The 115392-nt window shown below is 36.1% G+C and overlaps 2 protein-coding genes and 1 long non-coding RNA gene across 7 annotated transcripts; 1 reads left to right on the top strand and 2 right to left on the bottom strand.

Moving 5' to 3' along the window:
- Positions 1-25325: 25325 nt before the first annotated feature.
- Positions 25326-33410, bottom strand: LOC148781560 (uncharacterized). 2 transcript variants are annotated; one of them, XR_016057735.1, is made up of 2 exons: positions 33238-33410; positions 25326-29743 (listed from the first exon to the last, which is right to left on the bottom strand). It is a non-coding gene; the product is annotated as an uncharacterized LOC148781560 (long non-coding RNA). The 2 variants fall into 2 exon arrangements; XR_016057734.1 differs by having other exon boundaries at positions 25326-29286.
- An 18555-nt stretch (positions 33411-51965) lies between these two features.
- Positions 51966-58460, top strand: LOC18438071 (putative WRKY transcription factor 75). The gene is made up of 2 exons (XM_011626577.3): positions 51966-52621; positions 58122-58460. The coding sequence occupies exons 1-2, from the start codon at positions 52215-52217 to the stop codon at positions 58297-58299; spliced, it is 585 nt and encodes a 194-aa protein (XP_011624879.2). The 5' UTR covers positions 51966-52214; the 3' UTR covers positions 58300-58460.
- Positions 58461-73682: 15222 nt separating this feature from the next.
- Positions 73683-114247, bottom strand: LOC18438067 (uncharacterized). 4 transcript variants are annotated; one of them, XM_088869714.1, is made up of 15 exons: positions 114161-114247; positions 113924-114048; positions 111960-112033; positions 108928-109002; positions 107067-107145; positions 106529-106596; positions 86473-86574; positions 76145-76234; positions 75960-76034; positions 75801-75860; positions 75620-75700; positions 75343-75396; positions 75013-75075; positions 74351-74395; positions 73683-74280 (listed from the first exon to the last, which is right to left on the bottom strand). In XM_088869714.1, exons 2-15 carry the CDS (start codon positions 113964-113966, stop codon positions 74101-74103), a joined length of 1089 nt encoding a protein of 362 aa, XP_088725840.1. In that variant the 5' UTR covers positions 113967-114048; positions 114161-114247; the 3' UTR covers positions 73683-74100. The 4 variants fall into 4 exon arrangements, with proteins under 4 accessions (XP_088725840.1, XP_088725841.1, XP_088725838.1 ...); XM_088869715.1 differs by having other exon boundaries at positions 75801-75833; XM_088869712.1 differs by having other exon boundaries at positions 113924-114247.
- Positions 114248-115392: the final 1145 nt, after the last annotated feature.

Raw genomic sequence — 115392 nt, 5'->3', positions numbered from 1 at the left:
TTTCTAGACATGCCAACCCCTAATACTTTAAAGGGTGCGGATTGCATAGAGTTTAGGCTCTAAACAATCAAATTAGAGCCTACCTTCAAATAGTAATAGTGTCAAGAAATGTGGTTTAAATATTGTAAATTTATGTGATGACCTTAAAATATATTTTTATATTTATTTATAAAGTTTAAAGCTTAAAAAATAATGTAGATCGACATATTTATGAAAACTTGAAAATATTTAAATTTACGATCCAAAAATACGTTACAGAAATACACTATTTTCAAAATTTACAATCCATTTTTTTCTCATGTCTATGCATCTTGATGTTGAGATGATCAATTTGAAGATATTTAGACATCCAAACAACCACTTTTAGTTAATTTTGAGGTAGGTTCAAATTTGATTGTTCATAACCTCGGCTTTATATAAACTTTTTCCTATTTTTAATGCTATAGTACTAATATTATTTATTTTTTTGTATCCACTACCTAAAAAAAAGGTAAAATACCCCCATGTAAGTTATTAAGATTGTTCATCTAAAGATTTGAAATTTGAAATTTTAAATTTTAGAAGAAGAAATTATCTCAAAATTTTAAGAGAGGCTATCTCAAATTTTAAATTTTCAAAGTGAAAGAGAGACTATATCAAAATATTTAGAGAGAAACTATTTTAATTTTTTTAAAAAAAAACTATTTCAAATTTCAAGTTATTTCAAATTTCGAGTTTCTAGAGAGAAACTCTGAAAATTCGAAAGCCTTGAGAGAGAGAGTGATGGAAATGAATTCAGGTTCATGCATTGGGAGGGTATTCCATTATAAAAAAGACTACTTTCTTCCGAGGGGCTGTATGAAAAAATTAATAGTACTGACTCTAGTCTAAAGTTAAAAAAAGTAGGGGAGGCTTTTTATGCTTTCTCTACAATATAAAACTGATGTACTTCACTTTATCCAACCGTCCATTCTGAATGGAGGGTTAAAATTGCCCCGATCACAATGTTACATATCTACACTATTTTATTTTTTATTTTTTTTCTATAAACTATTTTGATACCAAATTTTGTACGTCCAATTCTCTATTAAACTCACACTAGCGAAAAGTATAAAAACAATATTTCTAATAAAATAAAATAACCAAAATACCCTTGAAAGTTTCAAGGGGTATTTTGGTCATTATATTTTATTGAAAAATTATTTTGAATATTTTTTATAGGTACGCCCTAATGAGAATATAGCATGTACCAAATTTTATATTCATACAATTTGTATAAAAAAGCTAAATATAAAAAACTTTGAAACGTCGAATCTAAGATCAAATGGTGAGTGACTCTCTTGATAAAAATTGGACGGCTGGATGGTAGGGGAAGCATAGATCTTTTATGCTATAAGGGAAGTATAGAAACCTTTCCCAAAAAGGTATTAGGGGTGGGCACAAGCATATAAAATGGGGTGCAGTTGGCATACAAATGCATCCGTAGCGGAAGAGGTAAGGTGCGCCTTCAAATTTTATCATGGTATATAATTTTGATGTAAAATGTTTTTAAGATTATCTCAAAATCTATTTTTATATCTAATTGTAAAATTTTAAATTTAAAAAATGGTTAAAATCAAGTAGATTTACAAACATATGAAAATCTTGAAAATAGACGGTGTAGATAATATGATATAAAATGCACAATTTCTGAGACTTAAAATGTTTTTATTTTTCATGGTCATACATCTCGATGTCGAGATGATCAATCAAAGGGTTTTTCAACATTAAAACTACTTTTTTCGATGGATTTTTTATGTGCGTCCGTAGTTGTTCTACATTATAAGGTTCCATCCTTATATAAACTTTTTCCAATAAAATATGATTGAGAGGGTATCTGTAATTTTTTCATATTTTAAATCTTTTCGAGTTAGGAAACACAATACTTTAAAAATCTGTCTGTCTCTCTCTCTCTCTATCCAACTTCTATCAAATCTATATATATCGTGATAGAAAGAGAGAAAATATTTGCCATCACTCATTGTGGTACCACTCTATGATGCACTGATTTGAGACACTTTTCAACACGATTAAAAATGATGAACCTATCTAGCAGCCTATCAAAGCTTTAGGAAAAGTTCAAAGTTCAAAATTCAAATCATGTGTCCTTTTCTTTAAAAAGACAAGGGCTTTTGAAGGAGCCTAATTATCCTTTTTAAAGGGACATCGTAACGGTTACCATTTTCTCTTTGGCGTTAAAGAGACAGCTCAACGGTTTACTTAGGTAATAACAACTGCCATTTAATATGGGTTGCGGTTTGTATAGAGCCGAGGCTCTAAATAATTAAAGTAAAGATCACCTTAAAATAATGTCAAAAGATGTTGTCTCAATACTTGAAACCTTTTTATAGCTTTAAAATATATTTTCATTTCTAATGATAAAATTTAAAACTTTAAAAATAATGTAAATCGAGCATATCTATGAAAACTTGAAAATCTTAAAAACTGACGGTCCAAAAATGCGTTACAAGAAACATTATTTCCAAAATTTGAAATCTATTTGTTTCTCATGTCCATGGATCTTGAGATCGAGATAATCAATTTGAAGATTTTTGAGCATCAAAAGAACCTCTTCTAATTAAATTTTTGAGATGCGCCTTAATTTGATTGTTTATAGCCTCGCATTTATATAAACTTCTTCCTTTAATAAGAGAACCTTATATAAACTTTTTCATATAAATCACTCCAAAAATGGGTAAATGCACCCGCCCTACAAATTCATCGCACACTCAAGAACTTAGATTTTTTAAAGGATGGAGTTTCTATAGGGCCTAGGCTTTATGAAAAAAAAATAAAGCCTCGCCTCAAATGCTCATCCGAAAAGCACTTTCAGCATCAGAAATCTTTATGATGGTTTTAAAATTAATTTCCAATTCCAACAATAAATTTTGAAATAAAAAAAATGGTACAAATCTTATGGACCTGAAAACACTTATTTTTTGGGCAAAATGGATGGTGTTGATGATTTTTGTAATATACATGATTTTTAGAATTTGAAATTCTAATTTTTTTGCACAACCATAATGTTCAAGCTGAGATGATCAGTTTTTCAATACTTGAATTACAATTTTTAATAAGTTATAAGGTGAGACTTTACTTATTTTGACAGGGTTGAGCACCCAAGATAAAGGGACGCAAATAAGAAGAAAAATGGAGATATAAGGTATTTAGCGAATTTGTGGCTTTATACAACTGCAACTCAAATCTCATAGTGAAACACAGTCTTGGTGCGGCCAAACATGCAAATTGTTATGATTGAGACATAATTATGATAGTTGGACTTATATTTCTGCCTCGACAATTGTGGATCCAAAAAAATAATAATTTTTTCAAAAAAATCACTCATCCTGTGATGCTTTTTGGGACCATCTATTTGAAGTCATTACTGGATTACCAAATCTACCCCAGTGTTGCAGTTTCAAGTTCCACAGTAAGGAACGGAAATGGATTTATAGACCATCACAAGGATTTTTAAGGACCTGATCTGGTTTGGGCTAAGAAATGCGTTAGCATCAAAGGGCATGAAGTGGGATCCCACAGGAAGAAAAGTTCGCGTCCATCTTCTAACTTTTTCATAGTTAAGTTTGGATAGGAATCTAAAGAGAACCTATGTCTGTTGAGAAGCCATTGAACTTTTCTAAAATTTTTGAGTCCCAAATGCATATTTATTAAATAAAAAGTTAATTAATAATATAAAAAATCTATATGCAGGACAAACTGTAAGTACCTCCGCAAAAGATTATAGGGTCCTATAGGAGGAAACTGATATCGTTTATCCACCCGCTCAGGACAAATCCTGCGTAGGTGTATTATTAGGATCTAGAACTTTGGGGATGTGTAACCTTCTCAAGTAAGCAATCATTTTTCCAAAATCAAACTAAATCTTCACAAAATTAATGATTTTAAAAAATATAATTATCATCATGATTATATATTTTTTTCAATTAATTGGGATCGGCTAAATGAATCCTGGTCTGCTAATCTGCTATATTAAATGTTATACCCTTAGTGAAACCATGAGTCCTAATATCTTTTCGGACTACTTCTAACCATATCCTTTTGGAGCTACCCTTTATCCTTTTCAGTCATTCCATTTGAACTAACTCGCACCTCCCAACAAGTGTTGTACTTGATTGGCGCCACACATAGCCAGCCTACTTAAGTCTACTCTCTCTCATCTTATCGCCTATTGATGCCACATCTAAATTCTCTCGAATGAACGCATTTCGAATTCTATCCCTTCTTGTCTTGCCACTCATACATCTCAATATCCACATCTCCGCTGCATTCATTTTATGTGTATATTGTTTTTGTCCGCTCAACATTCTGCCCCATAGAGCAAAGCTGACTCATAAGTGTCCAATAGAACTTGTCCTTCGGCTTCATTAGTATGCGGCGATCACATAAAATTCTAATTGCACATCTCCACTTCACCCACCCAACTCTATTTTTGTGTGCGACATCTTCCCTCTCTATTTTCTTGGATTATTGACCGAAAGTGTGGTCTTGTTTGTACTTCATGCCGTAAATCTTAACTACTTCCTCGTCTTTACTCCTACTATTACTAAATTTGCATTTCATATGTTCTGCCTTAGTCTGGCTAATTTTAAAACCTTTGGATTCTAGGGCATCCTTCCAAAGTTCTAACTTTGTGTTGATGCCGTTTTGGGTCTCATCGATCAAAACTAAGTCATTTGCAAACAATATGCATCACGGTACCTCATCCTGTAGGTATCTAGTTAAGTCATTTGTAATTAAGATAAAAAGGTATGTGTGCAATGCTGACCCTTGTTGTAGACCTATTGTCACTGAAAACTTGTTTATCTCTTCACTAGTTGTTCGTACACTAGTTAGCGCTCCATCGTACATATCTATCATGAGTTTGAAAAAGCATATTCTAGCTAATTTAGATGATCAAATACTGCAATTTTTTTATTAACATATCTGAATCTACTTTATTAGACTTGAATTGGGCACCCCTTCCACCAAATCCAAAATGAGGGTTTAGTAAGCCCATATTTCAAAACTGTTTCATGACTGGCCTTTGTCGAGTCACTCTCTAGTCTCATCCCACCCCAAGATCAAATAACGTTGTTTCAGTAAAATTGTTTTCCAAGTTTATATCGCAACTATACTCTTTTGTCTCAATCAGTGTTCGCAAAATCGAACTGGAACAGTTAATCGGACATGGATCGGGAAGCGGTTTGGCTAGACTAACCGGTAAACTGGCTGATTCAATCGCTCTAACTGGGCAAATCCTGGGTGCTAAAAAAAGTGTTGAAAAAAATAAAAAATGCAAAAAAAAAACTGCTAAAATAAGAAAAGCATATAAAGGAAGGAAAAGTTTATATAGAGCCGAGGCTCTAAACAATCAAATAAGAGCTACCTCAAAACTTTTACTAGAAAAGATTGTTTTGATGCACAAATATCCTCAAATTGATCATCTGGACATCAAGATGAATGGACATGAGAAAAAAATGGAGTTCAAGTTTTGGAAATAGTGTATTTTGTAACGCATTTTTGAATCGTCAATTTTCAAGATTTTCAAGTTTTCATAGATATGTCGATCTACACTATTTTAGAAGCTTTAAACTTTACAAATAAAGATGACAATATATTTTAAGGCTATCATAGAGATTTCCACTATTGAAACCACATTTCTCAATATTATTTGAAGGTAGGCTCTAATTTGATTGTTTAGAGCCTAGGCTCTGTACAAATTGCACCCTATAAAGAATGATTAAAACAAAAACACATTCAAATAAAATTGAAAATTAATGAAAAATTGATTTTAACCGATGTTATATTTTTCAAGAGCTATTTTTAAAATTTCTAAAACAGATGGGAAAATATAAAAGTGAGTATTAATGACCCAAACAATTTTTAATCTTTACCATAATATAAAGAATATTTAAAATACATTACAAATCAAATTCCCTATTTTTAAGAATTTATATACATTTTTTTGAATTTTTTTTTTAAAATACCAGTTGATCACCCTAACCACCTAAAACCGGAACCGGCCACTGGTATGTTCTGATCTAACCGAGCCGTTAGTGGTTAGATTGGGTGATTTTGTGAACAATGGTCTCAACATCAAACAACAAAATTGAGTTTGAAGCAATGTTGTCATATTCTCTTCGGAGTCTTCTTCGGTTTGGTGAGAAAAATAAATTAATTCGGTGCTTTGGCCGATTCGGGGGAAGACTTCAGACTTTTTTTTGAAAGTTTAGTATAAATAAATTAGATATTTATATACAAATTATATACAAATAATGGAACAAATAAAAAATAAAAAAATAAAAAATACTTTTATATTGCTATTTCTTTGATGGCCGAAGCAGACCCGAAACAGCCCGAATATGGCGGAAGCAGCTCGAAGCGGCCCAAATCTGACCGAAGCGACAACACCCAGCTTTGCTTCTCTTCAGTTTATGTACAAAATATGAAGGCTTTGGCCTCTTCGGCTGAAGCGAAGTGAATTTGATAACTTTGATTTGAAGTATGTATCCCATAATCACATTAAAAAAAGGAAAAAGTTTATATAGAGCCAAGGCTCTAAACAATTAAATTAGAGCTCACCTCAAACATTTCACTAGAAGATGTTGTTTTGATACCCAAATATTCTCAAATTGATCATTTTGACATCAAGATGCATGGACATGAAACAGAAAAAAAAGGTTTTAAGTTTTGGAAATAGTGCATCTTGTAACTTATTTTCGGACGGTCAATGTTTAAGATTTTCAGGTTTTTGTAGATATGCATCATCTACACTATTTTTGAAACTTTAAATTTTATAATTAAAAATAAAAATCTATTTTAAGGCTATCACAAAGATTTATAGTATTGAAACTATATTTTTTGACACTATTTGAAGGTGGGCTCTAATTTGATTATTTAGAGCCTCGGTTCTACATAAACCGCACCCTTAAAATGAAACCAAAAAAATAAACAAAGCTATGGATCCTAGAATCTAGAGTTGATACGACCGTATACTTTGGTTGGTACATAAATGGATATATGGACCACTTAGCCGGGTCAATAGCTGTCCCTAACTTTTTGGTGTCGGTTTGGGCCTAGTACATTTTGGTGTCGGTTTGGGCGTAGTACATACAATTTGAATGCTTTACATGAAGGTGGTGTGGTTTGTATAAAGCCAAGGCTCCAAACAATTAAAGTAGGGCACTTTAAATAGTCTCGAAATATGTTGTTTCAGTATTAGAAATTTTTATGATGGTTTGAAAATCAATTTTCATATCTAATTATAAATTTCAAAGTTAAAAAAATAGTGTAGATCGAGCAGATCTATGAACACTTGAAAATTGATGGTCTAGATAATACATTACAAGATGCACTATGTTCAAGACTTGAAATCTATTTTTTTTTTCCATGTCCATACATCTTGGGGTCGATATGATCAAATTTGAGGGCTTTTGTTAGCATCAAAACAACATTTTCTAATGAATTTTTGAGATACGCATTAGTTTGATTATTTAGGGCCTCACCGCTATATAAACTTTTTCTTGATCCTATATTTCCTTTTTGTTCGGTAGGCTTGGTTTGAAAGAGAGAAGTTAGAAATCAAAGAGTGCTCTCCCCACAAACTACTGTTATCAAGGATGTACGACGTTAAACTGGAGAAAGGTTTGGTTCGGTCAAAACCGATCCAACTATTGATCGAATCAGTTAGATAGGATTTTTCAAAAAAAGAAACAAATATTAGTTTGGACCACTTTGCAATCAAATCAAACTTTTTCTTAGAGCCAAACCGGCCAAGATATCGATAAGTGGTCAGACCACTGGTTCGGTCCATCCTGATAAATATGCCACAAACTAGGAGTCTCACCATTATGCCAGTTAGGATATGGATATCTGAGGTTCATATTAATATATGTATGGGTATATGTCTTGGTCATGAAGTTAGTTTGGGGATTAAACTCTTACTATTTACCTCCATCTCCAAGAATCATATCATATTTATCTCATGTAATTGTGAGATTATCTTTATATATAGATGTACTGATTGATATAAACATTCATCCAAAATAGTGAAGATGTAGCCAGTTGGATTGTGATTATTTATATATAGAGAGGTACTTATTGATGTAAGTATTTATCCAAAATAGTGAAAATGTAGCAAGTTGGGCTTTGGATCCGTGGACGTAAACATTCATCCAAAATAGTGAAAATGTAGCCAGTTGGGCTTTGGATCCGTGGACGTAAGACTTCATCCTGAACCACGTAAATGTGTATGTATGCTCCACGAATTCTAACATGATATCAGAACAATAGATATGAGATCGGGAATTTGAATACTGTCTGCACATTTCATTCTCTCTCTAGCATGCTTTGTTTTTCATTATCTCTGTAGCATTCTTTGTTTTTCAGAGGCCTAATTTCAATCCATCCTCCTCGCCCATCTCATTATCTCTCTGCTCGTAGGGTTTCACAAGAGAAAAAGGGGGCTGGTTGGGCCCGTGCATCTGGGGATTTCGTGCTTAGTGTCTGCGTGCTACAGCTTGGGGCATTTCGTGCTAAGTGTCTGTGTGCTACAGCTTGGGCCTTTCCCTCTGTCAAGACAGAAGAGAGACAACAATGGCGAACCCAATGCTTGTGTACGAACAACTAGTGGAGAGATAAACACCTTAGAGATCGTCGTATAGAGAGAGTTCCAAGTGCATCCTGTTCGATGATCGAATCTTTCGATCCTGATTGATGATCAAATTTTTCATTACTTGATCCTGTTTGATGATTGAGTTTCTCGTTACTCAATCTTATTGGAGTACTCCATCCTATGTGATGATAAAGTTTAGTCAATCCTATATGTTCTGGATGCTTATGTTTAATGATTGAGTTTTCCGTTACTCAATGCTGTTGGATGATGGAGTTTTCTATTGCTCAATGATGGAGTTTTCTATTGCTCCATCCAGTGAGATGATCAAATTTCTTTATGTTATTCGATCATGTCTATTGATTGAGTTTTTTGTTACTCGATCCTGGAAATTCTAAATGTCTGTTTGTCTGTTATTTATCGAGTTTTTCGTTACTCGATCCCAGATGTTCCGAAAGCCCGATTTGTCTGCTGTTGATGAAGTTTTTCGTTACTCCATCCCGGATGTTCGTGAGGCCGTCTGTTCTTGAGATTTGCCGTTTCTTGTGCTTTTTGTTCAAACAATTTGAAGACCATTACTTGTTTTTGGCAACTTAGTATTGTTCATACTCCAACTGCTTTGTGTATTTATTGTTCAAGCAATTTGAAAACCATTACTCGTTTTTGGCAACTTAGTATTGTTTAAACTCTAACTGCTTTGTGTCAAAACATCTTGAATTTGAGGGGGAGTGTTAGGATATGGATATCTCGGGTTCATATTGATATACATATAATATATTGGTCATGAAGTTAATATATATATTGGTCATGAAGTTAGTTTGGTGATAAGGCTCATACTATTTACCTCTATCTCCAAGAATAATACCATATTTATCTTATGTAATTGTGTGATTGTCCTTTATGTATAGATTTACTTATTGATGTAAACATTCCTCTAAAATAGTGAAGATGTAGCCAGTTGGCATCATTCATCTAAAATAGTAAAGATGTAGTCAGTTGGGCTTTGGATCCGTGGATGTAAGGTTTCGACGTAAACGTTGTGTTCTGTCTTCTTTTCCATTCTTCATTTTCCATTGAATGTCTATACATGCATGCTACCATGAATTCTAACAAAGCCAAAGTCTTAGCATTAGTTTAAGTAAAAATGTCTTTGGTAATCAAATTGATCCACAATAATAAATTTCTAAATTATGACAAATGCAAGCCCAGGTCCATCCGTGTGTTTGAGAGAGAGAGAGTGAGAGAGGGGAGAGAGAGCTGTGAAGAGAGAGAGAGATCGAGATCTAACCATGATGAACCATGTCAAAAGACGTTGGGTACATGGTGGTCACGGGGAACATGTGTGCATAAATTTGGTTGAAACACCAGTGTAGGGCGTTTTATTACTTGATTCTTTTCGTTGGCCAAAATTATGATTTAGTGCCCGTTAATTTAGAGCGAGAGCGGGAGCGGTTGATCTTGACTAGGAGTGGTTCAGGACCGGTCCAGCTCTGTGGAAGTATCTGAAGTGGCCCGATCCCCACCTCAAATGCCCTTCTTATTTATTTATTATTGTTATTCATTATTTCTTAGAGATTTTAAACCCTACTCTATGTTCTGTAACACTGGACTAGAATAATCATCATTCGTAAACATTCTTTCACTCTCACCCTGCTCTTTCAAAATTGAATTACACATTGAAATTCTTAAAATTATTTTTTATTCACCTTGTTATTAAAATAACAATAATTCCATTTTGAGCTCAAATATTCCTCATATATGGCTATTCAAGAAAACGGAGGTCTAGATTAAGCAACCAGTGGTTTTAAAAACGGATCGGTGATTTGGATCGGGCATCCTAAAAATCGATCCGGATCGGCAAATCGGTGATCTGGATCGATAATCGGGCCGAATCATTAGGATTAAGCCTTAAAAAAATTCAAAAAATTTAGTAAAATTCATTATAAATGTTGTTTTTTAGGAATCCAATAAGAAATGAGGGTACTACATTATTAACTTTCATTGTTTTCATCAATTTCTGAATATTGAGATGTTCTTTCCTTGTATGAACTTATGTTGACCATTAAATTTACATCACACAAAAGAAATCATAGAATTATCATGGATTAAGTATATAATCATATATGGACGACAATAAAGACTTGACTAAATCGATGAAAAATTGGCCACTAAAATCTCGAATTGGCGGAAAACCCTAATCCGCTAAAAAAACCCAAATTATTACAACCAAACTAACTATAATATTATATACAAACAATATTTTATAAATATTTTATTATATAAAGAATAACAAATCCAAAATATTTTATAATATCATCTAATTTAAAATGTATTATTGACAATTGTAAGAAAAATAATACACTACATGATTTATAATACAAAAATTAATAAATAATGTAGAAATTATTAGAATACGTACAAATTTTCTTTAATTTTTTAGGTTTCTAGAATAAATTAGTGGAAGAGATTGTTAGTAGAAAGAGAGAGATTTCAAATGACCTCATTATATGAATCCTATCTTTAAATTAATATTACTACATTTATGTTAAAGACCATCACGTTATAAAAATAAAAAATATAATTAGGCCATTTATTCCTAGGTTGTATTAAGAAATACATTTTATTTTTTTGACAAGAAATACTTTTTGTGTTATCTTTTATTTTTTTTTACAAGAAAAATATGATACTTGTTGATTATCTTTTCTTTTTTTTTTGACCAAAGAAGAATATGTTGTACTACATTTTTTTTTGCTTGTTGTATTACTTTTTATTTTTTATTTACAAGAAAAATAAAAAAATGATGTTGCCAAAGTACATTTTATTTTTTTATGCCTTTTGTTTTATTTTTTGCAAGAAATACTTGTTATATTACTTTGTATTTTTTTTACAAGAAAAATAAAAAAATTTTGTATCATCTTTTTTATCTTTATCTTGAAAAATCTTTTATTTTTTATTTTTTCTATTTTTTTACAACAATATTTTTTGCTTTTGTTTATTTTTTTGACAACAAAAATACAAACAAGGACGTGCGCTAAGGGGTTCGAACTCTAGACGTTCACCGAAAAATCAGAGATGTCAACCAACACCGCTACGTCGCCTAATGTGATTTTATTAGCTTCTATAATTATATATATTCAATCGTCTTGTTTTAATGATTTTTTATGAGAATTATCCCACATCGAAGGATGAGCGTTGCTTTGTTATCTATAAATTCCTCTATAATAGATATTGTATTGCGTGTGTGGAAAAGTGAGGGGGCAGACATGTGAGGTGAGTTACCACGTGTTGCTGTGGAGGATTTTTAGGTGCCACGTGTTGCTGTGGAGGATTTTTAGGTGCTACGTGTGGCTCCCGTGAGGCGGCCACGTGTAAACCCAAAAATTACTAGAATGCCCAGGTTTTTTCGGTGAGACTCGCAATTCACTATTGGGAATCGCTCGGTTCTCTCTGGACATGGGCGATTCCCGGTTTTTTTGTGGAACCGGCTCGGTTGCAGACGATTCCCGAGTCGAACTGGGCGAGTCCGGCTCGACTCGACGAGTTTTCAAACCCTGGAGGCAACTAAACATATCCAAATCAATTCTTTTATTTATATCTTTAAATGACGTTAAACGCACATAAATATGATTTTAGAGTTTTGGAGTCTATAAAATCCCCTTAATAGGAGTTTGGGCTATGGGATTATTGCATACACTTGGTACAAAACCTTGGACCCGAGCTGGGTCCGGGTTGGGTCTAGGTCCAGGTCGACCTATACCCAATCCAACCCATTTCCACCCCTAGATGTGAAATCATGTTTGAGAAATGATTTGATAGGGTTGCAACCCTATCAACATAAGTAAAACCGCACCTCATAACTCATCAAAAATTACAATTCAAGCATTTAAAAACCTTTAAATGGATCATCTCAGTTTGAACATTATAGCTATAAAAAAAAGAGTAGGATTTCAACTTCTAAAAATAGTGTATATTATAACAAATTATTTAGACCATCTATTGTGCTTTAAAAATAAGTGTTCATAGATTCGCAAGATCAATACCATGGTTTGAGTTTCAATATTTTCAGTGCTAAAAATTGATTTTAGAGCATCGTGGAAATTTCAATTGCCGAAAGTGCTTTCGGATTGGGAATTTGACGTAGGCCTCATAAAACGTAGGCCTTTAGAAACTTCGCCCATCATGTTTACATTTGGTCCAACACAACGTACCGCTGTATACATTCCCAAGATGTTAGGCCTCTCCTTATATTTTGGTTCAAAACCTCATGGCCGTAGGACAAGAGCCCGGGCTCAATTGGTTAGCACCATTGTTCGCAAAATCGCCTTATCTAATCGTTAATCACCCGGTTAGATCGGAACCGGCTTGTGGCCAGTCTCAGTTTTGGGCGGTTAAGGTGATCAACCGGTAATTTTTTTAAAAATTTTAAAAAATGTATATAAATTCTTAAAAATAAGGAATTTGATTTATAATGCATTTTAAAATAGTCTTTACATTATGGTAAATATTAAAAATTGTTTTGTTAATTAATACTCACTTATATTTTCTCATTTTTTTTAGAAAATTTTAACAATAGCTCTTGGAAAATATAAAATGGGTTAAAATCCATTTTTTTCATTAATTTTCAACTTCATTTGAATTTTAATCATTATTTATATGTTTTTCATGTTTTAGTAGATTTTATTTTTGTATTTTTATTTTTTTTCAACACTTTTTTGACAGCCTAAGACTTGCTCGGTTAGAGCGGTTGAATCGGCCGGTTTACCGGTTAGGCCGATTAAACCACTTCCAAGCCCTTATCCGGTTAACCGTTCTGGTTCGATTTTACAAACATTGGCTAGCACTTGACAAATTGTAAGGCTATGCCTTGGGCTCAAGTCTTACCAAGAGTAAGGGCCTCTACTCACCAAAAAAATAAATAAAAACAAACGAAAAAAAAAAGAACTCATGGCCGTGCCATAAATTACCTTAATCACTTTGACCAAATGGTACCACAGAGTTAAATGTGTTTCTTTTTACTGTGGCAGTTCGCCTCTAATACCATTATATCCATTGCAGTTCGCAGTTCTCTCAATTTTTCTCAGAGAAATTAATAGGTTCTTAAAATAAAATGAAATACTGTCTAAAATTAAAATCACTGCATCATACTCCCTTGCTTCATAAAATCAATGGAATGCAGGATTCGTACTTGCACATTTTAAAAGCACATGGCAGATGGAAAAGGGACTATTTATGCATGGTGAATAAGACTTCTTAAACTCGGAAAAGTACTCCGTCCTGTGCCACCTCGAGCTCTTCGAAGCTAGCCGGTGAAACCACATTCGGGACTGAAACTATGTAAATCTATGTCACTACGTCAATAATTGAGGATTTTAAAGAAATGAATTTCAAAACTTAAAAATGATCTATTTTGTATTACTGTTTTTGGATATTCCATTTCAAGTCGTCGTAGATATACTAAACTCTTACCATTTTTGGACTTCAAATTCTAGGTGAAAATAGATTTTAAAGCCATCACAAAGTTTTACGAAACTAAATCTAGTTTTTTGAAGAGGCTTGGAGATACGGCCCTAGCCTTGTGAAAACATCACCAATATATATAGAGAAAAATATATAGAACTCAATCAGTCGATACGAAGGTGTACATTCATTCATGGCTACACCAAGGGTGTTTATTGAAAGAAAGACCTATGTAATCTTTTATCGGGAAAATACAAATTTTTTTTTTAAATAATAATTACCCTTTATAATTTTGGCAACAAGATCACTCACAGAAGGTTTTTTTACAAAAAATTCCAAAAAATTCCAAAAATTAAATAACACACCAATAAAATAAATCTCAACTACTTGATGCCATTCATACAACCTAATATTGTACTTGAGAATATAAAATAAAAGAACAAATAATTAAAAGAAAAGATGTCGAATATCACCTCAACCGGGCTTTTTACACCCTACACTGAGTCACCACATCCAATGACGCGAGATCAACGGTCTAACTTCAATCTCGAACCGGGAAAGCTAATTTCGGCCAAACTAGGTAACCACCATTAAATATCTACAAAACCCTTACTCCAAAATAATTAAACTCAAACCCTAATTTTTTCAACCCTTAGATTAGATCATGAGAGAGAGAGAGAGAGAAAATAAGAGAGTAGAGAGAGAGGGGCATGGCCCCTAGGGAAGATAGAGAGGGGCGTGGCCCCTAAGGAAGAGAGAGAGAGTTTATGGGAGAGAGATGTGTGTTGAGATGGGGGGAGAGCACCCCTATTTATAGTAAAATTTAGGTCTAGGGTTTCTTTAAGGTTTTCCATAGTTTGCCTCTTTCTTGAGATTGAATATGGACCGCTGATCAAGGTGACTTGTAGGGTGAGAGATCTGAGCCATCCATTCCATAGATGGGTCATCAACATTATGGAAGGTGCACGAACCATTTTCCCATCAATATATTTAAATAAATTAAATCCATTAAAGATATAGTGCATACCACAAATTGCATATTCCATCTCATATTTTTCATAAGAATATTTTAATAATATCAAGTCAAGATATTCCTTCAATAATCAAGATAAGATATGGTCAATATTTCCTAATCAATATTTGACCACATGTTACAAGATGTAGTTACCATTTTTAATAAACTTGAAGACAAAACAAGATAAGGTATCCAAGGGGGGGGGGGCACCCATGCATGGTATGTGGGGCCCCACCTAATACCCACATGGTGGGCCCATTTGCACTATGGGCCCTCATGTATTTTTTTTTAATAAATATTTTAAAAAAATTAATTTTAAAATATTATAACTTTATAAATTAATAACTTCATTTTATAAGTCCAAAAATAAGAACTAAAATATCAAATGACTTACAAAAATTAAAATAATAAATCTAAAATAATTTAATAATAAAATCAACATAATTAAATTAATATGATGGGAAGTGGATCCATATGGTTCAAGAATTCAATCAACGATCACGAGGTACTCCACCTTCAACTGTAGACAACAGACCATAATTGTTTTATCGAACTGATCAAGTGTTTCCCATGACCCACAGTCCAAGCAGGGGCTCATTAGCGGGTCACCAAAGTCTGGTCGATGAGCCATTACAGGTCCTCCCTTAGAGACAAGTTAAGGTCATCATGATCTGATGCGACCACAGCTCTATGACGCATTGGGGTATCTCTCGCACATGCATATGCTTCACCCAAAGGTGGATATCAAGCTTCTCCGAATGATCTATCTATATGCATGCCGTGTGATGGAACATAGATGAAGTTTTGGCCCCCGTCTCTGTAGGCCTACCATCACACACAAGGGTTACACAGTCTCTCGGCTCACTCATCTAGGCATCAGCTCCGACCTCATCAAGGGCTAACCCAAAAACCCTTTTCGATTTATTTTTTTATGCCCAGGTACCTCGGGTTTTCCAACCTACTGGCTTAGATCGTCAAGCACAGTTCGTTATCCGTAAATATCATTTGCTTAGTATGGTCTTCGAGGAACTACACTCCCATTGAGTTTATAGTAAACGTTTTTCATTATACGCTCATAAGGCCTTTAAAGGCCATATAAACCCAACATCTCCCACTTTGCTGTTGAAGGCCTTACATTCTCTCTTCCTCACTTTCTCTCATCCCCATCTCTCTCACATGTCTTACAAAAATATTAGCGACAACTCCCTTAGTCAGAGGGTCTGCAATCATCAAATCTGTAGATCTGTAGCTGATCTCGATCTTTTTCAATCTCAACTCATTTATCAAGTGATAGAAGTATGGCTTGATATGCTTGGAATTCTTATGAAACCGAGGTTCCTTAGAGACACAAATAGCCGCCGTGTTGTCGTAGAAAATTCACACCGGCTCACAATGTACAGGATGGAGATTAAGTTGATTAAGAAACTTCTTAATCCACACAGTCTCTTTGGCTGCTAGACAGCATACCACATACTCGGATTCCATGGTGGATAAAGCCACAATATCTTGTTTATTTGACTTCCAAGAAATCGCACCCCCTCCAAGCATAAACACATACCCAGATGTAGACTTCATATCATCTGGATCCGCGAGATAGCTTGCATTTGAATATCCCTCTATTGCTATTTCAGTTCCCCCTTTATATGTGAGCGCATAGTTCATGGTCCCCTTTAAATATCTGAGAATTCTTTTTACTGCTTTCAAATGCTCATCTCTTAGGTTGCTTTGAAAACGGCTCACCAGCCTCATGACGAAGGACAAGTTAGGCCTTATTCCCGTCATGACGTACATAAGGGACCCAACTGCGCTCCTGTATGACACTCTCTCCATGGCTCTTATATCCATGTCTTCGATATGATAAATTTTATTGCTAAGCTTCGTCATAGGCTTACACATACTCATATCAAACTTTTCTAATATATTCTTATAGTAGGTTGCCTGGGAAAGTTGGATAGTCTTCTTTCTCCTGGTTCTTATTATTTTGATGCCCAACACATATGAAGCTTCTCCAAGATCTTTCATATCTAAGTGTTGTGCAAGGAAATTTTTCGTCTCTACTACTAGGGCAATTGAGCTACTAACAATTAGCATATCATCCACATATAACTATATAAAGACCACATCACTCCCACTGACCTTTTGATATATGCAATAATCCTCATTATTTATAGAGAATCTTGCGAGAGCAAAAGTCTCTTGGAATTTTATGTACCACTGTCGCGATGCTTGTTTCAGGCCATAAAGGGTTTTATTAAGTTTGCATACAAGGTTTTCTTTCCCTTTCTCCTCAAATCCCCCAGGTTGGGTCATGTAAATTTCTTTTTTTAAATCTCCATTTAGAAAAGCTATTTTGACATCTATTTGATGAATCTCAAAGTTAAAATGGGCTGCTAAAGCTATAAGGATTTAGATGGATGGAAATTTGGCAACAGGGGAAAAGTTTCCTCATAATCTATCCCTTCTTTCTAGGTGAAACCCTTTGCAACCAATCTAGATTTGTATTTTTCTATTTTCCCTTCAGAGTTCAACTTTTTCTTGAAAATTCACTTACAACCAATGACCTTACATTTTTCAAGTAGGGGTACTAATTCCCATACATGGTTTTGGTTAATGGAAGCATACTTATCTTTCATGGCTTCTACCCAGTATTCCTTTTCAAGACAGGTCAAGGCTTCACGGTGAGTTCTAGGTTCTGAATTTAAATCTTCCCCAACCTTATCAAAATGTTTTCCAAGGTAGAAAAAATGTTCTAGGTAAAGAGGTGGTTTACTGACTCGGTTACTTCGTCTTGATTTAGGTAAATGTTCACTTTCTTTAGGGAGTTCAGAAACAGGTTGAGTTGGTTTAGAAGTTTCAGGTTCAGGGTCTCGAACTACATCTTTGTTTTTGGCCTTCTCATAAAAGTTGACTTGTTTTCTACTCACCCTTGCTTCGAGGAACTCTTCCTCAAAGAAGTGAGCATTGTGGCTTTCAATAACCATACCAGTTTCAAGATTGTACGATCGATACCCTTACCATGATCTGGATAACCAATGAAAATAGATTTGACAATTTTGGGTTGCAATTTTGTTCTAATTTGATGTGGGATAAGGACATCGGCTGAGCAACCCCAAACTTTCAGGTGTTCAAGGGAGAGAGTACGACCTGTGGAAATTTCGTAATGAGTAAGTGGCACAGCTTTTGTGGGAGTCCGGTTATAGATGTAACATGTTGTTAATACGGCTTCTCCCCAAAACTCCAATGAGAGATTTGCATACCCCATCATACTCCTTACCATTTTCACTAAGGTCCTATTCCTTCTCTCAGCTACACAATTTTTTGTTCATGAGTATAAGGTATAGTGTGCTGATGGATGATACCATTTTCAATGCACAATTCTTTGAAAAGGTCAGATGAATATTCCCCCCTCTATCGGTTCTAAGGACTTTAATTTTCAGGTTGATTTGATTCTCTACTTGAACTTTTATATTCTTTGAATTTTTCTAGGCCTTCTGATTTTGCATAAATAAGGTACACATGGGCATATCGCGAATGGTCATCTATAAAAGAGATAAAATATCTTTTTTCACTTTTGGTGGTCACATTCATAGGTCCACATATGTCACTATGAATGATTTTCAATGCACTAGTAACTCTTTTTGCCCTGGTGATATTTTCCTTTATTAGTTTTCTTTGCACACAAGACTCGCACACTTTCGATAAATCTCACTTATAATTATGAAGAATCCCATCCCTTTTTAATCTTTCTATTCGTTTCATATTAATGTGCCATAACATCACATGTTATAGGGTACCAACATCTAATTCATTAGGGGACGAGACATAGGTAACGTTTTCTTTTATTTCGATGATAAATAACCTGTCTACAAGTCATCCAGTCATGATCACATATTTCCCCTTCTTGACAACCACTTTCTCCCCAATGAAAGTGGTTATGAATCCAGCCATAGACATCTTAGGAACTGAAACCAGGCACTTCCTCATATCAAAAGCATAAAGTGCTTGTTTTAGGATCAAGGTGCTCCCACTCTTTAGTTTCAACTCAAAATCTCCAACTCCAAGTACATCAGTCTTCTGATTTTCTCATATATAAATATGCTGCTGTCTTGGCCCCATGGGAGTGAAAGAACGGTAACCTTCTTTGGTGTTTGTGACGTGAGCCGTAGCCCCTTAGTCAAGACATCAACAAGCTTCCTTGGGGTCAGCTAGCATGGACTCGAAAACCACACATGCCAATTCCTTGTTAGTTCCACCAGATTTGTTGAACCGACAATTATTGGCTATGTGGCCCACCTTCTTGCAAATAAAACAAGTTCAAGTCTTTCTCTTTACTCCCTTATTCCCAAAATCTCTTCTTTTGAAATATCTTTTCTTTTCAAAGTATTTCTTCCCTTTCTTTTCTTAAATTTAAAAGATGGTTGAGATTTTACCATATGCACAGCATCCCTTGGGGTTTGCCTTAAACTCCTCATTTGTTCTTCAGATTTGATGGTCGTGATGAGTTCTTCTAATTTTGGTGTCTTTCTTCTAGTAGAGATGGAAGATATGAAAGTCTCCCAAGAATTAGGAAGAGAATTCATTAAATGAATCACTTATATAGATTCATTGGGCTTCATGCCTGTATCTTCCAATTCTCTAACTAGCACATGAAATACGTGCATATGATCTGTAAACTTTGTACATTCTACCATTTTTAAATCATTGTATCTTCTCATAGCCATAGTTTGCTTCATGAGAGAGGGTTCATCATACTCTCTTTCAGGTTTATCAAAAATCTCACTTGCAGTATAGATTGACTCGTACTCAGAAGCATATGAGTCAGTCATGGCACAAAAAAGAGTGTGCTTGCATCTCAAGTTCCTCCTCTCCCAGTTGGTGTACTCATCTTTGATTATTTGAGATGAGTCGTCAGTTGGACGATGAGGTCGGTCCTTAAAGAGTACCTCATGCAAGTTTTCTTCATATAGCACAAATTTGATTTTTCTTTTCCATGAAGCAAAGTTGGTCCCATCAAACCTTTCGATTTTCAAGATTTCAGAGATGAAGGTACGAGCAGCCATTATTTTATATTCTCAAGCAAAAATAAGAAAAAACTCATAATGGCAATTAAGTAAAACTAGCTTTGATACTAATGAAAGAAAGACCTATGTAATCTTTTGCCGAGGAAATACAATTTTATTTTATTTTTCAAATAATAATCACCCCTTATAATTTTGGCAACAAGATCACTCACAGATGGTCTTTTTACAAACAAAAGAAATTTCAAAAATTAAATAACACATCAATAAAATAAATCTCAACTACTTGATGCCATTCATACAACCTAATACTGTGCTTGAGAATATAACATAAAAGAACAAACAATTAAAAGAAAAGATGTCGGAGATTACCTCAACCGGGCTTTTTACACCATACATCGAGTCATCACATCCAATGGCAAGAGATCAACGGTCTAGCTTCAATCTTGAACCGAAAAAGCTAATTTCGGCCAAACTAGGTAACCACCTTTAAATCTCTACAAAACCCTAACTCCAAAATAATTAGGCTCAAACCTTAATTTTCCCAACCCTTAGATTAGATCATGAGAGAGAGAGAGAGAAAAAAAGAGAGTAGGGAGAGAGGGGCATGGCCCCTGGGGAAGAGAGAGAGGGACGTGGCCCCCAGGTAAGAGAGAGCGAGTTTATGGGAGAGAGGTGTGTTGAGATAGGGGGAGAGCACCCCTATTTATAGTGAAATTTAGGTCTAGGGTTTCTTTAGGGTTTTCATAGTTTGCGTCTTTCTTGAGATTGTATATAGACCACTGATCAAGGTGACTTATGGGGTGAGAGATCTGAGCTATCCATTCCATAAATGAGCCATCAACATTATAGAAGGTGCATGAACCATTATCCCCCTTTCTTTAAACCATTTTCCCATTAATATATTTAAATAAGTTAAATCCATTAAGAGATATAGTGTATACCATAAATTGCATATTTCATCTCATATTTTCCATAAGAATATTTCAATAATATCAAGTCAAGATATTCCTTCAATAATCAAGATAAGATATGGTCAGTATTTCCTAATCAATATTTGACCACATGCTACAAGATGTAGTTACCATTTTTAACAAACTTGAAGACAAAACAAGATAAGGTATCCAAGGGCGAGGCGTGCCACCCATGTATGGTATGTGCGGCCCCACCTAATACCCACATGGTGGGCCCATGTGCACTATGGGCCTCCATGTATTTTTTTTTAATAAATATTTTAAAAAAATGAAGTTTAAAACATTATAACTTTGTAAATTAATGACTTCATTTTTATAAGTCCAAAAATAAGAAATAAAATATCAAATGAATTACAAAAATTCAAATAATAAATCTAAAATAAGTTAATAATAAAGTCAACACAATTAAATTAATATGATAGGAAGTGGATCCATATTGTTCAGGAATTCAATCAACGATCACGGGGTACTCCACCTTCAACTGTGGACTACAGATCACAGTTGCTTTATCGAACTAACCCAGTGTTTCCCATGACCCACAGTCCAAGCAGGGGCTCATTAGCGGGTCATCAAAGTCTGGTTGATGAGCCAAGGAGTCGCAATCTCAGTATGTGGATTACAGGTCCTCCCCTAGAGACAAGTCAAGATCATCAAGACCTGATACGACCACAGCTCTATGGCGTATAAGGGTATCTCTCGCACATGCATATGCTTCACCCAAAGGTGGATATCAGGCTTTCCCGAACGATCTATCTACATGCATGCGGTGTGATGGAACATGGATGAGATTTTGGCCCCCGTCTTTGTAGGCCTATCATCACATACAAGGGTCACACAGTCCCTCGGCTCACTTATCTAGGCATAAGCTCCGACCTCATCAAGGGCTAACCCAAAAACCATTCTCGATTTATTTTTTTATGCCTAGGTACCTTGGGTTTTCCAACCGACTGACCTAGATCGTCAAGCACAGTCTGTTATCCGTAAATATCATTTGCTTAGTATGGTTTTCGAGGGACCACACTCCCATTGAGTTTATGTTCCACTTTAGTAAATGTTTTTCATTATACACTCATAAAGCCTTTAAAGGCCACATAAACCCAATAGTTATTAATATGGAAAATTGTTTCATGCGTGACTACATAAGCAGTCCAAAAAGTGTAAAGCATCCATCTTAAAGATGGATGCAAGTAGGTGTTCCATCTAAAAACAATGGAAACTAATGGTCCAAATGTTTTCTTTCTAGAATTATTATTTCTAGCTTTTAAACTTCACTTCTTTTTCATATTCATGATCACCACGTTAGATTACATGTCCTTAAAAATTAAGTCCAAAACTCCATCTCAAAAATAGATTTATTAATAGGCTCGTATTTCAACATATGCGGGCTTGGCTGCATAGAAATTGCATCCTATCTTAGTCATTAGTGTTCTACTACACTAGTTTTTTGACTTGTCATTGTAGCTCGACATAGAACCACAAGACTTAGTTTTCCAAATGGAAAATTGTTTCATGCGGGCCGGACCACATTTCTACAATATGCGGTCTAGAGGTATACAACACCCATCTTAAAGATGGATGCAAATAGGTAGTCCATCTAAAAACATTTGTAACTAACTGTCTAAATGTTTATATATATATATATATATATATATATATATATATATATATATATATATGACGACACTACAAAACGACTATAGGCGAAAATGAATAGTGATTTCACCTATCATCATCACTATCCAAACTTCATCGCACGGTTATTAGTGGTCTACTACACTAGTTTTATGACTTGTCATTGTAGCTCGACATAGGACCACAAGACTGAGTTTTTTGATTGGACAATTGTTTCATGCAGGCCGGACCGCATTTCTACAATATGCGGTCAAGAGGTATACAACATCCATCTTAAAGATGGATGCAAATAGGTTGCCCATCCAAAAACAATTGTAACTAATCGTCCAAATGTTTTTTTAATATATATATAGGACGATACTACAAAACGCCTATAAGCGAAAATGAATAGCGATTTTACCTATCCTCATCACCATCTAAACTTCATCGCATGGTCACAGTTGTCTGTATTGTTTCAATTTTTAATTTTTTTACTAATCAGAATAATGTGAAATTTGGAGCGTGAGTACATCTTAGTGAAGTGCACCTAATAAAAATATGAAAAAAATAATTCAAAAAAATATAAATTGATCAAAATACCCCCATAAGTTTTTGAGGGGTATTTTAATCCATTTATATTTTACGAATTATTTTTTTCATATTTTATTATGTGCGCCTCATTAGGATGTAACACGTTCTAAATTTCAAGTAATTTGAATTTTTATAAAAAAAATGAAAATTAAAACATTATCGGGTTACTGTGACCGTGCGATGAAGTTTGGAACAGTGATTTCGCTTACCCTCATCACCATCAAAACTTTATCGCACGGTCACAGTTGCCCGGTAGTATTTCATTTTTCATTTTTTTTTTCTATAAATTGAAATGGTCTGAAATTTAGAGTATATGCATCTTAGTGATGCACACCTAATAAAAATATAAAAAAAATAATTCATGAAAAAAATTGACCAAAATACCCCTAGAAATTTTTGGGGGTATTTTTATCATTTTATTTCATGTAAAATAATTTTTTGATATTTTTTTGTAGATTCACCTATTTTTTATGAACACACGTTCAAAATTTCAGATCACTCTGATTTGTAGAAAAAAAATGAAAAATAAAACACTATCGGATAATCGTGACCGTACGATGAACTTTAGACGGTGATGAGGGTAAGTGAAATCACTGTTCATTTTCGTCTATAGGTGTTTTGTAGTATCTTCGTGTATATATATATATATATATATATATATATATATATATATATATATATATATATATATATATGTATATATACATATATATATATACATACATATATATATATACATATATATATATATATACATATATATATATATACATATATATATACATATATATATATATATATATATATATATATATATGAGTAATAATCCTATGAGACCTTCCCAAACCCATGCGTGTAGAAACCCTAACGGATCACCATTAAATATGGCACAGATCTCTAAAAAAATCAAGTCCGGCACCCATTTTGATAACTTTTCTAGAGATATGTGTGCATATCATTACTTTGATATCTATATATATATTCATATTCATAACCTCTATGTTAAATATTATATGTCCTCTAAAAATTAGAATCAAATTATATCTAAAAAATATATTATTGCCAAGCCCGCATTTTTGGTAGCCATATTTGGTATAAGTCTTAGTCATTAGTGTCCTACACTAGTTTTTGACATGTCCTAGGTACTCCACATGACGCTAGAAGACTATATTTTCGAACTAGAAAAATTCCCTTGTTTCTTTTCTTTTTTTTTAACCTTTTAGGGCATTTAATGACTGACCATGGAAAGTTTCCGTTGAGTCTTGAAACTTATGTATCCTTGGGTTTTTAGGGGTTTTAGGGCTCAGAATATTTTTAAATTCATTTAAATCTCGAATCTCGAGAAATGGTGTAGATCTTATGATCTTTCAGAAATAGAATAGAACTATCCCAAAAGGTACAAGGTGGCCCAATTTAAAGGCTCAATGTTTTCTTTTCGTTTCGTAATCTTGGCCCAATTAATCATACTTTTGAGTGAATGTATATCATAAGAAAATATGGTCAATCTCTACCATTCGCACTTGGACTTTTATTGTGAGTTTGGGTTACCTTTTACTCCACAGTATTAGTGTGTACTATGATTTCATTCTAAATAGTGTCAATACATGATTGAGTAAAGAAAATCAGATAACGGCACCTACATCATCATGATGGTGGTCTCGCCATGCAAAGGGATTGTATACAATGAGACCATTTACTTTTGATACAAGGAGGTAACAAGTACTTATAACCATCCGATATGAAATCTAATAGCTTGAGTGTGTAATAAAGATTGAAAGAATTTCTTTTGAAGTTTGAGCTCAATCAATGTAATAAATGCATCAATCCAGTTTCACATCCAATGGTTAAGATCAATTATGACAGTCTTGAACAAAAGATAAATGGTCTCATTGTATATTTTTTCTAATTTATATCATATATGGCAAGAAAAGAACCGGTGAGCAAATGGAAAAGCATCACCATAACATTCAAGTGGCTCTAAATGAAATGGCATAGAAGATTCGTAACAGTACGCCATGAAAACAGAATTAAGGGAAAGGATGAATATAAAAGTTGAGAAACACAAATTCCAAATTGACCTTGAGCGAGATTGACGACGTGTTTACCTTGAGAATATGGGACGAAACGTTTTAGATCCTCGTGATTACTCCAAAACTTAATTAAGTTAACAAGAGTTAAGAATAAGGGGTTCTTTCCAATTATAATCAACAAATGATTCGATCTCAAGGGCGAGATCAACCTCCCTATAGATTACTGGCTATGCCGGCTGATGGTGTGCACCAAAAGATGAACTAAGCAGAAACAAATGAGAAAATAAGAGTGAATGAATCTATCCTAAGAACTAGGCCGAAAGAAGAAGAAGAAGAGAAGAAGAAGAATAGATTACTGGCTGTGCCGGCTGATGGTGTGCACCAAAAAGATGAACTAAGCAGAAATCAAATGAGAAAATAAGAGTGAATGAATCTATCCTAAGAACTAGGCCGAAAGAAGAAGAAGAAGAGAAGAAGAAACCTCTTACTCAAAGCCGGGCCTGCTGGAGTGGGTTATCTACCTATTCTTTCTGAGTAGTCGATTCCTATATCGATTCAGAATATGAAGTTGTTTGGCTTCCTATATCAATTCAGAATATGAAGTTGTTTCTCTCTACAAATAAATTATCTCGCGTTAAGGAATCACTGTTTGATTGGCTACTCGATTCTGCCATGACAGCCCAGGCCTTTGATGACGAGAATGTTAAATTCCTTCGGTCAAGATTCTTTCCTCTGATTGTTGCCGTGATTCGCACCATGAAGATATTTAGTCAGATGTTGCATTCATTTCCTTCTATCTACAGCGGTTTAGTTCTTTGATATTCATCTGGGCTAATGTGCCTTTAAGAAAAAAAAAAAGAAAAGAAAAGAATGGATATTTGTAGACACCAAGATTCAACTTAGTATTCTAGACCTCGTTTAGACATGTTCGTCATCCCAGGTTATAAGAAGAATTCCCAATCACGTATAGGTTCCCACTAGTAAACTACAGTATGGTTGGAATGAATATCATAACCCATAATAATGCATGGAAGATCTATGCTTCTTCTACCATCCAGCTGTCCAATTTTGATCGAAGGAGTCACTCATCTTAGATCCTAAGGCTCAAAGTATTTTATTTTAATTTTTTTTATACAAATTGTATAGATATAAAATTTCGTATGTGCCATCTTCTCATTGAGGCACACCTATTAAAAATATTAAAAATAATTTTTCGATAAAATATAATGACCAAAATACCCCTTGATTCTTTCAGGGGTATTTTGGTAATATTTTTTTTATATTTTTCAAATGGTTTATATAAAAAAAGTAAAAATAAAATAATGTAGAGACGTGACATTGTGATTGGGACAATCTTAGCCCTCCATTCAAAAAAGACGGTTGGATAAGGAGAAGTATATAAGATTTATCTTCTAGAGGAAGTATAGAAAGCTTGCCCTGGTTGGAATATCTTAACCCATAATAACTTCTTAAAATTTCCCATAGGTTTCACCCCGAGAATACTCAGTTTCCATATCGAACCTATCTCAATTATACGAAATCGAAAGAGCTTTCCAAAAGTTTAAGAATCACTAAATTTGGATATACATCAAAGTTATAAGAAAATATAAACAATATCTAAAATGACAATTTAATCCTCCATGAAAACAACTTACCTAATTCCTGAACCGTCCTTCACATGTTTTTCTATCATAATTCTACAAGGATTTGAAATCCCAATCCCATATCTTGCGATTCTTAAGATGCCTAGCCTTCAAACTCTAAATAGAGGTCTCCTTGCGTATTAGAGCATCTAGAAACTCTTAGAAACTTTAAACCATAGCAACCCTAGATGTGACCTCAAGAACCTAGATCACTCGATTTCATATCAAATATCAAAAATCACTCTTGAGTTCATTCCAATGAATTCGACTTGAGGGATATTCTCACTACACATTTTACAACAACTATTTATTCAGATTTGATTCATCAATATTTACTTTAAGTATTTCTTTTCTCTTTCACTTTTCTTTTTTATTATTTTATTCATCCTTTTTTATTCTTAGTTCCTATTGTTAACTAATTTGCTTACTTATTTGAATTTATCCCTTCCTTTTTATTTAAGTCCTATTATTTTCTTCCTTTGCTTAGTTAGTGTAGTTCATTCCCTCCATTTTATTTAATTCCTATTATTTTTCATTATTTTTTATTTTTATTTTTATTTTTAGTTAGTTCTTTTTATTTTAGTTCCTATTATTTTTTTCATTTTATTGGGTCATTTGAGTTTATTCATTCCATTTTATTTATTCCTATTATTTTTCTTTTGTTTTCTTATTTGAGTTTCCTTTTGGTTAAGTGTTTTAGAGAACGTAAGATCACCGCCTAGCTAGTGTACTTTGGACCGCAATATTCTATCATAGTTTTGGTGGGACTATTTTCTTTACCTTCCGAGTGCTTTATATTTTCTTTCCCTTCATTCCCATTTTTTTTTCCTCTTTTATGTTCATTCTTTCCTCTTTTATTTTCATTCATTATCTTTTCTTTGTTTTGTTTTCCCCCCTTTTTTTCACACTTTCTTGCCTTTCTTCCCCTTCTTTTCTATTTTATTTTCCTTCTTTCCCTTTTTGGCACTCTCTCTTTTTATTTATTTATTTATTTTATTTTTTTCTTTCCTTCCCTTCTTTTTGGTATGAACGATTTGAGGCCAGCACGTAGATTTTAGGCATGCAGATAAAACATGACAGGAGAACAAAGTTGTCATTGTCACAAGAAAAATATATTGAATGAGTACTTGAAAAATTCAATAGGGAGTAAGAAAAACCAGTTAGCATGCTACTTGTTGGATACTTTAGGTTGAGTGCGCGATGGAGTGATCAAAATGAGAAGGAAAATAAAGACATGACCTATGCTCCAGTCATAAGGCGTTTGATATATGTCATGTTGTGTGAAGGCTTGGCATTGCAAATGGAGTGGGTATGATAAGTCTCTGACCCTGGCAAATAAACTGGGTAGCAGTATGATAGAATATTATATTTATGTTTTAGAAGTGAAAACTTGTGCTAGATGAATATTCATATGCAGACACAGTAGGAGACATCGACACCAAGAAGTCCACATTAGGATAGTTGTCCACTTTTGCAGGGGGAGCCGTGGCATGGCAGTCAAATTATGGAAGTGCACTACTCTTTTTACTACAGAGGTAGAATATATAGCAGCTACAGAAGCAGTCGAATAAATGTTGAAGGAAGACAACTATGTGGTTTATTGTGATAGGTACAGTGCTATTGATCTAAGCAAGAATGCAACATGTCATGTCAAGACAAAGCATATCATTGGATACGAGATGTCTTGGAGAATCAGTTAATAAAAAAAATTCCATACAGATTGCAATCTATCAGATATGATAACTAAGGCCCTATCAAAGAATAAACGATATCTTTGTAGGGACTTGGCAGATATAGGTGCTACTTGAGCACATGGATGTTGAGCCTGATATCATCCGAGCACGGGAGCCTCTTCCATGGGTCTAGAGGGAGAGAATGTTACAAGCATTTATTTATTTATTTATTTTTTATTTTATTTTTCTAAAAGGGTGTTTCTAGGCCCCTGAGGACTGATGCCTATTTTAAAAAACAAATTAAGAAGGGTAACTTTTTGGAGAGAAAAATATTAAGATTTAACAAAAAGAAGTTTACTTATCTTTTTGGGAAGGGTAAGCCAAAAAATTATAGACACAGGTTGAAGGCTCTTCTTTCTCTCTATAGGTTTTCGGAAGTACAGAAAAATTACATGAGGTCTTTCTTCCAAAACACAAAAAAAATTAGGGCTTCTTAGAAGGTTGAAGCTGGTGTTCTCCCATAATGCTGGAAAGAAGTGTTTCTTTTGAGTATTGGAGAAGAAAGAAATTGATCCCACATACATAACCCTGCATTTTTTTTTTGTCTTGTCCTGAATGTCGGGAACTGAGGCTTGCTTGATTACCCTTTGTTACGATGAACCCCACCACAACAAATCCAATACTTCGAAAGTCAACTCATTAATTAACACCAGATTGCTTTTAATAAATCCAAACACATAAGAACTGCATATGATGTAATAAATTTGAAAAAAAAGAAGATGAAATCAAGAAAAACAAAAAATAGAAAAATAAAAAACATAATTGTAAACTACAAACGTTAATGCAATCATTATCAACACATAAATATATGTGGTTCGGCCAAAATCGGCCTACAATCGTGGACAACTAGCAATGATGAATTCACTACCAATAAAAAAAATTTACACGGTTATAAATTTTATAGAGATTACCTGGCAAAGAAAACTAAAATTGATTTTCCCTGTGACAATTTCACCACCAATCAACTCAATTCCTTTTTTTTACGAATATCATAAACTTTGTTGAATTCAATCAATCATTTCTTTATCACCGTCGAACAACTCTGTTGTCGTAAAGAAATATCATTAAATTCGGCCTAATGCAACGACACAACAATGCTAGGGTTTGTAAGAAACCCCCTAGTTCTATCTCCCTAAACTGCTGTTCACTCTCTTATGTTTTTTTCTCTCTCCAATGCACTTTTATGGGCTTCCATAAAAGCCTAATTTTATATAACAAAAATACGCCTAATTAAAAAACACGAATATCAAATTGGGGTGTTAAGATTAATGGAAAAATTACATACATATCTGTCATAGTTTTTGTTATTACTGCTCTACGGAATAGTTTTGGTCATTACTACTGTGTCCATTTTTTTCATGTCAAAACATAAATTAAAAAAAAAAAAAGACGAAACAACAGAATTCGAAGTATTTTTGGTTGGTGAAAAACTGAAAAATGTTTTCTCTTTCTTGTGGCGTATTTTCTCTTCCTCTCTAAAGCCATAGTTATCCGATAAAATCAAAGTGGTACAACTAGCTTGAGCCCCTAAATTTAGAAGAAATCTTAGGGATTATTGAGATTAGAAGATTAAGAGAAATCTTGTGCATATTCTCTCTCTACCACTTTAAAGTCATGGTTATCCGATAAAATCAGGGGAAACAACTAGTTTGAGCCCCTAAATTTAGGAGAAATCTCAGGGATTATGAACTTACCCAAAAAAGACTCAGTGTAGGGGAGAGAGAGAGTTTTTTTAAAAAAACCATTTTTACCCATATAATGTAGAGAGAGAGAGTTAAAAAAAAAAACCATTTTTACCTATGGAATGTAGAGAGAGTTTAAAAAAAAAAAAGGAAGACCCGATTTTTGGTTGTTGAGCAACGAAAAATGCTTTAAATTCGGTTGTTCAACGATTGAAAAATGGTAAAGTCATTTTTTTTTTAATAACATAAACTATTTGGTAGAATTGTAATAACGGAAACTATAACAGTTCAGAAGAAGTATTATAGTTACTTTTTTTGCATATTGGATTTTATTTGGGATGACCCATGGCAAGTTTAAAAGATGAATTCGAACTTCGAATATTTATGTATGAAAAGTGTTGGGATAATAAGAGATCCTTTTAATATGAGAGAGAGACTCTTGATAAAACTTTGCCTATGATTTAAGTTGGAAAATCGTCTTAACCTAAGGGTTCCGTCTTAATCTCTCTTACTAGAAAAAGTCATTGATGGCAATCATTTCCAAAGAAAATTAAGTTTTAGCTTGGAGAATCTCTGGGCCTAATTTTTCTTCTATTTCATGGCATCTTATGACTTATTCAAACTAAGTTTTGACTGTCGATTTGGTTTCAACATACTGTTTTGTCAAGGGTGTCGTTTGTATAAGGTCGTAATCTTAATCAATTAAATTAAGATGCACTTTTAAATTTTATCATTAATATAATTCTAGTATAAAAAATTATTAGGATGGCTTGAAAATCTATTTTCATCTCTAATTGTAAAATCTTAAACTAAAAAAAAAAGTTCAAATCAAGTAGATCCATAAACACTTGAAAATCTTGAACATGGACGGTCTAGATAATATGTTGCAAGATACATTATTTTTAAGACTCAAAATCTTCTTTTATTTTTATATTCATACATCTCGATGTCGCGATGATCAATTAGAGGGATTTTCAACATAAAAAAAAACATTTTATGATGGATTTTTGAGGTGCAACCTAATCTACATTTTAAGGTTGCAACGTTGTATAAATTTTTTCCTTATATTAAAGCATTTTGTTTACACGTGCTTTGCACTTGTGCTTAAGAGCACTAAGTGCCAAACAAGGAGTTTTTTTCATTTAAAAAACTTCAAAATATGATGAAAAATAAAAATCGTGCACAACAATTTATGGACTTAATGAGATTTCACATTAATTAATTCAAATGAAAATGTCGACAATAAATTTATGAAAAAACTGAAAGAGAAATATTAAGCCATGAAGGACTATGACATGAATCATGTGCTTTAGAAGTTATCAGAAATTAAGCATGTCCTTGGCAAGGTAAAATGAATATCGATCCAATTTCGATAAAACATAAAAGAAGCACCTAGCATTTATTTTTCTCCAATTCAACCACTCTAGAAGCAATCCGCTAATAGGCATGTTCTTTGAAATCCATAGCATTGTTCGCAAAATCGTCCGATCTAGCCACTAACCACCCGGTTAGATCGGATCCGGTCAGTGGCCTGATCAATTGGTATTTAAAAAAAAAAAATCAAAAAAATGTATATAAATTCTAAAAAATAGGGAATTTATAATACATTTTTAAATATGCTTTACATTATTGTAAACAATGAAAATTGTTTTGGTCATTAATACTCACATTTTTCCTTCTTTTTTAGAAAATTTAAAAAATAGCCATTGAAAAATATAAAATAGGTTAAAATCCATTTTTTTTCATTAATTTTCAACTTCATTTGAATGTGTTTTGTTTTAATCATTCTTTATATGTTTTTCATATTTTAGTATATATTTTTTTACATTTTTTTAAAAAAATTTCAGCACTTTTTTTTTACCTCCCCAAACTTGTCCGGCTAGAGCGGTTGAATTGGCCAATTAGGCCGGTTAAACCGCTTCTAGACCCATGTTCGGATAACCGTTTTGGTTCAATTTTACGAACACTAATCCATAGTAACAAAAATTAATTGAAATTATTAGAGAATTCAAACTTTTTGTATACACTAGTAGGATTACGTGTGTTGCACGTAAATATATAAAAGAGATAGGAGAAAAAGAAATATCAAAAAAATAATAATAATATTGAAAAAGCAAAATATGACTTTTTCAACGCACTAATAACTTGTAATAAATACTCAGCTCGCCTTCCCAAGCCTACAAAAAGTGGGTGTAATTGGTATTACCTGGAAAATTGTTAAAAGTGCAGTTTTAGGAGAGGTTTGGAAAGAAAAAAACATGACATTTAAGGGGGATGCTCTTCCTTTTGAGAGAGTCTTGAACAATGTCAAACTCACTTTTTAAAATATAAACCAAAAGGACATATATTTTAAAATATTATACTTCAAATGTAAAGAATGAACCTTGCCTATATTTGTCGTCAAAATAACAGTTTTTTTTTTAAATATTAAAAAATGATGACAATTAAAAGTCCTTATGAATATTTGGTAAAAATTTAATAATGTTATGCGCAGATTTTTGTTTATAATTTTATTAAGTTACATAAGGAAATAAAACAAAAAAAAACCTCTTCAAATAAAAATCAAAATTTTAAGCAATCGATCTCTCTAAAACAAAAAATTGTTTTTTCTTTTTTAAAAAAAAAAAACCCTCCAATGTGAACCATGAAATAATAAGAATTGATTCATAAAATATTACAAAATTAGCAATATGTAGTACAAATTACAACGGCAAATTCAAAAATATAGAAAACCAATAAAGAAACCTTCAATAAAACACAAATTGAATAAACACAACTATCAAATTACGAACACTAAAGATGCATAAATCCACACAATTTCAGACGTAGAAAGGAAGGCAATATCATTACTTACCAATTTCCCTTAGAAAGCCCCAATTGCTACCTAAAACCAGCAATGACTTCAATAAAGACTTGGCCATTAAAAGGCCCACCGGACTTGAGGTCTCTTGCTATGGCCTTTAGAGCCTTGAAAACCCTATGCAGCCATTAGAGAGATACAGAGTACCTCACGTGATTATAAAGAAAGTGCATGAAAGTTGTGTGAGCCATGGGGTGAGCCTCACGTGATAAAAAATACTAATTCTAATAGGCAAGTGCTTTCCTTGCAGTATAAAAGTTCCATCCTCTCGTTTATCCAACGGTTCATTTTGAATGGAGGGTTAAGATTGCTCTAATCATAATATCACGTCTTTACACTATTTTATTTTCAATTTTTTTATATATTATTTTGACACTAAATTTTGGACGTTCATCCCTCTATTAAACTCGCACTAGAAAAAAATATAAAAAAAAATATTTTCAATAAAATAAAATAACAAAAATACCTTTGATTTCAAGGGGTACTTTAGTCATTATATTTTATCAAAAAATTATTTTTAATATTTTTTATTGGTGCGTCCCAATGAGAAGATGACACGTATCAAATTTTATATTCATACAATTTGTATAAAAAAAACTAAAAATAAAATACTTTGAGATGTTGGATCTAAGATCAAACGGTGAGTGGTTCTCTTGATCAAAATTGGGCTGATGGATGGTAGAAAGAGGATAGAACTTCTATGCTGTAGGGGAAGTATAGAAACCTTTCCCAATTCCAATATTGTAATTTTATTTCCTATTTGAATTAGAGAAGAGAAATATTCTAGTTTTCATAAATCTTTCAAATTCTTTGAATTTTATTGTATGTTATCTAGAATCTCTAGGGGTCTGTTTGAGTACATGGATTTTAAGCGAGGATTCCTAATATCTTGGATATTGTCAATATGCATGGTTTGGATTGTTTAATGACTAGGATACTTAAAATCACGAAAATCAAAATCATGGAAATAAGGCCTATTTTTTCAGGATTTCATTTCTACACCAAAACCTGTTTTTTTGTATTCTAAGACCCATGGATTTCACTCATTGGTTCCCACAACCCAAAACATAAGGAGCATTTGGTAGGTATGAAAATTTTAGATAGAGAAAGTACTTAAATTTTTAGAGGAAAAAACCATTTCAAATTTTAACTTTTAGAGAGAGAAAGTACCAAATTTTTTTAGAGAGATGAACTATCTCAAAATTTTTGAGAGAGAAACTATCTCAAATTTTAACTTTTGAAGTGAGAAAATATGTTAAAATTTTAGAGAGAGAAAGTACTAAATTTTTTTAGAGAGATAAACTATCTCAAAATTTTAGAGAGAGAAACTATCTCAAATTTTAAGTTTTAGAGAGAAACTATCATATTTTAGAGAGAAAAAGTATACGCAAATTTTCAGAGAGAGAAACTATCTCAATTTTTTAGAGAGATAAATTACTTCAAAATTTTTAGAGAAGGAAACATTCTCATATTTCAATTTTTAGAGAGAAAAACTATATCGAATTTTAGAGAGAGTGCCTAAAAAGTTTTAGAAATAGAAACTATCTCAAAAAATTTTAAAAAGAGAAACTATATCAAATCTTAAGTTTTAGAGTGAAGCATTCTTAAAATTTTACGGAGAGGAAGTATTCTTAAACTTTTAGAGAGAAACTATTATAAATTTTAGAAAGAGAAACGGTAAAAAAAAATTAGAGAGAGAAATATCTCATTTTTTAGAGAGAGAAACTATCTCGAATTTTGAGTCTTAGAGAAAAAGTATCTCGAATTTTGAATTTTTGAAAAAGAAAATAAATGAAAATTTTAGAAATAGAAATTATATCAAATTTTAGAGAGATAAACTACCTAAAAATTTTTAAAGAGATAAACTATTTCTAATTTTTTGGAAAGAGAAACTATCGCAAAATTTATGTTTTAGAGAGAAAAAGTATATTAAAATTTTCGAGAGAGAAACTATATCAAATTTTAAATAGAAAAAGTACATGAAATTTTTGAAGAGAGAAACTATCTCAAAAAACTTTAGAGAGCGAAACTATCTCTAAATTTAAGTTTTAGAGAAAGAACATATCTCAAGTTTTAAACTTTAGAGAGAGAAAGTATATCAAAGTTTAGAGAGACACTATATCAAATTTTAAAGAGAGAAACTATTTCAAAATTTTAGAGAGACAAACCATATCAAATATTAGAAAGAGAAACTATCTCAAAATTTTTATAAATATACTATCCTAAATTTTAAGTTTTAGAGAGAGAAAGTTTATACAAAATGTAGGGAGAGAAATTGTATCAAGTTTTGTTACCAAACAATGGACATAGAAGTGATTGCAAGGAATCCATGAATTTTGTATAGTTTATCCACATAGATTTAAGAAATCCATGACAAAAATAGTTGATATTGAAATTCCATAGATTTTTTTGGATTTCAAATATCTAAAATTCCTAATTTCCTCCAATCCAAACGGGCCCTTAGAAAATTTAGGGAAAGAAAAATCTTAGATTTACTTTCTTTGTACGTAGGTGTACCAGGTGACCTAAGAAATTTTATGAAGGACTAATGAATAGTTTACAAAAGATTATACATGTTTCGATTTTTGAAATGTTTCTCTCTAGATAAGGTCATATTTCTCACTCCACATCTCTCTATTTCACTTTCTATGCATTTCTCTCTACAAGCATTTTATTTTATAAATGATTATCTCAAAAATTAAAAATTATTTTAATAATGTAGTATAGATATTTCTAAAATTAAGTACATACTCTATCTCTCTCTTCCCCTAAACATGGGAATACATCCTACAATCCCTATAGAATTAGAGCCCTTTCTAAATTTTGCAACACATGTCCACCCCAACTGTGGCTTAATAATATAGTATAGACAAGTAGATAGATTACAACACTATATATAGGATGCAATTGGCATACGGATGCATCTGTAGCTGTAGAGGTCAGGTGCACCTTCAAATTTTATCATGGTGTATAATTTTGATGTAAAATGCTATTAGGATTATCTCAAAATCTATTTTTATATCTAATTATAAAATTTTAAATTTCAAAAATAGTTATATTGTAAAATGCGCTATTTTTTAGACTTAAAATATTTTTATTTTTCATGGTCATACATCTCGATGTGGAGATGATCAATCAAAAGGTTTTTCAACATTAAAACTACTTTTTACAATGGATTTTTGAAATGCAATCGTAGCTCTACATAATAAGATTGCAACCTTGTATAAACTTTTTTCCCATATATATATATATATATATATATATGGTTTTTCTATTGTTAACACTCTAAGAAATCTTATAGATTGCATATAGAAAGGGGTATGAATTGTTAAAGTCACTTTAACCTTCCTTATTACATTACTATAATTACTCATTTTATGAATATTGAATAATCAAAGGACAATTATAGTAATTTTAATGGTTCACACCCTATTCTAAGTGTAATCTATAAGATTTTTTTTAATAAATATTGAATAATTAAAGGGCAACTATAATAATTTTAATGGTTCACACCCTATTCTAAGCGTAACCTATGAGATTTTAAAGGGTGTTAAACAGTAGAAAATATATGGGTGGGGGGTTGGGGGCGGGGGAGAGAGAACAAATACCTGTAAAAGCAATAAAAATTGCGTCCCCTTCACCTTCCACTTTCAGGAAAAACTTAAGTTTTAAGCAACCCTAAAAGCAATCGAAGGTACATTTTTTTTTTTCAATTGCAGGAAGATGTAGAGAAACATCGAAAAGAGAGAGCTGGAAAATACATAGAAGCTAAGGTCTTTAATTTGGACCACTTTATAGTGACCCCTTCAATCCGTACCATATCCTAAAATCTCTATTTTTTCTCCAAAACTCGTACTCTAATTAAGTGTTGAGTCTCCCGATCCTTAATTTTGGCTTAATTTATGATAAATAAAATAATGAAGTATGTGCTAGTTTTTCCAATCAATTTGAGGAAAGTAAGAGAACCCCATTATGTGAAATATAATAAGGGAAAACTTTGTATGTTTCCCATACAATATAGAAGTTCTATCTTCTTCCTTATTCAACCGTCCATTTTTTAATGGAGGGTTACGATTGCCCCAATAACAATACGTCTTTACATTATTTTTTTTAATTTTTTTTTCTGTAAACTTTTTTGACACCAAATTTTGTATGTCGATTCTTCTATTAAATTCGCACTAACGAAAAAATATAAAAAATATTTTCGATACCTGAAAGTTTTAAGGGGTATTTTGATAATTATTTTTTATCGAAAAATTATTGTTAATATTTTTTATAGGTGCACCCTTGGCACGTACCAAATTTCATATTTAGAAAATTTGTATTAAAAAACTAAAAATAAAATACTTTGAGACGTCGAATCTAAGATCAAACAGTAAATGACTCTCTTGATAAACAATAGACGGTTGGATGGTAGGGGAAGGATAGAACTTTTATGTTGTAGGGGTAATATAGAAAACTTTCCCAATAAAAGGCTTGCAGCGATAAAATAACATTAGAAGTGGTTTATATAAGGTTGCAACCTTAAACAATCAAATTAAAACGTACCTCCAAAATTTATCATAAGATGTAACTTTGGGTCAAAAGTTGGCACGAAAATCTATCATCATCTATAATTGTAAAATTTTAAACTCCAAAAATAGTTAAAAATAGAGAGGGTCCATAAGCATATGAAAATCTTGAAGATGGACGGTCCAGATAATGTGTGGTAAAATGGACTATTTTTAAGACTTGAAATCTATTTTTTGTTCATATTCATATATCTCATTATTCAGTAGTATAATGGATGTTTTATCTTGTCCTAAACTTACACAAAAACAAACATCTTGTTCGGACCCATATAAAATATGAGTTGGCACTCTAGCCAATTATGAACATAATCAGATTGTATATCATAAGATTATTTATTTTTATTACAAAGAGGTTGCAATCATTTCCAGCCATTAGATGTGAAATCCTATGTATTAAGGTGTGTCACAATATTCAGTAAACTTTATTTAAAACTTCGTGCCTAATGAACCACATTGCCTTATCCACTCATATCTAACACTTGATAATAATTGTGATCTCCATATACCAAAATTAAATAGTTTCGTTCTATACTCTTTCAAATCAATAGGCACATACCTCCTCCTCCCATTTCCAAATCCCTTCCGCGATACTTCTCACTTAACACAAATAAACATCTTTCGTATAAGGGAACTAGAAATTGCTCTCACTTTCAAATTGATAGGGACAAACAAGCATCTTTCGAATCACTCATTGCTGCATGCCACATTACTTCAAAACTCATCAAAGGTCAAAACCATTGTTTAAAAAATCGCCTATTCGAATCGAATCACCTCATTTTATCCAAATCATTGTTTAAAAAATCGCCGATTCGAACCAAATCACCTCATTTTAACGAGAATGTGTGGAGGGAGATCCAGTTCAGGGAGCCAGAAATTGCTCGATTCTCCTTGGTTGTTTTTTTTTTTTTAATATTTATTTTTGTCCATACTCTGACCCAACTAAAGAATTATTTGAGCCCGGGTGAATCGAACTTGAACACGTGGCAATCTAGGCGTCAATTTCGATTTTCTAAACCCTAGCAGGAACCATATCCCCAAAATGACGTTGTTCTCAATTTTGCAATTAGTCATGCTTTCCTTGAAAGATACAATAGAAGAAGGTTAGTTGCTTCCTCTTAATAATTTTACTAATATTTGATCATGGCCCCAAAATTCAAATTTCTACTTATTTGACCGTTCGTTCTAAAATCAAAGCTGCCATTTCTCTTTCCACCCAAAGGCACGTGTGCAGACACGTTTGAAGTGTCAACCCTTATGTGGCTGCTAATGTATGAATGTGCGCATTTGCCAAACACCCAAAAATGCCAAGCCACAAATGGTGGGTCCGGCGACTTGACTTTTCTACTGAGTCCAAGTTCGGACCCCTTGGCCCCAAGGGCCTGGGCGGCTTCTTATGTCATGACACAAAGTTTATAAATATATATATATATATATATATATATATATATATAATAATTATTATTATTAAGTGTAGGATTTTTTTATCAAGTAGGAAAATTAAAAGGGCATTTTTTAAAAGAAAAAATTTAAATAAGGTTGAAATCTTAAGATGTACAATTACGGTGTACTCATAAAATCTTACAGAAAATATGGTTTTGATGTTGGAAAAACATCTAGTTGATCATCTCCATATCTAAAAACATAGATATGGAGAAAAAAAGAGATTTCAAGTCTTAACAATAGTAGATCTTACAACACATTATTTAGACAATCCATTTTCAAGATTTACATGTGTTTAAATATCTTCTTGATTTGAATTATTTTTGGAGTATAAACTTTTATACGTAGAGATAAAAATAGGTTCTCGCACTATCCTAAGAATTGTTTACACCAAAATTGCATCTCGTGACGAAGTTTGGAAGTACACCTTAATTTGATTGTTTAAGGTATATCAAAATATACTTATTTTTCCAACAATTCAATAGATTGCTCACTTTCAACTATTCGAGCATATGGTCACATGTATTTTTTATGATTATTTTAGAAATAAATCTAAAGATATGGGTAAAATGTTAAATAGGTAATCCTTTATGTGTGCATTGATCAATTTTCAAAATTACTTTTTAATTACCAAGTAAAAAAGATTGACAGACTATTTCTTGCAAATGAGCCATAATTATTCCATTAACAGAAATTATCAATTTTTTCACTTAAGACATTATCTAAGAATAAGTAGCAAAATCTATTTGGGTGTGGTTTGCATAAGGTTGCTACCTTAAACAATCAAAATGAGGTGAATCACCAAACTTTGTCATGAGATACAATATTGGTGTCGGAAATTCTTAGAATGGTACGAGAATCTATTTTTGTCTCTAGTTATAAAATTTTAAATTTAAAAAATGGTTCAAATTAATATGTTGCAAGGTGTACTATTTTTAGGACTTTAATCTCTTTTTTTCTCCCTATCTATTCATCTCGATTTCAAGGTAATCAATTGCATGTTTTTCCAACATCAAAACGACCATTTCCGAAGGGTTTTAGAGGTGCACCTTAATCTACATTTTAAAGTGTCAACCTTATGTAAACTTTTTTCAATGTATTTTGGAAAAAGTAGACAAGGAAATGGGACATTTGGAACTTTGCCATACTTTTGTAGAAAATGAATCCCAGTGCCAACAATAGTGGCCCATAAACAAGTTTTAGTGACCACCATACAAATGCTGGTTCTCCATATGATTGGGTTTCTGCAACATAGTACATGTATCCCGTTTATCTTTGACATAGTGGTAGAAATATATAAGGTTTTTAACCCTATATATTTCTACAAAATAGTAAATGTATCGATTCTATTATTGACGTAACTGTAAAAATATATAGCATTTTGAAAGGAAAAAAAAACACATTATGAATAAACTAAAAACAAAAAAAAACAAAAATGGGGGAAATATATCTGTAAGCAAAGAGAACAAAATATATGAGAACTAAGTTTGTAGAAATGGAAAATTGAAACTAATGTTTTTTTTCTTTTATCTAGTGTTTTCACTTTTCCCCATTCTGACAATTTTCCATTTTAGTAATCTAGTCGTTCTTGGAAAAGGAAGAAAATCCTGAAATTCTCCATCATCAAAAATAAAATAAAATTATATATATATATATATATATATATATATATATATATATATATATATATATATATATATATATATATATATATATATATATATATATATATATATATGGAAAGGAGCCCGAGGTTAACGCTTGATGATTTGTAATGTTAGGTCCTAGGCTCAATTCCTACCAAATGTAGGTCCCTATCTCCACTGACGCACCAACAAAATCCCGAAATTCTCTCCAGAAATTAAATTGTGAAGAAATTATTGCGAACGAAAATTGTCACTATGCCTGGGTCAACATCCATTTTTCTTCCAGCCATTGAAAACTTCATCCTCAAGTATTTTAACTATTCAAATGATATTAGTACGGACTCAATGCCTAATATTGGGATTGTATTGTATCATTCACCAGTTGGTATTAAAAAGTTGGTCATGTTAACCCCATTTCGGATGGAATTTGAAATTCGAATTAGCTATTTTATTTTGAAAAATAAATGGTGGCTCTTCCCTTTTTTGAAGTCAAGATGTTATATTCCTGCAGGAGCACTCGCAGAGAACTAAGATCCCAAATTTTGGGGATGTAACATCCTCAACCTATTAAAAAGAACAATATTTGTTCGCACCTAGAGTGTCTTAAAAAAAAAAAAAAAAAAAAAAAAAAAAAAAAAAAAAAAAAAAAAAAAAAGTCCTTGTACTATTCAAAATCCATTTTTTTTGTTGGGGCATAGTCTCTAATGTTTTTGTGGAAAAGGGGTGTGGTTTGCAGAAAGCTGAGGCCCTAAATATCAAAGTATGGCGCGCCTTTGAATAGTACCAAAATTTTGTTGTTTCAATATCAGAAATCTTTATGATGGCCTAAAAATTTATTTTCATCAATAATTATAAAATTTAAAGATTAAAAAATAGTGTAAATCAAGCAGATATATGAATACTTGAAAATCTTAAAACTTGACAATTTAGATAATCCATTACAAGATGGACTATTTCTAATACTTGAAATCTATTTCTTCTCATCTTCATACATCTTGATGTTGAGAATATTGAATTACAAGCTTTTCAGCATCGAAAGAACCTCTTTCAAAGATTTTGGAGGTGCATCTTGATTTGATTATATAGGGCCTCACCCTTATATAAACTTTTCCCTTGAAAAATAGTCCCAAGTAAGTATTTTACCCGACGGAGTAAATGTATATGATAGTCCCATGGGAGCATAGTACACGAGTTTTTTTAAAAAAAAGTAATATGAACAATGATGAAAATGGAATGCTTTTGAAGTTCATCCATTTAAATGGGGATTGTAATTGGATGATGTTTCCACAAACTTATGAGCGTTACATCATTTCAGACTTTTAGGTTGTAATTCATCTAATCTTTTGACATTCTTTTCGTAATTTAAAATTTATGCCAAGAATGAGGGACCATATCCATGCAATGAAGCAACTAGAGGAAAATAAACATCTTAAAATTATTTTGAGATAAATTTCTTTGCCTCTTAAATCCACAAAAATCTCAAATCTATTGTTGAAATGCTAAGATTCTTCGCATTTTTATCTAGGGCATTATTATCTATCATAAAAACCAATGACTTCAATAAATATATTCAGTTTTTCATGGGTAAATTTACTTATAAAATTAAAAAACATAATAAATAAAGAGTGCAGTTGGCATACGGATGTATCTGTAGCTGTAGAGGTAAGGTGCACCTTCTAATTTTATCATGGTATATGATTTTCATGAAACTGTTTTTAAGATTATCTCAAAATCTATTTTTATATCTAATTATAAAATTTTAAATTTTAAAAATGGTTAAAACCAAGTAGATCTATAAACATATGAAAATCTTGAAAATTGACAGTATAGATAATATGTTGTAAAATGCATTACTTTTGAGACTTAAAATCTTTTTATTTTTCATGGTCATACATCTCGATGTCGAGATGACCAATCAAAGGACATTAAAACTACCTTTTTCCGATGGATTTTTTTTGGTGCATGCGTAGTTCTCCATTATAAGGTTGCATCCTTATATAAACTTTTTCCCCATAAACAAAAGCGATTGTCAAGAAATAGAAGGCAAAAGTTCCTCACCATATTATTCCTACAAGTCTACTCTCTCCTTTCCTCTAAAGCGAGCAAGCCATAAAGCAAGTACAATCTCTCTAAATTTAATATAAAAAAGCATGTTCACTAGTAAACTTCAAAAGACATGACGAATCTTTTTCTCACGAATGATAATATTTGGAATAATTTTAAAAAGAAAAGTCGCATCACATCATATATCCAATATCTCAAAAAACAGTGGTCCGTGACTCGCCAGAGTCCACTCAAACTTGGGCGAGTTACTCGAAATGGGCTCGTCAGTGAAGCCCCGAGTTGTGTCTATAACTGGGGGCACATAAAAAATTAAAAAAAAATATAAAGTTTTTTTAAAAAATATAAAATTGTTATACAAATATTTTATATGATTTGGATGTTTTTGGCAAGATTAATAGGTGTTTTGTGCCATTGTAACCTGTTTTGTTTTATGCAATGGCCGTATTGTATACTTTTCCACGAAAAAGATATAATGTCATGTGTAAGGAATGACCGAAGGGTATGGTCAAGGCCGCCCTAATGGTCATCACCATTAAATTATTACTTGCAGTATAAGTTCAAAAGTATGAATTCTAAAGAAGAATATTGAATGTAGTTTGTCGTTATAACAGGGTCTCGACCCTGGAGAAGGCAACTGGACCACAAAAGACACACTTGAGAGGTCGGGCAACTGGACCACAAAAGACACTTGAGAGGTCGCAGCAATCCCTAAATTCTAAAATATTTGCGTTGTTTTTGGTAGGGGGACACACATTTAATGGTGTGAAGTGAAAGAAAATTTGTTCTTTTTTTATCTTTCGACAAATTTAAATAGAAGATGTTTTAAATATAAGGGTGTGGTTTCTATAAGGTTGCAGCCTTAAACAATCCAATTAAAGCACACTCCAAATTTTATCATAACATCTAATTTTGATGTAAAAAATTATTAGGATCATCTCAAAATCTATTTTCATATCTAATTATAAAATTTTAAATTCCAAAAATGCTTAAAATCAAGAAGATCTATAAACATATGAAAATTTTGAAAATAGACAGTCTAGATGATATGTTGCAAGATGTACTATTGTTTAGACTCAAAATCTTTTTTTATCCATATTCATACATATCGTTGTCGAGATGATCGATTCGAGAGTTTTTCAACATTAAAACAACCTTTTCCAATGGATTTTTGAGGTGCATCTCTAATTCTACATGTAAGGTTGCTACCTTATGTAAACTTTTTCTTAAATATAATGAAGTTACAATGACGCTGAGAATGACTCTGGAAAAGGAAAAGAACAATTTACACATGGACCCTAAAATTTTTCCTAGAGTACAGGATGCACCATTTATAGGTGAAAATTACAAAAAAGGTCTGTCAACTTGTTTTTTTAATTTTTTTCAAAATTGCCTCTTGGTTCGAGGACATCCTCATACTGAATTTTATGTTATTTTTTTAGTTTTTTCGTTAATAGGACACTGCCCTAAAGATTGGGCCATGTGCCTATTAATTAACATTTTTTAAAAAAAATTAAAATTCAGATCGAGGATATCATTTTTAGACTGAGGAGCAAATTTGAAAAAAAAAAAAAAAAGGTTGACCTACATTATTTGTAATTTCTGCCTATAAATGGAGCATTTCGTATTAAAAAAAAAAAAAAGTCATACATAAATCACTCAAAAAAAAAGAACAAACATTTAGAGCAAGGTAAATTCGAAAAAAAGGTGGAAAAGAGAAATAAAGGGGAGGGGGAAAGGGGCGGCGAAACACATAAAGGCCTAACACACCGGTAAAAGCAGCTCAAGCAGGGGGGGAGAGGGAGCATATTAGCATTCTTTGCCAGGGAATCAGCTAGCGAGTTGCGTTCACTATTGATGTGTACAAAAATCATTGACCTCCGTCTGAGCTTGAAAATAATTTCAGCCATGGTTTCCACAAATTTCCAATGAACCGTGGTCAGGGTATTACACCATTTTATCACATTCAATAATTACATGGGAGTCAACTTCCTTTATAGGAATTTATCAAATTTACAACCCTATAGAGAATGAATTTTACTTGTTTCATGGAATTTATCAAATTTACAACCCTCTAGAGAATGAATTTTACTTGTTTCATGGTGATAAGTTGGTTAATTAAAAACTCCATAGTCCAAAGGTTTATGCTTCTTGGATTTTATTTCTATATATGACACAACACTAAAGAAGTACTTTATCTTCCATTTTCTTCGTGTGTGTTTGTTTGACGGGACATTTGGGTTAGAATTTTTGCTCCATGGGGCCATAGAAGGGCTGGCTTCGATTTTTGGCCCCAGCATCATAGAAAAAATGGGGAAAAAATGGAAGTTACCCCTTTCATATCCCTCATGGAGTCAAGAAGTTTGGAAAGTTGGGCTCTTAAAAGCCCCACCTTAGAGACAATGCGCTGATTATGGGCATTAGGGATACACAGGTGACAACCAGAGAGAGGGCCTTGCAAGTTGAAAAGTCCAGACTTTCAAGATGGGTTTCTTCATTTTAGGTAGGCGTAGTAATCAAGTCGGATTCAACCCATCCATATCTGGGTCGAGGTGTTGGAACCGGCAAGGTCGGGCCCGATCCAACTCAACCCAACATAATATATATAAATATAAAATATAGAAAAAAAAACTAAGGTTAGCCCACCTGTTGATGGAACTGTGTAAGTCCCAACTGCCAAGATTGAAGATCGATCTTATTTCGTAATATAATTTTAACAATTTCTTACAAATTCAAATCACATGAAATTTTAGACATATATTCTTCTCATTAAGACACACCTAAAAAATATATTTAAAACCTAATTCGTAGGTTGATGTTAGCTTTTTCCTAAAACAATATATATGATATATATTGTAAAGGAAAAAGTTTATATAGAGCCGAAGCACTAAACAATCAAATTAGAGTGCACCTCAAAAATTTCACTAGAAGAGGTTGTTGTCATGCCCAAATATCCTCAAATTGATCATCTCGACATCAAGATGCATAAACATAAGAAAAAAAATGGATTTCAAAATTTGAAAACTAGTGTTTCCCGATAGCTCCAAATGACTTGGACCTGACCTAGGCCATGATCGGGTCCTAGACCATGTTATACCTAGTTAGGCTAAACACGACTTGACCCGACCTAGGCCATGGTCTTGTCCTAGACCATGTTATACCTAGATAGGTTAAACAGGACCTGACCCGACCCGACCAATTGCCACCCGTACTTTTAAGTGCATAAACCAAGTTCTAAATTTATTTTGGGCATCAATGAGGGGAGGAGTATATCGTGTTACAATACACAATACACAACCAAGATATTCAGCGTGTACACTCTACATGTACAGTGCAGCTGCAGTATAATTTCCATGAGGCTTAGACTTTCCATTAAAAGGTACAACCGGACTTCTATCCCCCACTAGAAAAATGTATTTTTTTCTTTTCGCTTTTGAAATTTCAAGCTTCAATGACAATACAAATATAGCGACATTTCCAGACGCGTGAAATTGGACGGCCGAGATAATGTGGTTACGTGTTACATTGAGTCACATTTTTTGTTTTTATTAACATCCATAATTGCTAGCCAAAAGGGTTTTTCAACACCAGAATTACATTTTCCACATGGCTTTGAAAAGTAGGTTGACGTTTCATTAAAAAATAAAAAATAAAAAGAGTTTATATAAAAAAAAAAATTTAAAAAAAATACCACCCCATTTTTTTATTAAACTACATTGACTTTCCCAAAAATTACTTCCATGCCACATGGGAAAACTTGAGCGAGTCCAATTGAACTTACTACAATAACTCGGACTCGCCACGGGAGCAAGGCCGAGCAACCCTCAGTCGGGTGGTCAGCTCAAGATCTTAAGAAATATTCAAAAACTTTTATTAAAATCCAAAAAATAACTAATTTAGTTTCATAGGTTTTTTATGTTTTCTATAATTTTGACAAATATTAGAATGTGTTTTGACAATGAATACTTTTTTCTTTTTTTTAAACTAATTTTGGCTATAAATACTTATTTTCACATTTTACCTTCTTCTTGGATTATTTCCAAAAAGAAAATTGTTTCATACGGGCTGGACCACATTTCTACAATATGTGATCCAGAGGTATAAAGCATCCATCTTAAAGATGGATGCAAATAGGTGGTCCATCTAAAAACAAGTGTAATTAACCGTCCAAATGTTTTTTAATATAATAAATATTTCTAATTTTCAATTATTATTTTTTATGCTCATGATCTCCATGTTACAAATTATATATTATCTAGAAATTAAGATTAGATTATATTTAAAAAATATATGTATTGCCAAACCTGTATTTCCACAATATGCGGGCTGGACACATCAAAATCGTGTCCCTTCCAAAATACCCCCATCATAAATTAATTTTCTTCAAAATCCATTTTTTCACTATGTTTTTAACCTTATTTATATTTATCTTGTTTAATATTGGTTTAAAAATATTTCTCCTATATTTTTAAAAATTATTTTACTTTTTTGCTTGACCAGGACCTGACCGGGCCGGGTCGGGTGGAGTTCAATCCCCGGGTCCTGGTTTTCAATTGTGTACCGCACTGATATCCTTGAAAATATATCTTAATGGTATGCCGAAACCTACCATTTTCCATGCTTGAAGACTAGTTATAGGGCATAAAAGAAAGTATTTAAAGCATTTGTCTTGTATGCTTCTCTCAATACTAAGAGAGGAAATGCGTCAACTCGGTGAGGTCAAAAGCCAAGAAGACAATGATACGTTTGGGTTAGTGGCGCGGTGGTGGAGTTTTTTTTCTTAGGGTTTCCATCACATCGAATAACGCCACAATCCCCCCTTCCATTCACGCACATCACGCCACCTCATTTCAATAACCTTATCAACTACACAACAATTACGTGAGCCACCAGGCTTACAGAATGCTTACGATCTAGACTCACCACAATAAAGTCATAGAGACGGAACCGCACCTGAGATTGTTTTGAAAGATGTTATTCCCGTATCATACCTCTGTGATGGCTTGAATTTTTATTTTTATTTTTAGTTCTTAAATTTGAAACTTAAAAAATAATGCACATCAAGTATATATATATATATATATATGAACACTTGATAATCTTGAAAATTAACAATCCAAAGAATATACTATTTAAACAATCTTAAAAATTAACAATCCAAAACATATACTATTTACAAAACTAAAAATCTATTTTTCCTCACGTTCACGCATCTTGATGTTGAAATGATTGATTTGAGCATTTTTTGAGCATCCTGACTACCTCTTCTTGTGAATTTTTTATGTGCGTCCTAATTTGATTGTTTAAAGCCTCACCTTTATATAGATTTTTTCCGTATTTTTTTTCTAACTGTCAAGCCTTCCAAAATTTCAAATTAAAGATATTTATAAAATAAAAATAAAAATTGTAAATAATACACATACACAGCATCAAAACTACTAAAATTCTAAAAATAAAAAATAAAAATTATAGCAATCTAATCTAATATCAAAAATTGAATTTAAGCCATCGAAGATAATGGATTTGGGTCATAAGTGGTTAGGGGCATATGCTCCAACATATAAAAGAAATCACCTTACTTGTACATAACGTCTCAACCTCAATATCACAAAATAAATAAAATAAAAATAAATAAATAATGATAATAATAATAATCACCTTACGTGTACAATTCTGTGAGCCCGGAGGCTCACAAACCTCTTTCGATCCTAACTATTTATTTCCCCTAACTCGATCGGTCTTGATCTTAATCATGGAGCCGCCCCCATTACCAACTCTGAATAGTCGTAGAATTGTACATGTAATGGTAACTTTTCCGAGGTATCGTGGAGGTTCGAAACTACCCTTACTATTAACTCAAAATCTAAAAATACCCATGTAATAAAATTCTCTCTCATGGACCCATTAATATTTTTCCAACACACGTTTGTTTTGATTGAAGTGTTAATGGATATGGACATTGAGGTGGGGTCATTTTGTGGTGAGCAATACAGTCCCATCTCTCTCTAACATAATCCCTCTCTTTCTTTTATTTTCTTTTTGACAAAACACAATCCCTTTTTGTTTTCTCGCTTTCTTTCCACTTTGAGAGACCCAGACAAACAAATGGACTAGAGCTCGTCTGAGTTGTATTGGACCTTTCTCCATCAAATGAAATGGAATACAACAGCGGTGAAAACAAGTTGGGTTTGGCTGGACTCGGATCCGACCTGATAAAGTGTAAAGATCGGACTCGAACTAGTCCCTAGAATGTTAGGGCCATGCTGGCCAGGCCAAACCTCCTAGCCCCTTGCTACTAGCCCTACTGCCAAATCGGGTTTTGTCAAGGTCAAAATACAAAAAAAAAGTTATCATATTATACTGAAATTAAAAAAAATGTGTTTATTCATCTTCTAATGTAAAAAATATATTGCATATATTACATTTGAAAAATATATCTTATATATAGGAAGAAAAAGTTGATATATGGCGTCAACTTTATACTCTAGAAGTCCTTTGTGGCTCAAAAACCTATCGGAAAACGTTGTTCCACCTTTGGAAAATTCACTAATTGATCATATGGACTTGATATATATATATATATATATATATATATATATAAAAGTAATGATCATATGAGACCCTCCCCCTACCCATATGTGTAGGACGTTCAAAAGATCATCATTAAATTTGACACAGATCTCTAGAAAAGTTATCACATAGGTGTGAGACTTGATTTTTCTAGATATCTATGTCAAATTTAATAGTGATTTTTTGAGCGTCCTACACATATAGGTAGGGAGAGGGTCTCATAGGATCATTACTATATATATCAAATACAAAAAATTGTGTACTTTGTAGCACATTATTTGGACCATCCATTTTTAGTTTTCTTAAATATTTATAGATTTGCTTGATGTATACTATTTTTAGAGTTTTAAATTTTATAGGCAAAAGTGACACAGATTTTAAGATTATAAGAACTTTCCGTACCAAAATTACATCTTCCAAAGGTGCACCTTAGTTTGCTTATTTAAGGTCAACACCTTATGCAAACTGCACTCTTATATAATACATTCTATGTACATAAATATATGTAGTGGGGGATTCCCATGACCACAACTCAACTCAAGCCCACCTGGTTAGGTTGGACTAGACTTGAACCCGACTCAATTATGCTTCTGTCCCCGAAGCTTTTCTCGCTAGTGAAATAGCTTTTAATTTAGGGATCGCAATTATGGCTATGTTGTACATCATTTCGAAGGATATAAAAAAAATTAATATTTAAATATAAAAAAGGGTTGTATATTATAATACTATTCACTTTTGGTACAAGAAAGTTATAATCAATTTTAGGCATTCGATATCAAATTTGACACATTGAAGTGCATCACAACATCCTTAAAAAATTATTTTGGACTATGTACTTAGTCATTGACACATTCCTAATCATCCAATTTTGCATCTAATTGTCAATAATGATTGTGATCTTCTTATACCAAAAAATAAAAGAAAGTTTATATAAAGTTACAACCTTACAATATAGAATTATGGTGCACCTCAAAAATCCATTAGAAAATGTCATTTTGATGTTGGAAAGCCCTCTAATTGATCATCTTGACATTGAAATATATGTAAATGAAAAATAAATAAATAAATAATTTAAGTCTAAAAAATAGCGTGTATTGCAATAATTATTTGGACCATCCATTTTCAATATTTTCATGTATTATTAGATCTATTTGATTTGAACTATTTTTGGAGTTTAAAAATTTTATAATTAGAGATAAAACCAGATTTTCAAGTCATATTAAGAAATTTTTATACAAAATTACATCTTATGATAAGATTTAGAGGCTCTAATTTGATCATTTAAGCTTACAACTTTATGCAAAGCACACCAAAAAAATAAAGGCAAAATCTCTTCATATTTCTTTTTTTTAGGTTTCAATTCTCAACAAACCCAAAGTTTCAAAACATATCTTGCGGCATAGAGATCACATGTATCATATCTTTTAATCTCCTAGACCAACTTTACCCCATCTTTTTAATCCATCTCTCTCTTTTTTTTAATATTAAAAAAATATTTTTAAAAAATATTTTTTCAATTTTAAAAAAAAGAAGAAGAGATCTAACGAGAAACATAGGAAGAGAGAGAGAAGGGATTTTAGAAAGGAATAAAAAAAGGGTGCAGTTTATATAGAACTGAGGCTCTAAACAAATCAAAGTAAAGCGCATCTTCAAATAGTGTCGATAAATGTGGTTTCAATAATGAAAATTTTTGTGATAGCGTTAAAATATATTGTCATCTTTAAATTGAAATTTTAAAGCTTTAAAAATAGTGTTGATCGAGCTGATCTGTGAAAAATTGAAAATCCTGAAACAAAAATACGTTATAAGACGCATTATTTTCAAAACTTGAAATCCATATTTTCTCATATCCATACATCTTGATGTCGAGATGATCAATTTGAAGATATTTGAGCATCAAAACAACATCTTCTAGTAAAGCTTTTGCTGTGGGCTCTAGCATGATTGTTTAGAGCATCGGCTCCATATAAACTTTATTTTAGAAAAAATGATGTCTTTGGAACTTTATTTGGACTATAATTGTAAATTAAAGTTAATTTAGGGGTTAGAAGATAGAATACATGATATCTCTATACCTAAAAAATGAAACTTAAAAAAGAAGTGTAAAAAGATATTGGGTCTGGTGACTTAAAAATAATATATATCTTGTAAGGAGATATTTTTCAAAAATTAAATGATCGATATTGGGTATGTTGAAAAGTGAAATTTTTTTTAAAAAAAGTGGACAGACATATTTTCTCAAAAATAAATGATCCAGTATACACGTGCCAGCAAATGAAAGGTCAGTATGGATATTCTTGGAAGAAAGCGGTTCATTTTCCTGGATCTATCATTGGCATTGAACAATGGACTTCACCCAATTTACGTGCAGTATACGCCAACCTCATATTCTATTCCTTTTGCACAGTAAATTGGACCATTTGCATTCGAGCGGGACAGGCAGCCGCCGCCTCTCTCTCTCTCTCTCTCTCTCTCTCTAAATCAATTCATACAAACCCTTTTTCTCTCTCTCTAAATCCATTCATATAACCATATTTACTCTCTCTCTAAATCTATTCAGACTCACCCATTCATCCCCCCTCACTCTCTCTCTAATTCCACTGATATTTCATCTTTTCCTTCACCCTGCTCTCATCTTCCAAAACTATTCCATCTCTCTCTCTCTCTCTCTCTAGAGTTTCACATGGAAGAGTACCTGCACCACCATCCCAATCTATTCCCTTCTTCTTCTTCTTCATCTTCTTCTCCAAACCCACAATTCTCTTTCTCTCACCTCCTCAACTCTCAGCTCTTCTCGGGCATTGGAAACATGCACCCCAACAGCACCAACCCATCTGAATTCTCTCGTTTTTATCCCGAACCCAAGGTTCCAAACCCTGAAGAAATCAGCCATAAGAAGACTGAGCCGGAACCATTAACGGGCTCGACCGCCTCGGGAGCTCAGACCCAGTCTGCTAAAAAGAAAGGGGAAAAGAAGGTGAAAAGACCAAGGTATGCTTTTCAAACAAGGAGCCAGGTTGATATATTGGATGATGGTTATCGTTGGAGAAAATATGGGCAAAAAGCAGTGAAGAATAACAAATTCCCAAGGTTAGTTGACTACTTCTCTCCTTGATCGATGCTCTCTCTCTCTCTAGTTTTTCTCTCCATCTCTAGATTATCTCTTTCTCTCTCTATCTCTAGATTATCTCTCTCTATCTATATATTTCGCTCTTTCTCTAGATTATCTCTTTCTTTCCCTCTTTATGTCTAGATTATCTCTTTCTTTCTCTATCTATGTCTAGATTATCTCTCTTTGTCTAGATTATCTCTCTTTCTCTCTCTATATGTGATGGGTGGCAAGTTTTTGCAATCTTACTTGCAAAACTAACGATTTGATGTTGGAATTATCCTTCTTGTATTGATAATTATAGCTAATTATCGTGGCTACTACATATATAGTTGGGAGACAGAGACAGATGAATACGAATTTTCATTATTACATGCTACGTATGCTGTATTATCGTGCTTCTCATGAACAAATGTCTGGAGAGAGAGAGAGAGAGAGAAAGATGCTTCACATGTGAATTGTGGTAATGGTGCAGTTGCCTCAGATTGTGACATGGGTAGTTGGCCATGATCCAGAAGTCTAGGGTTTCTTAACTGTTGAGTACATTCTAGATAGAGAGAGAGAGAGAGAGAGAGAGAGAGAGAGAGAGAGCTGGGTGGCCATGCTTTACATGTGGAATTGCAGTGGAGTCAGTAAAGCTATGGTGGGAATAACCTAATTTTATGCTGCCTGCTTTGACAGTGATCCCCAAGTATATAGAGCTCACGAGCCGTGCATATACACTTTTAGGGCAACCTATGGATGCTTTAAACTTAGTACGCAGTCTACTATATTTCATAGCTTCATGATATATCATGATCCCTACTTATCAATAGAGTGCATCATATACTGTGATCCAAAAATCTAGGGTTTTTTTCCTTTAGCATTGGACCCATGGCATTGATCATTATTTCCTGTCTTTACTCTATATTTTCGTCTAGGGCTTGAGCATCGATTCAAAGAAGGTGCAGCCTAGAAAATTCTAGGGTTCTTTGAGGCATAATTTCCTGATTTGGTCATTTGTGTAATTACATTTAAGTTGGTCCCGGCTCTAGGAGAGTTGCCATATTGGGGTCGTGGCATTTATTTCAGTGCAGTATTTGGGTACATAGCTATACTCCTGAAACCCTAGAGCTTTTGAATCATGAGCTTCTGTTTTTTACACCATTTTGGTTTGTGCCTTTGAAGGCTTGCTCTCTATGTATTCTTTAAGATTGGTGGGTCATCTTCCTTTCAACTGGTTAATTGTGCAAAAATGAGGCCAAATGAAAGCTTTTATCATGCAGTTGTGGTGGCTCTATAAATTAAGATACAGAAGATGGCCATTTTGATAATTTTGCTTCCACTAACAAAGGGTGGAAATCTTTTCTCTTTTTCTCTATTGGTAAATAGAGTGGAGGTCCTTTTCACTAGTACTATAAAGGGCTCTTTTAGGGGCTCCTATCTTGATTAAAAATTATTGTAATAATAATGAACTCATATGGAAGGAGTTGTAAGTTTCCCAAATCATTTTTAGCTAGATATTTCCTTTTGCATTTTGTGGGATGTCTAAAAATCACAATGTGTGTAAGGATGTGTATTTACATGTCACTTTTTAAACAGTATGGACCGGAAGGCAGTTGGCTGTGATAGCGCGATACATATAGTTTACCTATTTTGAGTAGAGATCATCGCATACCCTGTTATAGATGGCATTAATCATTCGTGATATTAGGGTGCCCATGGAGTATCCCAAGACTAACCTGGGTCGATTCGAAATGGAACCAAATTGGGTCGGTCCCAATAATATGGTGTCGGGCCAAAATTATGTCGAACTTTGGTCTGCTGAAAATCACGCTAGGCCTATGATGGGTTTTTCGGTTCATGACCCTATTGAGTAAACCAGCTTTGGTCATGGGCGACCACATCCTGAGGATTATCGAGCCCGGTTGAGTTATCAAATTGGCAGCCAACCACTTGAGATATCAATGCTAAGCAGTTGAGTTCTCCGATTAGTAGAACTTCTTGAAACCTTTGGACTTCAATGCTCTCCCTGGTAAATATCTGGTTCTCATAAGAAGTATATGAGGCAAGGAACAAGTTTATTATTATCTGATATCCAGGATCATTTGCACAAAGATTTGGGAACTACCTATTTAATTATCAAATGAACAACACAATGTACATTGTTTTGGAAAAAATGGATTTACCTTCATGAGACCCCGTTCATGTTTCTATTGACGAATATTTGAGTTGTAGTAGTCTAACCAACAATCTCTTCCCTTTTTCTTCGAAAATAAGTGGAAGAGCTATTGGTAGTTTCTAGCAACCATTAGTTCACTCTCTTCCACACATAATGCATTAAAACTTTAATGCATTTAACCCATATGCCCAAGTTGTTCAAAATCACAATAGGGGGAAGGGATTGTCTACAAAGAGACTATTTATCTTTTATACATGGAGGTGGCAGTCATTCTTGTCCCTTGAATTCTAAAATGGGTGGTTGTGAGAGTATCACTAAATAGAGGCAAAATTTCAAAAAAAATGTCTCGGATTTCGTGACTCACTTCAAACTATCCAATTTGACATCTGATGAGTGGGAATGATTGTGATCTCCATGTACAAAAGATAAATGGTTTTTTTTGCATTCTCTATGGGAAAAGCCATGAATGAATTAATGTTGGTTTACTAATATATCGTGAGGGAGGAGCCAAACATAGAAATTTACACAGCTCACTTGAGAAGATACCACTCATTCTTCTTCATTTTGGTACTTTCATGGTGGTATCATTGAACTGTAGGGCAGAAGGCCACAAATTCCTAAATTGTGGTTTGGCTGAGGATATATAGTAGTAGTTCTTTCCTTGGTCCTTGTGGACTGTTTAGAGCATGTAAAAGAATATTGTAAGGCACGAAGACGCATGAGGTAACTCCGACACTAATAACTGCTAGACACAAAGATTTACGAGCTCTTAATGTTCAAAAATTCCATTTGGTGCAGCGCTTGGGATATGGCCTTTACAGAGCAGAATGGCAGAACATGTTTCATGTGGTTGACCACAAATAGTTGGGATAAGTCTCTTAATGATGATGATACTACAGTCCTTGGGAAATAGAACACAAACCTTCTGCGCCTAAATCTCACTTGGGTAATTGGGAATATGGAGCAAAGTAATCAAGGTATAAGTTTGAGGAATTGGTATGCATGCCAAAATTAATCCAGTTTGAAAATTCATCAGTTAAATTTCAAAAATTCTGTCTATGCTACGAAAATTCTTGCAAAATGTAAGAGTATTTAGTCCCTTAATTATAGATTAATCATGGTCTAATACTCAGTGAGATGTCAATAACATGGAATCGTATAATATCAAGGACGAGTGTTGGACTGCCCCATTCTAAAGAGCATCACACTTACTTAGGAATACAGTAAACTCTAAATGGGTGTTTTGCTTAAACAAAAGTGGATTTTTGCTTTAGTAACTGAGGTTATGGAGCTCAGCACGAATGCATGTCCCAAGTTATATATCCTAAGGTGTGTGATGTGATCCCACATGATAATATTGTGTATCTAGTCCCAGAGGCAAAACTCTTAGTTATGGGGGATTTGGTGACTAGAGACTTCACATACCATCCTTGATTAATCGTATGATCAATTTAAAAAAAAAGGAAAAAAAAAAAGAATATGACTCTGAGGTTTTAGAACCCAAGATCTCGTTGTCGATTTTTCTAGAACAAATTGATCGATAACATAATGTGAGAGTTTTGGGCTGAAGCACATCTCCCTAGCATGATGTTGAGGTTGTGGGATCATATGTACAGCAAGATTCAGAAGTACAGCTAATCTTTTCCCTAAATTCCTCACATCATGATACTAAATACTTTCACTTTACCATCTATAGTTTTCCTTGTAGCCTAATGTTAATGAGTGCGCATGGACCCTGGCGCGAATACCTCTTATAGTTTTCATGTTCCCATCTACAGTTTTCATAATGCACAAGTCTCAAAAAGGTTAGAAATGTCTGTTTTCCGTAAGTTTAGGATTGGTGATGTGATATCAAAACATTTAAGAAATTATGGGGTTTAAAATTTTAATTCATCATTATCAACGTCCAAGTTTTATCCTAATTATTTGAGTCACTTACACGATTCTTGTTTCTCAATTCTGCTTTCTCAATTCATACTTTTAGTCAAACTATAAGTCATCATATCTCTTCTCACTAATTTTATCTATGTCCTCTTGGACCTTCAACTTGCCCTTTTAGAGCCTTCCACTTGAACCAAATTGCCCCTCCTAACTAGTAATATATTAGTTTAAGCTGCACATGGCCAACCCACCTAAGTGTACTTTGCCTCATCTAATTGCCCATTGGAGCCACACCTAAGTTACCTCATATGTATTCATTTAGAATTCTATGATTTCTTGTCTTGTCACTCATCCATCTCACCATCTTCATCCCAGCTACACCCGTCTCACTGCTATGTTGTTTCTTGACAACCCAACATTTCGCCCCATAAAACATGGCTGGTCTTACAGGTGTCTAATAAAACTTTCCGCTTAGTTTCATTTATATGCGGTGATCACATGAAACTCTGGATACACATCTACACTTTTCCAACCTAGCTCTAATTATAGGTATGTTATCTTCCACAATCTCTCTATTCTCCTTTATTATCAATCCAATGTATCGAAATGAATCTCCTTTAGGTATTTCTTGGTTATTACTATTAACTACTTCCTCGTTCCTATTATTACTAAATTTGCTTGCTATATGTTTTATCTTAGTTCGACTAATTTTAAAACCTTTCGATTCTAGAGCATCCCTTCACAATTCTAACTTTGCATTGACGCTCCCTTTAGTCACATCAATCAAAACTATGCTATCAGCAAGTAACATGCACAACGGTACCTCTTCCTGTAAATGCTTAGTTAACTCCCCCATAATTGAAATAATGATATATGGGCTCGACGTTGACCCCTGATGTAGGGCTGCTGTCACTAAAAACTTAGTTGTTTCTTCACTAGTTATCCTCACACTAGTTAGCACTCCCTTATACATTTCTCTCACCACGTCAGTATATCATCTATAGACTCTTTTCATACATTTTAGATATTGATAATAATCTATTGTAATGAATAAAATGGTATAGGTGACTTAAAAAGGAGATGTTTGATGTTTAAATATTCATGGAATATTGATATACATATATTAATTCTCACTTCATGATTTAATTGCTCATATTTTATTTTTTTTGCATGTGTTTCGTTGTACATTTTTAGAAATTCATTTTTTTTCTTTGGAACTACATAAATAGAAGAATTATTGTTTATAATCTTCTATGAGATCTGCTTTTAGAGTTGTTCAAAGGAATTTATTGTTTTCTTTCTTGGATGAGAAACTAGATTGCAATTATTTAATGTTTGCAAGACCCAATCAAGTTCCCTATTCACATTGTATGTTTATTTGCTTAATGAAATCATTCCCCTAAAAATCTTGTTGATGCTCATGATTTCTCATGTGACAGGAGCTACTACCGATGCACCCATGTTTCATGCAATGTGAAGAAACAAGTTCAACGCCTGTCAAAGGATGAAGGGATCGTAGTGACAACATATGAAGGGATTCACACCCACCCCATTGAAAAACCAACAGACAACTTCGATCATATTTTGAGTCAAATGCAAATTTACACAAACTTTTAGGTTGCCATGTTGAATGGTTAAAAACCAATGTAAAGACTCACCTCTTCGATCAGTATTCTAGCAGATATTAGTTAAAATCTAGAATTCAAACCTTCGGTTCTTCAAATAAAAAGATGTATGCTTATCATATGGTTGAATATTAAAAGTTTTATTCATTCACATAGATCATTCTATTCTATGCATATATAAGCATCCCCTCCACCCCTCCTCTCTCTCTACTCTCTCCCTCTCTCTGTGGTGGTAAAAACCCTAATTTTTATCTTTTGAATTGATTGACCAATTATATATTTCTCGAGTTCATAAAGCATAGAGCTGAAAAATGAGGACTCCATAAACATTGCCAATGAGGATAGAGACTAGATACTATAGCAATGGAATCGGGCTCAAGTCTGGTCAATGATGGAACTTCTTGGGCCCAAAAGGCCCCTAATTTAACTTGTTAGAAGAATGTCTAGGCACCATAAATATCGTGTCGAATTCCCTGCAGGCACATATGCACTGATCGGGAATGCTGAATCCTATGACTGCATGTTTCACACGTTGTGTAAGAATTTGAAACTGGGCTGGACTCAAACGAGTAACTCAGACTTAGTTTCTCTCTTTAAAAAATTTTGGTATAGTTTCTCCCTATGTTTCGGGTCGAATGAGCCAATGAGTGAAATCCATTGGCCTTGGAAATGCAAAAAAAACAAGTTTTGGTGTGGAAATGAAATCATAGAAAAGTAAATATTATTTCCATGATTTTGATTTTCTTGATTTTAAGTATCCTGGTCATTAAACAATCCAAACGGTAGATTTTGACAATATCCAATATATGAGGAACCATGCCTTAAAATCTATGTACCCAAATAAGCCCTAAGGGAGACCCGATGTAGAGACCTTATTGTTTAGATGTAATGCCATGTGGGCGGACCTCTAAACTAATAATGGATTAATACCCCAAACCGAATAGAGATGAAACCACGCCTCAGTGCACGAGGCAGGCAGCACCCAGGTTCAGTAATGGAACATATATTTAAGCGAAAATATATCCTTATTCTCTATTTTTTATTTTTGCATCTCTTGAGACCCAATGATTGAAAATATTACTTGTAAGCAAAAGGTCTCCATCTTTTCTATCTTACAACCCCTGGACTCCTTTGACCAAGAATTTTTTACCGAAATAAAAACTAAAATGACACTTTCAACACTTTAATTTTTCTTTCACGTTTCTCTCAAAGCACCTATCTCTCTCTCAAAATTCCATTTCTCTCTCTCTCCCCTCATTCTCTAAAAAAACCCACAGATCTGATGCCCTATTACCCTGTTCAGCCTCAGCCAACCGATCTAAAAAACCCACAGATCTCTATATCTCTCTCTACTTCACAAAAATTGAAAACCAACCCAAAGAATACACCCATAAAAGAAGAACCAAAGCGATAAAACTCAACAAGATGAACGTGGCCTTAAAAAACCACCCACCAGGCAGAGGGCTCCCATCTGAAACAGGTTGTAACTCCACAGTCTCAGATCCAAAGTTCTTCATCACCAAAACCCTATTCTTCCTCGACCTAATCCTCTGCAAGTTACAAGTAACTCTAATTTTTGCATACCCAACTCCATTAGAGAAGCTCAAACGACAATTCGACCTCTTCAAACTAGATAATGAAGGTGGAACTGTACCAGTCGCCATTTTCGACCAAACCTCGAAGAATGTCTCCTTAAAGCTCAAAGAAAAGCCATAAATTGGCTAATTTGAGAAAGATCAAAGGATGTGGAGCTCGAAATTGTGGATGTAAGAGCTTCACTGTGATAAAATTATGTTTTGGAGATGAAAATTGTGAATATAAGAGCCTCACTATAATAAAAATTAGGGTTTGGGGAAAGGGATTTATGAATAAAATGAGAGGGGGTACCTGCAAATAGAGACAAGGAGATGGACCTTTGGCAAAATAATATTTTTTAAAGTATGTTTTATTATTATTATTACTATTATTATTATTATTATTATTATTATTATTATTATTATTATTATTATTATTATTATTATTATTATTATTATTATTATTATTATTATTATTATTATTATTATTATTATTATTATATTGTTATTATTATTATTCCTTCTCTCTTTATTGGTCTTTGGCAGTTTTGTAAAGGAATCTTATGGGGAATTAGGGTTTATGCTTAAAACAACTTTAAGAAAACACTGTGAAAACTGTTAGAAGAGAGAGGGAGGAGAGAGTGATCTATAGGGCTTCAAATCTGTAAGATTTTTAGAGAGAAAGACAATGTAGAGAGTGGAACATGTACAACTTTGAGGATTAGTTAAAGAAATAGAATTTTGAGAGAGAGAGAGAGAGTGAGTGAGAGCAATTTGAGAAAGAGAGAGAGAGAGAGTGAAGTGCTTTGAGAGAAACGTGAAAGGAAAATAAAAGTATTGAAAGTGTCATTTTAGTTTTTGTTTGGGTCAAAAATTCATGATCAAAGAGGTCCAAGGGTTGTAAGATAGAAAAGATGGAAACCTTTTGCTTACAAGTAATATTTTCAATATTTGAATCTCATGAGATATAGAAGTAAAAAATAGGAGATAAGGAGATATTTTCCCTATATTTAATCTAAGCCAACCTAGCCTAGTCTAATCTAAGCAACCACCACACATAAAGGTTTGACATAATTTTCTCCAGAGTTATGTACCTCCAAGTTGGTAGGTAGGTTCCTTGTCAGAGAAAAAGCTAAAATATGGCCCAAGTCTAGATACACTCAAACAGGTACGAGCTTACCACTTGAGGAAAAGTTTTGGTCTTACTATTGTGCGGTGCTCTTAAGGCGAATAATTGTGGAGGGTTACTCACCTTAAGGTTCCACAACTCCCAATTGTCCCGACTTCTAGCCGAATATTGCCCCTCATTACTCTTTACACTGGTTTTAGGGGTTTTGAAAAATATGAAATAGCTTTTTGGGTATCCCATTAAGAATGTGCAATTGTGTGTGAAAAATAACACTCTTGTGAGTGGATGTAAAATTATGGCAAGCACAAAGAAATCAAACTAAGTATTGTAAGCAAAATACTTCAAGCTACTCAAATATGGGAAGTAGGATAAAGCGAAGTAAATATTATTATGTTTTTCAATAATTGAAGTGAATGAAAACAAAAAAGGAAACTGAGACCTGGGTAGGACAGAGCCCACTGGGGTTTAGTTAATGCCAGCATTTAAGGAACATATGAGCCCTGGGTCCTCCCAGTGGATTATGGTGGTCTCTGGATCAAGTCTGAGGTTTGTACCAAGAAAATGGCGGATATCAAAAGCTGTGTGATTGAAAATTTTAATTTAATTTTATATTTCAAATTTCGTGGATGTGGTGTACATTTTATTTTTTTATTGGGCTTAATTTTTTAGGAATTATATTGTGGGGTTAATCTCCAATATACTTAGTTTCTTATTTTTACTATCCATGATTACTATTCATGGGTACTGTTCATGTTATTTTTCACAGGTGTTGTTCGCGTATTACTGTTCACATGGATATTTTTAAAACTTAAGTATTGTTTAGGGGTACTTTAGAGTTTTAAATTTTACTTGGGTCTCAAGTTAATTTTAAAGTTTCATAGGCTTATAAAAGGTTGGATGTCAAATTTTGGGGCTTATGTTACTTAGAATTAGTTTAATTTTATGAAATAAGAATGTTCTTCTCTTGGATTGATTTACAACTATGGTTTTTCTCCATTCTTGATGATTTTAACTTATTTGACAATCGGAAAACATATAGATTTAATTTCTGACTTTCTTAGTGGTATCAGAGCACAGCTTGAAGGTAGCTAGAGATTGTGATGGCTGGTTTTGTAGCTCTTAGCCATAAGGATGCCGATCTAATCGAATATACAAGGAAATCAACAACTTGACGTCGAGAGTTATACAACTGTTGCGCAAACGAGAATAGCAATAGTGTACCCTTAACAAAGAGAAATCTACATGAATAGTCCAATTGTGAGGGTTTTTATGGAGGATGACGGTTGAAAATTCCCGTTTTATGCATGCACTCTGCATGCAGAGTTTCACGTTCGGGGGAGTTGATTGTGGGATTTCAACATTAAAATTAATCTGCTTAGGTTTGATGAAGAACTAGTTGAAGGTAAAGAACAAGTAGGTTTGAATCTTCAATTAGAATCATCCTTCATTTATGTCACGACTGACCCTATCTTTGACGAAGGTCCTATTTTTTTGTAAAGAATAAGATGAAATGAAAAAAGTTGGCCTTGAGGAGGCAAAGATATCTAATTTCCTCATGAATGAAAAGATAGACAAGCAATATGTTGACTTGAACCTAGAGGAGCTCGAGCCTATTGAGATTTTAGAGTAAGACAGTAAGAAGTTGAGAAATGAGGTAATAGGGACAAGCACCATAAAGAACTATTTCTGTCACCAATGGTGGGGCTAACCTTTCGTGTTTCCAATTAGAGTGTTCTATCCCTACAATGCCAGGCTACTAAATCTGGGTGCATCAAAATTCTCAACAACTTGTTTGAAGATATTATCAAAGATATTTTGATCAAGACTATGACTCATATTTTCCAATTGCAAGCCTGAATGTCAATCCGCAATATTCGGGTTGAGAGAGAACTTGTCGCTAGATGAGGATTCCTATCAACTCATTTCAAAACTCAAGGGCAAATTTTCTCCAACTAGGGGAGAATGATGATCAAGAGCTGAGTGATTGAAATTTTTAATTTAATTTAATTTTTTTAACTTCATGGATGTGGGTATATATTTTATTTTATTTTAAGGTTAATTTCTAAGGAATTATATTGTAGGGTTAATCTTTAATACTTGGTTTATATATTATTATTATTATTATTACTATTCACCAGTACTGTTCATGGGTATTGTTCACGATATTGTCCATGCGTTACTGTTCATAGGGGTATTTTTAAAATTTAAGTATTGTTTAGGAGTATTTAAAAGTCTTGAATGTTTACTTGGGTCTCAAGTTAATTTTAAGATTTCATAGGCATATAAAAAGCTAGATGTCAAATTTTAATATGCTTATGTTATTTATGTAAGAAGAAAGTTCTTAGCTTAATTTAATGCCATATTTTTTCTCCATTCTTGTTGATTTTTATTTGTTTGATATTCAAGAAAAATGTGGATTTAATTTTCCACCTTTCTTTCCTGCATCATAAACAAGGAGCTTCTGGAGTCATAAACGCCCAGAGACGCATTGTGCGTCGCTAGGATCTTATGTCCCAATAATACACAGTGAATCACTAGACCAGAATGCACTCTTGACTCTTTCGTCTTGTCTATATTCTAATTTACTACTTCTGAAATGTCAGAAATAGCTCTTAGACTGAAGGCAAGCATTTTTTTTAATCAAATTTAACATAATCCCAAGCTCGTTGAACCCCACTGTGGGCACCAAAATGTTTCCATGCGGTTGTAAAAGTGACTAGACTAAACAAAGTCAGATTAGTCTGAGATTGTGGCCAAAGTTAAATTTTAAAAGTTGGAAGTGGTGAGTTCCGTCAAATTTGGAACTACAAAGAAATCAGCCTAAGAATACCTATTCTTCATAAACCTATTGCCAAGCAAGCTTAGATTTGTTTAAAATCTGAAAAGATGCATAAATTGGTTATTTTTTCCTATTTTTATGTTGGTTATTTTTCCCTAATTTTTAAAACTCTAATTACCCCAAAATCTATTAAAAGTCCTTTGGATATTCCTCATAAACCCCTAGGGACCACACAAGCTAACACATCCTAGTCTACAATCCCTATAGTTCGCTATCCCTATATCATGGTCCCTATCTTCTAGAAACTCTAGGAAATATTATGTTTAATCCAAAAATCCTAGTAAGCTATCTAGAATATTAAAAGGCTTGAAGACTTGAGAATTAGGATAGAATTCCAAGTTTGAAAGTGGTCCAAAATCTCGCAGCAAGAAGAAAATATTAACAAGATCAAAATCTCGAGATTTGAGCAGCAATCCCAAACAACATGAGGTCTGTCGTCTTGCCTAGCAAGTCTCAAACAATAGGAGGTCCATCGTTATACCCCTTTTAATCCTTGTGAACCATAGAACACATAGGCAACAGGAGGTATGTTGTCTGGCCAGAAACAATATAGACGGTAGGAGGTCCACCGACTTTGATCATATTAGATAAAATTATTTTGAGATATACACGATGGATAAGCTCCTAAAACGTGTTTAATCATGTAGGAAAGCCTATAAAAGGAACTCAATCTGGGTCATTCATTCAACCCATGAAATCCTTACGGAATCCATTCAATCCTTAAAGATCTCATGCCTTGAAGAGTTCTAGAGAGCTTTAGCCTTACATATCCCAAAACCTTAATTTTGTATAGGATATCCTTAATTTTCCATATCGAAATCTCGAAAAAAAAACCTAGTGGATGCTCTAAAATGTGAATCTTATAAAAGGGATGAGGATGTTTTAAAAATATAATTAAAACATGCACGAACTCCAATTAATTTCTTTACCAGAAAACATCACACTCGGGGCCATATTCGCCCATGTATTCCATATAATAGAAACACAGGTTTTTCATATATCATATACTGGGAACGGAATAGTTCCAGGAGTTTAATCTCTTATTACAATTTACATTGACTAAATAGTATAGGGAAAGTAAAAAAGGCCAGTTACCCTTGAATCTAGCATCAAGACCTATACATTCGTTTTTAATAAGAAAGATATACATAGATACAAACTGAATAAAAAAAGGAGATAACATCAAATGGGATATCAACCCCGTATACCTGATCTATGGCAGGGATGTTAATCCTATGTCTGCTTCCTTTTTTTAGAACGGGCCTCAAGCGGATATTTCAGAACCTGGATTCAATTTCTTTCTCTTTCTCTTTTATCTCATTCAATCTTAGCACTGTCATCAATATTTGATCAACCTATGGCAATGAGATATGTCCTCACAGGGAGTGTCGATCTCAAAGACAAATATGTGAACCTCGCCTCTTTAGGGTTAACAGAGCTTTTATTATCTTTTCCAAGTGCTAAAGTTCAATATCCTTTTGATAACCACAAAATATTCCCTTTTAATCTGTATCGGTGATCTCTTGATGGTGCTTAACCTTTCCCTAACCGTCACGCCGAATCCTCATCCCCGTCCTTATCTCTTATATGAATTTGAATACATGGGCAGAATTTTGGATTAGGTGAGCTAACTTCACGTAGGCTTGAATTCAAACGTGGCGCTTCACACAAATTTGAATTCACGAGTAAATCTTTTGGTCCTAGTCTCAACCATACACTAATTTGAATATGTTCTTATCACGTTCGGTCAACCATCCTCTTTTGAATTTGAATGTGCGGTCTTGCGATTCAACTGATCTGTCTTGTGAGAAAAATTAGGATCATGTCCTCCTTCATTACTCGTTAGTTTGCTTCTCTGCTCAACCAGCTGGATATATACTTTCTTCATTTGTATAGAATATTTCCATACCTTTTAAAGGTGATAAAATATTTGAACCAAGGATCTAATGGTCTCGATTTCATGAGAAAATTCCTTGCATTAAGGGAGAATTTCCAATATCAATGGCCGAATATTATTCCATTTGGAATGTACGAGGCATGAGGCTTTTAAAGTTCTAACCTCGAGATATACGGACAATTGGTTATCCCACCTCCAACAAATACAAAACTTTAGGGAGAGGGTCACAACGTCTCGAACATGGTTTCCTGAGTGTCTCAGCTTAATCTCGAAGGCATCAAGCTTCAAGGTGTCAGTTAAGGGATATCTGAACTTACAGTGGATGCGGACATGGGTTAAGCCAAGTCCAAATATTTCCCAAGTCATATTACCCTTGGACTTTAAGGCATATGAGGCCTTAACATGTACATCTTAGGTATTCACCTCAATATATCAACATATGACGAGGCTCCCCTTAAGCTCCGTCTGTTAAAACCTCATTATTTCAACATACGACAGATCTTTTTAAAAGTCATATTGCATCTCACTCAGAACTCATCCAGTATCCATTGGAGAGTCATTTATGTGCCCAGGAATATATGTATTCCAGAGTTTCGTCTCAAATAGAAATGTCTTCATGATCTCTTATTATGAACCATAAGTTATAACATACATTCATAATTAACGGTCGATGCCAATATCAAAACGTATATGTTCCCCCATATATCACATGGATAGGCGTGTATAGAACCTTAGGAGTATATGTATCTTAAAACTTGTCTCAAACTGGCTTCACCATTTTAAATCAAAGTTGAATATGTTTACGGGTCTTGGTATTATATCAATCCTGAGTTAGGACATCTAGGGACTAACCGATGAGTCAAGATTATTTTAGGCATATCAGGACTCTTATATGATGGATCTTGATCATGTCATATATTTTATATCACATGGGGAATTTCATTTTTCACTGAGCCTCGTATGATGCTTGGCTGGCCTATCGCTATTGCGCTTGCATCAAACTGCATCCGGTCTTTGTACGTGACTAAAAACACACCCAATACCTAGTTTAAGAAACCCTATCCTTGAGCCTCGATAGCATTTAACCTAGAAATCTAAGTGCCTTAGAATCCTAACCTAGATCTAGGAAGCCAAACCCTAGAGTTCAAATTGCTTTTTAAACCAATTTTAGATAATTTTAGCCTATTCAATTAATCAATTTCGGTTAAGTTTTAAAGAAAGGAGAAGAAAAAAGGTATAAACAACATATGGTCTAATATGGGTGGCAACCCTGGGTTTCGCGTGTCCTGAGCCATTGGCCCGGGTTGGTAAGTTTTCTCCTCTTTTTCTTTCAACTTTAGTTTATTTTCCTAATAGATTTTTTTTTGCAGTAGCTTTTGCTTTTGGCAAGGAAAATTAAGTTGTCACTGCCAACAATATGAAGGAGAATTGGTCCATCATGGTTAATTTGCCTCCAAGTGGTAATTCAACTGGTCCCATGCATCTCTAATGATCTATTTATTTGACTGATTTTATAGCATTAAATTAGGGAGATTTTTATCTAATTCCAAATCTGCACTGTGAACACGGCTAAAGAGTAATAATAAAAATAAAGAACACAATAAAAAAAATGAATTAAAAGAAAGAAAGGACTTGGAAGCCTAGCTCTTGGAGTTGGGCCCGGATTTGATAGTGAAGATTGAGTATATGCTCCATCCTTTACATTGATGATCCGAAGGGAGGAACGTACGCCGGGGAAGAGAAAGACACCTAAGAATTTGCTTTACGGCTTGGGATTTGACTGAAAAAGTTTGTTTATCTTTGACTTATTATTGATTTAGGCTTCATAAATCTAGGGTTCTAGTGGCCTAAGTCTAGGATTTAGGTTTGATGAACTAGGATTAGGGTGTATATATGGGAAATACGGTTGTGTTCATTGATGAAAAGGATGGATGAAAATACCCTAAAAAAATCTCGGTTTGACCGATTTTCGAATATTTTTTCTCTAATTTGCATTGGGACTAACCTATTTTGGGTGATTTGGTTTCCTAACTTCGATATTTAGAAAACCTAGGAATATTTGGCTTCCTACAATGGGATATTAAAGATATTTGGAATATCGAAGGAATATTTGGGGTATATTTTGGGCGGAATATGGTCCAGGTTGACTATGGTTTAATGTAACTATGGCGTATTAGGATAGTGTGCTTCAAGGCTTTCAGAATTCTGAAATAAAACTAAATTCGGAGGAAGTGTCTACACATGCCAACGGCTTCAAAGGAGGTTAAGCCAAAAGTTCAATATCCCAAAGGCACATCCACCATTCAAAGACAAAAGAAGACGGATAGAAAGGGTTTAGAAAAAGAATAAACTATGATAAAGATGCAACAAAATAAAAATAAAGAAAAAAAGAGGGAATTGTAGGCCCACTTGGTGCGAAATCGTGCCTACAAGCCCAAACCCGGAGTTGGGACTTGAATTAAAGTAGTATTCCATTTTTCTTTTTGAGTCATGAACAAGGGACTCTCAATTTTGATCGAGTGTTTTGAAGTCAAAGGGGCCTTAGAGATGAGGGGTCCCTAAGGTTGTCTAGGTCTTGGCTCACTATTGGTTGCTGAATCATGCCCTGGAGGTCAAGGGATTTATGCTATGTTAACAAAACAAAAAAAACATGATTCTAATTATTTGGGTGGTAGTTGAGCCCTTTCATGGCAGAGACCGAAGGTCAAGGAAATTGAATCAATATTATAAATGGTTGAGTCGCATCATAGAAGAGGCATGCGGTGATGGAACTGTGACCATTTGATATTGATAGATGGCTCTATGCTGTGATCCACAATTTAGTCATATCATCAAAGAGACCAGCGGTCAAGGAACATAGACCAATTTTTATAGATGGATGGTGTTTACACACAAAATAAGTTCGTGTCCAAAGTTGTTATTTAGAAGATCAATAAAGAATGGGTTATGTCAAATTATAGTTTATGAGGAATCAATCCCAAAAGATTTTTTTTTCATAATTCGGTAATTGAGTTGACTTAGATTCGTGTAAAACTAAGAAAATGAATCTTTAAAAAATTAAAAAAACAAGGTGAAGAATTTTGAAAAGATTCAAGAAAAGAAAGCAAATAATAAAATAAAGTAAAGGAAAGATACTCCTATGAAGTCGGACTTCTAGACCCGGCTCTTGGAATTGGGGCCGAAATAAGACAGATGGTGTTGAGCCCCTTGAACTTTGAGTTTTCGAGATCCAGAGGTTGTTTTGAATACTTCAAGGAATTTTCTTCTAGGGCTTTGGCTAGGAAGGATGTTCTTCTCCTTGTGTTTTTGGGTTTGTAGAGAGTTTAGGGCTTCAGGCACCTAGAGCTCTTCTAGGCTTTGGACCACAAAGCTTTGTGAGGCTAAGGTTAGGGTTTCTAGTCTCAAGAGAAGGGAAACCCCAGGATAGCACTGAAGATCCCTTTTTATAGAAGAAACTTACGGAACGCAGCGGTCCAAATTAGATATGGACCATCCATGCAAAAGCTGTGGTCCGCATTGCTAAGCCCTTTAGGCTTCCAAACAATGCTGCAAGGTTAGCAGTGTGCTCTGGAAATGGTCCGGTCTAGTTTCTGGTCCTAAGACAATTTCATTTATTTTTTTCCTTTTCTGGATTAAGGACCTGCCCATATTTTGGATATTAGCTTCTTAAATAGGATCTTTGGGAATATTTTGGGGAATATCCAACAACTAGACTATGGTCCAAGTTTGGACTATGGGTTAATGTGTCTGATTTACTAGGCTAATATGCTTCAAGGTTCAAGGACTTGAAAATAAAACCAATTTTGGACGGTGTGTTTACAGATGGTTCTAAGTTTTGATCCTCGATTGAGTTGTATCGCTGATGATAGGGCTGGCAACGGGCCAGGCTAGCCTTGGCCCTAGCCTAGATCCCTACAGGTCCAACTGCCCCTACACGGACAGGGCCGAAGAAGCTCAAGCCCTGATCTAATCTTGGCCTAGTCAAGGCGAGCTAGTTCAAATATAACCAAAGGAAAAAAAAAAAAGTTAGGCCGGGCAGAACCAAGCTGACCCTATTGTGGTCATTGCCTAGGCATGGCCCACCCCTACCCTCAGGTTGCCGTAGCTCGACAATATGGCCACATTTTGTGGCCCAAACGCTAGTTTTATACCACCCAACTCATTGCCACCCTTAATGGCTGAGATAGGTGATCAAGGAACGTAGACCATTTATTATGGATGGATTGTTATACTTTGTGACCATCGATTAGGATGTATAATGGTAGAGACTAGTAGTCAATTAACTTAGTCCAATCGTTATTGATGGATGGTTTTAAGCCAGTGCCCTCGGTTGAGCCATATCGTGGCAGATACCGGATCTAGCCAAATAATCCTCAACTCAACCAACCTTTGATGGGGAAGCAAGGGCCTTAGATGGGAGGATGAGAGCCATAATCTAAGCGGCCACTTCTTCTCGACGCAAGACATATGTTGGCAATTTCGACAAATCCTATCCTAGGTAGGGCTGACAACGGGTTGGATCGAGTCCGGGTCTGGCCCAAAAATTAAAATATCTATATATTAACTATATTTAAACCCGAAAGATATTATAAGGCTCATATTCGGACCAAAACACATATCCAAATAGCGTTCGGGTACAAGATTTGGACCCTAACTAGGATCGGGTGTACCCCTCGGGTCTCAAGTCGGTTCCGGGTCCATTGCCACCCCTATCCTGAGCAGGATTGCTCGATGCCTGTCAATGCTTGGCATGGCTATATGACTGGTGCTCACATCATCGAAGCCCATTGCTGGATGTGGAGCCCTGATACCACACAAAAATTCTCAACCACAATGAAGCCAATATTTCCTTCCTAGACTTACACTACATAGAAAGCATTTATTTATTAGGGAATAGGTATGACGAATTCATTCCCTAGAACTCAATCGCCTTATAGTGCGAACTCTTGAACAAGGCCCCCCCATCAGCAGGGTTGAAAGAGTTGTTCATGGTGTATGAAGAGTTAGTGGCAGTTGCACATAAAATGGAAGTCACATATCAGATGGTATAGCTTGTGCACTTCTTTTGGGGTAACATAGCCCCCGAGTAAAAAACAAATGTTTTAGTTTAGCTCTTTTTTTTGGATAATTAAATAACGAATAACAGATGGGTAATCCAGTGGTAGGAATCAAACTTGAGATTTAGTGTTATGTGATGTCAGCTTCTAACCACTCAAGCCCAAGCCCAGTTCCTAAATTATGAGTTTAATTCAAACAAAGAGATTCTGGCATTGAAGTTCAGATGCCACCTCGGCCACAGCAATTGGAAGTCCATGTTTGCCTTGCCGCTTACCAGGTGTTGTTCTTCCATAAATTCATCATGCCCAGCTCCACGGGCGTCACAAGGGCTGAATTCATATGTGTGGCTTGCGAGATGGCGCACAGAAAGAGGTTCGCCCTTGGCTCAACCATATCTATGCAGTGCATACTACGGGCCAAGTAAAATTGCCACTACCCTGAAAAAGGTTTGGCATGATGGAGCTGGCCTCCGAATCAATCACAATCATTCAAGAGAGCAATGTCCCCACATGCTCAGAAGTCAGAATCATGGTTATGCCAGCCACATTTATTCAGGAGAAGGGAACCGGACCGATATCCCGAGCAAGGACTTCTTTCTCGCCCCCCAAAAACCTTTCAAGATAGAGTCTTTGCGAGCTCGAGTCTTCTTTGTATGGGGCTAAGACTGGCTATCCCAAGCTAATGTACCTTACGAGAGCCAGGAGTGCAATACTCCCCTGCCAGATGAGGACTTAGAAGATGCCAGAATTTATAACCCTCGGGCTCAGTGATGAACACAGATTAGATCAGCATTGCCTGCTATTTGTTGAGTTAGTTTCATAAGAGTAGGCAATGGCATGAGGTGAGTGTTTAGGTTGCATGGCTTGCTTTACATTCAACAAAATCTGAGAGTTTATCATCCACAACTACAACAGGGAAGGGACGCCAGCATACCGATACTTCCATGGGTGCAACCAGACCAATCGTCTGCGGGTAGATGACCTACTTGGGCAAATTTTTTCAATCTTAAATTTTGGGAAGCACCTAATTAAAAGAGAAAATTTGAATTTTAAGTTTTTTAATACTTGGATCTCACCCCGAAATATTAGACCAACTCCATTCAATCTTGACACATTATCTTTTTCAAACCAACTGCATTCAATCTCGACACATTATCTTTTTCAAGTGAGAGGGTGAGGTTTAGAATCTGAGGTTTTTGGGTTGAGAAGGTCACATCCCTAGAATTTTAGAGTCCTACAATTGCTGCTAGAAGTCTTTGGATATTACATTTACATCACTCCCTAGACGCATAACCAGGGAAAAAAAAAAGTCATTCATCCCAAACTGACACATGCATGCGCAATGGGATACACCTATCCAATACAAACCCCCCCCTGCTCTATTTCTGCCGACCAACGTTAGATTCTTTGACTAAAATACCCCTAGCTTTGAAGTATTTAAAGGACATTTGGGGAGAGTGCATATCATTTTAATAACACCATAATCCTTAATCAGTAGTTAATAGCATATTTATTAAAAACTGCATAAACTTTAAATTGCATTATTTTATTTTTTTGAAAATAAATGAGTACTATTGATGCACACCGAGTAAACTCCCATTGATAGTTGAGTTCCTTAATTCTAAGTTAAATTGAGACCTTTCAAGAGGAGAGATTTCACGGCATTGTTTCATAGTAACATAATGAAACAACTTTTATAAAAAGCCATGTCCATGATATTTTTATGACCCTAAATTTTGCAAGCGCTCTTTTTATCGAAACAATCAAATCCCAAAAGCACTAAAGAAATTTCGAATTCAGTATTTCTCTAACAATCAATCTAATCCGTCTCTTTCACTGAGTTTTATGAATTTAAGAACTAAAAATCATTTATTTCTTCAGATAACAAGGTCATTTGAACATTTTGGAATAAGAAAATCCCTCAAAAACCTAGATCTTATCATTCCGAAGTCCTATGCTCATTGGGTGAAAGAAAACACTTTTTAAGGTACATTTTCTCATTTTCCTATCCATTCATAGGAAAAGAGTGTACATTTAAAAATTCAGATCAGATACATGCCCCAAATATGGTTTTCAAATGTGTGTTTGCTTCATGATGATTAAAGCCCACCATGAATAAGGCTTCCAATGCGTGTTTGCTTCGGCGATTATACCCACCATGAAGGATGTCAAGTCCTACCTCGACAGGTGAAAAATTTACTGTCCATATCAATAGAGAAAGAAATGAGCCTGTGAACCGATCAGCTAGACAGGGCCTCGCCAATATAAATTTCATTATGCATTGAGCGAATCAACACTAATTTTTCCTACTTCCTTTTTCCATCCTCTTTTTCATTTGTTTATTTTTATTGTTATTTAACCGACCTCAACTAATTGGAAAAAGTTAAGATAATGATGATTCTTCTTATTATTCCTTCGATCCACTTTCTTCACCCCACTTTGACCCTTCTATTTCTTATCGATCTTAATCCTTTTCATACTCAGTTCCTCTCTCTCTCTCTCTGCTCATTTACGTCCCCCCTCTTTTGCTTATTTTTACTACATTATGTTGTTCTTGCTCTTTTGCACATCCATCGTTGTACCTGCAAATTTAACTAAAAATTTTATTTCTACATTGAGGATATTGATTCAAATGAATCTAATATTACGTATATCAGCTTTTGGTTTTCATATATCTTTAAATTGTTTATCTACATTTTCTTGCATGAAAAAACCTTTAAAATCCTATGAAAGAAAAAACTCAACTCCATCAAGGCCCTGCGAGGTTGTAGTCTATCTAAACCTGCTAACCATCTAGTCTAATAGCATGGGGTTTTGTTCAAGCATATCTCCCTGTAACATACGCATACAAACACAGGCAGAGATTGTAAAAAAACAGATCTCAAAACTACCAAATGTAGTTCATTATCTTCTATAAATGGAAAGTGAAGGTACTTTTGAATACACTCACTTATCAGAGGGGGATCATATTTGTTCATTCTCCTCCGTTTTCTTGAGCATAAGAATAAAAGACCACTGCCTACATGACCTCCATCACAAAGCTCATCAACAAAAACCTTGAAATTGGCAGAACCCCAAAAACTAGAAACTGAATTTGAGTGGCATAATCCAATAAATACCCCACAAAATAAAAGGGAGATAACCACTCCTCTCTCTTTTTACTTCAGGCCAAAATAATTCAAGGCTGGTGACAAGAACCACCAAGAAATGATTCAACCTATCTTAAGCGATGCTGTAAAAGTAGATGATTATCTACAGAATCTACAAAATCCGAACGGTCTTCTGCTGTATCTGATTTTATTTGAAGGAGGAAGTTGCACTATGAGTCCTTGTAATAAATGGCGTAAGTAAACTAGGAAGCCGCCAACCAGATTGACTAGATTTCGAAGATTCGCCCCTTTGGGGCTCCCCTGAAGCTTGGGTTCCATCAGCAGGAGGATTGTCTGCCTTGATAGGGGTGGATATTCCATGTAGCACCTGAAGAGAGAAGGGTCAATAAGAGAGAGAGAGAGAGAGAGAGAGAGAGAGAATGGGAATTAAAATTAACCTGGAGGCCTGAAGCGGAAGCCTGCCTCTGCAGAGGTTGAGAAATCTGAAAGTAGATGGAAAAGAAATGAGTTTTAGGGTAAGAAGAATGCCAGAGAGAGAGTCCGGTCCATGCTTCACATCTAGGAATAGATGCAGCTAAGAAACAAAACAAATAACTAGAATACCTTTAATATCAGCCAAATTAAAAGTGGAATACTGTTTTGATAAAATGGAGAAAAAAAATTGTAGCAACTCCATTCCAAACTTTAAAGGGTTTCCAGCTTTTAGAGTGGGATATTCCACTTTTTAATGCAAAGAAATTTAAAATGGCATAATCGAACATTATGGTCAACACAGACAAATTTCTACTCAAAATATAAGAAAAGGCATCATTTATAGGAAAAAACACAAAATAAATAACAAAGAAGCTTCTGGTTATCAAAGGGAATTCAACCTAATTTCTGATTTTTGTTTGTTAAAAGAAGTGGCCATTGGAGAGGTTAAAAAAAAAGCTTTTGCAGTCCATACATGTCAATTACATGTAATTCGACGAATTCTGGATTTGGGCATAAAGCAAAAGCAGTTTTGTTCTTGATAAATTAATACAGCTTTCTTGACAAGCCCCACAACAGGTTTAGGCAAGAGTACATGACATAATTCAAAAAAGTGCATGTTACTGACCTTTGAATCAAAAGATGGAGACGGTACCTCAAGAGCAAGCCTTACAGGTGGTGTGGACAAGGTCTATTGCCGCATAAAGAAAGAATGTCAGAAATCTTTTAGACTCTCAAAGTATGTATCAGACAAAGTTGAAGTGTACAATTATCCAATAGAGCACTGTAACCAGTACTCGAAAGGAGCCCCCATGATCAGTAAACCAATGGAAAGTGAATTGTAGTCAATATGCACCCAACCATAAGGAACAGACGGCAGACAGTACCATACACCTACTCCATTGTATCATGGTATGTCATATCATGCTATACATTTCTTTAGAACATAAGCACTTACCCTATGCAGTGGAAGTTCTAGGGCTGGCAGTGACGAACTGCTAGATGGTGATGCCTGTGAAATCCATAAACAAAATGACAACATAATCCAATCCCTAGCTTCCCATATTCTAAAACTACTCGAGCTAAAGCTTTGGAATGCAGTATGAGTTTGTGAGGGCGAGCACTCGTGTGTTGATTATAGGTTGTTCATGGCTTTGGAATATGTTATGTTTCAATGTAAGTGGTACTTGAGTTAATATAGCAGGTAATTCAAATGCATAAGAAGTTTTTCTTGCCTGAATAAACTCCCTTTGTTGTCCTTCCTCCAGGTTTTGTACAAACTGACACAAGTGGGACACCCCTTTAATTGAATAATCCTGCAACAAAATTTCACAAAAACACATGAAGCATCACTGCATGCACTTGCCATAAATTCCTCAGCAGTTCAATCATTTACCACCTTAAAATAAGGCTTACCTGTTTCTGTTCTATCCGACCAATTTTTATCTCCTGAGTCACACAAAGAAACAGTAAGATCTGTATCACCAATTAATAGTGCAATAGAAAAGCCAATGATAGAAGAAAATTGTAATCAACCCATGTTCTAATAAAAGAATAAAAGAAGATAGTTATCACCAGGGATCGAACTGCACGATGAACAGATTGAACATCAACACCAACCAGCTTTAGATCATCTCGTAATAGGACCACCTATAAAACGATGAAATGAAAATCAATATCCATAAAAGACACACACATGCATGCATGTGCACACTTAACATGCCAATAACTAGTGTAACTGAACAAGAAACATTCCCGACCTTTTCTTCAGTAGCAGCAGTGATTCGGGCACAATCGTTCAGATTACCATCAACTCTATTAATATCTGAAGACAAGTCCTCTTTGGTTTTCTGCAGATCAATACATTGAATCCATCAGAACAAACAGGAGGCCAGAAAGAAAGCTGAAAGGTATTGAGTCACTTTTGAATCGCTGCCATTTGTTCATGGCAGCACATCATTTTGTAAAGAACAAACTTGGATTTAAATAAGGTCATAAAATTTGCCCACCGGGGCGACTAGGCGAGTGATACCTCTAGGCGCATCGCCCAGAGCGTAGGCGTGCCTCTAAGTGCTTGCCTTATGCCCAATGCAGGCGCCTAGAAGCCAGGAGGATGTATGTATTTCTCGTTATTTTCCCCCATTCTAAAGGGGAGAAAGGGTTTTTGGGAGGCATTCCATAGTTGCAGGGATCTTCCAACCTAGTGGGCGATCCCGCACTGGAATCTCACTATGACACTCCATGAAAAAAGGATCCTAAAGGGATCTTGATTTTTGAATTTTGGGATATCAATCCCTACTATTAGGGATCTCAATCCCCACTATTAAGATATCGATCCTCACCTTAAAGACCAAGATAATGACCAAAACTGAATGATTTTTTTCATTTATAGTCAGCTAGCAATGCAACCATACTATTAATATAGTTGAATTGCTTGCTAATTATAAATAAGGAGGTCCCTAATTTAAATAAAGTATAGAATCCTAGACTATATATATATATATGGAAGATACTACAAAACGCCTATAGGTGAAAATGAATAGTGGTTTCGCCTACCCTCATCACCGTCCAAAATTCAACGCACGGACACGATTGTCCGGTAGTGTTTCATTTTTCATTTTTTTTTTTCTACAAATCAAAATGATCTGAAATTTGGAGCGTGTTCATCAAAAATAGGCGAATCTACAAAAAATATAAAAAAAATATTTTACATGAAATAAATTGACCAAAATAACCCAGAATACGTACACACGCTCCAAATTATTTTTTTTATATTTTTATTAGTTGTGACTCAGTAATATGTACACAACTTCCAAATTTCATATCATTTCGATTTGTAGAAAAAAAAATGAAAAATGAAATACTACCGGATAATCGTGACCGTGCGATGAACTTTGGACGGTGATGAGGGGTAGGCAAAATCACTGTTCATTTTCTCCTATAGGCGTTGGGAAGACTTTATATATATATATATATATATATATATATATATATATACTCCTTTTCAGGTTGAGAGCTAGATCCCACAAGGTTCATACCAAGATCCCCAATATCTGGATACCCAAAAGTCGAAATCAAGATCCGTCACATTTAGGGATCTCGATAACATATGCGTTGTATAGACAGTGCTTCAAACCATTGGAATTTTCTAGCCTTTAACGATCCCCCTCCTCTCGACCCCAACAACTATGGGGCATTCTGGGCCCCCAAAACCCTATTTCCCTATTTTGTAGAGAGAGAGAGAAGATCAAAAACCAAAAATATGAGATTTTTTGAAGAAAAAACACATTTACAAGTTCCAATTTCTTGAATTTTTTTTATTTCTTGTGGAACTAAAACGTACTCAACCCGATGGTTTGTGAGATTGAAGTGGGGTAAAAGAGGCATTTCGGCAACCAAAGCTCTTTAATTTGAGCATTCATTGATTGAGTTTCCGAAGGTTAGTGCGTTTCAATTTTTGCTTCTAAGTTCAATGGTGTTTTCTTTTGCATATTGGATTTTGATTTCTCTTTTTTCCTAAGATCATTGGTATTGTGCCTTTTCCTTAGGTTTAATTATCGATTTTTGGTCCCTATTAAAGAGAGGGTTTGACATTTTATTGAAATTGGGTAACTCAATATAATGTCAATAAAACTAAAACGTAACTAGGTTTCTTTTTACTTTATTAGTCCTAACATTGTCATAAAATTGAAAAGAGACAATAAAATCACTTTTCTATACTTATTGCCCCTTTTCAATTTTTTGATGATTTCTTTTTAATATTTGGTGTGGTGTTAGTAACTTTTTCAATCATTAGAATATTTGGATTTTTGTTATATGATTTTTCATAAGTTTTGATTTTGTAAATCATTAAAGATGAAGTGTTTGGTATCCAACCCAAACCCCCAGTAAAAGGCACTAACCCCTTGTGCCTTCCCCCCTCCACTGAAAAAAAAAAAGAGCGGAAAGAAAAAGAAATTGTATCGGCCACCTAGAGTCTAGAGTTCTAGGCACTCGCCTAGCCAGCCGAATCCACATTTTACACCAATAGACCTAAAACCTAAATTAGGGAAATTCCAATGAAGAATGCTCTTCCTAACTAATTTTAGAGCAAGTATACTACAAATGATGATCGGGAAAGCAGGATCATGAATGGTAGGAATAGCCCTTGGATAGAAATCATGTCTACACACCTTGAATATCGATCCACATACAAATGATAATCATACAAAGACCACGAGAGCACTTAACTAGGGTTTCCTAGGTCGGGAGTGCAGTCTGTACAACATTTTGGTTAATTAATAATTTTGAATTTCAAACTTATACTAAATATTTCAAAAAAAATCCAATCCTTCCATTCCTTGGAATGGAATGGCGGAGCACGATTCGTGTAGCCGATCCCAAATAGTTGGGAAAAGGCTTGGACGATGATGATGAGTTAAGCAATAATTTTTCACGAAATTCATATTTTATAAAAGGTTTTTTAAAAAATAATTTATTTATGTTTTATTTTTATTTTTTACATTTCTAGAAGTGTAGTTTACTTAATGTAAATTAGCAACAATCCTGCTTGTCCTTATTTCTTGAATAAGTAACTACTAAAATACATATTAAGATGAAGCCCAAATTATATATACATAAAAGAAAGAGTTGTTTATTAATGTTTATTAAATTGTAGTTGCATAGCCACGGCAATTTTGTGCACAATAGCCATCACATAGCCATGCCGATGAAACCACCCTTTCCTCATCGAAGACTCGAAGTAGTAATAGTGTCAGGTTCAATTCCAAGTATTGAACTCGATACATTTGGTTATGATTCGGGGTTGCATCTCAATGGTATCTCAATCCCACAATGGCGGAACCTCGATTCAGTTTAAGATATGATGCTGGGGAACCTGGATTTGTGTGCCTCAGGATCTCGATCCCTAATGGGAAGTATTAAGATTCCAAAATTTTAAAATTGCAGAATGAGATTTCTTCCCTAGAACGGATGAGCGAGAATCTGAAGCAGAATCAACCCCTTGGTTAGCCAATCGCAGTCCAATATATTATAAAGAACTATAACCAATGTTCGAAAATTCGCCCGCCCGACCGCCTAAGTGGTCGTATAGGCGAAAAAATTCAAAAAACGACTAGGCACTTACTAGGAGGGACCATAAGGCGTCCTGTGTCTAGGCACCCGCCTAGGCAGGCAAGGTGCTGCCTAGGCACTACATCTTAGGTGCTGCCTTGTGACAGCTTGGGAAATTAGCGGAAATGGGTCTCGGCGAGGGGTCAAAAAATGTAATTTCCCCCCCTAAAAGGAGGGAAAAAGGTTTTGGGGGATATTCTAAACCCCCAAAACAAAAACCATGGCTTTTAGCATGAGAAAAACTCCCCAAAAGCCACTATTTTGTGATTTATCAAAAGATCAATAAATTTTTTGTTCTTTCAATTTCTTCCCAAAACAAAGGCAATAGTTCATGGGTGGATTTGGAGCTTCTAGTAGTTGATTTTGAGGACTTTTGGCGATCCAATAGATGAGGTTTATACCGATATCGATTTGATTTTGATATTTTTAAAGCATTATCATATTTGAAAGAGGGTTTCAATTTTATTTTAAGTCAATATATTATGTATCATATGTTTTTTCGTTTACATTTTTTTTTACGATAGACTTACATATTTGTAGTTAAGTGATGGATTTTTTTGTGATTAATTTAATTTTTTCTCATTTGGATGATGAAATTGAGCATATATCATATTCTTCTATGAATAGTTGATTCATTTTTTGCACAATGTCTCATGTTTTGATATTCTATTGTTTTGATTGCACTTTATTTGATAAATAATTGGTTATGTAATATCTGAAAGCGTGAAGTCTTATGTGAAAATGAAACTAAGTTCTTATACATTCATGTAAGTCTTATTGTAACGTAATATTAAGTCATGCTGTTTTGAAACTAACATCTTAATGATATCATATCATATACCTTAATTCTTAAATTCTTAATTATACGATATCTTAATGAGTTAAGTCTTACTGTAAAACTAAAATAGTAACATCTTAATCTTATACATTCATTTTAAACTCATATCAAGTTTCTTATGTTTTTATATCTATATTTAAATCTTAAATCGAGTTTTTTTTTTTTTATAATGTTAACATTTGTATTGCTGAGAAAGGAAATTACAATGTATTGTTTCTTCGAGAGAACCCTCTAGACGGGACTCCCGATAAAAAAGATTGAAAACCCCTGTACAATAATAGGATTTCCCCCCTAAGTATGATTTACAAAAAGGGGCTAGGATAGGGCTTATAAAATTGCCCCCCCTTCAGATGTACAATGACGAGGAAAACTAAAAAAGGCCCAAAAAATAAAAGGGGTTAACTGGTCCAAAGCAAAAAAGAATGTGGACCCAGTTTGAACTGCCTCGCCCTGTCTTCTAGCACCCTCCATTGTCAGCCGATCCGCGAAGTCGTTGGACGTCCACCAAGTATGCTGCCATGAGACATCCATAGCCCTGCAAAGTTGTTGAACCTCGTCAAAAACTTGGATCAAGTACCATGGAGGATCACATGTCCTACTGGCCCAAGAGATGACATTCTTGGAATCACCCTCCACTATCAAGCTAGAGCCCAAGGAGCAGTTGAATTTTTTTAGGGCAAGGAGGAGGGCTGAGGCTTCCGCATAGTTAGAGTCCTTGATGCCGAGGTATTCGGAGAAGGTGAGGAGGATATTGCCTTCAATGTCTCTGAAAAACTCCACCAGCCCCTGCTGGGCCGGGGTTCCCCAAGGAGCACCCATCAAAATTAAGTTTGATGGTACCTTGGTTCGGTGGTAACCAAAGACTTGGCCTAGCTGCCCCTGCTGGTTGGTGATGAAGGATATTTCCCCAATGGAAAAGGAAGAAGGATCCTGGAATTCCGATGAAGAACTTCATGTTGGATGCCCAAAAGGTCACCAAGGTGGTTATCTTTTGAAAAATGGCAGGAATTGAAAGCTTAGTCCCTCGAAAAATTCTGGAGTTTCTTTCCATCCATACTAGCCAAATGGTAGTTGCTAAGGTCACTTTCCACAGGATTCTACCAGCCTTTGGCCAGCTTGATTCAAAATTGAAGGTAAGGAGGGCTTTTACCGAGGGTGGGGTAACCCATTGTAAGCCAAAAAGTTGTAATACCCTGCCCCAAAAGTCTGAAGAGAAGGCACGTAGAAGGAACAAGTGGGAGTTTGTTTCCTCCTCGCATTCACACAAAACGCACCTATTCGGAATGGGCGCCCCTCTTCTTTGTAGTTCATCAACTGTGAGGCCTTTTTGTGAGAAGGCGAGCCAGTTGAAGGCCTGTACTTTGGGTGGTGCAATAGTGGACCAAATTCCAGAGAAGTGTTCGGATGGGGAGAGGAAGGAGGAGAGGTTTTTGTAGAGTGAAGCCACTGAGAATTTGCCCAAGGGGGTTAAGGTCCAAATGATTTCATTACTTCCTTGTGAAAAGAAGAAGAGAGGGTGCTGGGAGTTCAAAAGTCGCTGGAAATCAGCCGTCTCAACTTCGTTTAGGCTCCTTCTAAAGGAAGGATTCCAAACTATGTGACCTTCCAAGCTGCTGAGCTCCTGGGCCACAGAAGAATCTTGGTTACGTGCAAGAGAGAAGAGAGTTGGGAAGGCCTCACGAAGAGGGGAAGTCCCTAGTCATAATCATGCCAAAATTTAACTCTCAACCCTTCTCTCGGGTGGAACCTAATGTGTCTCTTGAAAGAGGACAGGACTGTTAAGAGCGACTTCCATCCCCTGAGGTATTATGGACTTGAGCTCTTCCAGGGAGCCAATTTTCAGATGGAATCTTATACTTGTGTTTTAAGACTTGCGCCAAAAGGGCGTTCGGTTGAGTGGCTAAGCGCCACCACCATTTCCCGAGCAGCGCTGCATTGTGCTTGTGCAATACCTTTATCCCTAGACCTCCCTACTCTTTTGGTTGGCAAACCTTGTTCCAGGCAACCAGGTGGTATCTCCTCTTGTCTTCCTGCCCAAACCAAAGGAAATTCCTCATGAACTGATTCAAGCGGTTCGCCACCTAAGTAGGCATATGGTAAAGGGACATGAGGTAGATTGGGGAGTTCGCTATAGTAGCTTTTATCAAGGTAGTTCTTCCTGTAAAGGAAAGGTATCTACCCTTCCACCCTGCCACGCTTCGATCGACCTTGTCCAGTACTGGGGACCAAAGATGCTTTCTTGGTTTACCAACAGCCAAGGGAAGGCCCAGGTAGGTTGTAAGCAGGTTTTGGGCTTTACATTCCCAATCTGGAATGAGATCCCTAATCTCACCAAGTGACAAAGCCACCCCCAGCATACAATATTTTTCCATGTTAATCTTGAACCCAGTAGCTGATTGGAAACATATGAGGAATGTTTTAAGAGTTTTTGCCTCAGTAGCAGTAGCTTCCAGTAAGACTAAAGTGTCGTCCGCGTACTGTAGGTGGGTGATAGTGGACCCCTGTCTACTAGTTTTGAAACCTGTAATAAGGCCTGCTTGGTAGAGACCCGAGCAATGGAACGGCTAAAGACTTCAGCCATTATGTCGAATAGGAAGGGGGAAAGGGGGTCTCCTTGTCTGAGACCCCTAGAAGAGGGGAAGTAGCATACATGAGGATGGAAAAGTGAGGGTTCGAATAGCAGCCCCTCATCCATTTCCTCCATCTCTCTCCAAAACCCATTCTAGCCATAGTCGTATCCAAAACTGACCAATCCACATGGTCATATGCCTTCTCCCAGTCAATTTTGAAGATGAGGCCTGGCTGTTTTAAAATGTGTCTCGAATGGATGCATTTCGTGGGCCACAAGGGCCCCATCCAGAATTTGTCTACCTTTGATAAAGGCAGATTGTGAGTTAGAGATGATGGAAGGCAAAACATGTTGCAGTCTTGACGCTAAAACCTTTGCCAGGATCTTGTAGGAGTTGAGGAGACTGATAGGCCGAAAGTCTTTAATTTCCTCAACTCCTTTTTTGGGCACCAGGGCTAGGAAAGTGGCATTCATGGCTTTATTTAAAATTCCCCTATGGAAGAATTCCTCGAAAAATTTGACGAAGTCCTGGCTGACTACGTCCCAATACTCCTTGAAGGGGGCAATCGGGAAGCCATCAGGCCCAGGGGACTTGTCACTTGCTAGAGCTTTGACCGCTTTAAGAATCTCAGGTTCAGAAAAAGGTCGCTCTAGCCAAGCTGCTTGGCCTTCATTGAGAGTAAGGAAGTCTAAGGTCGAGAATCTGGGACTGGGTTCAGGGGGAGCAAAGTATAAGTTCTGAAAAAACTGTAGGATGGCTTGATGAATATCACCAGCTTGGCTAGGTAAGAATTGTTAATTTTTATCGTCGTGATAGCGTTGTCTTTGTGATGACAGTTGGCTATCCAATGAAAAAAGCCAGTGTTATGATCCCCTACTTTCAACCACGAAACTCTAGATCTCTGAAACCAAAAGATTTCTTCTTTTTTTAGGGTGGCGAGATACTCCATCTTAGTCTTAGACTTAAGATCTTGTTCAGAGACGTCTAAGGGTCTGATCTCTTCAATTTCATCAAGGTTCTTGATGGTATCCAATAAAGAGGACTTTACTTGCGCGAAGTTCCCAAGGATGGCTCTGCTCCAAGATTTGAGAGCTCCTTTGAGAAGCTGAATTTTCCTTTGAAGGATAAATCCCGCTCTCCCCGAGACCTGAGAATCGAAGGATGTCCACCAAGATTTTACACAGGATTTAACAAGGGTTGGGAGGTCCTTCTCAAGAAGCCAATGCAGTTCGAAACGGAAGGGTGGGGGCCCCTATTTATAGCATTCATGTCGAGAAGGATGGGACAGTGGTCCAAAGTAGGTTTGGATAGGGCCAAAGATAGCGATCTAGGGAAAAGTTCCTCCCAATTTGCTGAAATCAAGAACCTATCGAGTTTAGAGAGAATGGGGTTAGAGCAATGGTTGGACCAACTGTAATTGCAGCCTTGAAGAAGGATATCAATCAGCTGATTACGGTTTATAAAATCTGAAAAATCCCTCATTTCTTGGGTGATAGAACACGAGGAGCTCCTCTCGTGGGACCAACGGACCACATTAAAATCTTAAATTGAGTTTTCTTATGTTTTTCTTAATAGGTAATGGCTTAATCCTTTAATCTTATGTATTTTACAGGTTTGTTGATTAGGTGATTTTGATTGATTGATACTCGATAAAGGCTTAAAACTTTGTCCTAAGAACTCCTTTGTTATTTTGGTTTAGGTGGGTGGGGAGTTCAATATTTATGTGGATTGTGAGGGTACCCTGTTCCTGGGCGGGCAGCGGCCAGGCACCCAAAATGCCTAAGTGGGCGCCTGTGTTTTCTTGAACACTGATCATAACCCATCCAGGTCATCTCCGCATGATGAAATAATGGATAATTGACATTGCAACACTAGAGAGAGGAGGGAGGGGCTCTATTGGGTGGGTTCCACAATCCATCATTTCAATGGACAATCATGACCCCTAATGTAGGGTGGTTTTCCAAACTCCATTGGACTATAATACACTTCCATTACATCTCTTCCAGCATTTAATTTAATCGCTTCCTTTTTGGCAGGTAACAAGAACCTCTTTAAGCAAACAGAAAGTGCATACTAACAGTATGCATTATGAATTACTTGAGTCCCTGAGAGGCATGGACCGCCAACTGCTAATTCAGACACCATGAGACAAAACAACCATGTAGTCCTAAGCTAGAAGGCAGTTATTTTTCTTTCAAACTCTATTCATAAAATTTAAGGAAAAATTCATATAGAACCCTAATTCCTCATATTATTTCATGGTAGACCCTCATGCCGTTTTTCTTTCAAGCGGCATAAAGAAACCCCTAAAGATTTCACCGTACCCCCTCATCTCTTATCTCCCTCCCAAAAACTTTTTTAACCCTCTTTTTCCCTTTCCATCCATTAAGAAAGTTTTTGGGTTGAAATGGTATAAAAAGATTTTTTTTGTTAATTTTTATGATCAAAAGTCAATAAAAGAGGGAGATAAGAAATGAGGGGGTATGGTGAAATCTTTAGGGGTTTCCTTATGCCACTTGAAAAAAAAACAAAAAGAGGGTCTACCATGAAATAATATGAGGAATTAAGGTTCTATACGAAATTTTCCCTAAAATTTATACCATAATTTTTTTCTAAAAATTATCATTACATTATTATTGCAACAAATCATTTTTTACAAGAACAATCTATGCCATTATCTCCCTAGAAATTTTATATTTTACAAGAAACAATTACATGTGGAAATACAATAAAAAAACCATGCTCAAAACCTTTGATTTAACAAAGATTTTATGTTCAATATCTTCATAAAGTTTGGATCTCAAGGGGAAGTTCTATACGATGGCTGCAAGACCAGCCATGCTCTACGGGATGAGTGTTCGGCGGTCCAGAAACATCATATCTGTAGAATGAGTGTAGCTAAGATGAGGATATTGAGAATGATGAGTGGCAAGACAAGGATAAAATTCAAAATAAATACATCTGAGGGAACTTAGGGGTACCTCCAATAGGTGAGAAGATGAGAAAAAGTATTACTTAGATAGGCGGGTTATGTGCAGCGTCAACCTAGAACAGCACCGATTAGGAGGGGCAATATGGTTCAAATAGAAGGCTCTAAAAGGGCAATGTAAAGCCCCAAGAGGACATGGATGGAAATAGTGACAAGAGATATGGTGACTTATAGTCTAATTGAGGGTATGACCCTTATAGAGCGTAATGATGGAACAAGATTCGTGTAGCCGACAACAAACAGTTGGGATACGGCTCAAACAATGATCTTTGTAATATTTGGATCTTTTTCATACCTCAATACAACACTAATATAAATGGGAACAGATACATACAAGACAAACTTTCAATAAAATTAAAAACTTCAAGCCAAGGTACATGAAAGTAATATCTACAAAAACAATTTCGAAAAAAAGGTAATATCTGCAAAAACATTAAATAATTTTTTTTGAGATCAAGGAACACGATCACAGTAAAGATCTAGTGAGAAAAATCACTTGCCAGGATAGAAGCTTTTCAAAAAAAAGGGAGGTTTTTCACAATTAAAAAGAACATAAAAGAATAAGGAGGGAAACCTTGCCTTGATAGAAAATGAAACTCGGTCAAGTTGCTTTCCTACAGTTGAGCAAGCATCTGAAAAGCCACGTCTTGTGACAAACATCATATCCGACAATTTCCAGCCCTGAAATACAGTGGAATGAGATCAATACTTTTGATATCTCATTACAACAAAGGAAGAGAAAATTAAAAATGAACATATAAGAATTAAAAAGACAATTGGAAATAATCTCTAAAACAGAAAACATCAAAATCAAGTTATTAATCAAGAAGCAAAGAAAAAATCAATAAAACACAACCACTATAGCTTTCTGGCAGACTCATGGAACAACACCTTGTTAGTGCAGTCCTGAAATGACCAAGTTTTCAAGTTTGTTTTCTCATGCATTTCACAAAATTCAGATCTTGAACTTTGAAGAAGTATATACATCAACTTTAATTTATAATGAAGTAGAATACAGCCTTGTAGAAGATTGAATAAATAATAGTAGAAAAACACATTGTCTAAAACTCTCCGGCCACCTAGGTGCTACCATACCCAGTATAACACTATATTTTTAAAAATATTATACATAAGTCTATATAGTTATGTATGACTGCATATAAAAAATCAACATAGAGCCATATGACAGAGTGGAAATTTAACATGGTCGCTCTGGAAAGACAACAAAATCCAACCCTATTCACCGATATTCCACTTCATGCGTAAGAAAGTATTTGGCTTAAGTGCCGCAGAATTGCTCAAAGCGAAACAAAACCAATTATGGTTTAGTTGCCATCAAGGTATCTAACATATATGAATTTTCAACATTCAATTATGTCAACTTGAAACAAGATATAGGATTGAGTTTATATCCAGATATAGTAAATGCTTCATTACCAAAGTAAACAAAGAAATCTAGAAAAATTGTATATGCATGGTTATCTATATGAAATCAACCTAATACAAATCTCAAAGAGAAGAATCCAAGTTACATAGCTCCCAAACATCGCAAGAAAACTTTGACAAGGGTATTCAAATACTCCCATGATCTGGATTGTACTGTTGCTTCAATGGAACTTAATAATGGACTTGGACTACAGAAAGGACTTTGATAGTCAAGATCTCTTCAGATTTGATCTAGAATATGCATATTGCACTTTTTTTCTTTTTTTGAATATGTTAACTCTATTAAGCAAAACGTAAGTACAAAAGGAAGACTAGGAGAGGGACTGGACACCCACATACGGCTTCCACCCAATACATAGGCTACCCACAGAACGGGTGCCTCATACAAAATGCACAGATAGCCCAAAAAATGCTTTACATAGCTGATTGGAAACCATAAACGAGAGCGATGCCATACGGGTGCCTCATACAAAATGCACAGATAGCCCAAAAAATGCCTTACATAGCTCATTGGAAACCATAAACGAGAGTGATGCCATACTAAGATAGGGAGACCAAGCAAAAAAACAGTTCCCTATGAGTTAATTAGATTGGCTTGAGATATGGTTGCGGCCGCCTTAGCTAAGGAATCAGCGTCACCATTTGCTTCTCTCCAAATGTGACCCCACGAGATAAGTGGAGTCCTACTGAGATGGGAAATTTTCTCAAAAATGTTGTCAAGCCTCTAAAGCCGGGAGCTGAGCCTGAGGCCCAGGAAATCAAGCAGAAAGAATCATCATCAATGGTTAGGGAATAACCCCAAGCATGGCCGAATTTTCTGAGTCCTTCCCGAAGGGCTGAAGCTTGCGCAACAATAGTGTCAGAGATGCCAATAGGGATGGAGAAAGAGCATAGAATGTTGCTATCATGGTCACGAAACAGGTCGCCAATACCTGCATGGCCAGGGTTTCCGAGAGAACAGCCGTGTCAAAGTTTAATTTAATTTGTCCCTCTTATGTTGTACTTTTTTAATATATATATATATATATATATATATATATGGAGAATGTTCCCCTTATGTAAATCCCATAATGCTGTCCACCAAAGGAGAGGGATATCGTCCTTAACAGCATTCGGGAAAAGCTATGTTACCTAGCCCCCCCAAAATTTCCCAAGCTTCACAAGTCGACAAGTTTTCATGTGTCGACATGATGCGACACATACAGACAGTTATGGCATGTCATTATAAAAAAGGTTGGAAACTCCAAACACGGAGTTCCCATTTTATGAAGCGAAAAATGGGCCAAACAAGAGGTCAACTCATGACCTCCAACTTTAAAGCCATAAGCTCTACCTCCAACAGTTGTAAGCCTTAAATGACAATATATTCAAATTTGAATTATTTTTTTGAGAAGAGTAAAATTTATATTAATATAATATAATTGTACAAAAATTTGTAAATATGTAGAAGGCATCCCACAAGCAAGTGCTCAAAGTACAAAAACATAGGGAAAAAAGAAATGTGCTCAGAATCAAAAAAATAATTATAAAACTTGGGCCAAAATCCTAATGCAGAGATTGGAAAGTGCCAGGGCTCCCATGAGGAAGGGGAAAAGGTGCTCCTATGCTGGAAATCCAAGAATGGGGCGGCCGAGGGAGAGAGAGTACAGTGATAAATGGCTAGAGCAAAGGGGAGGGAGAAGTTTGAGAGGAGAAGATAAGAGCAGGGTAGCAGCAGTTGATGAGCCAAGTTGCGGGAAAGGGCTTTGGGGCCGCCATACTATCGAATGCCTCGAAGCCTGTACCTGCAATTCAAAAGTGGGCTGCACTTCCTGCCTGTGGTGCTGGGTATAGAGGTGAGCAAATGAGAATAAAAGGAAGAGGAACAAGAGTAGGGGGAGAAAGTGAAGAGAGAATTAGTAGGAAGAGAATAGGGTAAAGAAAAAAAGAGAAGCGAGAGCAGAGGAAGAAGAATAGGAAGAGCAAAGAGGAAGGAAGCGAAGAAAAGGAATACAAGAGAGCACCGAGGAGAGGGTTAGGGTCAACAGAAGTGCCTTAGAGAGGGAAAAGGGGCAGACAGGTGAGAAAAAACGAGGGGTCGAAGTGGGAGATAAAGGAGAAGATAGGGGAGAGAGAGCATGACATGAGACTGTAAGAGGGCAGAAACTGATAAAACCATATTGCTGACTTAACATTCCTTTTTCCTGTTTACAGGAAAAAAAATTCTTCTTTTTCTTCTCTTTTTTTTATTTTTTTTTCTTTTCCTTCTCTTTGTTTTTCCGGTGGTATAGTAACCGAGAGAAGGACGACTTGGAGAGGAGAGGAGAGAGAACAAAGAAGGGGAGATGAAGCAAAGAGAAAAGAAAAGAGTTGGGGAGAATTGGAGCTAGAACCTGGAGGTGCGAGTGCCGCATCTTTAGCAAGCCTATCTGTTGATGCATTAGCTTCTCTGCAAATGTGCCTGAAAAGTGGTAAGGAATTGCAAATGACAGAAATCTGGTCAAAGATGGGTGCCAAGCGCCACGGGGGCTGGCTAAGTTTTGAGGCCCAAAGGATTAGTGTTGTTAGATTCAGCCTCTAATAAGATCCCTGCGAATTGGTGCACCATTTGAGATGCTCTCTTTGGACCTTCAAGTAAAGCCAGGGCTTCCGCTGTGGTAGAGTCAAGAGTTCCCAGGTGACCTGAGAAGGAGAGGAGAACTCCTTCGCTATTGGCAAGAGTGTCACCAAAAACCGAGGATCCAGGATTACAAGGGAAGAGCCATCAGTGTTGACTTTAAAGAAACCAACTGGAGGAGGACTCCAAGCAGCCCTAAAAGTAGGTGGGGGAGAGGAGAGGGAAAGAAGGCAACCCCAGGTAGCCCGAAAATTGGTTAAAGAGGGAGATTTGTAAACAGGAATAGCCTTGGCCCTGAAGGAGATCAAGGCCAAATGGATTCAAAGACAGTGGAAATGTTTCCAGCAGTTCACCTGAAGATTCCAGAGGTCCTAACCAACAAACCAAAGCAGAGCCAGTATAGAGATGCGCCATAACCTGCGACCACTTCTAGGGGATGGAAGCCCAAACATTGTTGAGAAGAGTTGGGGAAGAGAGGCAGGGGTGCCCCATTGTAGGCCAAGGAGTTGGATGAGGGAGGACCACAAGGAGGAAGCCATCTCACAATGGAGGAAGAGGTGAGGAATGTTTTCCTCACCATTAAAAAGAGACTGCAGCAGTTGGGCAGCCCAAAGCCACACTTTGAAGTTGATCTAGAGTCAGGACTTTGCCATGGATAAGAATCCAAGTAAAAGCTTGGACCTTAAGAGGGACGGGAATGGCCCAAACTTTGTTAAGGAGAGGAGAGAGGTGCAAAGGGGGAAGGAGGGAAGAGTAGAATGAGGATACACTGAAGACGCCAGATGGGTTGGGAGCCCCTATTATAGAATCTTCATAGGTTAAGGAAGAGAAGAATGGGGAGAGGAGGGAATTAAGAGAGCTAATCTCAGAGTCGATCAAATTTCTTATGAAAATAGGAGTCAAGATCAAAGAAAAGCCCATGCGTTCCACATATGTGGCCACAGTAGCACCCTGATCACTAGCAAGGAGAAAGAGAGGAAGAGTTGTCCTAGAGGTTGATCTCCGATCCACAAATCTTTCCAAAATTTATCTCTAGACCCATCCCCTATTTTAAATCAGAGGAACGTATTAAAAGCAATCTTGGAGGAGGATATAGACTTCCAAGCACCAGAGGCACGGTGCAAAGGGGAATAGGGACGCCACCCATCCTCTTAAATGCCAAATTTAGCTGAAATGACATGTTTCAAAAGGAAAGGGTGTGGGGACGTCAATCTGCACCACCATTTACCTGAAAGGGCAGATTTCATGAGGGTTAACTTCCTGATGCCCAGACCACCACACTTTTTGGGGGTGCAGATTGTATTCCAAGCAATATGGTGAAATTTATGCCCTTCGTATTCCCCATTCCAAAGGAAATTCCTCATGATTATCTCTAAACGAATGGCAAAAAAGTAGGGTACCCTGAAGAGAGACATCTGGTATATAGGAATGCTGGCGACGCAGCTTTGACGAGGGTGATCCTAACTCCAAGAGACAAGAACCTACCTTTCCAGTTTGCCAACTTCCAAGAGAACTTTTGTAAGATATTGTCCCTAAGATGTTTCTTAGGTTTTACCTAAATAGAGGGGAAGGCACACATAGGAGGGAAGGTGCTCAAAAGCACAACCTAAATGATCAGCTAAATATTGAATTTCGGTTTATGGGACCCAAACACCTATAATTTTAGTTTTGGTCATGTTGACCTCCATCCCAGTAGTCAGCTCGAAGAATTTTAGGAAGAGCCAAAGACTATCAAGTTGTGAGGGTTCAAGCCCACAAAAAATGAGGCTGTCATCAGCATACAGGATATCGGAGATGATGGGGCCAACTCTAGAGGTTTGAAATCCTGTAAGAAGATCCTGATTGAACAGTCTGGATTGGAGATACAGACTTTAATTCAAGGTCTCCACCTCGGGCCAAAACCCATGTGACTTTGGAGTTCATCTAGTAGATCCCAATCCATACCGTCATAGGCCTTTTCCCTGTCTAACTTGATTACCAAGCCTCTAGATTCAGAGGCATGCCTACAGTGAATAGCTTTATGGGCTACTAAGGCACCATCAAGGATCTGCCTGTTAGCAACAAAAGCCGATTGTGTAGGGGAGATGACCTTAGGCAACACCTTTTGAAGCCTAGAGGAGAGAACCTTAGAAAGGATCTTGTAGGCGGAGTTGAGGCTAATAGGGCGGAAATCCCTCACTTTTTCTGCCCCTTTCAACTTTAGGAACTAAAGAACTGAAGGTACAATTCAGAGTAAAATTGAGACGACCTCTGCGATAAAATTCATTGAAATAAGGCAAAGAGGTCTGGGGCAGGGGTTTCCCAGAATTCCTGGTAGAGAACCACTGGGAATCCGTTCGTGCCAGGGGCTTTGTCCTTGCAAGCTAGAAGACAGCTTGATGAATCTCTTCTTGGGAAAAGGGTCTTTCTAGACAAAGATGTCCTCAGGGTGAAGGCTAAGGAAAGTAAGGTCACCAAGTAAGGGTTTGGGTGTGAAAGGGGAGGATAAAAGGATTTTGAAGAACCTAACAAAGATCTTAATGATGTGCTCGGGCTGTGAAAAAGATCTATCTCCTACCATAATGTGGGTAACGGCAGTACCACGCCTCCTGGAACTAGCAATTTTATGGAAAAAGGTGGTATTCCTATCCCCAACCATAAGCCAATTAATTCTGGATCTTGAAGCCATAAAGTTTCTTCATGTTAAAGGAGGAGAAAGGGATTATGTTTGGCCGACTGTCTGTCCAAGGATTCTTAGGCAGAGAGGCGTCTAGATTCTTCAAGGAATCTATACTCTAGATCCAGACCGAATAAGCTTGAATGTTCTGTCTAAAGTTACCCGAGAGGTTACAGCTCTATTCTATTATGAAGCTTTTAAGGAGTCGCAGTTTTTTCAAAAGTTTGTCTCCCGCCCATCCAGTTACGGAATAAGAGGACCACCACATCCTCACAAGTTGAGGAAAAGAGGGTTCTTCTAACCAATAGAGTTCAAACCAAAAAGGCTGGATGGAACACCTAATAAGGTTGGTGTCTAGAAGGATGGGTTTGTCGTCAGAGGTGATCTTGGGGAGGGCAAAGGAGCAAGTCCCTGGAGACCTAGCTTCCCACTCATTAGAGACGAGGAATCTATCGATTTTGGTCATTACAGGCTCAAAGGCCTGGTTTGACCACGTGAAAGAGGCTCCAAAGAGGGGGATATCTAAAAGGGGAATGCTATCAATGAAGTCCGAGAATGCTCTCATGGAAGCAGTGAGGTTGCCTACGGAGCTTTTCTCATGGGTTCAACTGGCAACATTAAAGTCACCACCAAGGACCTAGTGAATATTTGCAGCCGGAGCTTCAGAAAGCAGCTCTGGCCACAATTCTAGCCTCCTAGTAGGACAGTTAGGACCGTAAATGAAAGAGGCTTTGAGCAGCAAGTTATCTAAAATACTTCGAAAAAGGATATTGACCGAGAATTCTCTAATAGAAGAGGGCAAAACGTGGAAGCGAGTTGGGTTCCATAAAACCCAAATTCTCCAGCGACACCAAGAGAGTCCTTGGCAGTCCAACTACAGGGCTTCCTACCCCAGATCTCCTTAACCAACAAAAGATTAGGGACAGAGAGCTTAGTCTCGAAAAGGACAAGGAAATCGAGACTATGGCCCAAAACAAGTTAATGAACAGCACTCCGCTTGGCATGAGAGCCAAGTCCCCTAATATTCCAGCAGAGAACCTCATTTGGGGGCTGAGAAGTTCTCCATCTAGACCTCCTCATCATAGGGCTGTAAGAAAGAGAGGCTAGAAGAGGAACAGAAATAGAAGAGTGAGTGGGGTTGTCATAGTTGATAACCGAGTGCAGATTAGCAAGCTCTCTAAATCCTCTACATGAGTTTGGGAAGGGGTGTTACCTGAGGGGCTCCAGCATCTGCTCTAAGAGAGTCGGCAAGGTCGGAAATGTTACCATCTTACACCACACCCATGTTACGTATCGGCTCCCATTCCAGGTTCTCCTCTATCGATTCTCACCAGCTCCCTAGAGTCGAGTGAGGAAGGAGACTGAATATCCGAGTTGAACTCTTCCTGTTCAAGAGGAGCACCCACGGGTTGAGAGGGTCCAGTAGGGGAAGCTAGGGAGGGGGACGAAACAAGAGTGGGGACTTGTTCTTCATAAGGAAGAACCTGCAGATTAGGAGAAAGGGGAAAGAATTCAGCATGACATTGAAATTGCAAAGGTGGATTTGGAGTGAAAAAGTATTGAAGTGGGGGAATAACTGGAGGAATCCTACCTATTGACGAATTATGTGTGTTGATAGCTAGTCTCATCTCCAAAGGAAAGGGGTCAAAGCGTTCTCAGTCAAGTAGTCCCGTGCCCGTGGGATTCGCGAGGGTAGTAGAAAAGGACTTAGAGCACCGGAGTGGAAGGGGAAGTTTCAAAGACTTGCTGTGAAAATGGAGGGGAGGGGAAACCAAGGAAGTGTATGGAGCAAGAACTTTGGAATAGCAGTTGGGGGATAGACGTAGTGGAGGAGGGGGTTGGGGAAGGAGTGGAAAGAAGGCACGAGGGGCGTACAAGGCACAGCCTGCACCTATTAGGCATTTCTGGGGGGCAAGAAGGATTGGGTAAGGCTTGAGATGGGGAAGGATGGAAAAAGGGTAGGCGTGGCGAATAGGAAGAGGGGGGGGAGGCGAGCAAAAGAGGGGGAGGGGGAAGGGGAGGGGGAGGAGAAGGATGTTCTAGAGGATGAGAGAAAGTGAGGGGGAAGGAGGGTTAAACGAAGCCGCTGCCCAATGTTCCTTCGTCCCTACTCGCACCAGCAAAAGCCCCACCGCCCTCAACCAGCTTCTCAAGTGGATGATGAGGTGGAAGGATATGCAACTCCCTCCTCCTCCCAACTGGAACAAGATTTACAGCTTATACCTAAACCTGCACTTCCGAAACCCTCCACCGCAGCAAGCTTGGCCAACAAGCCTGTCCTTCCTCAGACCACCTTTGCTCAGGTGGTGTCCTCTGCACCGTCTCCTCCTCCTTCCAACCCCATTGCGCTCTGAACTACCCCTTTATAGCCCCCTTCGTCTCCTGCGCTTAGATCTCCACATCTACCCTTGATCCTTTCCACCCCGACAGAGGTTTCCGAACCTCTCAAAGTTAAACTCAGGTCCTCTCTGGTGGGTGTCGAGAAATGGGGTCAACGGACTTGCATAGACCCTCGCCTCGGTCGTCGCCGGCTGTCCAATGGTAGGATTCTCTTTAGTTTCCCCACTGAGGAGAGCACCCTGCATGATTCTTTGTCCTTCAACTTCAAGGGTTCCTCCATTAAGCTCTGCAAATGATCCCCGGCATACAGGTCTTTCAGAAAGCAAAAAGTCTGGGTCACTGTAGAGAACATACCCCTCCACGCTTGGTCTCCCTAAAGTGGCTGAGGCGTGCGGCACCCTGGTTGAAATTTTAACTGGAAGTCCATTGAAGTGCTTTCGTTAAGGTCCATCCTTCTTCTTGTCGAAGTCCTAGATACCCACCTCACCCCGCCTCATGTCTGGATAGAGGTTGAAGGTCTGTCCTTTCCTCTTCTCATCTCATGGTCCATGGCCTCTCCACCTTCTCCCAACTTCTTCAACCCCCCGGTTGGTCCCACCCCCAAAAGGCCCGACCCCTTAGATTGGAAAGCAGTTTCTAGTAAACGCCTCTATTCATGGTGACGCCACCGGCCGGGAGGCCATCTCCGCTCCTTCGCAGCGGTCAAGATTGCAAACCTCTGTCACTCAGTCGTCACCTGCTAACAGATGGTAGCCTTGACTGAACCAACTTAATCCCTGTGGCGATCCTGTCTCTCGCCACATCCTCACCCAGCTGGCTTTGGCTTCATGTGGCAATCATCTTCCTAGCGCTCCTAGCTCCCTCGTAGTTTGGCCCCCATCAAATATTATCCAGATAGGTGGCATCCCACAACCCCGCCACAGAAAAGGCATCATCATGAACCGACCCTGCCTCTCTGCTCCAGCCATCGGGTCAATTGGCGGTCGCTGGCTTGTCAGGGCACGCCAATAGCCCATTTAATGTTATCCCTCCTTCTTCAAATGAACCTCCCTCCAAGCCGCCCCATCACCGTCTGTAATGCCCCAAGAATTTACAATACTGATATTCCTGAGATGCGACAATCAAAACATATATACATCTCTTGATAGGACAAATTTACAGTGGCGAATTCTTACAAAGTAACAAAAGAAAGTTTAAGCACAACTACAATATATTCCAGATTGATCCTGACGAGCACTCAAAATGAAAACGCAGTTACCCTGAAAAAATGTTTACCATAGTTTGATGAGTTTGGCTACTCAGTAAGTGATCATCATAATCCTAAAATTAATCATGGTTGAAAGACATCAATATTTTCAAAAAAGAGATCTATTAATAGAAATGCATTAACAGTTTCACTTTCAAAAATGCATAATTAACTATAATCCGAATAATTGAAATGCATATGACATTTTAACGGCAGCGCATAATTCAAAGGATTTCACAAATTACCCTACTGACGTCCCAAGTAGGTCACCTATATACCCCATCAGCGTCCTGATGGGTCCACTTAATCCTATCGGCATCCCAGATAGGCCCACTTAATCCCTACAGGTCTATACCTCACCGGCGTACCGGATGTGTCCACTTAATCCCTACCGACGTCCCAGATAGGTCCACTTATACCTCACCGACGAATCAGATGAGTCCACTTGCAAACTTAAAGTATTTCTAAATCTTTTTAAACATTCGAAAACAGCAATATCATGTACTCAACATATCACTGAAATTATTAATATGAATTTCACTGAAACCATTAATAACAATTACTTTCAATAACATTTCAAAAATAACCAGTCAAATATGTTGGGTTCAAATGAAGAAAGGTAGCAGTTCGTAAAGACATTCTAGCATAATTGCCAATCTAATATGTATAGAAAAACTCTTATAGAAATTCAAGAATAGGGAATTATCACAATTTATGGGATGTCAATTCGCAAATAAACATTTCACAGACAATGCTATAATCAATTGCAAAAATATCAGTTTTCAAATAAGAAAACAATCATTTGCATATAAAATTTACAATGTCTTAATATTCAAAAACAGTAGAAAGAAATCTCACAATTTTACTAAAAGCAGAAATATCACATTTATCTAATAAGTTTACAGTATCTAAAATTTTCTAACAATAGACAAGAAAAATAAATAAATTGATTGTTCTAAGAATTTACAGCATTTAAGATTTCTAACATAGATAAAATATCACAATTTTATTAAAAAGATTATTAAAATAATGAGGTCACTTGTGCATAAAATTTATTGCGCCTAAAATTCATGATAATAAGCAGAAGTAATTATTTCATTTCATTTTTAAAAAGAACGGATTATTTTTCAAGATAATGAAATCACTTACCTAAAATGTTTGAGAGGGGGCTTCCGATAAAATTCGGCTAAAGAGAGAAAGAGCTCATTGCGTTTCGACTGGAGAGAGAAAGATCTCAAAAATTTTCTAGGGTGGGAGTCCTCGCCTCTCCTATTTAAATTCTTAAGATACCTTATTATATAATCTTATTAAATTACACCTCATACATGAGGTGTAACAATTATATTACACCTGAACGTTTAAAGCCCACGTCCACTAAAGGACGTGGCAAGGCAGCAAAAACTTAAACCAAAAGCTTTTGAAAGTAGTGATGGTCCCTAAGGACCATCATGCTCATATGGACCATCACTTATTAAAAGTTTCTTTTCTTTTTCTTTTTCTTTTTTTTTTAAAAAAAAATTTAGGATTATTACACTGTCCTTCTTGTGGACGACCTTCGACAGCTACCCCTCCAGAATCAATGTCAGGCTGCTACCCTAAGGTTCCTTCTGCCACCTCACCCCCCGCCCTTACCTCCCCTTGGCCGTCCAACCTACCCCCGCAACTTCCCCTGCCTCGCTTGGCGCAATGAACATGGAACCTTCGAATCCTTTCGAAGACACACTTCCACCGCCCCTACACCTTAAGATTCCAACCCAGCGTTTTCCCTCGTCTTCCTACCTACCACTACTCCCTCAACCCACTATTACCCATGCCTCCCCCTTAGACTGCTTTGTCCGCCCCTTACCCTCTCTTCACCCTTGCGCCCCTCCCCCGCCTATTCCACTTCCCTCTCTTCATCCCTTCAACGAAGCTCCTCTTCTAGATACCCTCTTCTCACCCTTCGACCCTCCCCTATATTAGTTGCAGCCCTCGGTTGACTCCCAGTCACCCTCTCCGTCTCCTACGCCAGAGGGTATCTGCGAGAGATGAAGTTCGAGAAATCCAACATCCCTTGCGAGATGTTAGAATTAGAATTTCTTTCGAAGGACCATCTGGTTATATTGAAATCCCCATCTCAGAGTGCCTTTATCAAAGAAAGACAGATTCTAGATGGGGCCCTGGTGGCGCACGAGTGCTTGCACGCTTGACACCTTAAAAAACCGGGGTTGATTTTCAAGATAGATTGGGAGAAGGCGTACGACCACGTTGATTGGTCGATCTTGGATGAAACCATCTCTAGAATGGGGTTCGGGGCTCATTGAGTGGTGAGGGGATGCTACTCCAACCCCTCCTCCCCTGTCCTTATTAATAGCTCACCGAAGGGCTTCTTCCTTTCCGCTGGGGGTCTCCTTCAAGGGGAACCCCCCCCCCCTCCCCCCCTCTCTCCCTTCCTCCTCAATACCTCAGCGGAGGTATTCAGCCAATCTATCTCTCGCCTTTACCAGTCAAGCCTCCATACTGGCTTCCATAGTAGTTCTCGTGGCCCCATTGTCTCCCACCTCTAGTACGTAGATGAGACATTAGTCTTCTTAGACGCTGTCCCGGAGGAAATTGAAACCTGAGGTTGTTTCTCAAATGCTTCGAGTATGCCACGGGCTTCAAAGTTAACATGGGAAAATCCAAAATGATTGGGGTAACCCACTCTGAAACTAGAGCCCTCATTCCAAACTGGGAGTGCAAAGTGGAGGACCTCCCTACAAACTATCTTGATCTACCTTTGGGACTAGGCAAACCTAAAAAGAAGCAGTGGTCTCACGTTAGAGATAAGGTAGAAACGGGGTGTGGCCAAACCATAGGTCTGACTAGAATCGTATTCTAGCCCCTTCCCTAGGGTGAAATTGAATATTTTGCCTAAAAGAGATAGGGATGTCATGAAGGACTTCCAAGCTCCAGAGGCCCTACTCAGTAATCTCCCTTCAGGGAGCCATGAATCTGTCGATATTCTATATTTGTTGCGAATGACCTAGGCCCAAAGCAAGTTGTTCTGGGTTGCGAGTCTCCACCACCACTTCCCGAACAGAGCTGTATTTTGTTTCCTCAAAGTCCTGATTCCAAGTCCCCCTCAGTTGCTTTGGTAGGCAGACTTTGTCCCAGAAGATGAGGTGGAATTTTTTGGATTCAACTTCCTCTGATTAACGAAAGTTCCTCATTAATTGGTCCAAGCGTCTTGCGACCGATGCAGGCATGTGGAACAAAGACATCAAATAGACCGGGGAGTTAGCCAGGATGGCTTTGATGAGAGAGGTCCTACCTGTGAAAGATAGAAATCTACCTTTCCACCTTGCCAGCTGCCGGTCTGATGAGATGATCATATCTAGAAATCGTGGGGTCAGGAATCACTCCTTCAGACACCTCCTTTTCGATGAGGAAACCTTGGAATTTATCGCTTTGCCGGCCTCCCTACATTCCACTTTCCTCGCTCTCTTGGGATTGGACACTTTGGTGTGGACCCCCTCCCCGTTGGACTCATTCTCGATGGCCTCCTACAAAAAACTCCAGCAACCACCCACCCTCCCCCTCACTCCAACCTCGGCTCTATCCAAGGTATGGTCTACAATTGCACCACCTAAAGTGCAAGCCTTTAATTGGATAGCCTACTTAGAAAGAGCTCTCACCGTTGATCAACTACAAAGGAAGGGAATTCCCATTCCCAATAGGTGTGCAATGTACCTCCGTGTGGAAGAGATGAACTCTCATCTCTTCATTCATTGCAACCTTGCCTTCAGCCTCTAGAGTCAAATCCTTCGGCTGTTTGGACTGTCCTGGGTTACCCATGACTCCCTACCGGCCCTTCTCAACTCCTCCTTCGACTCTCCCTAACCGAAGGTGAGCAGACTTCTATGGAAGTCCTCCATCGCGGCAACAATTTGGGTCATTTGGACCAAAAGAAACTCAAAGATTTTCCGAGGTCTAAAGTGTGAAGCTTCGGCCCTCTTCCACAAGATCACCTCTAAGGTCAACTTCTGGGCATCCAACCACAAGGCCTTTGCCGGCTTGTCGGTGGTGCCCTTCCTTCATAACTGGGAAGAACTTCTCCACTTCGAATCCCATCGGGTCTCAAAAGCCAACAACGGGTCGCCCCTCTAGCAGGCCTCATCAAACTTACTTTCGACGGATGCTCCCTCGGCAACCTAGGCCCAGCTAGAGCAGGAGGGGTTTTTAGAGACCACCATGGCAACATTCTTGCTTCCTTTTCCAAGCATATTGGTCACCTAGACTCTCAGCTCGCAGAGTCTATGGTGCTTTTACTAGGCCTAAATATGTTCGACCATTCGTGGGGATCAAAACTTATCGTTGAGGGAGATGCCAAAAACAAAATCTCTTGGGCTGCTAGAAACGCTCCTCCCCCTGGTACCTGGCCTCAATTTTTGATGAAATTATGCATACTTGCAAGGATATAATCATCTATGGATGCATATCTGGAGGAAGTCAAACACCTTGGCAGACCAATTGGCTAAGGACGGTGCGAGGCCCAGACCGCAGTCCCTTAATAGTTGCAACGTTTGCTGCGTGTGCTTGCCACTTCTCTTGTCTGGTCCGACTCCTTTTTTGCTATGGAACACTGATGTCACATCTTTTTCCTTTTTCTTGTACATCTTGTGTAATTGGGCAATTCTTATAAGCCCCAAAAAAATTTGTACAGGGCTACTTTTAGGTGGCCAATTTTTTTGCCGAGACCTGAGCCATGGGTACTCTTGATGGTATACTGTAAACCCCTCCTTTTAATACAATTGTTAAGTTCATCAAAAAAAACAAAAAAGAAGGGTTAACAATTTGCAGAGGTCCATTGAAGGAAGAAGGGTTAGAGATAGTAGATGGAGAGCTAGTAAGGGCAGGTAAAGAAGATGAGGAGATGGGGCATGGGGAAAAGAAATACTACCTCGGGGCGGGAGAAGTGGGAGGAGGAATGCCAAGAGTGTATAATGGGGGCTTATAACAGGTGGCGAAGAAGAGTGTAGCGCGGCAGAAGAGAAGGAGAGAGAGGGGGATTGAGAGCCACCGAATTAGCCCTCTTAACGGTCAAGGGGAGTTGGCGGGGTAATCAACAGTGAGGGTTTACCTCGGGATGGGTACATTCATTAAATTGCCTATTGAGGAGGCAGAGAAGAGGGCGGCGCATGCTGAGTGCTCTCATTTATTACCTGATGAGGTGGGCATGGAGGTGTAAGCAGCGCTAGTAATAAATGCGGTGGAGATATAGTCCAATGAGGAGTCCAATCGGGATGGGGATGAATTAAATGCCACCTTGGAAGGGGCAGGACTTGACAGCGGCTGTTCTGGAGGATTGAAGGCCAGCATCGAGGAAGGAGGACTCACGGCATGAGGTAAGGGGTCATAGGAAGAGGACGGCCCAGGAACATCATTGCTGATGGGATGGGAAGAACGAGGAGCAGCAAGCAAATCCCGAATACCCTGCATGACGTGACGTATCGCATAGTTCGAGATTCTGTGGACTACAAAGATCATGGGGAAAATGAGGAGTAGGACTATCTAGATTAGGATCACCATGGTCCATAGGGGGTTTTCTATGTTTTTTGTGAACTACGGTTTTCCAACATTCATGGCCTGTAATAGAGGATTCATGGAGAATGGGAATCGATGAGCCCTGAACTGAAATCCAAACCTGAAAGAAAAGTACATTAAAATGCAATTCAAGGGAGGAGGGAATGGATTCAGGATGAGGATTCCACCAGAATAATAACAAAGCCCAACGAAAGGGTCCCAAGAGATTTCCAGTGCAATGTGATGAAACTACCACAACACTCACCAATGGCTCTAAAAACTTGTTGAGTCCAGAGGTGAATTGGAATGCCTTCAACTGCTAGCCAGAGCTTGGTTCTATTCACTGCTTCTAAATATTCCTCCCATTTTCTTAACATGAGACGTCCTCCTTTGAAGTGAAGTTTGTTAAGAGCTACTTCGGTTGGGGTGACTGCATCCTCTGGCACTGAAACAAGGTAACTCATATTCTGCAGGAGTTTACAAGAGCAGTTTCTGGTCTTGAAAATCTGATTGAACCATTTAGTGATTCCTCTGAGGTCATCCACTGAGACGAGAAAGAAGCCACAAAGAATTACGAACAGAGGGAGCGCTCAAGAATCTCTCTAGAACTATCGAGCCAAATATGGGGATGGAGTTGACGAACGTAAGCCGATTAAGTTCGACCTCTGTTTTGATCGTAGGAGATGGGGAAGAAGCAGAGGAAGATGGGCTTTATTAGGAGCAGTTGTAACTTCTGCGTATGTTTTCTAAGCAGTGGTGTTTTCAATATAAGGTTTGGGTAGGACAGGGGTAGAGGATGAGAGCAGGGTTGTGATGGGGGATGGGGGTAGATAAGATTTCTATAGAACTAGTAAAGCGGGCGGGGGGCAGGTTTGACAAGTGCAAAATTGGAATTATGATTAAGAGGAGGTATAGCTCGTCCCTGGGATTTCAACAGTATCCATCCTTCACAGTTTGATCTTAGTATGTTAAAAAAAGAAAAAAGACATCACTTCACACAATATAACTTACATAAAAGATCATCAAGAAACTAGTTATAGCATACTTTAGATAAAATTTGATTCATTTCCTCTATAAATAATGTAAAATATAGCTCTCTATGGATTTTTGGGCAAGGCATCTCACACTGTAAAAATTTGTAAAACTGTATCTTTCCTTTCTCAATCTACAAATCAGTGATTAAATCCCCAAATTACTTTTTTGGGGCTTTTCTTCTTGAAAAATAAAAAAACCTCTCCCTCCCTTAACCAATAGAATGTTAAGCAAAAGAGTCCTCTCTCTTTTTTATAATCAAATTGAGCTCAATTTTTTGGGGTGTATACTTCTCACTTTGGTGCACCAGTAAAAAATATACAAAACAATTTTAAAAAATAAGATGAACAAAATAGCTCTGAACTATTTTTGTCATTTTATTTTTAAGAAATACTTTGTTATAGCTTTTACAAGTGCACCTCCAAGTATGAAGCATACAAGCCAAAATTTTCGCCCAATAATATCATCATCGTTTGAGCCATATTCCAACTATTTGGGTGTTAAAATTAATAATAAATTAAAATAATCTACACGCTCTCAACAGTTTGATCAAGATCAGACGGCGAAGAAGGTGTGAAAGAATATTGTAGAAACACACCTCCAAGGCGTTTTGAAGATTCTTCCAAATATGCAAAGGTTAATGTTAAAATGAGTTGTGAAGGGTAGATTTACCAAATATATTGTTTCTTTTTTTATAAAAAGTTATTTTTTATGGTAGGTTGCTCATTAAGTAAAAGAGCACATACAATTATTAGTAAAATAGTAAAAGACAATGGGTACTTTTGTCATAACTGTTTTTCTCAATTTTCACTAAAGGATAAGGATATTGTAGTAACAAAGTTCTACAACACTTAGTTAACCGTTTTTGTTTCTCAAAAAACGTTCTACAACACTTACTTCCAAAATACCATTGTACTTTCCTAAAAATTTCAAATATATTATTAACTATTAAGTTACTTATAGAAAATAACTTTTAAACAAAGAGTAATGACTTTCTGGTAAAGAAGCCTATCACAACCCATTCCATCATTAACCTTTTTCTTTTTGGGAGTTGTGGTTGTTAACTACAGATAAACCTATATAACTACATACATACAAACATAAGTATAAATATAGTACAGATAGACACTTGATGTCTAGCTCTTAACATCTTCATCTGGGAAATGAGGTGATCTGAATATTTGGGAGGCTTATATCGACCAGAGTCTTCTTCTAGGAGGCCATTTACCCATTGAGAAACTGAGGTTTCTTCATCTATTTCTTAAGAGAATGAAATATTACTATCAAAATTTTCCTCAAGAGTCGTATTTTTCTTTTCCATCATTCTGGCATAATCCTCAAGTCCTGGAGGGTATTTAGGATATGCTTTGGAACATGCCGCCTTTTTACTAGCAGAGGACGATGCTTCATCATCGGGTATTCTTTTGGATAATTTCTCCTTTTTCTTCTTTTTTTTTTCCCATAACTCAGTGGGGACAATCCCCCCTAACGTTGGTAGGACTCGAGCCTGAATCCCGAATTTTATCGCCCGACATGCTGGCCGGTTTATACCCAGGCTTCTTGCCTGGGTATAAATTTTTGCACCAAAGAGTTATGAAAAATTGGATAAAATACTCACAAGGGCAATAAGTTGACACCATGAATGGTAGAAGAAAATTAACAGAATTTGCGATCAATGTCCTGAAGCCAGTTCAAAATTGGTGGATATAAGAGAGATTACACAAATCCTCATAAAATGTTGTGTTGAACATCCCTTGGAGAATTGGGATAAAGATTCGCCCAAAGCCCATATACCAACTCTCCATGACATTCCAATTCAAAGTAAACCTATAACATGCAACAAAGAAGACGAAGAAGAACTAAAAACTCAGATAAAAGAATTGGAAGAAAGGGGGTTAATTAGGCCATCTCAATCAAATTATTCTTGTGCAACCTTTATTGTGAGAAACCATTCAAGAAGAAAAAAAAGGGCAGGCTAGAATGGCGATTAATTATATTCCTCTGAACCAGGTAACAGTAGATATTAAATGACCATACCCAATAAGGAAGAGCTAATACAAAGAGTTGCTGAAAAATTTATTATTTCAATATTTGACTGCAAATCAGGATACCACCAAGTAAAAATTGAAGAAGAAGATATTCATAAAACAGCTTTTTCTACCCTTGAAGGGTTATACGAATGTCTAGTGATACCTTCAAAGTGAAAAATGCCCCCTCCCAATTTCAAAGGAGGATGGATTCAATATTCAAGCCATTCTCTAATTTTTTTGCTAATTATTAGATGATTTTGTTGTCGATTCTGAAAGCATGCAAGATCATTTGGAGCATCTCATAATATTTGCAGAAATTGTGCAAAAATATGGAATAGGCCTCTCCTCTTCAAAAGACAAGTTTCAATTGCAAAAGAATCAGTTGATGTTCTTGGTGTACATATCTCCAAAGGCCAAAAAACGATGCAGCCCCACGTTATCCAAAAAAATTAAAATTTTCAAAATAAACTGCAAGATAAATTACAATGTCAAAAGATCCTTGGTTGTCTCAATTTATATTCGAGATTTTATTCTCAAGCTATCTGAGAAAACTAAGAAAAATAGAAAAGCTATGAAGGAAGATCCATTTCGATGGACCGAAGATGTTGCTCAAGAAGTAAGACAGCTCAAAGCAGAAGTACAAACTCTACCCCCTTTAGCGCTTGTATATAGCAAACCTTTTATTCATTCTATTGACGCCCCATCTGATACATGGGCATCTGTCCAACTAAAAAAGGAAAATAAAGAAGAAAAAAATATGTGCATACACCAGTGGCCAATTCAAGAAGCATGCGCTAAACTATTGGCCCACAGAAAAAGAAATATGGGCTACGGTAAGAGGAGTCCGAAAACTTCACACTAGCTTAATAAGTGAAATATTTATCCTTAGAACTGACTCTTCAAATTTGGTTAGTGTAATGAAAGAGAAAATTACCAGCAATCCAAACTTACAAAGGTATAAATGGTGGTCATTCATCCTTTCTCAATATAATTTTTCAATTGAAAAAGTTCTGAGAACAGAACATCATCTTCCAAATGCCCTCACAAGAGAAATGAAGATGATAGGAACAATTCACAAGGATGCATTGCTAACATGTCCAAGAGAAACCCAATAAGAAAGACAGAAATTTTGTCATAATAGTACGAAGAACCATTAAAGTGAAATAAAATAAGTCAAGAGATATCAAGGCAGTGTCTTAGGAACCACTGAAACTGTGTCACTGAAGGGTGGGACTCTCGATGAACCCCTTGATTAGCAAGGGTGCCAGCCTCCTCATTGGCTCCCTTAAGAAATGATGTAGGAATTTTGAAGAAAACAGTAAAATCAACAAGTTTTAGGCCAAATAATAGCAAAAGAAAAGAATTTTTTCTTTCTTTTGCCACTAAAAAGGATATTAATTATTTGTGCGCAACAGGGGAGGTGAAAAGATGTAGAAATTTGTATAGCCTAATAAGTTTGTCATGAAATCTCTAGCAGTGTTGTTATGAATATACTAATTCTTTTGAATAAGCCATACAATTAGTTCAAGTTCCAAGGATGTCCATTTGAAATTGTTTATGACAGAAGTAAGGAAACAATCTATGCTAGCATACGACCCTGCTGCTTATTCAATATCATCAAATTCAGGAGAGAAGAAACTCCTTATCCTTGATCATCATAATAGATCACAGGATGGTGTTTTTGCACAAAAACCAAGGCATTAAAGTGATCCAAAACATAAAAACCATAGAAGAAAAGAAATTACCTTCCACCAGATATAACCGTATCCTGCAACTCCAATTACAAGAATCGGCATAGCATATGTCCCAGCACCTACCAACCAAGCTAACCATTCATCAAATATTCTCAAAGCAAAAAAGACGATTTCTTTTAGTAGTAAAAGCAACACAATAAATTAAACAGAGCAAACAGTTCCAATACAGCCCCTCCATAATAAATATGTAAAGTAGCAATTCACAGTTTCCCATTTAAGTTGGACAAACAGATTTGCTAGGTAATCACATAATTACCAGATAGTCATAGATCAATTCCCCCAGAATTATTTACTAAAACAAAAAAAAAACGAATGAGTCCAGTTGGTTTATCTACCATCCTTCACGCAAATATCATATATACCTTACAAAAGTATCATATATACTTTTTATAAGATCCTAACTGTCACGTGGCTCTTCTACTAGTTATTCTTTCAGCAACAGAAGTTAATCAGAATAAATATAGGTAATTTTGATTGGAATAATTATACCAGAAGATGTATGGCAAATGCAATACATGAACATACTGACCTGAATTAGAACTTCCAGTTATAACTGTGACTGACCTAGACGAAGCAAAAAGTTGCAACTCCTCTTGGAGACTTTTGACCTGTAAAGGCATCCTCTTCTATTAGTGTGTGACGCAATTATTAACAAAATCATAATGAATACAAAATCACCATCACGTTTCAGAATCCAAAACTTGATCGGTAAGAACCACAAGAAACTGGTACCGATATATTAAGATCAAAGTAATTTGATGACTTCATGAACAACGAGTATATTGTTGTTTATATGTAACTACAAATATGAAGGAAAACAAGCAAAAAGTATGTAGGATATAAGCAGCAGTCGTTCTAGGATAACAATGAAAGGAAGAACATCAGATACCCAACTAGAATACGATACAAAACTAGGGTTTTCTATCTACAGGTAAGACCCCTGATTTGCAAAGAGCGAGGTCTAGGGTTCAAACCTCTAACCAAGCCAACCAACCCCCAAAGAAAACCTCAATGGGAAAAGCACATTTCATATACACACAATAAAAGCTGCTTGGTCCAAAGATTTTTCTAATACCTAACATGCCCCCATGATTTTCTATTTCGCTTATACTCCCAAACTCTCTAAAATATCCAATATGCACCAAACTACTTGATGGCACAGCACCCTATGCAGCCAAGAATATGGCATGCCAAAGAGGACCTGACATGGATCCTCAAGAAAATCTCAGTGGGTGTGGCTCCCTAGGAGGATTTCCTAGCAAAGTGGACAACCATGTGGTTCAATTAATAATTTCTTTTTTAGTGGTTTCTTGAGTGGACTCCCAAAATTGATAGGATTTCTTTCTTTAATTATTCATAGTTGTAACATGTTCAGTATCAGCATCCCTAGGAACTAAAAGTTCTTTGTTATATGCCTTAGAACCCTTAGAATTATTTTCTAGATTGCAGAGGAAGCTTTTCTAGTTTGCAGAGGAAGCTTTCTTGATTGTTTTTTAGTTCAAGTATGAAACCACCATAAATAGATGTACATGTCATTGGGAACAAAAACTTTCAATTGTGGCGAGAGACTACCCTTAGAGTTAGAGGATAGATTCCTCAAAGTTTTTTTGTAGGGAGAATGATTCTACAAACTAGTTTAAGATTGGTCCCCCCAACAATTTAGAGCCTCTTTTTCTTTCCTTTTGTGGGTGCTCCCCTTCCAAAAATCGCCCTCAACCAGATCAGATCTGCTCCCCTATTTTTACCCCATGAAATCAATTCTTCCTAAGCCCACGTTCTTCCCAAACTCATCACCGATACCCGCAAGCTCCCCAACCCTAAATGAACCCTAATCTCCTTTCATTCCTCTCAAATCTAACAATATCTAAATAAGCATCATAACATGCCTCCCCAACAATAAATGAACCCTAATCTCATTCTATTCCCTTAAAATCCAACAACATATAAATAAGCACCATAACATGTATTTTTATGTATTGCACTCTATATATGCTTTTGCATGCCATCCACACGCACCACACGCAATGGATAGATAAAAATGCCTTTACTTGTGCATATGAAGAAGCATATAATATGTGAAGCTGAACCATTGACCACAAATAGAAGATCCAGCATAACAGGCATAAATGCCAGTATGTGAACAGGGGATCTGATTGTAAGCCGATGGCTTAGCTTAGAAGGCATGTTTAACTAATCCTGGACTAAAATTCTGCAAATTGCAATGCTTCAATAGATATGCGATACCTCTTAAGTTGTCCACTAAAGGATCAACTTAAATAACATATACCAGTATACCATCATTCAGACATAGATTTAAGGAAAGTATCAATACAATCCGAAATTTCCAGAGAATAGAACAAACAATAGAAAATTTGTGGATACATCAAAACCTGTTGCATCAAAGAATCATTTTGAGAGTTGCCCTTCTTTGGAGAGTCATCAACTTGAATATGCTTCACGACAATCTGAGTGGAGAAAGCATAGTGGTGTCAGCAATGCAAAAAAATGCATTTTGTGTAGCATGAAGCAAATCAGCACTACTAACATTATTTTAGTGGATATATTGTAAAATAAGTTGGGCTGCCCACTCAAACGAGGCTAAGGCACAATTTGATTTCATAGCCATATTGCAATTTTGGCCTATTTGAGAATTTCTGACCAAGTTGACCCAAGGGGTGTTTGATTCGCGAATTGGAATTGCTTGTCAACTGCAATTGCGCCCTCAAATTGAATTTTTTGTGAAACTACTCTCAAATGTTTTGTAAAACCACCATCACACCGATCAAACACCCATAGAGAGCAAATGAGAATTGACCAAATCGCCATCTGGTCATTTACAATTTGAAGAAATATATTTGACAAAAGTTTGCAAACAAACGATCTCAAAGTTTGCATGACACATCATGCAGTCCGGTTAAGTGTCCATTATATTAGAACTTAAGAGTAATGTCTGTGCTAGAGACAGGAAATGTCATGAAGGAAACTGCCAAGATGGAACAATAACAAAATACAAAAAATTATAGAAGCAAAACCTGATCTACTAGCTTAAAAACAAGATACACTGAAAATTTTATTGATTTCAATTATTATGATATAACAGTGTTTGCAAGCTCTCCTAAACTCGATTTAGACTTGGGTGACTTACTCGGGCTCGGCAGGCTGTTGAGCCTAGAACAAGGTACATATATGTATCATGTACAGCATTTGGGTAATACAATAAAAATTCGCCTGAGTATTCTAAAATTCAAACTAACTTGCTCAAGTCTGTACAGTAGTTGGGCAAGTCACTACACTACTCACCCGAGTACTGTACAAGTTGTAGTGTTGAAAGGAGCGTGGAAATCTAACCCCTTTTTTCTTCATTTGAAGTTGAGAGGGTTTTGAGCCCAAATTGAATCTAGCTTGATTTTTTTGCCCGATCTAACTATTAATTATATTAGATTTGAGGAACAAATATCAGATTTAACGGATTTGAGAGGGTAAGAAGAGTTTGCTCAATTTCAAAAAAATTGTGATTTATTCACAATGTGTGGTCAATCATTGATAAAAATTGATAACCAAGCCTTTTTGGTTCTTCACCAAAACATAGGCCTGTGTATAAAAAAAAAGGATTCGAATGATTTCAAATTTGGACTTAATATACTTTTGAATATTTCATGAGCTCAGATCTTCAAGATCCGAACTCGAATCCTAAATCTTATTTTGGGCTTTTGAATTGGGTTTTATGAGGAAGTATTGACAAGGATTGGAGGCATTGATCTCACCAACTGCGGTGATTGGAGGATCGCAATCAAAATTTTGGCAAATTTCATTCACCCTCTTTACTTCATATATTTAATTTATTTTCAACTAAAGTAATCATATTTCATTTATAATTACTCTTCATTTAATATTTGTATAAAATATCATACGGTGACCCATCAATTTTCCATCTTATATGAAATTTTCAGCTAATAACATCAAACTTTTATCATTTTTTATCTTTTACATATTTTTAATATTGATTATCAATTTTTTATTTCCACTTTTTTGTATTTTTCTTGGGTTTTTAGAATTTTTCATTTTTTATTTTTTACCATTATTGGGTTTTTCCCCTGTTTCCATGGCTCATACTAGACTCAGCCAAGTCAACTAGGACTCACCTGAGTTACTCAGCTGGCCTAAGGCCCACGTAAACTGTGGAATTTGACATGGTGGTATAGTACAAAGAGATTTTATCTTCTGGTTGTTGCAAGAGGAAATCAGTAACATTAGGTTGCACAAAAGACTGGACAAACATTGATGTGCTTGTCTACCAAGAGATTTAGAACAACATGGAAGTTGGTCTGGAAAACATTGGCAAGGCTGTTCAAGTATGCAGAAGGTAATATTGTCTTCAAACACACAAGCAAGAATGAGAATGTGGAAGAGAAAAAAAAAATAACTACTTCTCTATGATCAAGAAAGGGTTAATGCAAAAAAACAAACGATAAAATGTGATGGATTATAGGAAAGAAAAGTTTATATAAGGTGCCAACCTTATACTATAGAAGTACGGGGGACCTCAAAAACCCAACAAAATAGATTGTTTTGACACTGCAACTCCAATTGATCATCTCTATGGATATGAAAAAAATTGATTTCAAGTCTTGAAAATAGTGCATCATCTGGACCATCCATTTTCAAGATTTTCAAGTGTTCATAGATCTACTCGATCTACACCATCTTTAGAGCTTTAAATTTCACGATTAGGGGCAAATAATTTTTTAGGCTATCACAAAGTTTTCCAACACCAAAACTACATCTTTTAGCATAATTTAGAGTTGTGCTTTATTTGGTTTGTCTAAAGTTGATGCCTCACCTGTATGAAAAACCATAATATATTGCGGCCATCACTTTCCAATGAAATGATGGAAAGCGGTGTACAGAGTGTGCCCCAGTAGTACAAGACATGACCCAAAGGAAAATACCACTCTTATTTCCCGCACCATCCAATTTACTTGAGAGCAATTACCCGAATGGGCTATGGTTTTCCATAGCACATGCAATTCTAGTAAACTTTCACCCAAAAAATAAAAATTGTCCTCCTGTCTAAAAACTATTGGGGAGGGTTAACAATAATGGTCAATGGACATTTCCCTCCCTGTATTCTAAGTAGATTATTAAGTCCACCAATTCACCAAGCACTATATCCTCAAAAAATTGTCATGCAATTATAACTTACATATTCAATCAGTTTCTTTATATATCAGTTCTTTTTTGGTTTTTCTTCTCTGAGAAATCAGTTCTTTTTTGGTTTATATATCAGTTCTTTTTTGGTTTTTCTTCTCTGAGAAATCAGTACTTTTTTGGCATGAATTATAGTAAGTAAATAATTTATTGTATTTGGCTCTGAATATCATGTTTCGAACCAATCTCTAGGTCAAACAGAAGGTATAGATACCTTGAAAGCACCAGAAAGGAAATCCGAAACCTTTGAAGTACCGCCATCCTTAGCAAGCACAGATCCAAGCAAACCTGTAAAACACAGATACTTTGACATTCAACAAGAACTGGCAACACCTCAGATTTATGCAGCAGTTAACATATCGACATCCAAAGAATGAGTCTCCAAATGTATTAAAGAACAAAGAAAAGGTCAACATGGCTTTCTGAAATTTAACGGGGCTCCTGGTCCTAATTTCACATCAGTTTGCTTTCTAATATATTCTCGGTAAATTTGAGAATTCAGGAGAAGAAAATGATCATATTATGAATGTTCAATGTGCGTAGTGGATGATGTGGTGAACAAAATGAATGTGTGGACAGCCTGAAGTGGAACAGTTGAATAGAGAAAGTAGAAATTGACCATTAAATAGAGGGTTGAGGTCATCCCACCTCCTATAAAAGCAGAAGTGTTGTACATAGCAAAAACTATTTTTTGACGAATAGGACCAGTGCTTCAAAACATGGTGGGACCAGGGTCCAGAGCATGAGTCACCCAGTCCGACTAGGACGAATCCCTCGTCAAACTGGATACTTTTAACAAAAAATTACTACTTTCTTTAAAAAATCAGAGACTTGGTGCAAGTCCCAAAGTTTTGCCAGGAGACTTGGCAGGGTGCCAAGCTGAGACAACTAGGGTGAGTCCAGAGTCGATCCTTTGACTCTTTAATCAGTGAATAGGACATCCATTAAGAAGTTTCAAAATTCATTACTAAGCATAAATCTAGGTTATCAAGTTTTACATATAACAATGGCCATGACAAGAAAAAATAATTGTTTAAAAGAGAAGGAACTACATAAAAAATACCCAAAGGCAGAAAACCTATGGATCCAATGTCATTCTTAGCTAAATCCATACATATAACCAATCTAAAGGCAGACTTCTTAGTCAGGACAGACTTTAATGCCATGTTTCCTTTGGTCAATTTAGGAACTTCAATACCATAAGGGCATGCATAACAGTTAAGGGTCACAGCATTTGTACGCTTATAAACCTACCAATCCAAAAGGCTTGGAATTCCTTCCACGACTCTATTAAAACCAAGCTTTAAAACTTCTTTGTGGTGCTCCATGATCACAAAGCAGCACAAAATCACTCCTTTTGAAGAATTCTACCCACTTGTTATCATGAGGTAAGGTGGGCATTTGAAACTTCACATTGAAACAATAAAAAATATATCAATGTGAAAAATGCACAACTACGCCATTACCAGTCCCATGCCGGGTAAGAAAGGAGGAGGGTTTTGTTAGGTTGGGGGAAAACTTTTGCCACACCCCTACCATGAATCCTGATCCAATGGTTTATGCTCATGCTACGCCATTCCCCCCGCCCAACTGAGGGTATGGCTCTCATAGAGTGGAATGACAAAACAGGATTCATGTAGGTGACCCCAAATGGTAGGGATAAGGCTTGGATGATGATGATGATCAATGTGAAAAATACGCAACTCTACCATTGTTTAATAACAAGTAGAGTAAGGCTCACCCAACCTAGAAAACTTCAAGAGCCACATATAAACAACAAAAATAGCCTAATGAGCAATGCCAACTGAAGTTAAACCCAGCACATCATCACATTCTCACAAATTCAACAGTTAATATTCTGGGAAAAGGGGTTCGAATAACAACTAAGTGTCTGAGCCTCAAAGCTCTCGGCCCAGGATTAAACCAGTCCAGAAATCAGAAAAACCTAAAGTGAAAAATTACACCAAAACAGCAGTCAGAGATGCAACAGAATCGGAAAGGAAACCGAGAACCAAAACAAACAAACCAAATTGACCTAATTTCAAATAACAACAAAACCAAGAAGCTTAATTACTGGTGTCCTCATATCAACTCGAAAACAACTTTGACGATATGAAGTGAAAGAAACTACAAATTTAACAGTGTAGCATTAGAATAAGAGAGTATGTCCTAACTAACCTGCTCCCACGAGGATCGAGAGCTTCCCTAAAGCAAGCGCCATGAATGATGGTAATAGCGCTCCTCAGATTGCCCCAAGTGCCTAATGCATGGCTTATCTCGAGCCTGGAAAGAGGTATCAGAGTCTAGAGAGAGACAGTACACAGAGCAATGACCTGTAGAGTGAGAGAGAGGCCATACAGAGTAGAAAAACCTAGAGCGAGAGCACACGAGAACCTAGAGAGAAAGAGAGAGCACCTGTCGGGGACATACAGAGAATATAATTTAGAGCGAGAGAGAGATTCCAATTTAGAGCGAGAGAGAGCTCCACGGATTTCAGACTTTAGAGAGAGAGAGGAGAGAACCTAATTTAGAGCGAGAGAGCTCCACGAATGCCAGTTTTTCTCTCTCCTCTTAAATCCGGAGTTCCAAACCCGGTAATTGCATTAGCCTCCAAGAATAAATAAGAGAGAAATATATAATATAAATGCTCCCTTTGTAAAAGCCTTAAACAAATGTGTTAAAGTATCCATGGTCAATGACTCAAAATGAACATATATAAATAATACATGATCCATGTGATTTTAGATAAAGATGCGGTTTGTATAAGGTTTGCAATCTTATTTGTAAAAATTAAGTTGAGAAATCCTACATTTTATTTGGAGAGTGTAGATTTGAAAGATAGTTTAAAACATTACCAAATATATAACAAGCCTTCTATCTACACCATCAAAATAAGATGGAAGGTTCACAGCAACCTTGGTATCAGCGTTTTAAAAAACGCCGAATCGAACCGGACTCGTCCAGTTCGACTCGGAATTCGCGAAAAGGAGACCGGATCGATCAAAAAATCGGAAATCGTCCGGTTCTAGAGAGAACCGGATGATTCTGCACAGTGACTCGCCGATTCACTGTACGGAATAGGCGAGTCCGTACGGTTTTTATTATTTTTTTTTATTTTTTTTTTTTTTTTTTTTTTTTTTTTTTTTTTTTGTAATCCATGATCGAATTGTTTTTGTTTATTTGTAATCCATGATCGAATTTTTTGGTTTTTTGTAACCCATAATAGAAGTTTTTGTAATCCATGATCGAAATGTTTGTTTTCTTTTCTTGTAATCCATGATCGCTTTTTTTGTTTTTTTTTTTTGTTTTTTGTAACCCATGATAGAATTTTTTGTAATCCATGATCGAATGTTTTGTAATACATGATCGAAATGTTTGTTTTTTTTTTGTAATCCATGATCGAAATGTTTGTTTTTTTTTTTGTAATCCATGATTGAATTTTTTGTTTTTTGCTTTTTTTGTAACCCATGATAGAGTTTTTTGTAATCCATGATTGAATTTTTTGTAATCCATGATCGAACTATTTTTTTCTTTTTTTGTAATCTACGATTGAATTTTTTGTTTTTTTTTGTTTGTTTTTTTTTTGTAATCCATGATCGAATTTTATGTAATCCATGATCAAATTTTATGTAATCCATGATCGAATT

The sequence above is a fragment of the Amborella trichopoda genome, chromosome 6, assembly GCF_054954075.1.
Source record: "Amborella trichopoda isolate Santa Cruz 75 chromosome 6, AtrichopodaSantaCruz75HAP2 v2.0, whole genome shotgun sequence".
Classification (NCBI taxonomy): Eukaryota; Viridiplantae; Streptophyta; class Magnoliopsida; order Amborellales; family Amborellaceae; genus Amborella; species Amborella trichopoda.
This window is presented reverse-complemented; position numbering and strand designations above follow the sequence as displayed.

What these genes read in the sequence shown, in the direction of transcription:
- LOC18438067 (XM_088869712.1), bottom strand. Translation starts at nt 113,966, where the DNA reads ATGGCGCTTGCTTTAGGGAAGCTCTCGATCCTCGTGGGAGCAG. An exon ending in ACGGTTATATCTGGTGGAAG is followed by an intron (nt 86,575 to 106,528) that starts GTAATTTCTTTT and finishes ACTGTATTTCAG; the next exon opens with GGCTGGAAATTGTCGGATAT. An exon ending in GAGTTTCATTTTCTATCAAG is followed by an intron (nt 76,235 to 86,472) that starts GCAAGGTTTCCC and finishes ATTGATCTGCAG; the next exon opens with AAAACCAAAGAGGACTTGTC.
- LOC18438071 (XM_011626577.3), top strand. Translation starts at nt 52,215, where the DNA reads ATGGAAGAGTACCTGCACCACCATCCCAATCTATTCCCTTCTTCTTCT. An exon ending in AAGAATAACAAATTCCCAAG is followed by an intron (nt 52,622 to 58,121) that starts GTTAGTTGACTA and finishes CTCATGTGACAG; the next exon opens with GAGCTACTACCGATGCACCC.